At 46.2% G+C, this 143,172-nt stretch overlaps 7 protein-coding genes across 7 annotated transcripts; 3 read left to right on the forward strand and 4 right to left on the reverse strand.

Moving 5' to 3' along the window:
• Positions 1-13,775: 13,775 nt before the first annotated feature.
• On the reverse strand, positions 13,776-14,353 carry LOC101687998 (histone H2A type 3). Its single transcript, XM_013050073.2, has one exon. The coding sequence runs from the start codon at positions 14,294-14,296 to the stop codon at positions 13,904-13,906; it is 393 nt and encodes a 130-aa protein (XP_012905527.1). The 5' UTR covers positions 14,297-14,353; the 3' UTR covers positions 13,776-13,903.
• Positions 14,354-14,561: 208 nt separating this feature from the next.
• Positions 14,562-15,070, forward strand: LOC101688297 (histone H2B type 3-B). Its single transcript, XM_004780621.3, has one exon. It carries the CDS (start codon positions 14,610-14,612, stop codon positions 14,988-14,990), a length of 381 nt encoding a protein of 126 aa, XP_004780678.1. The 5' UTR covers positions 14,562-14,609; the 3' UTR covers positions 14,991-15,070.
• Positions 15,071-19,112: 4,042 nt separating this feature from the next.
• On the reverse strand, positions 19,113-19,610 carry LOC101690746 (histone H2B type 1-F/J/L-like; the record flags this gene model as incomplete). Its single annotated transcript, XM_013050060.2, has 1 exon — positions 19,113-19,610. A coding segment is annotated over one exon (483 nt), but the record flags the coding sequence as incomplete, so codon positions are not given.
• Positions 19,611-19,696: 86 nt separating this feature from the next.
• RNF187 (ring finger protein 187) lies at positions 19,697-54,121 on the forward strand. The gene is made up of 5 exons (XM_013050061.2): positions 19,697-19,738; positions 51,083-51,724; positions 53,007-53,099; positions 53,250-53,471; positions 53,802-54,121. The coding sequence occupies exons 1-5, from the start codon at positions 19,697-19,699 to the stop codon at positions 53,802-53,804; spliced, it is 1,002 nt and encodes a 333-aa protein (XP_012905515.2). The 3' UTR covers positions 53,805-54,121.
• A 1,204-nt stretch (positions 54,122-55,325) lies between these two features.
• Positions 55,326-59,361, forward strand: LOC106004497. The gene is made up of 4 exons (XM_045086938.1): positions 55,326-55,373; positions 57,758-57,891; positions 58,147-58,766; positions 59,158-59,361. Exons 1-4 carry the CDS (start codon positions 55,326-55,328, stop codon positions 59,235-59,237), a joined length of 882 nt encoding a protein of 293 aa, XP_044942873.1. The 3' UTR covers positions 59,238-59,361.
• Positions 59,362-83,956: 24,595 nt separating this feature from the next.
• On the reverse strand, positions 83,957-93,722 carry BTNL10 (butyrophilin like 10). The gene is made up of 7 exons (XM_004780622.3): positions 93,525-93,722; positions 92,589-92,684; positions 92,033-92,386; positions 91,268-91,546; positions 89,938-90,117; positions 89,199-89,225; positions 83,957-85,313 (listed from the first exon to the last, which is right to left on the reverse strand). The coding sequence occupies exons 2-7, from the start codon at positions 92,680-92,682 to the stop codon at positions 84,715-84,717; spliced, it is 1,533 nt and encodes a 510-aa protein (XP_004780679.2). The 5' UTR covers positions 92,683-92,684; positions 93,525-93,722; the 3' UTR covers positions 83,957-84,714.
• A 19,131-nt stretch (positions 93,723-112,853) lies between these two features.
• On the reverse strand, positions 112,854-113,618 carry LOC123393809 (vomeronasal type-1 receptor 90-like). The gene has a single exon (XM_045086939.1). It carries the CDS (start codon positions 113,616-113,618, stop codon positions 112,854-112,856), a length of 765 nt encoding a protein of 254 aa, XP_044942874.1.
• Positions 113,619-143,172: the final 29,554 nt, after the last annotated feature.

Here is a 143,172-nt window from a genome sequence, read left to right on the forward strand (position 1 = left end):
CCTGGGATCACAACCGGGGTCGAAACCAAGAGGACACTTCACCAACTGAGCCAGCCAGGCGTCCTGCCACTTTGACTTTTATATATTTATTTCTTTACTTATTTTGTCAGATTTTTTTCCTTTTATTTGACAGAGTGAGCACAAGCAGGGAGAGTGGTCAGTGGAGGGAGAAGCAGGCTCCCCGATACAGGGTTCGATCCCAGAACCCCGGGATCATGACCTGAGTGGAAGGCAGATTCTTAATGACTGAGCCACCCAGACACATCCAATTACATATATTACTCCTTTGGTCATTGTCACACAGTCCTTACATATTCTGGGTTTTTTACATAAAATATTATTCCATCTTGTTTCTTCATTTCCATTTGGGAGGCTTCTACTGGCCTGTCTTCAGGCTCCCTGATTCTCCCCTCATCCAAAGCCGGCTGGCTGAGCCCGTCAGAGGCAGCCTTCCTTTCTGTGTCAGCCCGTCTGTCCACTTCATTCACTCGAGTCCTCAGCATTTTACTGCAGTTGTTCTAAATCCCCAGTCTGAAAATTCCAGCACCTGCATCGCCCAGCATGTGGTCCTGATGGCTGTGTGTCTCTTCATGCAGGAATCCTTACTGTTGGCCATGTCTGGTAGTTTCTGGTTGATGGCCAGATGTGATGCTCACACTGAGTGATAAGAACTTGAGAGAGTCAGGGTTCATTGGGAGGACTTGTGGTGTTCTGGGTATGGGGTTGGGCTGAGCCTGGGGCAACGGTAGCTCTAGGCCCCAGAAGCTCCTTCTGTCTGGCTGATGCTCTAGAGCATCCAAAGTAAATTATATATATAATTACATGTATGTAATACATAGATCTTAAAATAAGAGGATTAATTAAAAGGATACATCTATGTATCTTATTCATTCTATTTGTAGGGAGCACCGAAACTAATACACAGCTTTTCAGAGAAAAGTGAAAATAAACAAAACAGAAATGTCTTAGACATGGGGGCTACAGCACTGAGAGCAGGCTAGATGAAGTGCTTGCTGCTTTCTCAGTAGGTTGGGGTGGGGCTGAGCTTGACCGCGGTGCCAGGGCCAGTTGGTGAAGTCAGGGTTAGGGTTAGAAGTCAGGGAAACTGGGTTGGATTGTACAGGTTACAGGCAGCCAAGAATTTTTGAGCGTTGTAGAGAGATGAATGCTTTTGTGGATGGCACCTCCTTGAGTGCAGGCGCCCATCGGGCAAGTGAATGACAACAGCCATTCTGCCTTTTCATCCCTCAAGGGGCAGACGAGCTAGCCAGGTGCGCTGTGTCCAGAGGCACCAAGCCTGTCACCCAGTACCAGCTCCAAGTGAGTTTTCGGAGCGTCAGAGCCAGGGTCCTGTCCAGCGGCTGTCTCCAGGGACCCCTCCAGCATTCATCCAGTTTCCAGCAGGAAACACAGCAACATAGAATGATGACTCAGAAAACAGGTTTTGCTAACAGATGGTGCTCCTCCCATGACAGGCTGCATAGGACCCCTCCCCAGGTACATAGGTTGGAGAACTGACGTCCAATACAACACTTTGATTTTGGACTTCTAGTTTCCAAAACTGTGGGGCATTACATTCCTTTCTTTGTTTTTAACATGTTTTATTTATTTACTTGAGAGAGAGAAAGCGTGCAGGAGCACAGAGGGAGAGGCCGACTCCCCACTGAGAGAGAGCGGGAGGTGGACTCCATCCCAGGACACTGAGATCATGACCTAAGCCAAAGTCGCCCTTTAAACCTTTTCTATCAATTTCCCAGCGAGCTTTATATTTTCATGAAAATAAGCCTACTTCTCCCAAAATCATCCTTGTTTATTTTATTTACTATCATGAGTGACGGTTTTCCCATTCGATTTTGTACTGACTCAATGGATGAAAAGGAAAGAGAATTTAGGACGTGACTGAATTTCCAGGGGAGCCTGTTCAGGTGTGCTGCTTCTCCAGGGCAGTGGCTCTCCAACGGTACCATGCATCTGCACACCGACGAGCCTGGCGGAATGCATGGCTGGGCCTCATCCCCTCGTGACTCACTGGGCCTGGGGTGACTGGACTTGGCCTTCCTGACAAGCTCCCAGGTGACTTGATGCTGACTAAGTACCGCACTGGAAACACTGCTCTAGGATTTACAGGTGTTAAAAACCACCAGATACGGTAGGAAAACTAGCAAATAAACCCACAAAACACCCCCAAAACCTCTTTCTCTACAATCTGTGATATTGCAGAATAAAGACTCTAGTAGATTTCCTTGCCCTTCAGAGCGTGATGCTATCTTCATTATAGTCGCGCTAGAGCTTCCTCCCTGTGAGGAGCCACGCATTACTCTCTATAAATGTGATTTCCCTGCTCCAGCAGCACCTGCGCCCCCTGGGCCACAACTGCCTTCTGACTACAGCTGCTTTCGGTGGGCCCCAGCCCTCAGGAGCGCTCTTGGGAGGGCTTCTGTGCTCTGATTGGCTGGGTGCCCCAGCTAATGTATCCAATCAGAGAGCTGAGATGCCTCCGCTGTTTTGAATAAGCTCTTTGGTCCAATCCCACTTGTCTGCTCCCAAACCCTCATTTGCATGCGGGCCATATAAATAGGACCGTCGCTGTTTCAGCTCTCTCACCCTGCGCCATCGCTTCTGTGGGGGAGCTTCTGCACCTGGGGGGACTTCACGGTGGCTGTATCAGAGGGTCAGAAATACCCTGATCTCCAGACTCACCACTTTCTGCAGTACATTCCGAGACCCCCTCTACTAACCCAACTCCTGCCGCTACGTGGGGGGGGGGGCGGGGGTAGGAGAAGAATAATGTAACAGGATGGGTCCAGGAGGGAGACAAACCTAACACAGGAGATTCTTTTTTTTTTTTTTTTTAAGATTTTATTTATTTGACAGAGAGAGAGATCACAAGTAGGCAGAGAGGCAGGCAGAGAGAGAGAAAGAGAGAGGAGGAAGCAGGCTCCCTGCTGAGCAGAGAGCCTGATGCGGGACTCGATCCCAGGACCCTGAGATCATGACCTGAGCCGAAGGCAGCGGCTTAACCCACTGAGCCACCCAGGCGCCCTACACAGGAGATTCTTAATCTCACAAAACAAACTGAGGGTTGGGGGTGGGGAGGGGGTTGGGAGAAGGGGGGGTGGGGTTATGGACATTGGGGAGGGTATGTGCTATGGTGAGTGCTGTGAAGTGTGTACACCTGGCGATTCACAGACCTGTACCCCTGGGGCTAATAATATATTATATGTTAATAAAAAACAACAGCACACTTCATACTGGTTTTCTATGGTTGCCCTAACAAACCACCTGAAAGGCGGCAGCTGGAAGCAAAGCCAGTTCCTTTCGCAGTTCTGCAGGCCAGAGGTCCTTGCTCAGCCGGGGCCCACTGAGGCTCAGGAGCTCAAATCAAGGGATCCTCAGGGTTGCTCTCCTGACCCAGGGCTCCGGATAACCTCCCATCCTCCCCGCCCGAAGCTCACGGAGGCTACAGGCAGCCCCTCTGACTGCTAGCTGGCCCAGCGTGGGCTGTCTTTTCCCCCAGCCATGGCCCTCATTTCTTCTCTGGCTAGCCCGGGGTGCCCTGCAGCCCGGGAGGGTTCCATCCTCCCTCAGACTTCCAGTGTGTTCTGTGCTGCGTCTTTCTTACCCCAGAGGACAGAGCTCCCTCCTGGAAAGCTGCCTGTAATCAGCTTGGGAAATCTAGGATAATGTCCTTCTCTGCAGATCTGCAGCCTTCATGACAGCTGCAGGTCTGGTAGGAGCAGAGGAAGGGGTTGGGTCTGGTTACCAGAGATGTCTCCACTCAGATTTTCCCTTAGGACATGTGGGGTTGTCCATTATTCAAACCAGTGAGGTTCTGTAGTAAACACGAGGCTCCTTCCTCCGTTTGTGGACCTGGGCATGTAAGCAAGGTTCACATGCTCACGTAGATAGCCACAGATGGCTCAACCAAACGGGATGTAACAAAGCTGGGATGTGTGTTGATTTTGTGTTAGAAAAGTGACCTGGTGGGGTGCCTGGGTGGCTCAGTGGGTTAAAGCCTCTGCCTTCGGCTCAGGTCATGATCCCAGGGTCCTGGGATTGAGCTCTGCATTGGGCTGTCTGCTCAGCGGGGAGCCTGCTTCCTCCTCTCTCTCTGCATGCTTCTCTGCCTATTTGTGATCTCCATCAAATAAATAACTAAAATCTTAAAAAAAAAAAAAAGTCACCTGGTAACACCGGGGTGTGTCGGACAGTCCTAACACAGAAGAGGTGTTATGTCTGAGGCTCTCCAGGGCGGGAATATTTGCTTGCCTGAATGATTGAATATACAATCATGGGGGATGCATGGGAAGTTAGAGTGAGCAGATGTTATGGTTGCATGGATACAAAATGTATTTGTTCACAGGGACGCCTGGGTCGTTCAGTCGGTGAAGTATCTGCCTTCGGCTCAGGCTCAGGTCATGATCCCAAGGTCCTGGGATTGAGCCCTGCATTGGGATCTCTGCTCAGAGGGGAGCCTGCTGCTTCTTCCTCTCCCTCTATCTACTGCTCTGCCTACTTGTGCTCTCTCTGTGTCAAATAGACAACAACAAAAATCCAAAATGTGTTCACAGAAGAATTCGTCTGCTCTCAGTAGAAAGAAATGAGAGGAATCATAAGTGTCAGCCTCCTGGGATCTATTCTACACACATAAATGGCCATGTCTTTGGTGAGGACCATATGACCAGGGTCATGCTAAACAAGACGACCTCAAAGTCTTTGTGGCTCAGACTCCAGAAGAACAAAAACATAGTTAACCCTGGAACAATGCAGGGGTTAGGGTGCTGATCCCATGAGCCCTTGAAAATCCATGTGTAACTTCGGATTCCCCTAAGACATTACTGTTAATAGCCCATTGTTGATGGGAAGTCTTTACTGATAACATCAATGGTCGGTGAACATATATTTTGTATGTTATATGTATTATATGCAGGATTTTTATAGCAAACTAGAGAAAAGAAAATGTCATTAAGAAAATCCTAAGGAAGAGGGGCACCTGGGTGGCTCAGTGATTAAGCCTCTGCCTCCGGCCTGGGTCATGATCTCAGGGTCCTGGGATTGAGCCAGGCATCGGGCTCTCTGCAGGGAGCCTGCTTCCCCCACCCCCAACCCTGCCTACTTGTGATCTCTGTCAAATAAATAAAATCTTTAAAAAATTATAAAAAGAGAAAATCATAAGGAAGAGAAAATACATTCACAGTATTGTAATATATTTATAAAAAAATCTGCACTGTTCAAACCCGTGTTGTTCAAGGGTCCACTGTAATTTGTTAAATAACTGGGTTTCCTTTAAAACCTGGGAAATTTCAAATGCATGCAAAAGTAGACAAAATAGTAAAATAGACTAGATTTCCGCAATTATCAAAGACCAATTTTTGCTCTTTTATATTTTTACCTTCCACTGCCTCAGGTTATTTGGAAAAATAAAATCTGAAATATTGTCTCAATTCATGCATACATATTTTCCTGAGTTCCTAGGGCACTGCAGTTGACTAAAACACGTTTGTTTAATATTTCAGGGTCATAATTAATGACGCTTCTCAACAAATGGCAGATCCTGTCTTCCAGGTGTTTTGTCAGTTACAAATCTTCTCAACAGTAGACTATACAGAACTTATAAGTACTAATAAAGGAAAATTTTCAGCTTCTGCTCTGGGTGGGCCCTGCTCCTGGGATACCAGGGAAGCTATACGTTAACATTTACTAAGGTGAGGGATGCCTGGGTGGCTTAGTGGGTTAAAGCCACTGCCTTCGGCTCAGGTCATGATCCCATGGTCCTGGGATCAAGCCCTGCATAAGACTCTCTGCTTGGCCAGGAGCCTGCTTCCCTTCCTCTCTCTCCGCCTGTCTCTCTGCCTACTTGTGATCTCTGTCAAATAAATAAATAAAATCTTAAAAAAAAAATTTGCCAAGGTGAAAATGATTTGGTAAAACCTTAGAGCACGGGCTCTATTTCTGTCGCCAGCCTGCCTGTGGATGTCAGACTCACCCACAATCACGGGAGCCCATTCCTTAAAACACATCTCTCTCTGTTATCCTATTGCTTCAGCTTCTTGGACAATGGAATTACCACTCTCATTTGTCTTTCATCCCTGGTTGTAATAGGCCAAGTCTTTCCTGGTGTGTTAGCTTCCTGGAGCTGCCCTAACAAATACCACAAATTGGGGGGCTTACAACAGGGTGTAAGCAACCCCCCACTCCCCCCACTCCATGCCTGAACTGGAGGCCAGAATTCCCAGATCAGAGATTCATGGGGCCATGCTTTCTCCAGAGGCTCTAGGGGCAAATCCCTCCTGCTTCTTCCAGCTCCTGGGGGCTCCAGATGTCCCTCGGCCTGTGGCTACTCCAATCTCTGGATCCATGTTCACCTTTCCCCCACCATGTGTCCACCTCCCTCTGCCTTTCTTCCATCAAGAGACATATAGTTGCATTGAGGGCCAGAAAGATCCAGGAGAAGCTCCTCCTGCCAAGATCCTTGATTTCCTCCCAGTTCCCACTCAAGGTAGAGGCTACACCCAAGGTCAGTGGAGCAGGGGAGCTGGCCCCTGGGGTGAAGTGTGTGGCTTGAGATGGGGAGACATTTGCTGAACTCCAAGCAGCACAGGGAGGGTTAGTGCAGGGCAAGCCCACCTCAGATCAGGAACAGAAACTAAGCAAAGACGCAGGAGAGAGACGCAGCTAGGAAGAGACAAGGGCACAGCACACTGGTGACCTCTCAAATTCGCATTGCTACATGGAGTAACTCTGATGGAAAAAATATACAGATATCCCAGCTGGCTCTGCCAAAGGGATAGGCCTGGTGAGAGTCACGTGGAGGAAAGGAATGCTCTCATCTTTGCTAGTGCCTCCCAAGAACCAGTTTTACCCAGTGTTGGTTGTGGGAAACTGTCGAGGACCCCCCAGTGATCCCAGGACTCTGGAAGATCAATCTGTCTTTGCAGGAGGGACACAGATGTCACCACGAGGAGAGAACAGTAGCCAAGAGAAACAGGCATAGGAGAACATCAGTGACTACTTCCCCCCACCCCGCGGCCACTGGGAGGGGCTTACCCCGCTCTTCACTGCGTCTGCAATATTAATTTTCATCAGGACCAAAACCCCTTGGACTGTGGTTTCTGCACACCCTGAGTGCAAAAACGTAAAACAAAATAGCTGAATTCATGTTTTGGGTAAACAAACAAACAAACAAACAACAACAACAGCAGCAAGAAACACCACCTAAATCCAATCTGTGTTGGTCATCATCACTAAGTCTCCCGGCCTCCGAAGATATTGCACATTCCACTAATTTACCTCAGTTGTGCCCCTGTCTATCTGGAGACAGAGTCAGATCCCACAGCGCAGGGCTCAGTCCCACAGGACCACCCCACCCCCGGATCCCACGCCAGTGGCAAGTCCATGTCCACGGTTAGCTAGAATGTTCAGCCTACACGAAGATTACAGCCATAAGACCGCAGAAGGATGTAAATGAGATAGTGTTGTATTCTAACCGATTTCGGTAAACAGGAAAGTGCTGACATACGTGGGTATTGGGTTCTCAAGCCCGTGTTTATCTGAACGCTCGGATGTGGACATGTGCGTATGCCTGTCGGCAGCAAAGAGGGAAACAAAGCGTGCACAGAGAAACGGTGCACTCCGAGCAGGGGGGAGGAGGGGAGAGACGCAGCTGGCCGGCTGGGAGCTCAGGGTGCTGGCCGTGGTCCATCCCTGCGCGCACTGGAGCAGAGGCTTGAGGAGCCGTCACCGGACAGACAGAACGATCCCTTTCAGGAACGGCGGGCGCACGGGGCGCTTACAGCAAAGGAATGCGCGTCCCTGAGAGAAATCCGTGATGTCCAGTGTACAGACGCCGGTCAGCATCCGCCAGGGGAGCAGCGGCCAGGCGGGGCGGTCAGCATCCCAAGGCCACCGGGGAATGAATCCGCCTGCGTCAGGCTGCAAAGGCTTCAGGGCTTCACCGCGAGAGTCCCGCACAGCCCGCGGGAGCCGGAGCCTCCGAGCCCTCAGTCAGCCTCGGCGCGCGCGCCACCAGCCGCCGGCGACCTTGCCCTGCGCCCCCGCGTCCCCGCATCCCGGCCTCTCTGCACCCCGCGTTCTCGTGCGCCTACTTATCCCTGAGCCCCCGCACCCCCGCATGCCTCAATCTCTGCACCCCCGCATCCTGGTATCCCTGCATCCTTTGCGCCCTCGTATTCCCGCCCCCCCCCCCTCCAGTATCCCGTCACTCCTGCTTCCCTGCCACCTGGCACCCCCAGCGCTGTCCCCAGAGCTCCGCCGCTCTCAGGGATTTGCCAAACCTCCACATCGCGCGCTGCCTTCCCGGACCTAGAACCCTAAGACCGAGCATCGCCGCGATGCGCCGCCTGGCGGAGGCACTAGGCCGGCCAGCCAGTGCGGCCCCCCTATCCCGAGCGACCCAGACCAGCCCGGGGACGCCCAGCGCATGCGCCGCATCGTCGGGGAGCGGCCCAGAGATGGCGACCCGGCTCAGCAAGCCCTCGTCCCTTTTTCCATTTCAGCAAAAACAGCCATGCACGCTGTCCGCGACTGTCTTGGTTGAGGCCGCGCCCTTCGCCAGCGCTCCCTCGCATCTCGGAGCCTGCGGGAGGATGGCCCTCTTTCTTGAGTCCCTCGTTTTCTTTTCTCGGTGACTTCATCCCAAGGAAACCCGGCCTGCGTGCAGCCCCCGGACCGTTTTGGGGCAGCGGTACCTTCAAGGGCTTTGGAACCAGGCAGCTAGGGCTCTTCCAGCCGGACAGCACCAGATGGCCGGGCATCCCACGCAGATGTGCACCCTGTGAATGGCACACCTATAGGGGCGCTCGTCACGCCGCGCCTCTCCACGTGCACAGGTGTCCTTGGGAATCAGGGCACCCAGGCTTTGTCCTGCCATGGCGGAGCTGTGAGAGTCCATGGTGAGGGGTAGTCGGGCTCACCTGCCTGGGGGTAGCTGGAGGCTAATGTGCTTTCCAGTTCACTGCAGATATTGGCACGGAAAGGCTTGCAGGCCCATCAGAGCACTCAAACAGGTGGATTATTAAATCCATTGAAAACTCCCAGCAGAACCACGAGCAAGAGATGGTGTCAGTGGGGAGGAAGGCTGCCCCTCCCAACCCCAGGCACACCTGTCCCGTGTCCCTGTGTCCCTCCCAACCCCAGGCACACCTGTCCCGTGTCCCTCCCAACCCCAGGTACACCTGACTGTGTCCCTTCCGACCCCAGGCACGCCTGTCCCATGTCCCATCGCTCCCCACTGCCTCAGCCTTCCCGTTGATGCTGGGGCCACCACCGGATGCTGGGCCCGTGCACACAGGTGTGGTGTATCTGCCACCCTGGATAGGCTCACCTGTGGAGAATCCCAGAGGTGGCTGACTAAGACCTAATGGAAACTGAGTGTCTCCAGGGTGATTGCTTCATGCCTACTGCATACTTACTTATCCTATTTAGTGCCTTCTGTATACTTTACACTCACGAATACTTAGTGCGCAGATGCCCCACATTGGACTACTTTGTGTCTTGGTTCTCTTGTATCTTTAAGCCCCACTCACTCTCCTCACCTTTATCTACACTCCCATCTTAGGACATTTATCCATTCCCCTCCTGCACCCCAGCTGCCCACTTTTATTTCCTTGTCTTTCCCAGTAGAATGGAACATTCTAACGTCATAGAACAGGTGCTCTCCCTGGGAGGCTGCAGCCAGGCTGAGGAAATGGGAGTGCAGAGAGCGGAATGCATGGCCGAAGGGAGGCCTGGCCTGCCCAGAAGCCAAGAGTGCTTCTTAACCATGGAGTGCATGTTTATATCTACTGCCTGATCCAGGATGACCTTCTCATCTCGAGATCTTTTCATGACACCTGCAGAGACCCTGTCCCCAAATAAGATCACACTAACAAGTTCTGGACATTAGAATGGGGTCATATGTATTTTGGTGGTGAGGGCACTACAGGTGGGCTCCCGGACTCTCCACGGACAGGACCTGCTTTCCGACATTCCCCATGTGCTGATGATTTCCACGTGGGCGAACCTGGCTGGGGGGACCATGAAGAGGTGCAGCCATGGGGGTGTGCCTCCGGTGGAGGGTGCAGGCTGGCCGCCAGGAGAGGGGAGCACTCCCTGTTAGCAGGGTGGGAGCCCGCATCTCCAGGAAGGCAGCTGCCAGGGATGGCATTTGGGCCACACCTCTGCCCTGGCTGGAATGAGAGCAGGAGGAGAGAGGACACCTCTTGTTGAGCCCCAGGACCTGTGGTGTACGACAGCATGGCTCTCATGGACGGTGGAGATTTCTTCAAACTGGGTACTCAGCAAGCCTCAAGACTTTTTGTGAACCTCAGCATGGGCCATGAGTCCCATTGTGCAGGCTGGGCCTCAGGGGACTCTGTCCTCAGGAGACAGTGTGAGAAAGTTGAACTATCCTTGGAGAGAGCCTAGATACAGGAAGACACAAGGCCCCCAGGGTTGCAACGGGGGCTCTTTGGAGCAGAGCTTTCCTAGGAGACTTCACATCAACCACTGACCTACCAGATAAACACCCCTCTGCCTCCCCCCAATCCCCAGACCCTCCACGGCTGAAACACTCGGGGCTGTTCCATCATGCTGCAGGAGAAAACTGGCAAGACAGGATCCAAGTAGGGCTGTCCGTGGCTGGGGTGAGCTGCGGACAGGGCAGTGGGTAAGGAAAGGTGTCTTCGAGGCCTGAGGGCAGTGCTGGCAGGAGAGGTGGTCATGGGCCCCATGGTCTCAGGGGAGGAGGGGCGCGCCAGGATGTGGTCTCCCCAGAGAGCTGCCTGGGATTCAGCCACCCACATGGAAGGGAGTGGGCAGAGCGGTGGATGCAATTCTAAAGGTTTTTCTGGGTGAGAACGGAGAGAAGAGCAAAGTCTTGGTGAAGCTTGGTGACCAGTGCATGGAAACAGACCCTCCTGGGAGCAAGAGGTCAGTTCTGGTGACCAGGCCTGGGACCTCCATGCACAGGAGAGCAGCATGGGGGTGGAGCAGCTGGGCTCCACCCAGACCTGACAGCTCTCTAGCTCTCTACCAGACCTCCTCAGGGCATGTCCCCTAACACTCTAGTTCATGGTCCAAGTGAATACGTAAATTGAGGGGGTCCTTTACGCTTGTTCACTTGAGAGTCTTTTTTAAATTTTAGAAAATTTTCATTTTTAAAAACAATTTTTCATTTTTTAAAGATTTTATTCATCCACTTGAGAGAGAGAGAGAGATCACATTTGGTGGGGAGAGGCAGAATCTGGGAGGAGAAGTAGCGGCCCCCCCAGCAGGGACCCCAATGTGGGACTGCTTCCCAGGACCCCGGGATCATGATCTGCGCCAAAGGCAGACATTTCACTGAATGAGCCCCCACCCCCGCCCCCCTTGAGAGATTGTTGACCACATTGGAAGTGGACAGAGCAGGGAGGAGCTACCCAATGTGGGGCAGGGGCTAGGACAGACCCATCCAGGCCCAGGAGAAGGGCAGTTTGTGTGATGGAACCTGGCCCAAGGGAGTACAGAATTCCAGAAGCTGGGAGTACTTTCCTGGCTGTGGTTGTGAATGTTACTGCATTCTTCCTGTGGGACTTTGTACCTCCCGGGCTCACCTTTCTCAATAAACTACTCACCCCACAGGGACGTGGAGAGCATGGCAGAGGTAATCCGAGGCCCGGGGATAGGGTACATGGGACTTGCCATAGTGAGCTGGGAACAGGCCTCTGATCTCCAGGCTCTGTAGAGGCTAGCGGTCTGCCCCATCTCCCCTCCTTCCCCAGCGACTGGCAAGCATGGATCTCCTCCCCACCTGTATGGCCCCATCCATTCTGGCTATTGTTTAGACATGGGATCACACCCCATGTGGCCCTTTTGTCTGGTTTCCCTGGTAGACATGTTTTCGAGGCTCATTCTCATGGTAGCGCAGGCCAGTGCCACAGTGTGGTTGAATGGCGTTCCACAGTTCACTCACACATTTGTCTGTGGGGACGTTTGGGCTGTTTCTGGCTTTGGGAACATACAAGTCACTAAGTCATTGTGGGTACCTGGGCTTGGGACTGCAGGGCCATGTGCTGCTTTCTTATGGAAGCGAGGGTCCGAGGGGCTTCCTGTTGCACAGGTGGGCAGCTCTGAGCATTTTATCACATATCTGAGCCAGGTAAGCCCTGACAGAGAGGATCGGTCAGACACTAGACCAGAGCTGTGCAGTTAAATTTTCCATGAGGACGGTGCTGTTCTGTTCCCCTGCTGTCCAATGTGAGGCTGCTGGCCACAGGCGGCCAGGACACCTGAGAAACTGCACCCTTGTGTTCAATTTTAAATCACTGACCCCCGAACAGCTCTGGTGGCTTCTCGGTCTCTACAGGGGACAGCTCAGCCTTGGAGATGACGGACGAAGGGCTGCCTCCAAGAACAGTGTCCGCCCCCCACCACTGCACAGCCTCCCACTTCGCGTCCCACTTCTGGAATAAAAAATCGGGAGCTCCCCAGAGAGACTCGGCAAACCTCAGCCCCCTGCTCCTGAATATTCATCCTTTCTTAAATGCCACGGAGGGATTTGACGACATACAATGACCTACATCAGTATCAATGCATAAACACAAATTTCTGCTAGAGCTGAAGACGGTCACTGGACACACAATGGCCAGCTCGATTTCCAGAAGGCTCTCTAGGGTCTTGGACATCCTTGCAGCTTGTGTCCCTGACATGGGGCCTGCTGAGACACGTGCTCTGCTAGGTTCCTCCGCTGCAGTGGAGTCCTATGTTCTGGTCCACGTGGATAGGTCAGCCTTGTACTCCCTGGGTGTTTATTTCTTTCACAGCAGGAGGCTGTTTTCCTAAGACCAGCAGATGTGTGCTGAGCTCCAGATGGTGTCTAGGGAGCCCTGGTTGAGTAGACCTAATTTTAGGAAGTGCAAATTACATAATACTCCTGAACTGTCTCACCAGCCTGTCTTTACTGCTGTAAAAAATTAATGAAAACAATAAAGACAAAGATAGTAGAAATAACAAGTGATCAAACTGTGCCAGATGCTGTCTTAAAAGAAATTATTACGGATCAACCAGTGAATCCCTCTGCCTCCACGACTTGGCCAGGACCCTTGGGATTGTCCAACTCCTTTATTACACCACATGGAGCTTGTGGACAGTCCCCTTCCGAAATAGCCACACCCATATTACATGATCTGATAATACTTTAGGCAGACTGAAGTCACAAACCTAGTTTTCCTGACGAAACTCAGTGGACAAATTGTCTTATTCTCTCATTTTAGCTATCAGCCTAAAGGACTCGGATTCATGTTTCACCAACTCAGACTGAACAATTTTAATTCTTTTAAACATTCTATTTACAGTAACATTTTCTTTAAAAAGTTAACACTCACCTTAAAATTGGTTTCTTAGAAAAGATTGCAAACGCCTCTAGAACAGGAACCCTTTCCGAGACCCTCGTGTTCAGATCAGATCGGAACTCGGATGGTTTCCAAAAACTTCGAAACATCGTCCCGCTCAAGCACCTTCCCATTTTTAAATGTAAATCCTAAGGTTTACGGGACCCCTTCTCTCCACGAAGGACGCTTCTCCAGTACCCAGTGAACCCACCGGGTTCTGCAGGCCCGGAGTGAGCAAACGGCCTCTTCCTGGCGGCTCAACGTGGCCCAGTAGCACAGGGACAGGCACCTTCCCGGCGAGCGGTAGCCTGGGGGGAGGGCAGCCACGTGTACGTGCGCACCCGCGGCGGCACACCAGCCCGGATCGTGCCTCGTGCCCGGTTCCCCGTGCGCCCGGGAGGTCGCAGCCCTAAGACAAGGAACGGAATTGTGCTCAGTGCGGCTCTTTTCTTGAGGCTGGGGGTGGCTCTGAAAAGAGCCTTTGGTGTCACGGGGCCCCTGGGGCGCACGGCCGTTATCGGCCCGCCTCCGCGGCCTCACTTGCCCTTGGCCTTGTGGTGGCTCTCGGTCTTCTTGGGCAGCAGCACGGCCTGGATGTTGGGCAGCACGCCGCCCTGCGCGATGGTGACGCGGCCCAGCAGCTTGTTGAGCTCCTCGTCGTTGCGGATGGCCAGCTGAAGGTGGCGCGGGATGATGCGCGTCTTCTTGTTGTCGCGCGCCGCGTTGCCCGCCAGCTCCAGGATCTCGGCCGTCAGGTACTCGAGCACGGCCGCCAGGTACACGGGCGCGCCCGCCCCGACCCGCTCCGAGTAGTTGCCCTTGCGGAGCAGACGGTGCACGCGGCCCACCGGGAACTGCAGGCCGGCCCGCGAAGAGCGTGACTTGGCCTTGGCACGCGCCTTGCCGCCCTGCTTGCCTCGGCCAGACATCTCCAAGTCGGGCGCGGGGAGAGTAAAAACCTGAAAAAAGACGCCAGTAGCAACGACGCCGCTAGGCCCGGTGAGCCCTTATATATGGTCCAGAGGTAGCCGAGCCGGCCTTTTCCGATTGGATAGCGACATCCACCAATCAGAAGAGGAGACCGCCATCCCCTAATTTGCATGCGCCTTTTTCCAGTGGTGACGTGACGTAGCACTTGAGCCTATCAGGGACGGGGAACTCTGGATCCTTCATTTGCATACGGGACGTATAAATAGAGTTGCTCCGGCTCTTTCTTCTTTTTGTTTGGAGAGATCTGCAGCCATGCCTGATCCGTCCAAATCGGCGCCCGCGCCCAAGAAGGGCTCCAAGAAGGCCGTCACCAAGGCGCAGAAGAAGGACGGCAAGAAGCGCAAGCGCAGCCGCAAGGAGAGCTACTCCATCTACGTGTACAAGGTGCTCAAGCAGGTGCACCCCGACACTGGCATCTCGTCCAAGGCCATGGGCATCATGAACTCGTTCGTCAACGACATCTTCGAGCGCATCGCCAGCGAGGCCTCCCGCCTGGCGCACTACAACAAGCGCTCCACCATCACGTCCCGCGAGGTGCAGACGGCCGTGCGCCTGCTGCTGCCCGGCGAGCTGGCCAAGCATGCCGTGTCCGAGGGCACCAAGGCTGTCACCAAGTACACCAGCTCCAAGTGAGGCGCACCGGCCGCCCCGGAACCCAAAGGCTCTTTTCAGAGCCACCCACACAATCGAAAAAGGGTTTCGAACACGGTCAAGGATTGTTATGTGAGCCAATTACGTTTTGTGCGTCCTAGCGGTTTCCTGGTGGTTGGGGATGTGTGCGTGCGCACGTTAGTGTGTGAGTATGAGCAAGAATGTGGAGCTATTCTGTGCAGAGTTCTGGGACGGGAATCCTGGCCGGGCGTTCAAGGATCCCATGTCCACCCTCCCCTTTTCTTGGGGCTATTCATGCGTCACCAGTCGAAGTCGGAGCCTTGAGCTTCTGCGTCCTCTGGTGGCTGCAGAGTGTATCCCGGCCTTTGCGCGCGTGGAGTGCGCCTGTGGGTGAGGGGCGCGGGGCACCTCCAGGAGGCCCTCGTGTCTACCGTCCCTCCCCAGTGTCCCTGATGAATGAACCCCGGAGGTGAGGACTCTGTGGTTGCCTGGCCCGGGCGGTAGCGCCTGGAGCTGCTTCCTTACCCAGACCAGATCTCGTCATCTCCCCCCCCCCCGCCCCCCCACCGGACCAGACCTCGTCATCCCTGCCTGGACCAGGCGTCGTCATCCTGGAGCGGTGAACGGTTCTGGGAGGGTGTTTGCGTGGCTGGATCTTGCAGCGGCAGAATATTTGGAACCGAAAGGGAAATGGAAGCGTCTCTGTGCGCGGGAGCCAGATGTAATAAGACGAAACCTGCGGGTAGCTGTAATCTATGCGGGGATGGGGGGGGCATCAGCTCAAGATGTCTGTAATCCTCCGTAATTCCACCTTTTATGAACAAATTAGCTCCTTTCCCTCTCAGTTACACTTTTATTTTCTGGGAAGCGTCAGTGACACAATTCCCCTTTGAATTTAGGGCATTTAATTTGGAAAGTGTCATCTTGGCTCAGAGAAAGCGCTTCAGCACAAAGAGTCTTCACTTGGGAAAAGACATCGCTTTTCCTTTTGCTTCGCTTGGCTTTTCTTATTTGCAAATAAGAGATGCCCAACAATCGCTTTCTTTGAGCAGTTTTGAGTCTTAGATGGTTAGAAAGGTAGTGTCTTCAGCTCAGGCAGGGAACACATAATACACAATGAAAGAGAACAATCGTGTTTTTCCAAATCATCTCTCCAAAGGAAGCCGGTTGGGTACCGCCTGGGGGGTGGGGGTAGGGGGTGTCTGAGGAGGGAACGTCACCCCGCCCCAGCGCTGAAGCCCACCCACCCACTCCTTCTGCGTGGGTCCAGGCTAAAGGGATTGGAAACCTCACGCGTTTTTCGGTTGGCATCTAAAATATTTTTTTCCTTAGTTCTAATAGTTAACAAGGACGCAAATCCCAACACAGGACGTTTTAAAAAGCAAAATGGTCACAACCAAAAATTGTAAAGAAATGTCTGAATATTTGTAAAGTTCTTGAGCTTTTATACGTTTTCAAAATCTTTTTTATTGAGGACACAGGATGGGTATCTTTTGAAATAGCAATTAGATACCATAATTCATAAAACATTCATGATCAAATTCTTGGTTAACGCTGAGATAGTCTAGATGATCTTTTTTTCTCCCTGAACTCATTCCCATTGCACTTCTCGGAATTTCATCCAAATGTAAGATTTATTTTTAAGTGTTTTATCCATGACCTTTCTTTATCCAAAAAATAATAAATAAATAAGAGATATGTAAATTGTAACTTAAAAATTTTTGTAGGTGACAAAAAGCGTTTAAAAAATCATCTGGACAGTATGCAATTGCTGAAAACATGTTTTGGTACATAGACATTAAATATAATTATTTAAGTAATACTCAATCAGCATATTAGTGACACCTATGTCATTCAGTGAGATTGATGGGTTTTCCCTACCTTTTGGGCTCCCTTTATGCATCCATGGGCACATACAGTATTGTCGTGGTTACAGTGACAGTGGTTACAGTGACAGTGATGTGCCTCCTCGCTTTCCCTTTCCCTTTTTTTTTTTAAGCTACATGCTCTGAAACAATATTTACAAACAAAACAAAACAAAAACACCCAAACAAACCCATACATACAGAAATTTTGTCATGGCTATTTTACTCAAATCTCTCCCTCCTAGTTATAATTCCAAAATTTGAAAACGGTCGTTTGTCATCAACATTAACACTTGTTAAGAGATATCTGATTCATAATGAGCACTACAGAATCCAGCCCTCCACTGTGAAGCAGGGGTGTCCTGGGGGGGGGGTGGGGTCTGTGCCCTCAGCCCTCTACTCAGGTGGACTAGGAGTCTATCTCGAGCACTTCTGGTAACAGGAAACTAGTCTCCCAGATCCACGATTCTCTGCCTGACTTATGAGCGTAAGACATAGGTTTAATAAAATGAAACTTGTCTCCAGCAGTGTGTGATTGGGCTAGCAGTAGGCAATAAAAATAAAATAGAAGCTGAAGAAACAATTCTCAAATACAAAGGTATGAAAGTGTCTTGTTCTGGATAATGCAAAATGCAGATTAATTTCTGTCTTTTCACTGCTCTAGTACACACACTTCATTATCATGAAAAAAACAAAGGAAAAAAAAAAAAGACTGCATCTGTGTGCTCAACAGTAGGGTGGAGGCTACAGAGAAAGCCAGCAGCAGCCCCAGACAGAGAATGGGCCTGGTTGGGCCCTCTCCTCCCAGCGCATCTATAAAGGAAGATGCAGGGTGTTGAGAATTTATAATCAAGAAATGGAGGGAAATTGAGTACAGAGCCCACATTTGTAATAGGGCTACAGAAGAGAAACAGAAATGTTATTTACATTAAGCTGGAGGTTGGAGGAAATGCTGACAATGCGGGGTACTGACAGTGCATACGCTTGGAGAGGGAGGGCCCAACACAGTGGTGGAATCCTCTGGGTTTGAGATCATGAAATAAATGCTCAGATCTGGAAGGCACTGGAGGAATTTCGCAAGTTTCCTGTCTGAGGCGCATTTAAGACCACTCCCCTACCCCCATCTCAGCTAAAAATTCCAAGTCATATTTGCTAATTAGTATGGAGTAAACCAGAGATGGAGTGGCAGGGGCTATCCCTTTAATAAAATCTACAAAAGCAATCAATCTACTGTATAAAAGGTTAAATGCTGATGGGAGCGTGGTAGTCACTGGAGATGGCCAGAGTTCCCTGGGGGAGAAGAAAGGGGGCAGCGCCCACCTGAGGGAATCAAGCGTCGAATCCAAATCCTGGGAGGCCTGCTGGCTTTCAGAGACAGAATGCTCTTGGAGGTGTTCTTTGTAGTTTGGGAGTCATTAGAACAGCGGGATGTTTTTTAGGGTGAGGGCAGCTTGACCTGTCAGGCCTAGTGCTTTGGTTATGAAGGAGGCAAATTATACCTCCTCTGCATATGGTTCACCTTGTTTTGTTTTGTTCTTAAATGCCTTCCTTTCGTTTTCTTAAAAAGGCTCTTTCCACTGGGTGTTACATGAAACTGGTAAGTTATTAAAATCTTCATCTGACACTGATGATATACTACATATAAGTTGGCTAACTGAATTAAAAAAAAACTAAAATAAAAATGCTCTTTCACGGTTTACTGGGCTTCTGTTAAAAGTATACACGTTTTTCGAAAAAAGAATGAGCAATGTCCTACTAGGAGGATTTTTAGCGGACTAAGAGGGCGGAGGGCACAATCTGCCATTTTTCCTTTTTTCCAGCAGAAACGCGTAGTCCGCATAAAAAACTACTTAAACCCAAGACTCTTGGTTTTGGCCAGAAGCTTCTGGGTCTAGTGAGGCAACAGGAACAGGCGCCACCGCCAAGGCTGCGCCACAACACCCAGGGCCTCACTCACGTTGCGCCCAGCGTACCTGATCTCACCCATTCAGGGACAGGGGGGTCGCTGGTGGGGAGGATGGTCCGAGGACTTCCTGGAGGTGATGCTCACCCTCACCCCACCGGGTCCCCGCCTAAAGCCAAGGCGCCCTCCCTCTTCAGTTGCTGGCTCGCTGGAGACAGACCCAAGAGGCTTTTGCAGGGTACGCGCCTTTGAAGGAGCTTGGCTTTGGCCGGGTCTTGTGCCCCAGTTCCCCCATGGAACAGCCCCTCACAGTCAGACCGGATGGCACGCTTTCTGCGCCCAGAGGCCGCTCTGAAAAGAGCCTTTGGGTTCTGAGGCGGCCGGCGCGCCTCACTTGGAGCTGGTGTACTTGGTGCCCTCGGACACGGCATGCTTGGCCAGCTCGCCGGGCAGCAGCAGGCGCACGGCCGTCTGCACCTCGCGGGACGTGATGGTGGAGCGCTTGTTGTAGTGCGCCAGGCGGGAGGCCTCGCTGGCGATGCGCTCGAAGATGTCGTTGACGAACGAGTTCATGGTGCCCATGGCCTTGGGCGAGATGCCCGTGTGGGGGTGCACCTGCTTGAGCACCTTGTACACGTAGATGGAGTAGCTCTCCTTGCGGCTGCGCTTGCGCTTCTTGCCGTCCTTCTTCTGCGCCTTGGTGACGGCCTTCTTGGAGCCCTTCTTGGGCGCGGGCGCCGAACAAGAGGGTTCTGGCCTGGCGTGGGGGGTAGGGGTGGCGGGCCCGGCGGATGGGGACGGCAGCGGGGTAGGGTACGGATGGGGATGGCGGCGGGACGGCCGGGGCGGCCACCGAGGCAGATGGGGGCAGCTTCAGGGCAGGGGCGAAAGCAGGACTACGGGCGACTGCGGCCAGGGCCGGGACAACGGAGGCCGAGGAGGGGCGGCCGGGCCCGGAGATGCGCTCAAGCCGGCGGGACGACGTGGAGGCCCCCACATGCGTAGGCTGGGCAGGCAGCGCTATTGACCGCCCCATATTCAAATGAAGGCTCCAAATCGCTGGAATCAGATTGGGCCGCTGGCAGCGCCCGCCGAGAAGGCTTACAAATAGAAGATGCCGGCTCTTCTTTTCTACTGGACGGCAATCCAGCCAATCCGAAGACGGGGCGCCGCGCGCGGGCTGTCAGGTTGAGCTTCTTTGTTCCTGGCCAGAGGGACTTCTTTGTTTAGTCGTAGGTTCTCGATGGGACCGAAAAGGAAGGGTATACGAATAGTAAAATAAAGAAGTAAAACCCGGTCTAACCCTGCGTCTCCATCACCTCCAGTCAAGGGGCAAGCGCACTTCTGAGGCCAAAGGCTGGGGAGGAGAAGCTGATCCTTACTGAGCCGAGGGGAACGGGAATAACTCAACTATTTACTTCCCACCGTTTCCTCCCCCACCCCCTCCGCGAGGCCAGTTTAAGGGCTCATGAGCAAATCCAAAGGTATTCTTAGGAAACACTTAAAATACAGTAAGGTACTTCTCTTGGAAGTGCAGCTGCAGGGCGACTTTCAGCTGGAGGGAGGAAATCAATCTGTGTCAAGGGAAATAGCCCTCCTTCCAGTTGCTTCTTTCAAGGCTGACTAGTCCCCTCTGCAGTGACAGGTACGCGGTAAATGCTTGATACATAGGATCTCTTCAAGTCTGCTAAAATATGCTATGCTTAGGGGCACCTGCCGGGCGCAGTGGGTTGAGCTGGATTCTTGGTTTTGGCTCAGGTGGGGATCTGGGGTCGTGATCTAGGGTCGTGATTTAGGGTCGTGATCTCTGGGTGGTGGGATCCAGGCCCTCAACTGGATGCTCAAGGGGTTGTCTGCTTGAAGATTCTTTCTCCCTGGCCCCCACTCGTGGGCACACGTCCACACGTCGGGGGTCCACTCTCTCTCTCTCAAAGAAATAAATCTTTAAAAAATCCCACGGTCAAATGCTAGTGTTCTCTAACTAGGCTTCTCACCAGAACACAGGCTTATGGAACTGTTAAAAGATAAGCTGAGGCCTATTAAAAATGTTAATAATTTGTTTGAGCAAAAATGGGAGAGAATCAGGCAGAATCCAATTGAACAGATATAAAGGAGTTCTAAGGAGCAGTACAAAATGAAAAACATGTATAGACAGAACTCAACGTGAACAAGAAGTCACATAAAGCAAAGAAAGCATTATTGCAAGGTCAATTTCCTTTTATAGGACAGCAGGGGCCTATCATCTCACTGGGGCTGATCATGGGATTCCTGACAGGCTCCATCCTGGGAGATCTGACACTTTCAAAACACTGAGTCTTGCTTAGGTGTTGTGGCCCTTAGCATAAGGCACTCCATTTTGGACCTATTGTCTTTTTTTTTTAATTTTTTATTGTTTATAAACATATATTTTTATACCCAGGGGGGGTACAGGTCTGTGAATCACCAGGTTTACACACTTCACAGCACTCACCAAAGCACATACCCTCGCCTACCTCGCATGGTGTTGTGTTTACCTCAATTGCAAAACTTTACAATAGGAATTAATTAGAGCACTATTGTCTTGTTTTTTATCAGAAGTTACCAGTTCTTGAGTTGTCTCCTCATTTAATTAATTCCTATTGTAAAGTTTTGCAGGTGAGGTAAACACAACACCAGGCAAGGTAGGAACAAGGCAAGATTTATTAAAGGCACTCTCCTGCGAAGGCGAAGTTTCAGGGCTCAGAAGAAGGGGAGACAGGAAAGTCACACTGGGAGGAGGTGGGCACTCTCTGGCGACATTTGAGGTTCGGTGACTCCAGAGTGGGGAGTCAGTGAGTCAGCGAAGTTGCGCTGGGAGGGAGTCGCCCAGGGTCTTCTATCTGGCTAAGGCAGGGCATGGGTTCACATCCATACACGGTAAGGTATTTGGTAATCGGAGGGTATTGGGGGGGGGTCCTGATACTTCTGTTTCATGCATAGGTATCGGGTTACCTATGGAGCCTTGACCTGGGCAGACATTCTTCTGGTGGGAGAGTCAATGGTTAAGGAAGGGGGTTGCTGGAAGTTGGTGATCCCTGCCGTCATTTCTAGTCATTTCTATTGTTCTGCCTGCATTCCAGGAGCCACTGATCCAACACCTATATGTTTTCACATCTGAGAGACCATCAAGGAGCCAAGCACCGATGCAATCACACGAGGGTTTATTTGACAAGCTTAAGCTTGGGCCCAAGTATACCCGACACAACGGAGTAGGGACTTGGACCCCAAACCAGATTACAGTCAGAGTTTTTAAAGGCAGAGTAGGGGTGGACTGGAGGTAGGTGAGGACAAAGTGGATTAAGTCTCTAAGGAATTTTGGAAGCAAGGTCTCCAGGACCTTGAGGGGCTAGCATTGTTGGGAGAAAGATTATTTATTACCAATAATAAAAATCTTCTTGTGAGACCCTTTAGATGTCTATCAGTGGGCCATATGCTTGGGAATGATTCTTGACACTATCTTGGAGGTTTAGAGATAAAGGAATTGTTAAAGTAGACTTATGGGATCCTGGTTGGACCTGTTGGGGTAGGGGGTTGGTCAGGCTAGGATTGTCCTTAGCAAAACCTCAAGGTGAGGACACTTAAGTCCCCAGGGGAGACCCACTCTGTCTTTTTCAGGGGCTTGTCAGTAAGTAAGGAATTTTAATGATTTTCTTCTGCCTCTGTTTCCCACATTAGCTAAAGTTGAGGTGGGATGGCCTTAATTTTCTCGGCCTCCACACTATAACCCTGAGTTAAGTTTCCCTATATGTTAAATGCCAAGAGAAAAACAAAAGCTGTTAGGAATTTCACGTTTCTCACTTACTTCCACCTTATTAGTCAGAAATGCAGAATCTTGGGCCCCACATCAAAGGTATTGACTCAGAATCTGTATTTCAAACAGCTCAGATCTGGGGGGTGGTGTCACTTTCCTGGCCACTTTAATCACCCAGGGCATTCTTCAAGTAGGCCAGGAAACCTAATGGTGCCCCCCAAGATGCAATGGCTCACAGCTTCAGGGCAGTTAGCAAGATTCCTTCAAGATACCAACACAAAAACCTTCCACATGCAAATATGTCCTCTGAGGTCCATGGGCCTCTTGACTTGTGGGTGCCTGAGCTGCTTTGGACATACTGAGCATTAACCATTTCATCTGTTTACCTTAAAAATATGTAGTTGATTTAGCAAGCATTTTTATAGAGCTCATGATGAGCTAGGTAACCATTTATTAAATACTTAATTCAATGTGGTGCCCATAACAAGCTTTCCAGGAGTGCACTGTCATCAACTCCATTTTATAGATGGGTAGCAGAAGGCTGAAGAAAATATGTCCCAAGTTAAAAAGCCCCTGAGGCGAGAGCTGACCCTGGAAATTAGGTTGACTGGGGCCAAGCACCAAGCTAAGTGCAACCTCGGATTTTAAATAGTTTGAATAGCGAACTTCATTTCAATTTGAAGAAGGAAGGAACGCCACTCATGATGGGGTGAGTAGAAGAAAAATCTTAAAACACAAATGCTTTGCTCTGTGTTTATGTCTCTGATCAAAAAAAGAGTCAGAGGTTGTATAATTTCTGCTGCTATAGAAAGATGACATTATAGATGAAATTGCACCGACTTCCACAGTCATTGATTCTGTTAAAAAGATAAAGTCTTTGAATACAAGGCACTTAAGAAAATAGAGAGAGCTTGTTTCTGGATCATTTATGCAAACCACTTTGGCAGATATCAGTACTGTGTCCTCTGGGAGAGTTGCTGGGTAATGCACATATGCGATGGGTCTCACCTCCCAGCACCACTGGAAGAGGCCAAAGGCCTGACCTTCCACAGGAGGTGTGCTCCCAGCAAGAAAGGTTTTCCTTGGGACTGTGCCTTTGGCTCACACTTCTCAGACATCTTCTCACAACTTACCATTCAGAAGCTGTCCTTCCGTCTCAGTGGACACTGAGGCAGTCAGCACATTTGTGATGTCTGGGAGGAGAGAGTTTGTGCGACCAACAACCTGGTTTGGGGAGGTCGTGATATGGGTAGGGCGCAAAGCCAGGGACACCATGTACAGGAACTCATGTAAAATGAGCATCCTGGCATCTCATCCCAAGACTACTGAGACTTGCTGGATGACCAAGCAGGGCACTGAAGCCAGTTCAGGGTGCTTCTTGGGGCGGCCCCGATGTGGGCCAAGCTTACAGGTCCGAGAAGCTTGTCCTGGGTGCCCCAGGCTCTATGCAGCGCTTGTGGGGGAGGTGATCCTAGCCATTTGCCCCCACAGTCCCCTCACCCACCCTGGGGCTGCCAGCCTTCTGAACATTGGTCCTCCACCAGGTCCTGCTGGGGTTTCTGGCGTCCCTGGGGTGTGGGGTAGGAGGGGAGCATTTCTGGGAGGGGCCTTGTGTAGGAGGCTGGGTTTCTGTGTAGCTGCTAAGATTTGCGAGTCCCTCTACCTACACGTAGAGGCTGGTGAGTGCCAGAAGGTCAGGACCAGACTCTCCTGGTTGCTACTGTGGGGGTCTCCCCCAGATTCACATGCTGAAATGTCATCGCCAGGGGTTTGGTGTCGGGATGTGGGGCCTTTAAGAGGAGAGTAGGGTTACAGGAAGTCATGGTGCTGGGGGCCCCTGTGGTGGGATTAGTGTCCCTGTAAGAAGAGGCAGGACAGCACTTGCTTCTCACTCTGTTCCATGGGAGGGCCTGGTGAGAAGGAGCCCTCTGCAAGACTTGAAGAGAGACATCACCAGGAACCCAATGTCTGGCACCCTGATCTTGGACTCCCGGCCCCTGGAACCTTGAGGAGTGAATGTCTGCTCTTCAAGTGGCCTGGTCAGTGGCATTTATCCCAGCAACCTGAGCTGACGGAGACGCTTGTCCTGGGGTCAAGGGCAACATGGTGTATTGACTGATGGAACACTGTAGGGCAAGCTGAGCTTTTCTAAGAAGGAATGGAGGGAGGGGGGAGGGAAGGAGGAAGAGGGAGGCGGAGGGAGGTGGGGAAGGCAGAGGCACAAGGGAAAAGACTCTCGCCAGCCCCCACATATCAGTCCAGTTTGGATTTCTCCCTAAGGCAGCCTGACTTTGTTCACACCGAGCATATATGGTGTACCTGCTTCATGAATGCACAGCCTAATGGGGATCTTTGCTTTCTCCTTAGGAGAGACCAGTGCCCCCAGGACCAGCATTCTTTGCCACTAACACTTGCGATTGCTTTTGCACGTTAATGTCCCTGAGGATTTACACACACATACTTCCGGCCTGCTGATTCATGGCTCTTTGCAGAGAAGCTGTGTTCCCCCATGAAGGCTGTGGGTTCCCGGAGCCCCTCCGTCCCTGTGGGTATCCAGGAGCTGTCCTGACCTGGGTGTCATGACATTCTCTATTTCCTGGCAGAGAGAAAGGCCAACAGGAGCACAGACAGAGAAAGAAAACCAGGTAACAGTGCATGGGAGTTGGGTCACCAGAGTCATTATAAAGGGGTTTGGGGGTGCCTGGGCAGCTTGGTCGGTTCAATGTCTGATTCTTGGCTTTGGCTCGGGCCATGATCTTGGGGTTGTGGGATCAAGCTCGTGTCCACTTCCGTGCTCAGGGCACAGTCTGTGTGTCCCTCTCCCTCCCTGTCTTTGTCTCTCCCCACCTCTCAGATAAATAAATAAAATCTTTAAAATAAAACATAAAGGGGTTGGGATGATAAAAAAATCAAAAATTTTCTTTCCATAATGGTTCTAGTTCATAGCACCTGGCGCTGGGAGCAATTCCAACCTGTGGCATGAATCGTTGAAGGAAAGAAGCCCCTTTTACCTTTGTGTGTTGTTATTATTATTAACGTTACTACTATTATTTTTTGAGGAGGAGACAGAGGGGGGAAGACAGCCGGAGGGACAGAGGGAGAGGGCGAGAACAAATCCCAAGCAGGCTCCAAACCAGCTCAGAGCCTGATGCAGGGCTCGATCTCACGGCCCTGAGACCATGACCTGAGCCAGAATCTGGAGTCTGGCCCGTCCTGGTGGCCTGAGCACCCTGTGTTCTTTTTTTTTTTTTTAATAGATTTTACTTATTTATTTGACAGACAGAGATCACAAGGAGGCAGAGAGGCAGGCAGAGAGAGAGCGGAGGAAGCAGGCTCCCTGCCGAGCAGAGAGCCCGATGCGGGACTCGATCCCAGGACTCTGGGACCATGACCTGAGCCGAAAGCAGAGGCCCAACCCACTGAGCCACCCAGGTGCCCTGCACCCCGTGTTCTTATGCACGCGACCCCGTCCTTTCCAGGAGAAGGATGACCTGTGGGGAGCTTTCCGCCAGCCCAGTCAAGAACGCTACTGTGCGTGGAACATTGCGATGGCAGATCCCTGCCTCTGGTGGTAAAGGGGACTCTGTCCATCCTGGAGGAGCTCAGGCTCTTCTTGCTGCTTCTGGAGGCTTCAGGGAGGGAGGGATCTGTCCCAGCCAGTGCCCTGCAGAGGCAGACGCCCCCAGCAGGCGGGTTAAGGGTTGTGGCTGAGGCCCATGGGTGGCTGCCAGGACAGAGCCTGGGCTGGAGCCTGGCACAGCAAAGGTAAACCATGCAACATGCATACAGGCTTGTGAGGGGGGAAGAAGCTTAGCTAGCCGGCTTTCTCCTGGAGGCAGTGTCTTCTGTGCATCTGCAGACTAAGGCTCTTCTCCTGCCTCTCCCGGGGCAGAAGGCTGGGGACCCTTCCCTCCAAGGTCCTGGCCTCCTCTGCATGGGGCACTGGGGCTCCTGGGTCGACATGTGCAGGACCCTGGATGTGACAGGGGCTGCCCTGCTTTCTGTGCAAGGAGACAGGGTTTTGAGCTCATGCAGGCCACGGTTTCTTCTGTGCACATTTCACGTTATTTCCGCAGGCAGAGGGGAGTGGGTCTGCCGTGGGATCCCAGCTTCAGGTGTGGGTGACAGACAGCAGACCATGGTGGGCAACTGAGGGGCATGGGATCCGGGAGCTGAATCTGAGAGGGAGCAGCAGGTGGCCCTACTCCAGGGAGGTACCCTTCCCATCCCAGTGCCCTCACAGGCACAGCCACCCCCTGGGCAGACCCATGGGTGGCCCCAGGCTGGGGTCAGGGAACACAGACACGCCTTCTCCTACCAGCCTTTGGCTTCCCTGGTTCTTCCATGGGCCTGAGCTCCCCTCCTCATGTGGATACCGTGTATTTCTACGACATCCTCTGTACCTATGAAAATGGAAAAATCTTGCAGTGTGTCGATGGTGTGTTGAGTGGCTTGCAGCATTAGTGGAGGTGCCAGGAGTGGGGAGATCCCCCCAGGTCCCCAAACCCGACATGTTCATGACAGTTTCAGCTCTGCCAGAAATGGAATCTTACACTAATTGGTCAGGAATTAGCTGCTCAGCCCTGGTGAAATTGGCCTGGCAGACCCCTGCCATCCTCTCCCTGAAGGAAAATGACCTTGCAATAACCAGCCGCTTTTCCCTGCATGACTCCGTTCTGCCTACGGAAGTCCTTCCTTTTGTCCAGCTCCTCAAATGCCATCTGGTCGGCAAGATCAGAGGCCACCTGATGTGAATCAGGTTGTGCTCAGACACACTTTAACATTGTTTACTGTGTCTAGGTTTCCCTGTTCCCAGGGCTGTTGTCAGGAGGGGAATCCCCGGAGCAGCCAGCAGCCAGGCAAGGTTGCCCCCAGAGCCCCTTCGATCCCACCAGTCTGGCCATGGCCCCACTCATGTTCTGGGCTGAGCTAGGGTACAGTGAGCTTCCAGACCTGGAAATGGCTGAGGTCAGACTGGGTCCAGCTTACAGACCTGCCTAGGCCTGGGGTGGGAATCTGTCCGATGGAAGCTGGGCTGTGTCCTCGGTGGGGCATCAGGCGAATCAGAGTTTGCAGAAAGGCTGAACTTGCAGGTGAGCCTTACTGAAGGCCATCCTTTTTCTTTTTTAAAGTTTTTATTTTAATTCCAGTTAGTTACCACACAGTGTCGCATGAGTTTCGAGTTTTGGGACACAATACAGGGATTCATCATTTCCATACTACAACCAGTGCTCATCCTGAGTGCCCTTCTCCATCCCTGTCTCCTGTTGCCCCCAACCACCCCCACCTCCCTGCCGGACACCAGCAGCTTGTTCTGTGTAGGTAAGTCTGTTTCTGGGTTTGTCTCTCTTATTTTCCCTTTGCAACTTTGCTTTGTTTAATTTCCACATTTGTGTAAAACCATATATTAATTGACTCTCTCTGCTTGACTTATTTCACTCAGCATAATCTCTTCCAGTCCCATCCATGCTGCTACAAAAGTTGGGTATTCATCCTTTCTGATGGAGGCATAATACTCCATAGTGTATATGGACCACATCTTCTTTATCCATTCGTCCATTGAAGGGCATCTTGGTTCTTTCCACAGTTTGGTGACCGTGGCCATTGCTGCTATGAGCATTGGGATGGCCCTTCTTTTCACTACATCTGTATCTTTGGGGTAAATACCCAGGAGTGCAATGGCAGGGTCATAGGGAAGCTCTCTTTTTCATTTCTTAAGGAATCTCCACACTGTTCTCCAAAGTTGCTGCACCAACTTGCATTCCCACCAACAGTGTAAGAGGGTTCCCCTTTCTCCACATCCTCTCCAACACACGTTGTTTCCTGTCTTGTTAATTTTGGCCATTCTAACTGCTGTAAGGTGGTGTCTCAGTGTGGTTTGGATTTGCATCCTCCTCATGCCGAGGGATGTGGAACATCTTTCCCTGGGTCTGTGGAGCACCTGGGTGTCTGGAGATAATCATGATGCACAGTGGCCACAGTGGAGATCTTGTCCATGATGAGGGGTCCCAGAGCCAAAGGGGTCTCAGCCAAGTCCTCACCAGAACGGCTAAACAGAAAGTTATGTTTCCTCCTTTACAGTTTCTGGTGACCAGGTTGAGACTCGCTGGGACACCTTGCTCACTCCAGAACCTGCTGACAGGCAAGGTATTAGGAGAAAAGGTAGAAGCCAGAACAGGCTGGGAAATCTTACCAGATCTCCACCTGCCATGCCTGCTCTCGAAAGGAAGGTAACACTTTACGTTGTCCCCTTTCTTTCCAGAGTCGGACTGGTGGGGAAAACATGCATGTAAAAATGAGATCTTGGAATGGCAACTTGTGGAGCTGCGCCCACGGAACCCGTGGGTTGTCAGTACTTTCTTTCCCAGGAACAGCTACTGTCTTAGGTTTGCTTTGTTTTGTGTCCTGGGAACTTGGTTTGGCAGCTGTCAGGTTGGGGGCCCCAAAATATGGCTGGGCAGAAATGTAGGCTGTGTTCCATGGACAGCCAGCATCCTGCCCACTGTCACCAGCTTTAGGGAGAATTGTTCAAACCTTCCTTCCTTCGGGAGTGGCTGTGCCTCTTGGGAGGGTAGCCTTTCTTGCGTGCTCTTTGGGGACCCCCCGCTTTGCATCCAAGACGTTGTTTCATATTGCCAAGAATAGCTACTGTTTGCCCCAGCTGCAACCTGACAAGATATTCCTCTTTTACAAATCCCTTTCCAAAAAGGGATTTTTTGAAATGTGGCTCTAGGGTCACAGAATGAGCCAACTGGAAGCTGATATTCAGGGTCTGGTCAGGACTTGGTTTTAGGCCTTCTCTCCTGAGTTAAAACACAACTACGTACCCAGAGAGAAAGAAAATGATGCTGAAGCCTCCTGTGGAAGGATCTGCTGAAATATTCCAGAGACACAAGGTGGCAAATCTAGAACATCAGAATCTTCTGTTTTCCACTGTGGTTGGGAATCTCCCCGATATCAAGAACCAAAGGAGGGTAATGGTCAGCACCTGATGTCACTCAGGATGTAACACCGTTCTTTGGAAGAATTAAAAGCCACTGCTCTTATCTGGCAAATCTTTGCAAAACCAGAAATTCAGTGTCTACCTCTCTTCACGGTTCCCCAGATGTCTGCTGTTCATCTCAGAATGCTTGTAGACACTGTACAAGATTAGGGCTTTGGAAACAGAACTGTCCTGCTGTAAGGAAAAATTTAAATAGTCAGTACCCTGGAGTTCTGATAATGGACAGGTGCACCCAAAACTCCTAGGGGGAAGCTTGCATTCTTTCTCTGCCCCTCGGAGACAACAATCTCACTGTGGTTTCGAAAGGGGAACACTCAGGACATGACCAAAACACAGTCCACAGATCCCTGAGATGATGTGTCGAGAGCAAATACAAATCCTAAAAGCTTCTCGCACATGTGTCAGTGCAAAGCTCTGGCAGTCTGCCATCTGAGCACGGGCACCAAGCATCCTCCAGAAACATAGTCTAGACCCACCTGTTCTTTCATAAATGAGGGAGCTTCCGTTATCCTACGCATCTCATGGTTAAAATTTTAAAGTGGAAACGGTAGATCTCTTGGCCTCTGCCTGTGTGCTTCCGTAGTTCTGTGTCCGCATGTGTAAATGTGTGATATTTTCTACCTCTGGGTGGTAGGGCCAAAGTCAGTCTATAAGCCACACTATTTAACTGGCTGAAAAGGCAAACAAGCATTTATAAAGATCAATGATACTCTCAGAAACCCATTTTTCAAGTTCATGCAATTTTGGGTCATCACTGGTTAAGTACAAGCTAGCTTACGTTGTGGGTTTAACTAAAAGGGGCCTATCTTCAGAGCTGACAGTATTAAACATAATACTTTCACTCTGCCTGGGTTTCCTAAACAAGCTCATTTACTTCTTTTACAGAATTTAGATGATGGGTACCTGCTGAATATCTTGTAAGATTTTCCTGGCTAATCCAACCACAATTCATGAGACCAAGTGAATTAAATAAATGCAAATAACATAAAGGTTTATAAGTGAAGTTTTCGACAATTATTATACTTTATGGTATGTCTACTTAAGAACAGCTTCCAGACTGGGATGCCTGGGTGATTCAGTCAGTTAAGAGTCTGCCTGCAGCTCAGGTCATGATCCCAGGGTACTGAGATCGAGCCCCACATTGGGCTCCCTGCTTAGTGGAGAGTCTGTTTCTGCCTCTGCTGCTCCCCCTGCTGTGTTCCCTCTCTCTCTGTCAAATAAATAAATAAAATCTTAAAAAAAAAAAAAAAAGAATACCTTCCAAACTCCTTTTGTCTGCCTGAAAACTTACAGTCATACTGAGATAAGTCCAGTGATGGGCACTCACGGACTATCCAGATCTTTTCTAAATATGAGAAACATATTGAGAGTCATGAATGAGAGTCATGAATTCCTGAACATAGATTAACCCACTTCTGGCCTCTCTTTATGGAAATAAAGAGTATTTGGGTCTCTAAGTAAATACGTTTGCTGTCGCATTGGAAAGCTGGTAGGAAGAAGAACATACTTGGAGAAACTATGAAACATATTTATAAATGTTCCAGGGCACAGCACCTTCATTTTCACTGGAAACCAAGAATTCTGAGGGCTAACAGTAATCCACCTGATAACAGGATGCCTGGCTGGCTCAGTTGGAAGACCGTGTGACACTCGACTTCAGGGTCATGAGTTCAAGCCCCACTGTGGTGTAGAGATTACTTAAATAGATAAAACCTTAAAAATATGTAATAAAGCCACTTAGAAATAAGAAGGGAGAAAGAAAATAATATGAAAAGTATGTATGTGGGTAAAGTAAAGCGACGGGTTGCCTCGAAATGAGAAAGCGGAAAAAAAATAGGGTGGTATTAACGGGTGATTGAAAAAACAAACAAACAAACAAACAAACAAAAACATTGTGGTCAGGACTGGAACGGACTTCCTAAAGCCGTTAGTGCATTTTTTAAAAAAGATTTTATTTATTTATTTGACAGAGAGAGATCACAAGTAGGCAGAGAAGCAGGCAGAGAGAGAGAGAGAGAGGAGGAAGCAGGCTCCCTGCTAAGGCAGAGAGCCTGATGCGGGGCTCAATCCCAGGACTCTAGGATCATGACCTGAGCTGAAGGCAGAGGCTTTAACCCACTGAGCCACCCAGGAGCCCCTGTTAGTGCATTTTGATATCCAAAGTACAAAATGAGAATTTTGTTTTCTCCGTCAGAAGGACCAAGTTCTCTTAGACGATTGGTCTGCTTTTAACAAGAAATTACAGCCATGATGTTTTTTAAAGATTAGGTAATCTGCATAGACAGCCAAGACATTGTGTCCTACCAGCATAACTTACCTTTACATGGTCTGGTCTTTGATTCCTTACGGACCTCTGGTTCTCTCCATATTTGGAGAGCTAGGTTCTGCCCACACATCTACAACCTTTCATCTTTGCCTCTAACATCCTCGATTGCCACTTTGGCTAAATAGATGAGGTATTATTTCATAATAATCCATGATCCTATGTTTTCAAATGTCCAACCCTTTTAGCATTTCCCCCAAATCAAATGTTGAATGGAGCCTTTTGACCTCAAACTAGCTTTGACATTTCCCAGTGGGATCCTGGGGTATCTCAAAGGATGTGTCTGTCCCCTTACACAAGGCAGATATCAGATGAATGGTGCTTCTTTGGTGTGCTATGTTACAGAGGATCCATGGTCCAAACATGATGGTAACCCTTAGACAGCCTCTGTGCATATATATATATATATATATATATATATATGTATATATATATATATATATATATATATGGCAGATACAGGTATTCCAAGAATTGTTTCCATTCAGAGAACCATCGATAACCTCATCGTCCAACTGTCACCCTATATTGTTACATGACATGGAAATAATTGCATGATAGTTTCCTTTCCTTGTCGAAGGAACACTCACCCCACCTTCTCCCATGGCATTGGAAACAGACACTATTTTACTCTAATGCTCTTGCAAAAGCAAGATTCACCAACAGGCTCTTACCCAGTCTTCTTGACCACAGACACCACTGCCAAACCAGCAGGTGTGGAAGCCAAGGAAGGCTCCACCTGACGTCTGGTCCTATGGAAATGCTGGGTACCACCACCGGCCATGTGTCTTAGGCCACTGCACAGGGGGGAGGTAATCCAACCTCTGACGTCTGTAGGGTTGGCCACCATGTTGGCAATCCTGAAGTTCTGCCCATCGCAAACTTCCTCCTTGATTTCCAGTGCCTCGGTTTCTCTGAACAGACTCAGCCCCATCTCTAATGGGCCAGGCTCACCTGGGGGTCCATCTAGCTGCCTCTAGGTAACAACCCCAAACCTGGGGAACCTTCCCTCCAGGATCTGGAGAAAGGGACACAAGGCAAGGATGACCAGAATCAAGCCACCTGTGTGCTCTACTGACCTCCAGGGCTATCACCTTTCCTCCCTAGAGCTGACCGGGGAGGGAGTCCTGAGCCACAGACCCAAAAGGCAATCAGGAGGAGGCATTCAGCATTCAACATTTGCTTCCTCTGGCAGATCCCTTCTCCCCTGGCTTGGAGCAGGCACAAAGGAGGTGATGACTGGGGTTGTCCCCTTAGCTCTTGAACATGTAGAATCTGCTACTGAACCAGGAGCTGCCCAACAAAGATCCCTTGACTCTCTGGCCAAACTTCTTCCTGATAATAGGAGAGCCCTTGATTCTCTTTCAGCTGAGCAAGGAGGGGTCTGCATTGTGGCCACCACTACCGCTCACTGGGACCCACACTCTGGGGAAGGTGAGACTCAGCTAGCAGATCTCTTGGTGCAAGAAAGTCTCTGAAGGGATCTTTCTTTGACTCCCTTGGTTCTGATTCCTTCAGGTCTTGGGGACCATGGCCCCAACATGCACGTCACGCACTGGGAATTCTTCTGTGTATCATCATTAGAATCATCTTCCAGGTGCACAGTACACCCTCAAACACTGTAAATGCAAAATATTTTACCACAAAGTAAAGGGTCCCTCTCAGGTCAGAATGTCAGAAAAGGAAGAAAAAGGGTGACCAGTTAAAAGAATGGGAGTCCGGAACAGTGGTCTGTGAACATCACCTAGGATCAGAGAAACAAACAGAATGGAAACACAAAGCACCGTCCTGAGCTCCAGAGTGGTTGAGACCTTTAAATCCTGATCCTGTCTCTCAGTCAGGCTTGGGGGCTGGGAAGGGGATTAAACCAAGACAGCAGGTCCCAGCCCCCGGCCACTGAACCCAGACCTAATGCCAGTGTCGGCTCTCTAAGAGTCGAAACTTAAACCAGTCAACAGGATCCCCCTGGCTCAGCTCTAGTGAGGAAATCTGCCTGGCAGGCCCCAGCTGTCCCCTCCCCAGAGGAACATGCCCTTGCAAACACCTGCTTTCTTGCCCAGAATATCTTCCTCGTTCCTCTCCTGTCTGCCTCTAAGTCCTTCATCCTCCACAGCTCCCTGGAAGGCCTGCTCTCTGTCATCCTGGAGGCTACCCGATTCCAATCAGTCTTGGTGCCAGTGATGAGGGAGCAGGAGGCTGGCTGACGACAGAGCATAAGCTGGCGCCTTGCACCCCCCCTTTCATCCGCTCCCCTCCATAGGTGTAGCATTCCTCTGGCACCCCTGACTGCCATAAAATGATAAATAGTTAACTTGCTGAGATCACAATCCTGCAAGACAGGAGTCTCCCTTGGTTTGCAAATGTCCTTGAGATTACAAACAAAGAAGTTACCTTATCAATAGCCCAATTTCCAAAGACACAGAACTCAGTTCCTCAAGCCAATGTCACCCTCCCCTCCATAAAAACCGAAGGAGGTGGAAGTAGAAGGAAAAGTAAATAAAGTTAAATTTCTTCAAAACCTAAATCTCATTAACAAGGATGCTTGATGGCAGGAATGTAACATTCCACCAGACTTCCAATTGTCTTTACTTGATAGCAACTAAGCCTTCAATATCCTGATAGTATTCTTTGCCCCAATAGCCCTTCTGAACACCCCTTTGTCCTCACCTACCCAACTCCTGTGTATATAACCAACCACCCCTCACAACCCGGGGCGGCAGCAGCTCTTCCTGCCCACGGGTCCTGTCCCCGTGCTTTAATAAACCACCATCTTGCACCAACGACGTCTTAAGAATTCTTTCTTTAGTCGTCAGCTCCGAACCTCCTCACCCCACCGAACCTGACTTAGGTTCTGGGACTTCATCACCAGTAAATTCTACATGTTTTCAGTAGGCCTCAGTTTATCTTTTGACAGAGGACATATGGAAAACAGAACACATATGTGATGAGGGAGCAGGAGGCTGGCTGAGGATGAAGCAAGAGCTGGCGCCTTGCACCCCCCCCTTCCATCCGCTCCCCTCCATAGGTGTAGCATTCCTCAGGCACCCCTGACTGCCATAAAATGATAAATAGTTAACTTGCTAAGATCACAATTCTACAAGACAGGAGTCTCCCTTGGTTTGCAAATGTCCTTGAGATTTACAAACAAAGAAGTTACCTTATCAATAGCCCAAATTCCAAAGACACAGAACTCAGTTTCTCAAGCCTAATATCACCCTCCCCTCCATAAAAACCGAAGGAGGTGGAGGGAGAAGGAAAAGTAAATAAAGTTAAATTTCTTCTAAACCTAAATCTCATTAACAAGGATGCTTGATGGCAGGAATGTAACATTCCACCAGGAGACTCCCAATTGTCTTTACTTGATAGCAACTAAGCCTTCAATATCCTGATAGTATTCTTTGCCCCAATAGCCCTTCTGAATACCCCTTTGTCCTCACCTACCCAACTCCTGCGTATATAACCAACCACCCCTCACAACCCGGGGCGGCCGCATCTCTGCCTGCCCACGGGTCCTGTCCCCGTGCTTTAATAAACTACCATTTTGCACCAAAGATGTCTCAAGAATTCTTTCTTGGTCATCGGCTCCGGACCTCAGCCCACCAAACCTCACCTAGGTTCTAGAACTTCATCATATGTATCAGAAAACACAAAACTTGAGATTTTTAAGAGGATAATTTTTCTATACTTCATATTTTATGTGTCTTAAGTTTTCAGGAGAGGTGGTCTGGATCTGGGAAGGGAGAACTGTGGAGAAATGAGCAGGAAGGGTTTGAGAAGGGAGATGGGGGATGGGAGAAGGGAGGGGTGGGGAGGAGACCTGTGGGAGCAGTGTGGGGAGGATAGCTGGGGGATGGGGAGGAGGGATTGGGGAGGGGAGGGGAGTGAGTGGGAGGGGTAGAAAGGAGGTGGGGTGGGAGGGGTTAGGAAGGGAGATGGGGTGGGAGGGGGGTCTTGGAGGGCAAGTAAGAGGAGTCTCAGAGGGAAGGTGGGAGAAGTCTGGAGGGTGTAGGGAGGGGGCTGAGCTGGGCTGACAGCCGCCTCACACACAGAACCATGCCTTGGGGACACCCTGGACCTACCATGGGCCTTAGTCCAAGGTTCCCTGTCTTCCCGGAGAGAGCAGCCTTATTTCCTAAGTCACCTGTGATGTAGGAAAGATGACATCAGTGTTCAAAGCCAATGGCTAAGAAAGACTTCTTGAGACACCTTTGGTGCAAAAAAGGTGGTTTTGTTAGAGTGTGGGGACAGGACTAGTCAGCAGAAAGAGCTGCCCTGAGGTCATGAGGAGTGGCCCACTGTATACCCCCAGGTTGGGAGGGGGTTACGGATAGCATGAGTCTCTAAGGAACCCTGGAAGCAAGGTTTCCAGGACCTTGAGGGGACTAGCTATTATTGGGAAAAGGTCATTTATTACCTACTGTCTAATAAGACCTGAGTCAAGAGACCCTTCAGTGGGCCATATGCTTGGGGAATGATGGCCAACAGTTATCTTGGGAGGGGGGTTAGAGATAAAGAAGTTTCTAAAGCAATGCTTATACATTACAGTAGACTTCTTTTGCTGGGGGCAGTGTCTGGGCTAGAACTGCCTTTTGTCCTTAGCAAAGTGCCTGTAGAGGCCAAGAAAAACAAGGCTGTACCCACCTCGAGTCTAGACCTGACATAAGTACAGCCATTTTGACAAAGCAAAAGCTGGCACCTTGCACCCCCTCTCCACCCGCTTCCCACCCTCGATAGTATGTGTGAACAAATAGTTAACTTGCAGAGATCATAATCCTGTAAGACAGGAGTCTCCCTTAGTTTACAAATGTAAACCAAGTGCTAAATCTCAGTGCTAAATCTCACTAACAAGGATGCTGGATGGGAGGAATATGACATTCCACCAGGAAACTCCCAACTGTCTTCATGTTAGTGCCGCATTAGAGGGAAAAACTGCCTTGGCTTGATAATAACCAGGACTCCAATATCCTGACAGTCTTCTTTACCCTGATAGCCCTTCTGAACACTCCCTTTGTCCTCGCCCACCACCGAGTCCACCCCTACTCTGCCTTTAAAAACTCTGACTGTAATCTGGTTCGGAGTCCAAGTCTCTACTCCGTTGTGTCAGGTATACTTGGGCCCAAGCTTAAGCTTGTCAAATAAACCCTCGTGTGATTACATTGGTGTTGGCTCCTTGGTGGTCTCTCAGACACGAAAACTCGGGCATAACAGTGCCAACACTGAAGCCATTGAGTCCTGAGACGAAGGTCACTCTGCCTGTATGAAGGACTTTTCAATGGGCTGTAGGTAGTAAGGAAACTCAGTAATTGTCCTTCTGCCTTTGTTTTCCTCAACCTGCATGCCAGGAAATCACTGGGATATCCAAAGACAGGGGTGAAAGCATTAAGGCACAAATGTGAATACAATACAAGAGATTGCAAGGTCAGAAACCAGACTGAAGAGGTGCAGCAAAGGCATGGCATCAAGGCAAGGTTTGGAAAGTTCCAGAAGGTGCCTTTCCCATTGCATAGGATTAAGTCTGCACCAATGAGGGTGGGCTGTTGGTATAAACAACACAGGCTACTGCTCTCCCTGCTCAGTGGAGGCTTCCTGGGGCTTTGCACCTGAGGGGGACCCTGAGGGGAAAGTTCTCCACCCCTCCACCCGCCCCCTCTGTAGCCAGCACCTCCTGTGGTTCTGAGCCCCCTAGCCACCTGCAGCATCCCACTTCTCCAGTTCCCCTTTGGGCTGCAGTTCTGAGGTCCTCCTCCCAGCTCTGAACATCTGGCATCATCTTTAGTTCTCAGCCCCTCCCCCACCTCTACGGTTCTGCGCCCCAGTGTCGCCGGGTACCCCTGCAGCCCTTATAACTTAGCAGGTGCGGCCCCAGCCCTGTGTCAGCTTGCATCTGGCCTTCCCAGTGCTCACAACCCCACGGGGTCAGCTGGCCGGCAGTGGCTCTGCATGGTCCCCACCAGGTGCGACCCGCGTATGGCTCCTGGGGCCGGGGCGTGCTCTTCTGAGAGCCACCAGTGGGGCCAATCACGGGACTTGTGTGGTTTTCCTGATGCGCCTGGCTCTTCTTTCGCCATCTTGGGAGAGATGGAGCTTTTCGGACACATCTGGGAGCAGCGGTGGGGTGGGGATGATGGGTTCGCGTCTGGAATTTTGCACGTGTCCGTCCCTTGTGGACCTGGACGGGTGACCCTCGAAGGCCCCTGCCTGGCTCCCTCTGCTGTTGTTTGCAATCTCAGGCAGAGTCCCACTGCCCTGGCGAGCCCTCTGCTGAGCGCCCCCTCATTCTAACACCTGGCAGACTGCTAATGGCCCCCAGGAATTTCCCCAACGGAGAGGAGGGCTCAGGCAGCGGCCTTCCAGGGGGCCGGGAGTGCAGCGGCAGTGGGTGTGATAACTCTCTGAGTCCTTGTTCCTGATCCCACACCTGCCTGTACCCCAGCTTCTGGCACACTGTCCCCCCACGGCTGGCCTTTCCCCCTCTGGAATTCCCACCAATTCTTCCCTATTCAGTGTACAGATGTTTGGTCGGTTGGTTGGCGATTCTGGAATACAGATTTATCCAGTTTTTCCTGGGCCTCCCTTCAGGGAAAGCTCCAGGTCTCTCCCAAGGAAACCAGCCCACACTCCGTTGAATTCAGCTTCCCTCCCTGGGATGAGCTTCAGTTCACCTTCTTTCCAGGGCTTGTTTTTTCTGCACAACCAATAACTGCTTTCACAAATAAGCGGTTGTAATGCCTTTCCCAATTTCCAGGGTTTATAGAAAGGTCTGGGTGTTGCTGCTCCCAGAAAAGTAGGAAAAACCCTCCTTTGGCCTCCATACAGCCTTGCATCTGGGTACTGGAACCTTCTGGGTTTCAGCCACACCTCCCTCCTGGGCAAAGCTGGGCTATCCACATGGCCACTGACGTCCACCCATAATTCGGAGCAGGCGGCCTGGTCGTGGCCTGTTGCCTCTTACTGTGGGCCTTTCTGATCTGACCGGCATCACAGACACAGCTGTTACACTCCGTTCCCCAGAGGAAGGGCACAGGGCACCTCAGATAGCCCTGTGGCCAAGCACCAAGTCTGTCAAGAGGCAGAGCCAGGGAAATGTGGTTATTAAGGCCTTTACTGTGGTTTCTGCAGGACAGGGGGAGATAGGGCAGAGCTAGCAGGCTCAAGCTTGGCCCCTTTGCATATCTTTGTGGGTGGTGGGGTGCAGGGGCTGTCCCAGCTGTCTATCACCTGCCTGGGACAAGGAGGGCAGAGAGTGTGGGATGAGGCTGTCAGGGGGCATGTGGGCTCTGGGTTAGTCAGTTTGCACAGGAAAAGTGTACTCCTGGGTGGATCTGTTTCCTGTCCATAGGGCTGTCTAGCCCTAAGATGGGGCAGTTCTTGCTGGGGCCAACAAGTGGCAGACATCTGGGCAACAGGTTACAGAAATGGCGAAGTACAGTAACTACTAGTACTTCCTTCCAGAACTCCCGTCTCCTCCTAGCTTCCTTAGGGGGCTGCTTCTTTGGGTTCCTGGGTCTTGAGTCTCCCTCTCCTCTTCTTCATGTCCGTCCAGATGTCTCCATGCCCTGGGAAGTCAAAGCCTGTGATGGACCATAGTGGTGGGGAAGGAACTAAATGGTCTGGGGCATGAAGCCCAGGGCCTGGCTCCTCAGGAACCTTGACAGAGGTCAGGATCGGAGCCCTGCGCCCAGACACACTGCTGACGCCCTGCTCCTCGGGTCTTTTTGTCTTGTGCTGAGCTGGCACCCTGCCTGGCCCTCAAGTGTGCTGGAGAGACGGCTGACATCCTCATAGCTCAGCACATGCTCCTTGGAGTGGGCAGGAATCCAAATGTCCCAAACTGAATCCGGGAAGGAAGTAAGTTGGTGTTCTCACCCACCATCAGGGCTGAAGAGTGTCATGGGCTGATTTTGCTTTCCCGAAAACTCACTTTGGGGCCCCACCACCAGGACCTTGGCGTGTGACTGTATTTGGTAACAGGATCTTGAAACATGTGATTCAGGTAAGACAAGGTCCCAAGGCAGGTCCTAATCTGGTAGGACCTGTGTCCTCATGAGAGGACAACCACATGAGGACATGGGGGAGGAGGCTTTAAGAGGAACCAGTCCTGCCCAGGCATGGACCTCAGACTTCCAGTCTCTAGGATGGCCGACACTCGAGTCTGTCTTCCTCCTACATGGGCTGTGGTATTGGCATTGGAGATGGGATTTTAAGAGCCTGAGGGAAATCCAAAGGGGAATCTTGAGTCTGAAGGATGAACAGGGTCCAAAGCAGCCCCTTTATTTTTAAAAATTTATTATTATTATTTTATTATTTATTTCTTTTCAGTGTAACAGAATTAATTGTTTATGCACCAAACCCAGTGCTCCATGCAATACCTGCCCTCCATAATACCCACCACCTGGCTCCCCCAACCTCCCCGCCCTGCCCCTTCAAAACCCTCAGATTGTTTTTCAGAGTCCATAGTCTCTCATGGTTCATCTCCCCTTTCAATTTCCCTCAACTCCCTTCTCCTCTCCATCTCCCCATGTCCTCCATGTTATTTGTTATGCTCCACAAATAAGTGAAATCATATGATAACTGACTCTCTCTGCTTGAGTTATTTCACTCAGCATAATCTCTTCCAGTCCTGTCCACGTTGCTACAAAAGTTGGGTATTCATCCTTTCTGATGGAGGCATAATACTCCATAGTGTATATGGACCACATCTTCCTTATCCAGTCGTCCGTTGAAGGGCATCTTGGTTCTTTCCACAGTTTGGCGACCGTGACCATTGCTGCTATAAACACTGGGGTACAGATGGCCCTTCTTTTCACTACTTCTGTATCTTTGGGGTAAATACCCAGGAGTGCAATTGCAGGGTCATAGGGAAGCAAAGCAGCCCCTGTAGAGGTTAGGTCTATATACTCCTCAACGCCCAGTTTAGAGCAGGGAGTGACGTGCCCCGAGGGGGCATGGAAGCGTGGCAGCCCTGCCCTCCCACCTTGTCCTGTGTGTTTCCCCACCTGGAAGTCCCTGAGTCACAACCTTTTTTAAGAAACCGGTCATCTAGGGAAGGGAAGGTTTCTCTGAGCTCTGTGAGCCACTCCAACAAGTGAATGGAACCTCGGGTCTGTAGCCGGTGGGTCAGAGCATGGGTGATCCCTGCACTTGCAGTGGGAAGTGGGGGTGGTCTTGTGGGACTGAGCCCTAAACCTATGGGGTCCACATAAAGTGCATCACAATTGAGTTGTACAGTCAGACCCCCAGCTGGTGTTGCAGACTCGCTGGGCATGTGGGAAACCACACACGCTTGTCAAAGTGTTTGAGTGTCACAGTCGTGTGAGACTAAGGAAGAGACCCCAGAGGAAGCCCTGTCCCAGGCCACCCTCCGTGCCTCATCTGTTTTGACATCAGACAGCTCTCTCTTTTCTGGTCTAATGGAGGTGCCGACTGGCCTCACAATGTCACAGAAATCTTCATTTCTCTGCTGACCCAGGTAGGTGAGCATGCGTAACCACCTACGCCCACTTCCTTTAGGGTTTTCTAGTCGTCCATTCAGGTCATACCCTTGACTTACCCTTCCGCTGTTCTTCCTGTCTTGTTAAGTAGCAAGTTTCTGGCATTTTCTCCATGTTACTCTTTTCTTGGTTTTAGACAGTTTGCATTGTGCCTTTAATCTGTCTTCAGCTTGTCAACGTGGTCCAAACTACCCTCCAATGGATGGGCTTCACACCTTTTTGTCATTGTGGCATAACTGACAGGCAACACTGTTAGTCTGAGGGGTACGGCATTGTGGCTCCGTATTTGTATATGGAGCAAAAGGAAGACCCCAGTAAATCTAACATCCTCTCTCCAGATGGCAGCAGATTTTGTTCCTTGTGACAATGAGAACTTTCAAAGTCTGTTCTCTCAGTGACTTCCAGATATGCAATATACTATCATGGAGAGGATGGGTGTTCTTAATTCTGCTGCAGTTTGTTTCACTGCTTCTGCCTTAAATACCGTGCTGCTCGAGTTTTGCTGATGCTCTTTGGGGCCTCTGGGTGACAGATGTGTGGCCCCATATTTCTGTCTGTGAACTTCGTGGTACTTGATCCCAGACTCTGAGACTGGTGACTGCCTCCTGTTGAGTGACTCCCACTCAAGTACAAGGCCTTTACAACACCGTGTCCTTCTGGATCGAAGGGCTGGCTCCATCCTTGGTGGGTAAGCACAGCTGGTGCAGAACTTTATAGAACTTTTCCTCCTGTGTTGGGTGAATAATCACAGACTTAAGAGTTTGCCTGGTAACATATTTCTCTACTTTTTTTCCTGCTTCATGATTTCTGCTTTTATGTCCGTGTTTTTTCTTCAGGTTCACTTCAATTTACTCTTCAACAGATTGAGTTCAATGGGGTCTTCAGCGTCCGCAAGAAATTCCCACAGCGTGGGCACCTGAAATAGCACACTTTTTGAGTCAGTGTTCTGGCGGCCCCAAGTCTGAGATCAAGGTGGCACTGTGGGTTCCCTGCAAGGTGCGGAGAGTTCTCCTGGTCACCGGCACTCCCGGACACTTCTTGGCTTGTAGATGCATCCCAGCGATCTCTGCCCCCATCATCATGTAGCCTTCTCTCTGGGCATGTGGTCTGAGTTCTCCTCTTATAAGGACACTGGGCATGCGCTTAGCGACACCTGCGTTCAGTATGACCTCTTCTTAACTGGACCGCGTCCACAATGATCTTCTCTCCAAACAAGTTCAGGCTGGTAGGTTCCAGGTTACCTTTTTGTTGGATGCCATCAACCCATAACAAAGGGGTAGTTCCACCCCCTACCCCCATGGGAGTTTAAAGACACATTTCCTTTCAAGGGGAGCGTATCTGGGTCCTGCACATTTTAGTGTGCTGTAACCACTGTGCAAATCACTGCTAGGTATTTCCAGGTGCTCGCATTATCTACCATGTTTTTTTATCTTAAGCTCTAGCGAAGAATTTAAGGTAAAACTGATTAGAAATGTCAAAGCAGTACATTATGCTCTAGCACGAGCAATGCTAGATCAATGTAATGGTTAGCACAAAGGCATCCCGTTCCATCGTGAAATACACAAACGGCTCAAAATTCACACGCAAGTGGGTAAATACATATCCCTGCAGATTTTGACACCTTTTGCTCAGACACTAGGTAATCAAGTGCAAACAAAGAGGCAGATGGAAGAGAGGGGCAACACAGCCAAGAGCCTGCAGCTTTTAGGATGGTGACCAGCAGGCCGAGAACTCGCTGCGTTTGAGCACATGGGGCATTTACCATGTTCAGTCATGTTAAGACAGCTCAGTAAATTCCAGACTGTCCTCTTCTGTGTCCCTTTGGTACCCAAAGTCTGGTGGCAAATTCTATATATTGGGACACTCAGTAATGTATGACTAGATGATACATCAGTTAAAAAGGAGATCTTACAAGAAATTAAAAATATTCAGATTCTAATAAAAACAAATATTACCTACGAGAATGTACATGGCTGACTTATCTGAACTTACAAGTGAATACAGCTTTAAACACACACATAAATGCAAACAGGCTGAGAAATGATTTTACCAGCGCATGGTTGTGAATACCTAGAAAATTCGGGAGCCTAACTCCCATGGAACGACTATGTGATTACAATGTATGTTTGCTACCCACCTTTTTCTTTTCTCAGTACTTGCAATTTGTTTAATCACCAATATTCTTCTATTTTCTCCCTCTCTGATCCCAAAGTGAGACAATTTTTCTTGAAGCGGGAAAACACAAAAGGGAAATAAGGCCGTCTTTATTTAAGGTGGTCTCCTGGTTTTGTGGAGGGAATCATCCTGATGGCTGTGATTTTGTGCATCTCTTATGAACCCAGGGAAACCTTTTACTTACTTACCAATTTAATATAAAAGAATAGAACTCAGGGACAGCTAGATGGAAGAAACATGCAGGAAAAGAGATTTTACCCACTTACTCGGGGCACCTGATATACCTTAGACCCTGTGATGACAAGCAGAGAAGGATATGGAGCTATAATCCCAAGAGAGCAAAGCCACAGGGAATGACAGCCCAGCCACACAGGCGGCAGCTCCCTGCACTGAGCTCTTCTGCAGAGAGGATATAACCCAGGCACTGACAGGCGGGTGACACCGACTTCAGGGATGCAGGCAAGTAAGATGAAGCCCCAGAAAAAAGGTGGGACAGAGTGAGCGGCTCCGTATCCATGGACAGTTAGGTCTCAGCCGTCCCTTCCGTGCTCACCCTGGGCTCCATCCCCGAGACAGTAAAGCTGTATGAGGGAGCTGTGATGTGCCTGGATCTCCTTGCTCCAGGGGTAGGCAGTGGAGAAGGGGCAACCCCAGGTGCCCTTGGCCCCAAGGGCAGCCCCCCCTCCAGTGTCCCATCTCTTTGCCCATTGGGCAGGGAGTAGATGGCTTCTCACCTTGGGGACACTCTTTTTTCCAGCATCTGGGTTTCCTGAAGTTGTGAGCAGCCCCCAGTAGGGATCATCCTCCCAGAGGACCTGGGCCATGGAGGCTAAAGCGGCCAGGCTGTAGGGCAGCCGGCGACTATGCTGGTCTCTGGCCCTTCCTTCGCTCCCTTCCCTCTAGCCCTTTTGTCCACTAAACCTGTGTTACGGACCATGGAAGAGGCTACCTTCAGAAGTTCAGGCAGGAGAGCTTCTGAAGCTGCCTTTCGATGTTGCCAGGGCTAACTGGGTGAGGAATCAGTTGGTCCTTTCAAGGTATTGAAAGTCGGCCAGCCTCCGATTCAGGGTCCAAGCTGGGATGGGCACTTAGAGCTTCCCTGAGCCTTTCCTGGGGTCCTTATTTACTGTGGCCATTTTGCTATAAATTATAACCCATATATTGAATTATATGGATTGAGCTCTACTCTGTTTCAAGCCTTCCAATAGTGAGATGGAATTGTGATCTTTTGCCCATCTAGAGGAAAGACAGACTGACAATCCTTTGGAGCTATAGGCGTCCCTGCCGAACCCCAAATCACCCTGGAGAGCCTGGGACCCAGATATATCCTATGAAACTCCCCACTGCTGTTTCCGCTGCAGAAAAGCATCCCTGACCCATGAACCTCTTCGGCCTGGTGAGCCTCCCCAAGAGGGACCCCCAACCACCCTCCCCCTTCACAGATGTGTGTTGTCTCGCAAGATGGGGAACTGTCTTCCCTGTTCTAAGATCATATGGAGTCTGGAAAATCAATGTTTCCTATTTCTTTCTCCTTCCCAATCTTTCCCACTAAGCCAATGATCCCATCAAAGATGGGACATCAAAGGGACAAAGGGGCCATCCCTCTCCCATGTCTCAGTGGTGAGAGGAGGAGTGGAGGGTATTTGAAAATTATGGGGTCTCCTTGCAGATGGCTTGGGAAGAAAGCATAGGAGGTACAGGAGAAGTGGGGCAGGGACCAGGAGGGCGGATAGATACAGGCAACAGATGCCTATCTCTGGAGAGCATAGAAAATTAAGGACGGGTGGAAGGTCTTTTTTTTTTTTTTAAGATTTTATTTATTTATTTGACAGAAAGAGATCACAGGTAGGCAGAGAGGCAGAGAGAGAGAGAGAGAGGAAGGGAAGCAGGCTTCCTCCTGAGCAGAAAACGCGATGTGGGGCTCAATCCTAGGAGCCTGGAATCTTGACCTGAGCGGAAGGCAGAGGCTTTAACCCACTGACACACCCGGGTGTCCCCAAGGACTCTTTTTAAATCATGTGCCTTCTCCGGTACTGCACCCCAAAGTCCAGGTCTATTATAAAGAAATAAATCAAGCAGAGAGAGTCAATTATCATATGGTTTCACTTATTTGTGGAGCATAACAAATAGCATGGAGGACATGGGGAGTTAGAGAGGAGAAGGGTGTTGGGGTAAATTGGAAGGGGAGATGAATCATGAGAGACTATGGACTCTGAAAAACAATCGGAGGGTTTTGAAGTGGCAGGGGGGTGGGAAGTCGGGGTACCAGGTGGTGGGTATTATAGAGGGCACGGATTGCATGGAGCACTGGATGTGGTGAAAAAATAATGAATACTGTTTTCCTGAAGAACAACAACAAAAAAGTAGGGGAACAGCGGAGGTAGAGGTAGGAGCAGAGAAACAGTGAAGGCCAGGACACACGGCACGGCCCCGCGACCCTGCCGACCCCGCGCGATCCCAGGAACTCTAAAAGCCAACCTCTCGCAAAAGCAGTCAGACGTTTCGTGCTAGTCACAGCGAAGGCTCACAGGGCACAAGGGTGGAGCGGGCTACTTAGGACAGAGGGCGAGCCCCTACACCCGCACTTCTGCCTCTGTGCTTCCACTTTCCCGCCCAGCTCCCGTCCTGCCTCTCCGCGGGTCCTACTCCCGGGGGTCTCGACCTGCCCGCAGCCAGGTCGGACCTTCCCATCAAGCACCGGGAACCCGCCATGCAAATGTATGATAATGAGGTCGCATTGGCGGTGACTGGGAGAGCGCATGCGCGGCCTGGGGGGCGGGCGGTCTCGCTTGTGGCGCCCTCCTGGCTGGTGGCCCTCTGCGTCCCGCTCCTGTCGTGGCAATGAAAGTTAACTATTCTGATTCATTTTCCGTGGGCCAAATGGGACCTTTGCACCGAGTCCGATTTTTTTTTCTGAAGGGACGTCTCCCGTAGACGTGGGGTCGAACTGACGCCCCCAAGATCAAGAGCCCTGCGTCCCCAGCCAGCAGTCCATAAACTCCCTACTGTCCTCTGCAGCAGAGCTGGCAGGGCCTGTGCCCTCCCTCTGCGCCGCCTGGTTGGCGAGAACAGAACTTAAAGGAGGACGACCCCAAAGGCCATATAACACGTCAAACACGCGCGGGGAAGGCGGGAGAACTCTTACCGGCGTGAACAGCGTGGGTGAGGAAGAACCTGTTTCCTCTACCCTTCTGAAGGTCGTTGGCTGGGACCCCAGAATGAGCCCAACAAAGTAAAGTAAACACCCTAAGGATCCGTACCCGTGGGGCACATCCCTTGAAGGAGACCCGGGTGATGACGAACTGGGGATTGGTTAATCCCCAATCCCAAGGGATTGTTAGGACCGGGGCGTGGGTTGGAACGATGCCTTTGCAGAGAAGTGACAGGAGAAAAGGAAGGACGGCGAGCTGGGGCCAAGCGGACATCTGATCTGGGGACACCATATAAGGCCCAATAGTGTAGGTCCGTCTGGGGGACCCACCCCCTGTGTTCCTCAGGCCCTGGAACTGCTTGCTCATTCCTCATGAGTGTCTGCCTCTAGGCCAAGGAGGAAGCTATGGGCAGGCCTCTTCCTGCTGCTTCTGTAGCTCAAAATCCTCTTCATGCCAAAGTGGCCCCCACTGGGGGCCTGTTCTATTTACACCCTTCAGAATCCTTTCCTTATGTCCTCTTGGTCTACTTTTGGGTCAAAATCAAACTCCTTTGTCACAGTCTTACGGACAATACTCAAGAGTTTTTCATCATTGCCAGTGGAATCCCGAAACATTTTTTATGAATCCATTTAGAATAGGATCTTGAGAGAAAGGGAAGTGGGTCAGAATGCAGCCAGCTGAGTCAGGAGTACCGCCCATTTGTGGGGAGGCATTCTCTTAGTTAGTGCTTTGGGATCAGTGTGGTGGGAATTCAAGACAGCCAGAGCCTGGACAGTCCTGCTGTCTTGTGGGTGTTCATGCAATGTAATTCTGAGCAGTAATCCATATCACCACCCACTCTGATTCTGCTTCAAATCTAGAAGGGACTTTTCCGTTTTCTGGGTGGTTTAGAGGGAGAGCCTATTCAGCTTCTCTGCCCTGTCCACCCAACGCGTGTCCTGAAATAGCAACTGGGAAATCTCTCACCTAGAGGGTGCAGAGGGCCGGGGTGGGGGTGGGGTTGGAGAAATGCCAGGGGATCCCTTTAAGCCTGTCTTGGGAAGTGAGGAAGCCATACAATGCAATTTGGATTCTGATGGTCCTAAAGGGTGATGGGCTACTGTGGGGTCTTTAACCCGCAGGGGCTAACACGATCCTTGGGTAGAATTCACTGAAATTGTACAAAGCACCTGGTATCACAGAGAATGGCTTGACGGTGGGGAAAGTCCACATTAGCATTTGGCACAGATCTAGGGACTATGAGACAATATTTGCTAGTCCTTATTCCCAGAAATCTCTCTCACACACATTTTCTTTCCCTTTTTAAAAATTTACTAGTTTTGGGTGCCTGGGTGGCTCAGTGGGTTAAGCCTCTGCCTTTGGCTCAGTTCATGATCTCAGGGTCCTGGGATCGAGTCCCGAATCGGGCTCTCTGCTCAGCAGGGAGCCTGCTTCCTCCCTCTTCTCTCTGCCTGTCTCTCTGCCTGCTTGTGATCTCTGTCTGTCAAATAAATAAAATCATTAAAAAAATTTTACTAGTTTCAGGGGTAGAATTTAGTCATGCATCAGTTGCATTTAACACCCAGTACTCATTCCATCACATGCCTGCCTTCATGCCTATCCCCTAGCTACCCCATCCCTCCAAGCCACTCCCCTTCAACAACCCTCAGGTTTCCTACAATTAAGAGTCTCTTTTGATGTGTCTCCCTCTATGCTTTCATCTTATTTTTTTCTATCCCTTCCCCTATGTTCATCTGTTTTGTTTCTTAAATTCCACATATAAGTGAAATCGTATGATTATTATCTTTCTCTGACTGACTTATTTGGCTTAGCATAATACCCTCTGGTTCCATCCATGTCGTTGTAAATGGCAAGACTTCATCCTTTCTGATTTCTGAGTAATATTCCATTATATATATGGGCCACATCTCTATCCATTCATCTGTTGATGGACATCTGGACTCTTCCCATAGTTTGGCTACTGTGGACATTGCTGCTATAAACTTTGGGGTTTAACTCATGCACACATTTTCAAATGGATGGCTACAACTTCCTCATTCTCTATGAGTGGAAATTTGGAGGTCCCCCCCAAAATAGTGATGTGACAAAATTTCTCCAAACCAAACCAAGACAAATCAGGAAAAGCTTTATTTCCATTTTGACTTATTTTAATAGAACATATTTTTAAAAAAGGATTTCCAAAGGTTTTGAGAAATCTGAAGGTCCTTACATTGCCTAATGGTCTCCCAGAAACAATACTTGCAAAATCCAGGTTTTGGGAGTCTGCTAAATTAACAGTGAAGAAAAGTCTTCTTTTATGTTTCTAGTTCTTAGTAACTAGTCAGAGTGTTTTCTTCCCCCTCACATCTGTGTTCTGAACAGAAGATTCTAAACAGCTGTGTTTTGACTTCAAAAAGGAAAGAAAACTCTGTTGTAATAGAAACGTAATAGAAGAAAAGAATCTATTGATGTAGATTGATGTAATAGTAGGCAACAAATGAGAATTAGGCAAGATGAGACATTTCCAACATCCAACCTCATCAGCTGGGGGTGCCCTATAGAGACAGACAGGCTGGTATCTCAACTGAGAGGCCTGGACCCAGAGTTCTCCTCTCAGGGGAGACTTCCAGCTGACCATCCCCATAAGGGCCCTATTAATAGGGCAGATGACTGGGTCTGAAGTCAAACATCTGTTCGCCTAGGAGGAGTGAGCTGCATTTCCATGTGTTCATGTTTCTGCTGGGGTTTTAGAACATAAATGAGGTTCGGTGGGGTGAGATCTGGAGCTGATGACCCAAGAAAGAATTCTTGAGATGTCTTTGGGGCAAAATGGTGGTTTACAAAAGCATGGGACAGGACCCATGGGCAGAAAGAGCTGCTGCCCAGGGGTCTTGAGGAATGGCTGACTATATGCTTGGGAGTTGGGGGAGGTAAGGAAAAGGGAGGCTTCATGAGGATTTTTGTATATTAAAGAAGACTCACAGGATACCAGAGGCCTTGTTATTGTCAGGTTAAGGCCGTTTTCCACTCTAGCAAGGCATGAACGGTAAGACCGTTGGGAGCTTCTGGAGGGACACTACATTTTGTCCATCCGCTTCAAGTATCTGTCCATGGGCTACACTATAAAGACATTTAATTGTGTCTACATTCTCTTCTGGAAGCTAGGTTATTGATTGAAATGCTTTGTTCTTGTAGATTGCTAAGACATGTGTAAGCTGAGGGAGACTTAGGTCTTGTAGGATTGTGAGCTCTGTAACTATTTGGTTTTCCTTTAGGGCAGCCAGGATGATGTATGTAAATAACCAGGCTTCTAAGGTTATTCACACAGTCTCACAAGCAACATTCCTTAGCGTGACTGTGTGTGCATGTCCCTGTGGCTGGCTCACTTCTCACTACCTGTGGTGGGACACATCCCAGAAACTTCTAGCTACACAGAACAATCTACCCAGCAACTGCTTTTTTCTGTGAACTGACAGATCCTAGGGGGATGGTGGGAAGGGTGGGTGTGTGCTGTTTCTCCATTATATTTTTCTGTACCAAATTTCAATTTTATCAAAAGCCCTCTTAGCTTTTCTCTCCCCTACGTTCTTAATTTACCGAGCAGATCGGGTATGCTGGGCTTGAAACCCTCTTCTGACCATTACTGCACAGAACCAACCTTAGTTTACTAATTACACTTCTCATTTGCTGCCTTCTTAGTTCTGTGTCAAAATCTTAAGAACATATTAAACTGGAAGCAATGAAACTCAGAAGATTTTGCATTCAAATGGAGTAACAAGTGAATCTTTTTAAAATTTAAAAATTATGTAGTGCTAAATCACAGTGAGTTTTTAATTTTAACTGTGTGCTTTGTTGTTTTCGAAATAAAAGCGAAACAGAGCTCCATTTTTTATTTATTTTTTCTTTCTCTCTAAAGAAATGCTAATAAAAGTCCCGGGCCGGTAGCTCCGGGTCTCACTGGACCTCTTCAGTCCCCGCCTCTAGACTCTTCCACCAAAACCTGCGCGAGGCGCTGGACGGGAGGCCCGTTGCCCCGGGGACAGGGCGGTGGGCCGAGCGGGCGGGTTCCCGCGAGGAGGCGTGTGCACGGCGGGTGTACGGGGAAAGAGCCCACGCGAGGACGCACGTGCACGGGGAAAGGAGCCTCGCGTGGCGGCGCGTGCACAGCGGTTGCACGGGAGGAGCCCCCCTCCCCGTCTCCAGCTCCGCCCCAACCCCGCGTGGGCGGGGGGGCTCCTCAGCTCAGGTCCTAGCAGCTTACAAAAGACTCTTTCAACGGAGCCTTCATACACTAGTAAGCCAGTTTCCCTTTCGTCCGCGAGTCACGGACGGGGTAAGTGGAGATCCTGGTAAGGTTTCAGGACGCGAAGCTGTGGGCCGGCCGCGATGGGGTGTGGAGTGCTCTGCCGCCAGGACCATACGAGAAGCGCTTCCCTGCCAGGACCCGGAATAGGCGGCGCGTACCCCTGCCAGGACCTGGGGCCGGGAGCGCCGCGGCCGGGAACTCCGAGCGCCGAGTACACCGCTGCCAGGACCCGGCGCGCGGCGCCCCGCCGTCCCCGCCCCGCGCGGCCCCGTCGCCATCCTAGTGCCGGCCCTCGGCTCTCCGGCCGCGGTCTCCGTCCCCGTCCCTGCAGTCCGCCGCGTCCCCGGCCTCGCCCGCCCTCCGGCCGCGCCCTCCCCGAGGGCCCCCGCCGCCGCAGCCCTGGCGCTCCCCGCGGGCCCCGCCGAGGCCTCCTGCGCCCTGTGCCAGCGCGCGCCCCGAGAGCCGGTGCGCGCCGACTGCGGCCACCGCTTCTGCCGGGCGTGCGTGGTGCGCTTCTGGGCCGAGGACGACGGGCCCTTCCCGTGCCCCGAGTGCGCGGACGACTGCTGGCAGCGCGCCGTGGAGCCAGGCCGCCCGCCGCTCAGCCGCCGGCTGCTGGCGCTCGAGGAGGCGGCCGCGGCGCCCGCGCGCGACGGCCCGGCGTCCGAGGCGGCACTGCAGCTGCTGTGCCGCGCTGACGGGGGTCCGCTGTGCGCCGCCTGCCGCATGGCCGCAGGCCCCGAGCCGCCCGAGTGGGAGCCGCGCTGGAGGAAGGCGCTGCGCGGCAAGGTGCGCGCGGCGGGCGACCTGTGCGCGGAGCGTCCGCGTCCTCATCCACATCCCCAGCGCGGGTCCCCGTCCCGGACGCGGCCCTGTGCCCCTTCCCCACCCTCCGCTGGTGTCCGGTCCCCCACCTCCAACTCGGGTCCCCGATCCCCGGGCGGTGCCCTGTCCCCGTTCCCGGCCCCAGGATGGTGCCCTCCCCCCCTCCCCTCTCCCGCCCCACTCCCCGCCAAGCTGGGGTCCTGTCTCCCTTCCCCAACTCGAGTCCCCGCCCCCAGACGGTGCTCTGTACCCCTTCCCCCGCTCTTAGGGGCTGTCCCATCCCCGGACGGTGCCCTGTCACCCCCTCCCTCCAGACGGTGACGGTTTCCCCCTTCCCTACTCTGAGCTGGTGTCCTGTCAGCCACCCACAGTCATCCTCATGTACCATCTTCGGATTGTTGTACCCCTCCCCCCATCGGAAGAAAGCGTCTCTCTGCCGGCCCTGCCCCCATACCTCGCCCCCCAGCACCTCCTTGCCCTGCCTCCGGGTGTGACGTCACTCTGCCGCAGGGTTCCCACCCCCCCACCCCTCTCCCTGTGCCCCTTGAGATTCTGTCTGGTGGACCAGGCAGTGAGCCTGGCTGTCAGCCGCTGGGGTCCAGGGCACACACCTCCCCTCACTCAGATCGCGTTCTCCCTTGCTCTCAGCGACCCCCCCTCCCGCCCCCAAGTCTGGAAACCTTTGCTGTGCTGTCGACACTGGGGAGAAACCGGCTGTTGGAGAGGGGGGTTGTAACTGGGGCCCTGGACAACCCCCATGGAGGTGGGTCACAACATTATTTCAGAGTAAAGACAGCCGGAATGTCCAAACGCACAGAGACAGTGTGTGTGGTCCCGCCCACCCCGGGGAGGACAGGTGGTGGGTCCTGGGGTCCCTGTGAGCACTGGGGGTGGCCCTGGCGGGTGGCGGGCAGGGGCTGCACTGGGGCTGCAGCCGGTGGACAGGTGGGCTGGAGCTGGGCTCTGCTGTTGGGGGACCCTAGGCCTGGGGTCCATGCCCCCTTGAGAGGCCACTCAGCATTGCTCCCTTGGTGACTGTAACACTGGGGACCCCAGAACGTAGTCCTCCTCCAGTTGCCTGGTTGCAGTCTTAGCAGGTGTTTCCCCACCCGAGTTTCTTCTGGAGAGAGCTTCGCAGAGCTGCTGAGTTTTCTTGTGCAGACCCTGACCGGTCTGCCCCTGGATACTGCTCGTGGGACCCTCGGGGCCTCTGACCACACCCCCAGTAACCAGCGTGTCTTTCCAGGAGAACAAGGGGTCTGTGGAGATCATGAGAAAGGACCTGAAGGACGCACGGGACCTGCACGGCCAGGCGGAGTCTGCTGCCGCCGTGTGGAAGGCAAGTGGCAGAAGGCCTGCCTGCGGTCAGCCCAAGGAGGGGCCCCTGACCCCGCCAGGCAGGGATGCAGCTTTTCCCCCGAGGTGGGCGGGGGCGGGAGGCCCCAGGTGTCTGGCGGGGACACAGGTGAGCTCCCTTCCTGGCCTGCAGGGACACGTGATGGACCGCAGAAAGAAGGCCCTGACTGACTACAGGAAGCTGCGGGCCTTCTTTGCTGAGGAGGAGGAGCGCTTTCTGCAGGAGGCCGAGAAAGAGGATGGGTCCATGGAGGACGAGGACGCTGACCCTGCAGACCGCTTCGGGTCGCTGCTGCAGGTGGTGTCCGAGCTGGAGAGGAGGCACCGCAGCCTGGGTCTCAGCATGCTGCTGCAGGTGGGCAGCCCGGGAGGGGGATGGCCTCACCCCAGCTGCCTGGCTCCTGCTAGGGGCTGCACTGTAGGTATAATGGACCTGGGAGACCCTGGCCTCCACACACCCTCTCACCTGAGGGCAGGTCTGGCAGCACCTGTCCCTCCCTCCTCTGGTCCCCCAGGTGCCATTCTGATTCTTTAAAGGCCAAGGGAGTGTAATGGCCATGATAAGGCTCTGGCTGTGGGGAGATGTGTGGGGCTGGGGGGCCTGGCAGGGGCTGGGTCCCCTCTCATGGCCTGGGTCCTGGCACAGCAGCTGCCTCTCTCTCCACCTCCACCCTTCCCCCTGCAGTGATGTCCTGCCTCCCCGTGCTGGCTCCAGGCCCTAGAAGCTGCGTCCACCCTGGCCTGGCCCCCAGCAGCTCCTCCATCTCCGCCTTCTGGACACACAGTGTGCTCCATCCATGAGGGTCTGCACCTAGGTGCCCACGTGGGACACGGACCACCAGTGCCCGCCTCGGGTTCAAGACCATGTCCTTCAGCAGTGTCCCTGTCCCCTTCTCTGGGAGTCCATGTCCCCCAGGCTGTAAACGTTTTACCATAGAGACCTGTAACAGGGGTGTGCTCAGCCCCAATGTGTCACGATTCTGCATAAAGCTCTTGTTGCTGCCACTGAGTCTGATTGGCCTGGTGTCTCCGGGGCCCATGGTTGTCCCTGGGCAGCCTGGATCTTCCAGACCTGGTACTCACCCCCTGGAAATGCCACCCACAAAGGGGCTGCTCCAGGGGTTGTGCAGACCGTGTGTGCATCGGGCATGCCCACTAAGGGTACATTTGCGGTGTCCATGGAGACAAAGGGATGCTCACAACATCTGGGTGGGGTGAGGCGGGTAGGTAGGTCAGACCGGTTGTGGGCAGTAGCCCCCCCCCACAGCCTGCACATCCAGCACCAGCTCTGTCTTCAGGGTCTTTGTGGGGTCTGTGTTCAGGGGTCCATGCCCTTGAAGCTCTGTGCCCCTGTCTGTTTCCCGGTGTCTTTGCTCAGCTGTGCTGCTTTCTGTCTGCACCATCTGCCCCTCCGGTGCTGTGGTTTTTCCCAGGGACCTGCCTTAGTGTTGGCCTCTGTCTACCCCTTCTGCATGTGCACCAATGGCTGCTGACCTGAGTGTTTTTCCTGGGGAAGCAGAGGAACCATGTGGGTGTGGGTCATTCTCAGGCTGGAACACAGTGTTTTCTCTTGCTCTGCTCCTGGCTCCCTTTGCTTCACATTTCCTCCACTAGACAAGCGTTCCAAGACCATGACTTGTGGTCCCGTTGTCAGTTTGTGCAAATGATGGCAAGGAAGGCCATGGGGACTTGGGTCCCACAGTGTGAACACATGGGGCCATTAAGGATGCTTGAGGCTGAGAGTTGGAGCACGCTGTGTGGTGCAAAATCAACAGGTGCATTTCCAGAGGTCTCCCAACCCTGGTTCTGTGGGTGTGGGGATGGTGTGCCTGGCACATGGCCTGCCTCCCGGAGCCCCTTCACCCCTCCCCCAAGACATCTTGCTTCAGCCGCTTTGCCTGGCGTCCCTCCTCCTGTCTGCTCCGCTGCCTGGCCAGTCTCCAGAGAGACCCTGTGTCCACCCTGCATAATAAAGGGGGCTACTGTAGATGGGACTTGTCCTGATGGGACCCATGCCTCCACTGAGTGGCATTGGGGACACTTGTCATCCTGGGCAGTGCTAGGGGTGTCCCTGTCCTAGAGGAGTATGGGGACTGGGAGGGGCAGGCACTGGAGGAAGCCACCTGTCTGTGTCCAGCAGGCCAGGAACATCCCAGTGTGGCCTGCTGTTGATTCCAGCCAGACGCGCTGCCCCCTTGTTAGCTCCTTCATGCGCCTGGGTGAACGCTCCCCGCTGGCTGCCCTGGACGACTCCGGCGTGAGCCCCCGGTCCCTGTGGAATAGTGTTGTTCCTCCAGATGTCTGCCAGCCTGAGCAAAAGAATGAGTTACAGACAGTGGATTGTCTTTACTAGCTCCTGCCCGGGGACGCAGCTGTGCAGGGGCCTGGTGAGCGCTCCGCAGTCCCTGCTCCTGGCTGGTCCCAGGACGCTGGTCCCAGGACCCAGCGGCACAAGGGGAGGGAAGCTGGGCTGGGCTCTGCGTGGACTGGGAGCAGTAGAGGTTTGCTGCACCAATGGGGGGGGGGCGCGCCTCCGGTTCCTTCATTCCGAGCACTGGGGCGTTTCCCTCCACTTCCCGTTACCCATCCAGGTGCAGTGGGGATGTCTAGCGTGTTTGCTCAGGATCCAGGGGAGCAGGGAGACACACTGTGTGGAGGACATGAGGTGGAGTGCAGCAGCATAGGGAAGGATCCCTGCATCTTGTGGTGCTCCAGGACATCCCCGGGGAAGGGCAGTGAGGTGAGGTCCCAGCACCCGGCCTGGAAGTGAGAACCCCAGAGGACAGGAGTCAGAATGTGGTGAGGGGTGGTGGGCTGGAGCCACCGTTTGGGAGCTGGGCCTGAGTGTCAGGACATAGGAGTGTCAGGCCAGCTGGGAGGTCAGGGGGACTCTGAGCCCAAGACCCAGCCCCTGTGGCTCAGGAATGTGCCAGAGCACTCCCAGAGCTCACTGAAGGCCATCGTGCTCACCCGGACGGCATATCAGGGAGAGGAGATGGGTTACCCTGAACCAAACGAAGAGCCAGGACAGAGTTCAGGACAGGTGCCAAACACGGACATGCCAGGGCATCAGGACAGTGTGTGACCACCCCTGTGGACCGTGGCCCACTGGGAGATTTCTGATTGGGACTTTGAGAGGGCATGCTGACACCACACTGACCCCAGGAGATCAAGCTGAGGACCAAAGAAAGCCCCCACCCCACGTGACTTGGGCAGACCACCTGGGGTGGCCCCTGGTTCCGGTAGGGCACCCCAGGGGTCCAGTTTAGAGGTCCCCTCCAAGCAGCGACTACACAGTGGGCCATGTGCTACCCTGTGACACCACCTCAGCCCTGGGGCAGGCATGGTTTTGAATGATCGAATTCTGTGTGCAAGGTTGAGAGGCTGGATGAGACCCTGTCCGGGTGACTGAGGCAGCTGAAAGTCAGGCAGGGCTGGTTGTCAGCATGGGGGCTGAGCAGTGTAGCTCGTTCTGCTGAGACACTCACGCAGGGTGTCCTGACCCAATGTGGATGCCTAAGACCAGCAGAGATGTCCAGGGAGAGGCCAGTCTGTCCATGGTGTCCCCACTGCTGCCCCGGCACTGCTGCTGGCTTCTCAACCACTAGCTGCCACATATTGTGAGATTTAGGGCAGGATGACCGAGGGCCTAGTGACCCCACTTGCAGATGCTACGTTCCACAGATGTCCTCTCCAGGCCCTCAGGGTTAGGCACAGGCAGACATTGGGTGCACTGTCCTTGTTGCGGGGGAGGTGGGAGCGTGCAGGGCAGACTCCATTGCCCCTCACTGGGCAGGTGGGAGTTCCACAGCCCTGGGGACACATGGGAGCTGGACACGGGATGACCTGCAGTGGCTTCGGGCACCGTGCTGAGTCATGAAGAAAAAACAAGTGGAGTACAAGACCAAGTGTGATTTACCTAAGTTTCAAATGCAAGCACACAGAACAATTCAAGGTTGCAAAGACACTCAGAACTCATCGGTGGCACGTGGTGCCTGTGCAGAGGGGAAGGCGGGATCTCAGAAGAGTAGAAAAGGAGCCAAGGTGGGGACCCTGGGTGGCTTCGCTGAAGACCCTGCCTTTGGCTCAGGTCGTGGTCCCGGGGTCCTGGGATTGAGGCCGCGTTGGGGTCCCTGCTTCTCCCTCCCTGGCTGCTGCTCCCCCTGCTTGTGCTCTCTTTTTTTCTTTATAAAGGAAAAGGAAGGAAGGTGACAGAGTAGGGATGGCATGTGGAGGGGAAAAGGCACGTCCCCAGCTCAGAAAGAAGGGGTCGTTCAGAATAGTTCAGGTCACTTAAGGCCAGTTTGGGATTTCTGTACCCAGTACTATCGCTGCAAGGAGCGCCCTATCCATGTGTGTGTGTACACCTATGCACGTACCGCCTTATCCGCTTGTGTACACCTGTGCACGTGTGTGTAGTGCGTGTGCGTGCACGCACAGGGAGCCTCTGGAAGGCGGTATGACCCTAGAGAAGGCTGGGGTCTTCCATACACGAGCACAGAACACTGATGCCCCCGTGCAAGGACGCCGGCTCAGGCCTGCAGCCTCCGCGGCACCACGTCGTGCAGCCACCACCTCGTTCCAATTACGGGGACCCCCTCTGAACTCCCCACTTTGACGCTGCCTCGGCGGCTGTGCTAGGCCGCCTTTCAGAACCGCCTTTCAGACCCGAGGCCGGGCCGCCGGTTCCGGAAGCCATGGGCCCGGGCCCCCTGCGGCTCTCGGGAACGGCAGGAATCTAGACACAGTTCCCGGGGCACTCGCAGCCCTGCCCGGTGCACGCCCACGCGTCCTCAGCGGAGGCCCCACACAAACCAAGGCTTCCCGGAACCGAGGGCGACCAATCCATGCGCGCCCACAAGGCTAGCCGGCCCGCGGCTCCTCCCCACCAGCGGCCCGCGAGGTCGCCGCACGCTACGCCTGTAACTGAGGAAGCCGGAGGCACCTGACTCCCAGAGACGCACACTTCTCCTGCGCACGCGCGCCGGGAGGGCCCGGAGGAGAGGTTCTCGGGCTGTATGCAAATGAAGCTACTTCCTAGGTCTCGTCTGGCTGGACAAGCTGCGGGCCCGTCGTCGCGGAGCGGCCAATGGGGCTCCCGGACGGCACGGTGCCCGCACCTCATTGGTGAGCGCTGCATGCCGCGGCAAGCTCCCACTATATAAGGCCTCCAGCCCGCCCGGGCTCGCGGTCGTGCGGTATTGGAGAGCGGGGAGGGAAGGTGCAAGCCGGGAAGATGGCGTGCGTCGTCCTGCAGCGCCTGCAGCCGGCCGTCAGCAGTGTGGGGGCGTCCTGCCCGACCGATGTCCAGGCCCTGCTGCGGGTGGGTCTCTCGGCTCTCGTCCGTCCTTGCCCTTCCTTGTCTTTGTCCACCTGAAGTACCCGAGCCAGGGGTGGCCAAGAAGGCCAAGGAAAACATCTCCCCCCTCGCTCACTCCCTTTGTTCCCACCTTGCGTTGGAGGCTTAACAGCCAGGAGCCTTCAGCTGGTGGCATCTTGGTCCTTCCAGGTGCCTGTGGCCGGGAATGGCTTGGCACAAGTGATTCCGGAGCGGGCACTTACTCCAGTCTCGGGCGCGCGGCCCAGTACCGCCGGTGGGGTCCGCCGTGTGCCTGGCTGGGAGAAGATGGGCGCGTGAGCGCCGGGAAAGGTAAGGCCGGAAAATGTGTGGGTTTCCAGGATGGTTCCTGGTGCACAGGGGCCACAACTGTTCTTAGCAGGACACAGAAACTGCGGGCGACCTACCTCTGGACTGCTGACCTCCAGCCCCAGTCTCACAGGTCTGAGCCCTTCCAGAATCTCCCAGTCACGTCGGCCTGGTACTGACCAGTTCTTGATTAGAACAAAGTCTGAGAAGTCCATAGGTGCCTGTTAGCGGAGTTCGCTGAGAAATCTCAGCAACAGGTCACCTGCCAGCCTGCAAAAAAACGGTTTAAAAACAAACAAAACCCAAATAGTTGTGGGGCCTTGCACCTGCCTCCTCCTGTGGTCTCCTGAGTCCCTTTCGCTCTGGCTTCTCTGGACCCTTCTGCACTCTGCAGGCAGATCCTGGACCCAAGACTTCCTGAAGCCTTTCTGCAGACCAGTGTGTGTCTCAGCCCCTGGCCAGACGGCTACTTGACTGTTTTCTTGCAGCAGTGGCTCCATTCTTGGTGTTTGTTCCCCAGCTGCCACTGGTCTGGCTTGTGCTGGATTTTGCCTTTGTGCCTCGTGGCGGTGTAATGAACTGTAGTTCGTTGCCGCCAGAACACTTGTGTGAGTGTTTATGCTTTGCCGAGGCACTCTGGGGTGACTCTTCCACGTGTGGTAGACGAGGCTGTCGTGGGGACACGTGAAAGCAGTGGTAGTGGCACCACACATAAACGGAATCTGTTTGCATGGTGGGTGCAGCGCCGAGAGTTCTGGGCAGGGCCGTGTGCTCCTCACCAGTGGTGATCCCACTGGGTCCTCCAGCTGCCTTCCACACTAGGGTCTTGGGACCAGGGACTCTCGTTTATCGGAAATGGACTCGAATCCGTGTGGGAAGCTCTTTGGGAAGGAATCTGGTCTGGATGTGAGACACCAGGAGTCCCTGGTACACACCCACATGCACAGAATTCCAGAGCATCACGGCTTCTGACGCTTCAGGCCCTCGTCAGTTTGGAGTCACAGAGGCAGTCAGACCTGTGATGCGTTCCAAGTCCCTCTACTTGGTGGGCAAGGCTCTAAGAGGTCAGGTGGGTTGGAAAGGCCCAGGGCAGGCAGACACAGGCCAGGAGAGTGCTGAGAGAGACAGCTCCTGCTAGTGCAACATGCAGAAATGTGCCACATGGGGGATGCAGATACCCAGTCATAGCATGTGGAAAAGCAGAACATGTGTGAGCTCAGAGCCTGAAGGCATATACCTGGACAGAAGGAGAATTTATGGCCAGCTGACCATCCGGTAAACCTCCCTGAGTTAAACTCTGGAGTAAGGGATTGCTATTGTGTGTGTGTGTGTGTGTGTGTGTGTGTGTGTGCGTGTGTGCACACGTGCTTTAGTTGGGATGAAATTCATATGACCAAAGTTAATCATGTCACTTTTGAAGAATTTATATGACACAAAGTTAATCATGTCACTTTTGAAGAATTTAAAGACAACCTATGGAATGGGAAAAATATTTGCAAACCATACTGATAAGGAGTTAAATATCCAAAACATACAAAAAACATACAACTCAGTAGTGAAAACAGAAACCAGTAAACAAACCCCCCTAATAACCCAATTAAAAAATGGACAGAGAACCCAAATCGATGTTTTTCAACAGAAGACATCCAAATGGCCAACAGACACTTGAAAAGTTCTCCACATCACTCGGCGTCAGGGAAATACAAACCCAACACGAGATACCACCTCGCACCAGTCAGAATGGCTAAAATTAACAAAGCAGGAAATGACAGGTATTGGCGAGGATGCAAGAAAGGGGAAACATCTTACTCTGTTGGTGGGAACGCAAGCTGGTGCAGCCACTCTGGAAAACACTATGGAAATTCCTCAAGACGTTGAAAACTGAGCTACCCTATGACCCAGGAATTACACTTCTGGGAATAGATCCAAAGGCAAGGAAAACAAACTGGAAAGGATATCGGCACCCCGCATTCATAGTAGTGTTACCGAGAATAGCCGAGACATGGAAGCAGCCAAGTATCCGTGGACAGATGAATGGATAAAGACAGTGTGTATCTTTACACATACACGGTGGAATAGTGTTTCACCATAAAACCCTTGGAAGTCCCACCATCCCCAGCAGGGGTGGACCTTGGGGGCATCGTGCTAAGTGAGAGAGAGAAGTCAGACAAAGATAAAGACTGTATGGATGGAACAACAGGAAAGCAAAGGCCCCAGCTCAGAGAGAAAGGGATGGACCTGTGGCTCCCAGGGGGTTGGCGGCAAGGAATAGGGGGGTTGGGGGGAGGGGAAGGCAGTCAAAAGGGACAGACTTAGAGTTAGGACACAAATCAGCACTAGGGATGGGACGTGCCATGTGATAAGTGTAGCTAACGCCAGTGTGGGAATATAGAGGCAAGTTAGTGGCTAATAGGGCTGCTCACCAGGAGGAACATTTTCCCTTTATTATGACTTTTTTGGCTGGATCTGTAGGAGAAGGTGTGTGTGGCTGTAGGTACTGAAATCAGGCCACCGTGCCGTGAGTCTTCAACCTGCACAGGGATGGATCTTTCAGCAAAACTGGAGGAAATATTAAAATAATGAGGTGTCACAAAAGAAGCAGAGTAAGCACTTGGGGGATGGGTGGACACCGGAACCCGCAGACCTTGCTGGCCAGGAGGTTCTGAAACAACCTTGCAGACCTTCCTTGTGACCTCCCTGGCCTTCCATGTCCTTGCATGTTGTTATAAAGAATTCTGGGCATGGAAGCAGCACCACGTGGCCTCATATTCTGGGCCCAGGAAGGAGGCTGCAGACTGGCCATGCAGGGGTCCTGGGGATGGCTGTCCCTCACAGCATCTTGGCTCAGCCCCCTGGAGCCTTTTCAGGAGGCCCACACATTTCAAACTCCAAGAAGCTGATGGTCTGGTTCCGGCTCTGCTCTGCTCTGTAGAATCCCTCTGAAGACTGCATGCTTGGTACCGTCTGTGAGCCTCCCCATGCGAAACCGTCTGTCAGGCCCCCATGGCTACTTGGAAGTCTGGGTCCTTGAAATCTACAGCCCAGTGTCCTGCAGAGGAAACCCCAGGTGGAATGCTGTCTCCTCCAGCAGCTGCTTCTGAGACCAAGACATGTGGAGAGGCTGGGCCTTGGGGGCAGTCCCCTTCCCGGAGACCTTCCTAGGAGCCCGAGCTGCCAGGGAAGGCAGAGTAGTACACAGAAAACCCAGGGGTCCCATTGGATCCCGGGGGGTCCCCGACCACGATTTCCATCCCGCTCAGCTGTGTTCTCCTTCAGGATGGGGTGGCTTTCTGGCCCATGGCTGAGCCGTCAGTGCCAATGGGCCCCAGCAGTACCCTGATGCCCACTTGCAAGGTTGGGTACAACAACAATGGCCAAGGACTTGGGGCTTAGTGTGCGGTCTGCTGGGGGTCGTGTTGTTCCCCTTCTGGTGTTGTCCTACTTGGTTGAGATCCTGGCTTGGACTTGGGCTCAACCTCTTCACTGAGGGTCTCAAGCTAACGTTTTCCCTGAGATTAAGGGGTCAGAGACATGAGACCTGCTGACTGGGTCACTGTGGGGTCCCTAGATTGCTCCTGGCCCGTGTGATGCCGGAATTCTGCCTGGAATTTGTGGGAAGGGAATTTGCTGTCTCCTGGCCTGAGGGAGGGAGGTCAGCCTCCGTGTGGGACACAGCTCCTTTTACCCCCTGTCTGGAGAAATCCTTCAAAGCCCTCGCTAGGGGCCAGACTCCAGTATCCCGCCTTTTGTGGGACAAGCCAGCCCATCTGCAGGGACAGCAGCTGGAGGCCCCTCATGTGTTTGCTTTCAAGTCTGTCAGCCCATTTGGCATAACCGTGAACAAAGCAGTGGTGTGGATGCCCACATGACATGCACGCATGTGGGAGAACTAGAATATTGAGTCCATGAGTCTGTCAGTTTAGGAATGTGTGTGATTTTGTCACGTGGGCTTGTCCACAGCAGACTGACATTTCTTCCTCATGGTTCTGGACGCTGGAAGTCCAACATGAAGGTGCGGGCAGACTCGGGGTCTGGGGAGAACCTGCTTCCTGGCATCTTCTCACCGGGTCTCACATGGCAGGAACGTGGAGGGAGCTCTCTGGGGCCCTTGCATGGGGCTTGGCCCTTGTGACCCAGTTGCCTCCTGCAGCCCTCACTGGCCAACACCATCCAAGGGGGGTTAGGATTCCACAGGGGGGTTTTGGGAGACAAAAATTGTGATATATATGCACATATGATATATATATATATATGTGATATATATGCATGTATGTATTTCTAAGTGGTCAGATGGATGCCACTAAGTGCTACTCATGGAACCCAAGGAGGTGGCCAGGAGCATGGCACAGGGGACAGGGCACGAGGGCATTGAAAATCTCCTGTGACAGAGATGGCCGAAGGGTGAGCCAGCCCCCGACACCCTGGTACCCAGAGCTGATTCAGAGCTCCAGACAGGGAGCCCCCAGGAATGATGGGTGAAGGGGCAGGAGACCCTGTGGGTCTGTGCCTCACCACCCCATGGCTGCCACAGTCAGCGCTCTGACACGGGCTAGGTGTCCCACAGGTCACCTCCATTCTGCATGATCCAGACTTGGCTTCAGCCCCCTCCCTGCTCCGGGGCACAGCTCCACTCTGGACACCTGTCTCGGGGAGCAGGTCTTCAGGGGACCACAACTCTTGTCTGACTGCAAATTGGAGGTGCCCAGATCCCTGTCTGGGCCTCCATCCTTTGCTGGAGTGGCTCCCCAGATTCCAGGAGGACACTTGTGAACAGTTATCAATTTCTTAGATAAGAAAATATGTGACAGGACACACAAGAACAGCCAGGTCGATAGGCCCATGGACTGCGTCTGGGAGCATGGTCTGCGGCCTCAGGGGGCACTCCCTCCCCACACGGGGAACTGCTCGAACCCCCCACTACTGGAGTTCCTATGGGGGCCCCAGGGGATGGGGGCAGGATGGCAAGTTCCCGGCTTCTGGTCCGGGCTCCATCTTCCGTGTGACCAGCACTCACCCAGGAGCCTGCCCAGAGTCACTGGCTTAAAACAAGGGTCGCTGCCATGACCAGGAAATTCCTGGGCATGTAGGAGCTCGGTGCCCCCACTGCCCCATGCAGCAGACCCATGTAGCTCCTTCATGGCTAGTGTGTGATTTTATTTTTCTATTACTTGTGGTCACTGTGCCAAGGGTTCCCCAGGCCTCATGGGGCTTGGAAATAGAGCCCTGGGCACAGCAGTCTCAGCCTGTCCCAGGCAGGTCTGTGCTGTCCCAGGTCCCGTGGGACCACACAGGCAGAGGGGGCCATTGCCCAAGGGCCCCGGAGACTGTAACACATTAATACTTAGTCTGGTGTGGGACATGCCTTTTGTCTAGAAGACTGTATTGGTCAGGGTTCTAAGAAACAGAGCCCATAGGATGTGTGTGTGTGTGTGTGTATCGTAAATATAAATATAGAAACATTATGTTTATATATACTTAAAAATAAATATATATACTATAAATGTATATAAAATATAAGAAATCTATATATAAATAGACAGATTTATTTTAAGGATTGGCAATGCAGTTGGGGACGGGCTGGCTGAAGTCTTCAGTGCAGACTCATTGGCTCGAGCCCCACGGAGGAGCTGATGTTATGACTTCAATCCAAAGGCCACCTGGAGGCAGAGTTCCGTCTTTCTCAGGAAACCCAAGTTTTTGTTCTCACGACCTTCAACCGATTGGGTGAGGCCCACCCACATTATGGAGGGTAATCTGCTTGACTCAGAATCTACTGATTTTGTTGTTAGTCTAAAAAAATATATATTAATGAATTTAGCAGCAATATCTAGACTGGTATTGGGCTAAATATCCAGACACCATGTCTTGGCCAAGCTGACACATAAGATTAACCATCACAAGGGGTCGGGAGGTTAAATGACCTCAGTTGTCAGAAGGTTGGAAAGAGGACAGAAGGGGCCTCAACCAAGGTCTCTGCCCAGGCTTCCATTGTTTCTCCATTAAAACAAAGCAAACAAGTAAATTAAAAAAAAATGCAGAAGGAAAGACCTAGAATTGGAGAGATGAGCCTCGACGGGCCTCGGTCAGGATGGACCAGGAGCCCAGAAATGAAGCAGAGGTCTCTGGCGTGTCCCTGCAGGGGCTGTTGCTGCTCCAAGGACAGAGGTGCCCAAGTCACTTCCAGGACCTCCTCCCACGTGCCCAGGCCCACCAGACCCTGCTGTGCTCACTGGGAGGGAGGGCCAGACCCAACCTGGCATGGCAAATGGGGGGCAAGTATTCCTGGCAGGAGCCCAGGTCTGCCATTTGTCTGGAGGAGCTTTGTCCTGGAGGGGGCACTGCCCTTCCTTCCCCTTCTCTGGTAGCCCCTATGGGGTCATTCTCCACTGTGTGTGTGTGTGTGTGTGTGTGTGTGTGTGTATGCAGAGCTTAGTGGAATGCAAGGTTTTCTGTCCCAGCCCCCAAACCCCATCCTGCCGTCCTGAGCTCCACCCTGCCCCACCCTGGTGGTCTCCTGGAGACCCATCTGCACCCAGCAACCCTCCCCCATGCCACTCCGCAGAGCAGCCACTGAGGACCTGGCTCCCAACAAGTGGCCACTCCCTACCCTGGCTTCATCCTTACCACTGTCCCAGGTGAGGGCCTCTGAGAGCCAGACTGGGGCCATCGCAGTCCTGGTGTGCCTGGCCATCTGCCCTCGAACTTCCCAGGGAGGGAGAGGGAGGATAGGAAGACTCAGAGGATGGGATACAGGTGCTCAGGCTTCTCTGGGGTCTGGGTCCCCCTCACACACCCACCTGCGCAGAGGAGCCCTCAGGCTTATGGTCAGTTAGGATGAGGGTGGGGCATTTGGTTCCTTCATGCATAGAGCCTGTCTGATTTGCCAGGAGCACGGACATGGTCAGGGGAGGCTGCAAGATTCAGGAAGGGTTATTTATAGCTGATGACTTGCCCAAGCAGTGGCAACAAGACAGCTTTTGTCAGAGCTCCTACTGGCCCACCTAAGCTCTTGCAAAGCTCTCTTATGCTCTACCCCCTCCTGGCTGACTTTGGGGTCCTCTCCTTTAGGTGTGTGCCCAGGTGCCAGCAGCAAGGCCTTCCCTGACCTCCACCCTGAAAATCACCTACTCCCGCGTCCACTCTGCATTTTTATAGCATTTAACACGACTAATAAATAACAAATTTAACTCAGTTATTGAAATTCCCACTTACAGACTAAGGGTAGGGCTTAAAATATTTTGTCCTGTTTTGTTTGCTGCTCTGTCCTTGAAGAGCAGCGTGCTGCCTTGAAGAGGCTTAATGCATGAATGAGTAAGACGTCAGAGCCTTAGGTGATATTGGTCACATCCACCTAGTTTACAGATGAAGACCCAGAAAGACCAAGGGGTTTTCCTGAAGTCACATTCTCAAGGTCAGCTCAGGACTTACGATTAATGGACCCTCTGCAGGAAAAGACCCAGCTTCATCCCTTTGGCCACACACAGGGTGTGGACACAGACCTTCAAGATGGGGTTATCTCTGCCCAGAGCCAACCCCAAGCCCAGCCCCCATCCACCACCCTTCCAGGTCTTGGAAAAGTGGGGACAATGCCAGCATCTTTTCTGAGTTGTACTTGAAGCTGCTTTGTGAGGACTCTGGGATGATGTTCACAGGGTGTGGCTTTGGGCCAGGTTCCCAGGCAGGGGGCATCATAACACTCAGAGGCTGGAACCATCTGGATTGGAAATCCTGCATCTCACATTCATAGGAGGGGCGGGCGAAGGAAAACTATGCCATTGCTCGGCTTTCTGGCTAAGGATAAAAAGACAAGCTACCCATAGATAATAGACTTGTATTGGGGTAGATGAGCTAACTTTCTGTCAGGGAGAACAAAATTATTCCTAAAGGATCAACTGGACAAACCATCTTTTGTGCCTTGGTCAGCCACTTTTTGGAAACCAGGCCGGTGCCTATCTGCTCAGCTGCTCCTGCCTGAATAAATTCTCCCAGGCTCATCCAGCTGAAAACCAGCAGAGGGCAGGTTGACCGCCTCAGAGGCCACCCAATGATACACACACACACACACACACACACACACACACTCAGCATGGTGCTCCCTTCTCTGGGACCCAAGGTTGATTTGTCTAAACAGTTTTGTTTTTAATACTAGCCATGTGCTCGTAGGAAATGCAATATGATTGAACATGACATGAACATTATTACCGTGGCTGTACAATTTACATTATGATGATGCCAACAGTGACATTAAAGCGGGACAAATGTACATAGTAGGTGTTTGAGGAATCAGGACGTGGTAGGAAGCTAGAAATACCTTATCAATGTAGATATTAGTTTCAGGGCTCTGTTCTAAATAACTGGAAACCAGAAGGCAGCTTTTCATTTCCTGCCTAGAGAAGGGAATTATGCAAATCAGGTCTCATAACTAACTGAACAGGAAAACCCTACACTGAGTGTCCAGGGAGGGGGTTTTTAATTCCTGACAAGACCCTGGGGGCTGCTGGATGGGATTGTGCACAGGGCAGTGAAATGGAGCGGAACTTCTCTAGCCAGGAAAGGTCTAAGTTCCCTCAGCCATCCTTGCCTGGGTTTTCCCTGAAGACCTTTGGGGTGGGAAGTACAGAGGCATAAATCATAATCTGCCTCCTGCTCATCTCCCAGGCAGTGGGGGCTGAGAGAGCGGGGTGTGTGAAGTCAGCCAGCAGCAGGCACTGGACAAGCAGAGTGACCCTCCACCACATGGCCTCCAATGAAGCATGCACCTGTGTCCAGAAGAGGCTGCAGGTACAGAAATATCCAGAAGGGTTTTGGTGTAGAATAAAAATAGCTACTTGTTGACAGAAGGGAAAGGGAAGGGTGTTCCAGCAAAAAAGACCAGCATGGGCATGTGTCCAAGTATTTGCTTCATAAATAGCAACACACTGGGGTCCCACCATCCAGGCACCAGGGGAACCCTATATCAGCTGAGACTCTCCCTCTGGTGATGCAAGCCCTCCCATCATCCCCATTCCTGGTTACCAAGGAATGTCTGCCAGACTCCCTGCTGCGGGTCATTGGAACTCACAGGTCCTCAAGCATGCGTGCGCTGGTTAGTACACACAGCCATGCCCCACCACCCCTTGACCCTGTGAGCCAGCTATCCTAGTCTAAGACAGACCCCTTGAAACTGCAGAGATGGCACAGATGTCCTGGCAGAGATAGCGGTGGCTCGGACTCCCTTGTCTCTCCGCACCTGGTTCAGGATGGATGCAGTCAGAACGCGCCCCAGACTTCCCCTCCAGCTTGCTGGCAGTTGGACAAACTGCAGCTTTGCTTTGATGGACCAGTCCCACGCCTGGCCCCGCTGGACCTTGCTACCTGTTTGTAGGACCTAATGGAACCTAATGTAGGACCTAATGGAACCTCAAGAAGGAAGCCTGTGTGCAGGGGACTCCGGGAGGCCCAGGCGTCGTTCCTTCCCACCCAGAATTCCTTTGAGTTCTGTACTCCAAAGTCTGTGACAGGTCCCGAGTCATTGTGACTTTTGTTTGCCAGCACACCCGCACGTCCGTTTGCCAACCAGGTGGGTTGACTTTCCGGACTTGCGGCCGGGAACGCAGTCACCGTGTTGCTCCCGAGCCCGTGCACTGGCTCGTCGGTGATTTGCGGCGGGGGAGGGTGATCTGCTGCGGGGAAAGTCCGAGAAAGACGCGGACCCTCTGGGGGGGGGGTGATCTGCTGCGGGAAAGTCCGAGAAAGACGCGGACCCTCTGGGGGGGGGCGGTGATCTGCTGTGGGACAGTCCGAGAAAGACGCGGACCCTCTGGGGGGGGGTGATCTGCTGCGGGAAAGTCCGAGAAAGACGCGGACCCTCTGGGGGGGCGGTGATCTGCTGCGGGACAGTCCGAGAAAGACGCGGGCCCTCTGTGGGGGGGGGGGTGATCTGCTGCGGGAAAGTCCGAGAAAGACGCGGACCCTCTGGGGGGGCGGTGATCTGCTGCGGGACAGTCCGAGAAAGACGCCGACCCTCTGGGGGGAGGGTGATCTGCTGCGGGAAAGTCCGAGAAAGACGCGGACCCTCTGGGGGGGCGGTGATCTGCTGTGGGACAGTCCGAGAAAGACGCGGACCCTCGGTGGGGGGGTGATCTGCTGCGGGAAAGTCCGAGAAAGACGCGGACCCTCTGGGGCGGGGGAGGGTGATCTGCTGCGGGACAGTCCGAGAAAGACGCGGACCCTCTGGGCGGGGGGAGGGTGATCTGCTGCGGGAAAGTCCGAGAAAGACGCGGACCCTCTGGGCGGGGGGAGGGTGATCTGCTGCGGGAAAGTCCGAGAAAGACGCGGACCCTCTGGGGCGGGGGAGGGTGATCTGCTGCGGGACAGTCCGAGAAAGACGCGGACCCTCTGGGCGGGGGGAGGGTGATCTGCTGCAGGACAGTCCGAGAAAGACGCGGGCCCTCTGGGGGGGGGGGTGATCTGCTGCGGGAAAGTCCGAGAAAGACGCGGACCCTCTGGGGGGGGTTGATCTGCTGTGGGACAGTCCGAGAAAGACGCGGACCCTCGGTGGGGGGGTGATCTGCTGTGGGACAGTCCGAGAAAGACGCGGACCCTCGGTGGGGGGGTGATCTGCTGCGGGACAGTCCGAGAAAGACGCGGACCCTCGGTGGGGGGGTGATCTGCTGCGGGACAGTCCGAGAAAGACGCCGACCCTCTGGGGCGGGGAGGGTGATCTGCTGCGGGACAGTCCGAGAAAGACGCCGACCCTCTGGGGCCCTCGGGAAATGAAACACAACATCGCAGGAGGCGGGAAGAAGGCCGACGATATCCAAGAGCGGGACACCTCCTGCGAGGCTCTCGACTCCAGGGAAACACCGGGGCGTGCAAGAGGGGGTAGGGGACGGGGTCGCGGGGGGACGGGCCCCGGAGGCACCGACGCGAGCGCTGGGTGTCGCAGGCAACGGACGCAGCACTCCGTGTCTTGGAAAGAGTCATACACTCTGTCACGTCATTCAGACGTAAATAAAAACACTAGAATCGCCCCCAAATACACAGCAGTCCAGTTTTGCTTCTCGTGGGTTTCGGGCACCGAGCAGCGCCCTGGCCTGGACCCCGCGGCCACCAGGGCCCACGACCCGCCGCAGCGCGGGCCTCTCGTTAGGCTTCGTGCATTCAGGCCCCAGCGTGGGCGCACAGGCCCGGGTGCAGACCCGTCTCCGCGTCCCCAGTCCGCTCGGCCCCTCGCCGTGTCCGCAGGGCGACCCCGGGGGCCGCTCCATACCCGCCGCTGGACGGGTCCGCCGACAGCCACCGGCCGCGGCACCGACGTGCTCGGGATGGGTATCTGTGCCGGCTTCGCACCAGGGAGCGCCTCCTGCCAACGTCCCCGGAGCCGCGGGCCTCGCAGCGCGGCCTTCTCCGGCGGCGCGCGGGCCGGGGACCCAGCCAGTCCCGCGGGGACGGATGCCCCCGGGGACCGCGGCCTCCGGCGGGGACCGCGGCCTCCGGCGGGGACCGCTCTGGGTTTCTAGCACCGCCTGGCCGCCGAGCCCCGCGAGGACCCCTGGCGGAATGCGGTGACCGCGGCGGGGGACGGTCCCTGACGGGGAGCGGCCGCGGTCGGTGGCCTCTCACCTTCTCGGAGCAGCCGACCCGGGGACAGTCCCTGAGGCGGCAGCACCACTGGGGACCTCTTCGCTTCTCTGGCCAGCCGTCCCCGGGGACGACCCTTGAGGAGGGGGGAAAGCGACCGGGGACAGCTCAGCTCCACGTCCCGCCGGTCTGAGCAACCGCGCCGCAACAGGCTCTGAGGCGGCGGTCTAGCGACCCGGACCTGGCGTGTCCCCTCCTCGCACCGCAGCCCCGCCCACAGAGAAAGACCCGCGCAGAGCTGCCGAATCCGCGCGCCTGCGCCCTCCTCCTCTTTTAGGCAGCCGTCGGACCAGATTGAAAACCCCGCCCCCAGGTCCGCGCCCGGCCGGCGGCCGCAGTAGAGTCCAGCACCCCTTGCGGAGGACTGCGGTCCTGCAGCCCGGCGTTGGCAGCTTGCTCGCGCGGCTGGTCCCCAGAGCTCCCTAGGGCAGCGAGAGGCTGCGAGACACGTCGGGTTGTGCTCCGACCTCAGAGCTGCATTTTAAATAAAAACATAAAATAGTGAGTTTTCTGTTTTGTTTTTTTCCGCCGTGGGGCATCTCTTCTTACCGAACCCACTGCTAGGGCTCAGCCGCGTTTGGGGGATGAGGTCACTTAGGGACACCTCCCGCCTTGCTCTGAGCGTCCCTGGGAGCCCGTGCGGCCCTTTGCGCGGGAGTCGGTCCAGGCTGCAGGGGAGGCGCGGCCCCACGCAGGTGGAGGGTGCAGGCTGCAGATGCAGGTCTGGCCACCCCCGACTCCCGCGCGCAGGAGCCGCCCCGGAAAACTCTTCCCGGGGGCGCCCCGTGGGGCAGCCCCTGAAGTGCCCGGGGGTCGTCTCCAGGCCGCTGCACGGACCCGACGCCGCGGTCCCCCAGTGGGATGCAGGCTTCGCTGTCCTGGTAGGTGTGAACCAGCCTGCGGGCTGGGGCGGGGTGCGGCGCACCAGGGCGCCTACCCCGCTTAAAAAACACACCAAGGGGGGCGCCTGGGTGGCTCAGTCGGTTAAGCCGCTGCCTTCGACTCAGGTCATGATCTCAGGGTCCTGGGATCAAGTCCCGCATCGGGCTCTCTGCTCAGCAGGGAACCTGCTTCCCTCTCTCTCTCTGTCTGCCTCTCTGTCTACTTGTAAAAAGAGAAAACACACACACACACACACACACACATACACACCAAGGGGACACGTGTTGCACGGAGCTCTGGGTCTGGTGCACAAACAATGAATTTCGGAACACTGAAAAATAAAATAAAAAGCACAAAAAACACTTGATTGTTAAAAATGCTAAGAAGTATCACCTGAACTTTCAGGGACGGGTAATCAGACATTATAGCTCACCCTAACAGATCTACTGATCGTGGAAAGGTTTGAAATATGGGCGAGAAGGACCAAAATGTGACACCGATACCTGAAGTGAGCAAATGCGGTTGGAAAAATGGCCCGAGAGACTTGTTCTACGCAGGGTTGCTGCAGACCTTGCTTGTACAGAACGCAGGGTCTGCAAAGCACAGCAAGAGGCGGAGCCAGTGCGCCTGCACTTGGTCAAAATGTGGAGGAGGAGTGGTGTCCAATGATTTAAAGGGTAATCTCATTTAAAAACACACTCATGGGTGTTACACACAACTAATGAATCGTGGAACACTACACCAAAAACTAATGACGGGCGATATGTTGGCTAATTGAACATAATAAAAAAATAAACACACACACTGAAGCACGCACAGCCATATTTGACCAAATGTCTGGCACCGTGGCCCAGACTAAGTGACAGCAGTCAGCTGCCACACACGTGTCCTAGAGCACAGCCGTTTTCCATGCAGGACCTCCTCTTTGCTCCCTCTTGGCTTGCCATCCCTCTGGCATCATTTCCCTTGGGGACCTCGGGCCCAGGCCGCATCATGGTGACATCCCTCCAACTTTCCCGTCCTTGGTTTAGCTCCATCCAATTAATTCACACAGCAGGGAAGGGGTTTTCTTAGAGAATGAAGACAATCCCTTTGGTGGAGAGCCCTCTCTGTACAGCTTGCTTCTGAGGCTGTGGGTTGAATCTCTGGCCACAACTGGGATGCACGTGCCTCCCTCTCATGTCCTCTTGTCCTGATTCACACACTGCATTTTGTGCCTGGGTGACACCTTTCTAATCATTTTTGCTGTGGTCTGAATGTCTGGGTCCTCCAAGTTCATAAGTTGAAATCCTAACCCCCAGGGAATGGTATTAGGTGGAGGGGTCTTTGAGAGCAGACCAGGACATGAAAGTGAAGGCCTCATGAATGGCGTTGGCATTCTTTTATTAGAGAACCCAGACAGATCCCTTTTCCCTTCCGTGTGTGGACACAACAGGCAGACGGCCATCTGCTCCATGCAAGAGGGCTTCACCAGAGCCTGACTGTGCAGGGAGCTGACCTTGCATTCCCAGCCTCCAGAACTGCAGGAAATAAGCTTCTGTTGTTTATGAGTAAGCAGTCTGTATTTTCATTATATCTCATTGTAGCAGCATGAATAGGCTAAGACAATCCCCCAAAGTGACTCAAAGTTTCTGACTCAGCCAGGCCCTCCTTTTTGCCCTGAATCAGACTTGCAGTTTCTTTCACTATGGTTAGTGACTCATGCATGTCCAGGAACCTCCTGAGTGCTTGGTACTGGATGCCTGCAGGAGGCTGCACCCTTTCTCCGCCTCCCATCAAACACCCAACACCTGTGATATGACAGCCTGGGTCTGGGCATCAGAGGTGCAAAGAAAAAGAGAGGTCAGGTGGTTCTGGTGCAGGGTTCTTGTCTCACAGAGTGGAAGAACGAATCTCACAGACACAAAAGGGTGGAGTGAAGTGAACGTTTATTAAGGGAAGGCAAGAACAGAAAGCAAAGGGATAAAAAGCTCTCTGGAGTAAGAGGGATCCTGAATGGCTTGCCATGGTTGGTGTTTTAGAGGAAGCTGACCGGGGACCTTAAATCTTTTTGAGGTCACCATTGGTAGCACCATGCTTACTTCTCTTTGGAAGTTTGGTAAATTTCAGTGGTCAGTCTGTGACTTTCATGAAAATAGCTTGTCTATATCACTTAGGACAAAAAAGGTGGACACACAGGGTGGTCTGGTCTCCTATGTTAAAGGCAAGGTTGAAGACTTTATTTTCCGTGCAGCCGCAGGGCTGAGACAGGATGTCATGGGAGTAGAGGTAGGGATAAGGGTCCAGGAACACTCTCTAGTAGACAGAGACCCCTTTCTTGACAGATCCGGGTGAACCAGGGTACAGGATTCTTTCTGGCTCAGAAAGGGGCATTGTGCAGGACACCCATCCCTCTGTGTGATGGACCCTCCAGCATTCAGCAGGTGCCTGTAGACTCCATGCTGAAAAAGCATGTTTAAATGCCCAAAGTACAATTTGTAATATTTTGAGAGGAATCAATTGTACTGAGATACACCCTCACTGGCAATATACTTTAAAACATTTTGTAATACGATAAGACCTTCCTTGAAGATATTGAAGATTTGGTTTCAGACCACCACAATAAAGCAAATATTGCAATAAAGAGAGTTAAATAAGTCTATGGTTTATGGTATAAATTATTCTGTTCCATGCACATGTAAAAATTATGTTTACAATATTGAGTGAATATTGTATATTGAATATTGTATATTGAATGCTACTGCATTATCTTTTTTTATATTATTTATTTATTTTCAGCATAACACTATTCATTATTTTTTCACCACACCCAGTGCTCCATGCAATCCGTGCCCTCTATAATACCCACCACCTGGTACCCCAACCTCCCACCCGCACGCCACTTCAAACCCCTCAGATTGTTTTGCAGAGTCCATAGTCTCTCATGATTCACCTCCCCTTCTAATTTACCCCAACTCCCTTCTCCTCTCTAACACCCCTTGTCCTTCATGATATTTGTTATGATCCACAAATAAGTGAAACCATATGATAAGTGACTCTCTCTGCTTGACTTATTTCACTCAGCATAATCTCTTCCAGTTCCGTCCATGCTGATACAGAAGTTGAGTATTCATCCTTTCTGATGGAGGCATAATGCTCCGTAGTGTATATGGATCACATCTTCCTTATGCATTCGTGTGTTGAAGGGCATCTTGGTTCTTTCCACAGTTTGGCAACCGTGGCCATTACTGCTATAAACATTGAGGTACAGATGGCCCTTCTTTTCACGACATCTGTATCTTTGGGGTAAATACCCAAGAGTGCAATGACAGGGTCAGAGGGAACTTCTATTTTTAATTTCTTGAGGAATCTCCACACTGTTCTCCAAAGAGGCTGCACTAACTTGCATTCCCACCAACAGTGGAAGAGGCTTCCCCTTTCTCCACATCCTCCCCAACACATGTTGTTTCCTGTCTTGCTAATTTTGGCCATTCTAACTGGTGTAAGGTGATATCTCAATGTGGTTTTAATTTGAATCTCCCTGATGGCTAGTGATGATGAACATTTTTTCATGTGTCTGATAGCCATTTGTATGTCTTTATTGGAGAAGTGTCTGTCCATATCTTCTGCCCATTTTTTGATATGATTGTCTGTTTTGTGTGTGTTGAGTTTGAGGAGTTCATTATAGATCCTGGATATCAACCTTTTGTCTGTACTTTCATTTGCAAATATCTTTTCCCATTCCGTGGGTTGCCTCTTTGTGTTTTTGATTGTTTCCTTTGCTGTGCAGAAGCTTTTGATTTTGATGAAGTCTCAAAAATTTATTTTCGCTTTTGTTTCCTTTGCCTTTGGAGACATATCTTGAAAGAAGTTGCTGTGGCTGATATGGAAGAGATTACTGTCTATGTTCTCCTCTAGGATTCTGATGGATTCCTGTCTCACGTTGAGGTATTTTATCCATTTTGAATTTATCTTTGTGTATGGTGTAAGAGAATGGTAGAGTTTCATTCTTCTATATATAGCTGCCCAGTTTTCCCAACACCATTTATTGAAGAGACTGTCTTTTTTCCACTGTAGATTTTTTCTTGTTTTGTCGAAGATTAATTGACCATAGAGTTGAGGGTCCATATCTGGACTCTCTACTCTGTTCCACTGGTCTATGTGTCTGTTTTTATGCCAGTACCATGCTGTCTTGGTGATCACAGCTTTGTAATAAAGCTTGAAATCAGGTAACGTGATGCCCCCAGCTTTATTTTTGTTTTTCAACATTTCCTTAGTGATTCGGGGTCTCTTCTGATTCCATACAAATTTTTGGATTACTTGCTCCAGCTCTTTGAAGAATACTGGTGTAATTTTGAGTGGAATAGAATTAAAAGTATAGATTTCTCTAGGCAGTATAGACATTTTAACAATGTTTATTCTTCCGATCCAAGAGCATGGAATGGTCTTCCATCTTTTTGTGTCTTCTTCAATTTCTTTCATGACTGTTCTGTAGTTCCTCGAGTACAGATCCTTTACCTCTTTGGCTAGGTTTATTCCCAGGTAGCTTATAGTTCTTGGTGCTATAGTAAATAGAATCGATTCTCTAATTTCCCTTTCTGTATTTTCATTGTTAGTGTATAAGAAAGCCACTGATTTCTGCACATTGACTTTGTATCCTGCCACGTTGCTGAATTGCTGTATGAGTTCTAGTAGTTTGGGGGTGGAGTCTTTTGGGTTTTACATATAAAGAATCATGTCATCTTTGAATAGAGAGAGTTTGACTTCTTCATTCCCAATTTGGATACCTTTTATTTCTCTTTGTTGTCTGATTGCTGTTGCTAGGACTTCTAATACTATGTTGAACAAGAGTGGTGAAAGTGGGCATCCTTGTCTTGTTCCTGATCTCAACGGGAAGGCTCCAAGCTTTTTCCCATTGTGGATGATATTTGCTGTGGGTCTTTCATAGATAGATTTGATGAGGTTCAGGACTGTTCCCTCTATCCCTATACTTTGAAGTATTTTAATCAGGAACGGATGCTGGATTTTGTCAAATGCTTTTTCTGCATCAATTGAGAGGACCATGTGATTCTTCTCTCTTCTCTTATTAATTTGTTCTATTACTTTGACTGATTTGCGAATGTTGAACCATCCTTGTAGCCCTGGGATGAATCCCACCTGGTCATGGTGGATGATATTTTTAATGTGCTGTTGGATCCTGTTTGCTAGGATCTTGTTGAGAATTTTAGCATCCATATTCATCAGTGATATTGATCTGAAATTCTCCTTTTTAGTAGGGTCTTTGTCTGGTTTGGGGATCAGGGTAATGCTGGCTTCATAGAAAGAGTCTGGAAGTTTTCCTTCTGCTTCAATTTTTTGAACCAGCTTCAGGAGAATAGGTGTTATTTCTTCTTTGAAAGTTTGATAGAATTCCCCAGGGAATCCATCAGGTCCTGTGCTCTTGTTTTTTCAGAAGTTTTTGATCACTGCTTCAGTCTCGTTACTAGATATTGCTCTGTTCAGGTTGTCGATTTCTTCCTGGTTCAATTTTGGGAGTTTATAGTTTTCCAGGAAGGCACGCATTTCATCTTGGTTACTTAGCTTTTTGGCATGTAACTGTTGATAATAACTTATGATGATTGTTTCTACTTCCTTGGTGTTAGTTGTTATCTCTCCCTTTTCCTTAATAATTTTATGTATTTGAGCTTTCTTTTCTTTTGGATTAGTGTCACCAATGGTTTATTGATCTTATTGATTCTTTCAAAAAACCTACTACATTATCTTTAAAAAGGATATGTACCTTAATTAAGAGCACTTCCCCCCCCCCCATAATGTGAGAGAGAGAGAGAGAGGGATGGATGGGTAGGGGCAGAGGGAGAGGGAGAGAGAGAATCTCAAGCAAGTTCCATGCTTTGTTCAGAGCCTGATGTGGGACTTGATCCCAAGACCCTGAGATCATGACCTGAGCCAAAATCGAGAGCAGAGTCTTAACTGACTGAGCCACCCAGGTGCCCCTAACAGATTTTTTAAGTGAACAATCAACTGTGTTAATTATATCATTAGCTGTGGCCATTGGACCCCAGTCCTTGGGAAGCTGGGGCTCATCTGGAGTAGCTAAAACTTTACGGCCCTCAAACAATGACTCCTCACCTTCCTCTCACCCTCCAGTAACCACTATTCTGTTGTGTGCGTCTGCATGTTCCACTGTCAGAGGCCTCATTTAAAAAGAATCATGCACTCTTTACCCTTCTGTGTCTGCCTTACGTCACTTAGCCTAATGTCCTCCACAAATGTTAGAATTTTACTTCTTTTTAAGGGCTGCATAGCAAAAAACTAAGGAGACAATTTTTAAAAAATGGGCAGAAGACATGACGTGGCATTTCTCCAAAGAAGACATCCATGTGGCCAATAGACACGTGAGTAGATGCTCAACGTCACTCGTCAGTGGGGAAATGCAAGTCAAAACCATGATGAGATACCACCTCACACCTGCCAAAATGACTAAAATTAACAACATGAGAAACAAGTATTGGTGAGCTGTGGAGAAAGGGGAACCCTCCTACACTGTCAGTGGGGATGCAACTTGGTGTGGCCACTGTGGAAAACAGTATGGATTGTCCTCAGAAGGTTGAGAATATGATTCAGCAATGCTATTTCTGAGTATATGTCCCAAGGAAATGAAATCACTATCTTTTTCCCCCTTTTTTTTTGGCCAACAGGATTTAACTTTTTTGGCTTAGAGAGTTAAAGCACAGGGATAATGATAGCTTCTAAAAATCAGCAGTGTAGTCATAAAAAACTATTTCTTTTTAAAATTGAACTTGTAATATAACCAGTAACTGCAGACCTTTTTATACAATATTCCTTTTTATCTCTTTTGGAATTAAATTCTTTTTTTTTAAAGTAGAACTTTCTTTTTATTATGTTATGTTAGTCACCATACAGTACATTATTAGATTTTGACACAGAGTTCAACAATTCATCAGTTGCATATCACACCCAGAGCTCATCACAACACAGGCCCTCCTTAAGACCCATCACCTGGCTACTCCATCCCCCACCCCTCCCTTCTAAAACCCTCAGTTTGTTTCCTGAGTCCAGAGTCTCTTATGGTTTGTCTCCCTCTCGGATTTCTTCCCATTCAGTTTTCCCTCCCTTCCCCTGTGGTCCTCTCATTCCACACATGAGTGAAACCATACGATAACTAACTCTGCTTGACTTATTTCACTCAGCATAATCTCATCTAGTCCCATACATGTTGATACAAAAGTTGGGTATTAATCTTTTCTGATGGCTGGGTAATACTCTGTTGTATATATGGACCACATCTTCTTTATCCATTCATCTATTGAAGGGCATCTTGGCTCCTTCCACTGTTTGGTGATTGTGGCCATTGCCACTATGGACACTGGGGTGCATATGGCCCTTCTTTTCACTATATATGTATTTTTGGGGTAGATACCCATTAGTGCAATTTCTGGGTCACTGGGTAGCTCTATTGTTAACTTGAGGAACCTCTTTACTGTCTTCCAGAGTGGCTGTACCCACTTGCATTCCCACCAACAGTGTAAGAGGGTTCCCTTTTCTTCACATCCTCTCCAACACTTGTTGTTTCCTGTCTGGTTGATGTTGGCTATTCTAATCTGTGTATGCTGGTATCTCAATGTGGTATTGATTTGTATTTCCCTGATGACAAGGGATCTGGAGCAGTTTTTCATGTGTCTGTTGGTCATTTGGATGTCTTCTTTGGAGAAATGTCTGTTCATGTCTTCTGCCCATTTCTTGACTGGATTATTTGTTTTCTGGGTGCTGGTTTGAGAATTTCTTTATAGATCTTGGATATCAGCCCTTTATCTGAAATGTCATTTTCAAATATCTTCTTCCATTCCGTGGGCTGCCTTTTAGTTTAGCTGACTGCTGTGCAGAAGCTTTTTATCTTGAAGAAGTCCCAATAGTTCATGTTTTTGCTTTGTTTCCCTTGCCTTTGGAGACAAGTCTAGCAAGAAGTTGCTGTGGCCAAGGTCAAAGAGGTTATTTCCTGTGTTCCCCTCTAGGATTTTCTTAAAAAGGTTTTCTTTATTTATTTGGAAGAGAGAGACAGCGAGAGTGGGAACACAAGAAGGAGGAGTGGGGAAGAGAGAAACAGGCTTCCTGCTGAGCAGGGATCCTGATGTGGGTCTTGATCACAGGACACCGGGATCATGGCCTGAGTTGAAGGCAGACGCTTAACAACTGAGCCACCCTCCGGGGTGGCAACCCTCCACTCTAGGATTTTGGTAGATTCCTGTCTCACATTGAAGTCTTTCATCCATTTTGAGTTTATCTTTGTGTATGGTTTAAGAGAATGGTCCCGTTGCATCCTTTGCTTCTGACTATCCAATTTCACTGACACTATTTATTGAAGAGACTGTCTTTTTTTTTATATAGAATTGGATATTCTTCCCTGCTTTTTTGAAGATTAGTTGAGCATAGAGTTGAGGGTCCATTTCTGGCATCTTTATTCTGTTCCATCTATGTGCTTTTTTTTTGTGCCAGGACCATGTTGTTTTGGTGATTACACCTTAATAATAGAGCTTGAAGTCTGGAATTGTGGTGCCATCCTCTTTGGTTTTCTTTTTCAACATTGCCTGGGAAACTTGGGGTCTTCCTGGTTCCATACATATTTTATGATTGTTTGTTCCAGCTCTGTGAAAATGTCAGTGGTATTTTTATAGGGATTTAATTGAACGTGTAGATTGCTTTGAGTAGCATAGACAATGTTTCTTCTTCCAATCATTGATCATGGGATATTTTTCCATCTCTTTGTGTCTTCCTCAATTTCTCTTGTAAGTGTTCTGTAGTTTATAGAGTACAGATCTTTTACATCATTGATCAGGTTTATTTTCCTAGGTATCTTATGGTTTTTGGTGCAATTGTAAATGGGTTTGTTTCCATAATTTCTCTTTCTTCAGTTACATTGTTAGTGTATAGAAAAGCAACTGATTTCTGTTCATTGATCTTGTATCCTGCCATATTGCTGATTTCCTGCATGAGTTCTAGCAATTTTTGGGTGGAGTCTTTTGGGTTTTCCACATAATGTATCATGTCATCTGTGAAGAGAGAGAGTTTGACTTCTTCATTGCCAATTCAAATGCCTTTTATTTCTTTTTTGTTTTCTGTTTAATGAGGCTAGGACTTTTAATACTATGTTGAACAATAGTGGCAAGAGAGGGCATCCCTGTCATGGTCCTGACCTTAAGGAAAAATCTCCCAGGGCACCTGGGTTTCTCAGTGGGTTAGGCTGCTGCTTTCATCTCGGGTCATGATCTCAGGGTCCTGGGATCGAGTCCTGCATCGGGCTCTCTGCTCAGTGGGGAGCCTGCTTCCTCCTCTTTCTGTCTGCCTCTCTGCCTACTTGTGATCTCTCTCTGTCAAATAAATAAATAAAATCTTTAAAAAAGGGGAAAAAAAGCTCCCAGTTTTTTCCTCATTGAGAAGGATGTTTGCTGTGGGCTTTTTGTAGATGGCCTTTATGATATTGAGGTATGTCCCCTCTATCCCTACATGGTGGAGAATTTTAATTGAGAAAGGATGCTGTATTTGGTCAAATGTTTTTTATGCATCAATTGAGAGGATCATATGGTTCTTGTCCTTCCTTTTATTAATGTGATCTACTACATTGATTGATTTGTGGGTGTTGAACCACTCTTGTATCCCAGGAATAAATCCCAGTTGGTCATGGTGAATAATCATTTTAAAGTACTGTTGGATCCTATTGGCTAAGATCTTGGTAAGTAACTAGGCATCCATGTTCATCAGGGATATTGATCTGTCATTCTCCTTTTTGGTGGGGTCTTTAGTTTTGGGATCAAGATAATGCTGGTCTCATACAATGAGTTTGGAAGTTTCCCTTCCATTTCTTCTTTCTTCTTCCATCTGGCCCTGGACTCTTGTTTTTTGGGAGGTTTTGGATTACTGTTTCAATTTCCTTGCTGGTTTTGGTCTGTCCAGGTTCCATTTCTTCTGGTTTCAGTCTTGGAAGTTTATAAGTTTCCAGGAAGGCATCCATTTCTTCCAGATTGACTAATTTCTTGGCATATCTTGCTCAATATATGTTCTTAAAATTATTTACATTTCCTTGGTGTTGGTCATGATCTCTCCTCTTTCATTCATGTTTTTATTAATTTGGATCCTTTCTCTTTTCTTTTTGATTAAGTCTGGTTACTGGTTTATCAATGTTATTAATTCTTTCAAAAAACCATCTCCTAGTTTCACTGATCTGTTCTATTGTTCTCCCAGTTTCTCTTTCATTGATTTCTGCTCTAATCTTTATTATTTCTCTTCTCCTCCTTGGTTTAGGGTTTATTTACTGTTCTTTCTCCAGATCCTTTAGGTGTAAGGTTACCTTGTGTATTTAAGACCTTTCTAATTTCTTGAAGTTTTGTATTGCCATGTTTTTCCTCTTAGGACTGCTTTTGCTGCATCTCAAAGGGTTTGAAGAGCTGTGTTTTCATTTTCATTGTTTCCATGAATTTTTTCAATTCATCTTTAATTTCCTCGTTGATCCATTCATTCTTTAGCAGGATGCACTTTAACCTCCAAGTATTTGAGTTCCTTCTAAATTTTCTTCTGTGATTGAGTTCAAGTTTCAAAGCATTATGATCTGAAAATATGCAGGCAATAATTCCAATCTGTTTTTGTACTGGTTGAGATCTGATTTGTGACCCAGTATGTGATCTCTTCTGAAGAATATTCCATATGTACTCCAGAAGTATCTGTATTCTGTTGCTTTAGGATGGGGTATTCTGCATATACCTGTGAAGTTCATCTGGTCCAGTGTGCCATTCAAAGCCCTTGTTTCCTTGTTGATCTGCTTAGATTATCTGTCTATTGCTGTGAATGGAGTGTTAAAGTCCTCTTTTATTATTGTATTATTATGAATGTGTTTCTTTATTTCTGTTATTAATTAGTTTATATAATTGGTTGGTCCCAAGTTAGGGGCATAAATATTTACAATTGTTAGATCTTCTATAGGATAGACTCTTTAAAAAAAATATTTTATTTATTTATTTTACAGAGAGAGAGATCACAAGTAGTCAGAGAGGCTGGCAGAGAGAGAGAGAGAGAGAGAGAGAGAGAAGCAGGCTCCCTGCTGAGCAGAGAGTCCAATGTGGGACTCGATACCAGGACCCTGAGATCATGACCTGAGCCAAAGGCAGCGGCTTAACCCGCTGAGCCACCCAGGCGTCCCTAGGATAGACTCTTTATGTATGATATAGTGTCCCTCTTCATCTCTTACTATAGTCTTTGGCTTAAAATCTAATTTTTCTCATATAAGGACTGCTACCTCAGCTTTCTTTGATGTTCATTAGCATGATAAATTGTTCACCCCCTCACTTAAACAAATATTTTATTTATTTATTTGATAGATGGAGATCACAAGTAGGCAGAGAGGCAGGCAGAGAGAGGAGGAAGCAGGCTCCCTGCTGAGCAGAGAGCCTGATGTGAGGCTCTATCCCAGGACCCTGGGATCATGACCTGAGCCAAAGGCAGAGGCTTTAACCCACTGAGCCACCCAGGCACTCCCACCCCCTCACTTTAAATCTGGAGGTGTTTTGGGTCTAAAATGAGTCTCAGACAGCATTTTGATGGTTCTTGCTTTTTTTTTTTTCTTTTTAAATTCCAATCTGAAACCCTGCATCTTTTCACAGGAGCATTATTTAGCCCATTTACATTCAGAGAAACTATTGAAAGATGAGTTTAGTGCCTTAGTATTATCTGTAAAATCCCTGTTTCTGTAGATTGTTTCTTTCTGGTCTGAGTTACTTTTGGGCTCTCTGCTTACAGGATCCCCTTTAATAATATTGCAGGGCTGGTTTAGTGATCACAAATTCTTTTAGTTTTTGTTTGTCCTAGAAGCTCTTTATCTCTCCTTCCATTCCGAATGACAGCCTTCTTGGATAAAGTATATTTGCTGCATTTTTTTTTTTCATTTATTGCCCTGAATATATCATACCATTTCTAGCCTGCAGTTTTCCCTGGTTTGGTCTGCTGCCAATTTAATGTTCCAGCCCTTGCAGGTTAAGGACTTCTTGTTTTGAGCTGCTTCTAGGACTTTTCTTAGGTCTCTCATTCCAGAGGTTTTGGACTGTCATATTTTCACTTTAATTTGCTTCCATGACTGACCAGGGAAATCCTGGAATCTTTGGATTGGTTTCCATGTAGCTCTGCACTGACTTGCCATGGTCAGGGGCAGGGGGAGATGGAGAGGGGTACCAAGGTAGACCAGATTTCCAGGCTGTTGCAAGGGGGATGGGGAGGGAGAAGGAGGAGTGACTAGGTAGGAGTGGGAAGGCAGGAGAGGGGAGAGGATAAAGGGAGTAGGAAGGGAAGGTAGGTGGAGGGGACATGAGTAAGGAGAGAATGGGGGAGAGAAGTAGGAGGGTAAGGAAGGGTTGGAGGAGGGGAAAGTGCATGGGGGAGGGTAGAGGGGAAGAGGCCAAGGTCGAGAGAGAAGGAGGGAGAGACAGAGAGGATGGGGAAAGAAGGAGGAGAGTAAGGAGGGATTGGAGGAGGGGAAGGAGCAATGGTGAGGGAAAGGGGAAGAAAGGGAAGGGCAGAAGGATGGGAAAGAGAGGGAAGGAGAGGATAATAAAGGCTGGCATTTACTGAGCAAATATTTTGTGTCTGGTACTGGGCTCAATGCTTTATAATTGACCCCAAGTACATTTCAGAAAATCACCCCACTGTGTATAACGATATAGTGTCCTGGTCAGCTTGGGCTCTGTAACAAATAACAGGCTGGGAGTTTAAACAACACACGTTTATTGTGTCCCAGTCTTGGGGATTGGAGATCCCAGATCCAGGTGTGGGTGGGGCTGGTTCCTCCTGATATGTCTCTCCCTGACATGTACATGCAGTCTCGCCACTGCGTCTTCATGCAGTTGTCTACCTGTGTGTGTCTGTGCCTTGATATCCTCTTCTTCTTCTTCTTCGTCTTCTTCTTCTTCTTCTTCTTCTTCTTTTTTTTTTAGATTTTTGTTTATTTATTTGACAGAGACACAAAGAAAGCAGGGACAAGAGCATAGGGAAAAGGGGCATTCCTGCTTAGCAAGGAGCTTGATGTGAGACTTCTTTGGGATCATGACCCGAGGTGAAGGCAGGTGCTTAACTGGCTGAGCCACCCAAGCACCTCTGACCCCCTCTTCTGATAAGGATTCCAGTCATGCAGGATCAGGGCCCACCCTAGTGACCAGTTTTTACCTTAGCCACTTCTGTAAAGACTCCATCTCCAAATACAGCTCCATCTGGAGATTGGGGGGGGGGTTGGGGCTTCAGAATGTAATTTGAGAGTGTATGATTCAGCTCATAATATATTGTCAGTATTCCACAGGGAAGGAAAATGAAGATAAGACAATATAACTCAGAAAGATGTACCTTTGTATAGGTCTAGCTGGCATGTAGAATGGACATGTCTCCCCCAAGTCTATGACAGGCTAGAGCAAAGAGATCATGGGTCTTGTTGAAGGAGGGTCCCCACCCTCTCCTGTCCTTGGCTCTGAGGAGGGCCCGTGGCCTCAGGGGGCTGGCATTCTGAGTAGATGGTAAGAGGGTTAGGGTCGTGTGTCCAGAGGCAGAAGAATGGCCTCAGGGGCTCTGAGAATGAGAGTCCAGAGAATGAGTAGATGAGGGATCCATTGCCAACGTTGTAGAACGAGATTCTGCCAGCGTCATAGTCCAGGAGAATACCCACCTGATGTAGGGGCCCTGAAGGGTGCAGGCGGACCCTTGGGAAAGCGAGGGCCCAGAATGTCTTCTTGTAGAGCTCCAGGGCCCAGAGTCCATGTTGGGGAGCCTTTGGGATCCTTCCCTTCCGATTCAAGCTCTCCAGACAGACGCCCACATTCCAAGCCTTCCTCTGTCCTACCTGGACCTCCCAATAATACCTCCCAGCAGAGAACTGTTCCCGTGCCAATACACAGGGGTCCTGGTCAAATCTGCTGGGGACATCTGGCAGCTCCTGGTCAAAGAACAGCCGCCTCACACTCTTCCCATCCTCAGACAGAGCGAGTTTTGGGCTTGTGGTGTCAGGGTCCAGGGATGGGCTCACTGTGGGAAGAGGAGAGGTTTAGGCTTGGAGGTTTGTGTCCCCAACCTGCCCTCCTGTAAGAAGGGCACCACAGGGCCTCTGAGTGAGGCAAAACCACAGCCTCCCTGAGAGTCCCTTGGCTCCCCCATCTTCTGTCCAGGACCCTGAGCAACGGGTTATCCCAGCACAGCTGATGCAGCTCCAGGTGGGAGCCAGGGGGTAGATTGCTATCGATGAGGGGACATGACTGGCACCCTGTGAGGTCTGCTTGTCCCCCTGTTCACAGTCCCTCAACACACGTGTGTGTGTGTGTGTGTGTGTGTGTGTGTGTGAGAAAGAGAGAGAAAGAGGTAGACAGGGAGAGAGAGAGAGAGAGAGAGAGAGACAGAAGCAAGGGGAGACAGAGAAAAGGCCGGAGAGACATAAGGGAGAGATAGAGATAGAGACAGTATCCCAGAAATATAGGGAAAAACAGAGACAGAGGTAGAGAAAGGAAGAGAGAGACATAGAAGAGACACAGAGAAACAGGGAGACAGAAAGAGATAGAGAGACAAGGAGAACAAAGAGAGACAGAATAACCCAGGTAGACACAGGGAGAGAGATACAGAGAGATACAGAGACAGAGAGACAGACACAAAGATAGATAGATACAGAGACATATGGAGAGAAATAGAGACAGAGAGACAAATAAAGAGACAGATACAGAGACTGAGAGATAAATAGATAAGGAGAGCTAAAGAGAGATAGAGATACAGGCAGAGAAATAGAGATAGAGAAAGACAGAGAGATGGGGAGGCAGAGAGATAGAGAGAAAGACACAAAGAGAAAGACAGAGAGACACAGAGAGAGACACAATGAGAATGATGGAGAGACAGAGACAGAGAAACAGAGATAGAGACATAAGAGGACATGGAGGACACAGGGGAACAGGAGAAGGTGCCACAGGTGCATTGATGCAAGTGCCATTGGACAGCTCTGGGGTCAAGAACAGAGGAGTCACATAAGGAAAAGCCCAAGAGGCATCTTAAGAGCCCCTCAGCTAAGATGAACACCTTCCCAAACAGAGTCCTTCTCTCCTGCCCTCCTATCCCTCTCAGAGCCCTCAGAACCCCAGCATGTGACCTAGGGGAGGGTCTGTCTACACTTGGGCTCCATATTAGAGGCAGAGAGGGTGTGTGGGGACCAGCTGGGCGTCAGGCTGCCCCAGCAGGCATCTTCTCAATAACAGAAACCTCTTAGCCAGTTTCCACCTTGACTCATTCTAAAGCCAGTTATGTTGTTTGCTTGAGTCTATACCTCGATGCCTCAGACACTCATGCTTTTTGACCTTCCATCCCTATCAGCTGGACAGGACCCATGCTTTCCTCGTATTTGAACCCCAGCTTCTTCTCTGGTCTCTACCTCTTTCTGGATAGAACCCTGTTCTCTTTCGCTTTCTAGCAAAGACTGACTGTTTCCCCCCAGGATTCTCATTGCTGCTTTCTGAATTCTCCACCTTCTGTCCCACCCAAATTCTTTCCCTGTAGAGTTTGGGCTGTGGGGATGGAGATCACCGATGTTACATCTCCATAATGGTCAAACATTGACTTCCTAGCTGAACAATAAGCCTGGCTCCTGGTATTCCAAATTTCCTCATCATTAAATAAAAATTAATCACATTAAATAAAAGTTCCAGACTAACAAAGAAGCCGAAAAATAGCATAAACAATATGTCTATGAAAACATCTTGGAAAACCCACAGTAAAAGTATCAAAGCCAGAAAGTTATCATTGATACAAAACTACTCAATAATGACCTCTGACACAACACCCCACCCCACCTGGCTGCCAGTGCAGATCTGTGTTCCATCCTATCCACTGCTGCAGACTATATTCCCTGAAAAATTTTTCTCTAGTTCATTTTCGTTCCCCCTGCTGGCTTCATGTGTCTTCATACCAGATCATTCCTTTTAGGCAACAGGCATGTTCTGCTGCCTTAAAGGACCTTAAAGTAAAACCAAAACAAACTGAAATAAAACACACTGCTTGATTCCCCACTTAGCAATTTATAGCTTAGCTGCACAGACTATAACTTTGAATTTTTTGTCCCAGTTGTCTCCACAGGGGACACCTCTCCTTGCACACCACACTAGACAATGTTTCTGGGTCATGTTCCCGATCTCACCTCACTGTATGGTATGCCCCAAGCTGCTTACTCACTACACTGTATCCATGGATTTCAGTGAAAAAGCTTCCCCTGGACTTCCCACAACTCTGCCCAGACATCTGCTCAAACAGACCTTCAAGTACCAGGTTCTCCAAGGCTAGACTTGAATCTGTCTTCTTTGCCCTGTACCTTTCTTATCCTTTTTTCCTTTTCAAAATCTTTCTTTTTCAAATAAAGAAATTTAAAGAATAATTTTGGACGTGCAGATAAATGGAGCACTTTCTGGTTCACTACCTTGGTTTTCAAGGCCAGATATATGCCAAGGACCTTAAATTCCTATCTCAAGTCCACATTTCTCCTGGGAGTTCCAAACTTGTGTAACTAAAGATTTATCTGACATCCCCATTTGGATGTCTGATAAAGTTTCAGTCTTAAGGGGTCCAAGATGATTTTCACTTCTTTGAAGTGAAAGTATTGTTTGACCCCAAGTCTGTATTGTTTGACCCCTAGCCTTCTGTTAGATGAAGCCACCATGGGCCCAGGGACATTGGCTCCAAAGGTCACCTTGGGTTCCCTGTTCTGTCTTGCCCTGCTGGACCCTGCTAGTTGTGGCTCCAGGGCACATCTCAGGGTTGTCCTCTCCTCCACCAATGCCTCTCCCCTGTCTAAGCTCCCTCACTCCTGTTGCACCCAGACCCCTACTTCAGCCTTCCAGACTCTGCAGGTCTGGGCATCCCCAAATCTTGCCCCATTGGATTTTCTTCCACATGTTCATCTTTCCCACACCACAGATGACATTCTCCCTGCCATGTTTGTGGGTCCACAGCTCATTCTCTCAGGGCTGTGTTCTCACTGTCTCCCAGCCCTTCATTTAGATGTTACCATCCCACCATCCCCAGGGCCATGGGCATCCTACATGAATGCTCTCCTGGCCAACTTCATTATTGTATTCTAGTCCATTCCTATAATATTACTCTGCTTTATTCCAGTTTTGGTTAAAGAAGCATCACTGGCTGATGGCTTGCATCCCAACATAAATTCTATGCCCCCTGAGGACAGGAGGAAGTCATTTCAATCACTGATAGATGGTTGGATGCTGGAACAGGAGGTAACTGGTTACTATTTTACATGAATGAATAACTGAATGACTGAAAGGATGATCAGTTTCTATCTGTCCCCTCCTAGACCCTCAACAAGTGGCTGTGCTAAGGCTTGTGTCCCCAGGTACTCTGACACCTCTCAGGTTCCTGGTTCATTGTCTGCATTTATGCCCCTCCCAGTCCTGGGGCGAGATTCTCTCCTCTCCATCCATACCTCCCACCTAGATGGTATCCTGGGGCAGAAAATCCCTGTTTTTGCTATCTCTGTGGTAACAGATTGGTGTCCCCCAATCCCCCCAAAAGTGGCCAAGCCTCAGGAGAGTTGTCTTTCTTGCTGCCTAGCCTCTGCGTGTCTGTCTCTTCCCCAGGTAGTAAACAGGAGCTAAGGTCTCTCAGGGTAGCAGAAAATTGATGTTTAGAGCCATGTGGCTGCCACTCACCAGCATTGGGCTCCACATATCTGCACTCTGGAATAAAAAGGAACACACACACACACACACACACACACACACACAGCAGTGCCTCTGCATGCATGCATATGTGCACAGATCAACACACATATGTACATGTAAATGTACATGTGTACACAGCACACACATACATGCACACATAGACACACATGTGGGGGCAGAGGTTTCCATCCCCCGACATGGCCCTCACCATAGATCACCTTGTCCTCTGTCCAATCTGCAATGAGAGAGAAAGATGTGAAACTGTGGGACTGTGCTGATTCAATGGGGCCAAAGCTCAGCTTCTGGGAACCTAAGTCAAAAGAGGACTTAATGGGTTCTAGCTGTGATCTAGAAAGCATGAAGAAATACAGATTCTTCAGTGCCCAATAAAACCATAATCTGGGTCATTTTCTTCCTAGGGGAGGCTTTGGTGGAGCAGATCCTGATAGCCCTGCTTTCCCATGTCTGTCATGGGGACATCTGTGTTCTGTTCCCAGGCTCATGCCTGATGACTATGGGTAAGGACACAGGGGGCAGGGAGGGGAGTGGATTCGTGAGTGCAACAATGCTTATTGATGATAGTCCCTGCACCCACAATGAGACCCTGGCAGGTGCCAGGTACCCTGCTGCATTTGTCACTTGAGCACTTCTCAGAATGCTCTCTTCATCCCCAACTGACAGACACTCCCAGGTTCAAGCTCAGATCTGTCTTTGTGTTGGAAATCCTCCAGCCTTCCAGAAGTCCTCCAGTGATGAGCAGCTGAACACCTCTCAGAGACAGAGAATTTCACTGAGCATTTGGTAAGTGGGGAGTCCCTGAGGTGTGTCCTGGGCTGGTCTCTCCCATTTATCCTGACCATGAGGGTGCACACAGGAGAGTTCATGCAGAGCTCCACACCTGTGCCCTGGGGGAAAGGGACATGTCCGTCCTACCAGGACCTGCTTACCTTGAGAGTGCTGCTCTTCTGCTCTATGCAGTCTCTCTTCTTCCAGTTGCCCCACATTCCTGTCTTTCTGACATTTCTGGTAGAGACAGGTGGCTCCAGCTGTAACAAGCCCTGCCAGAGTGAAGATCAGAGGCAGCACTATCTTCCATTCCTTTGACAGGGAACTTCTGGACAATTGAGCTGAAAGAGAGTACAGAGAGGCAAGAATATCAGGGAAAGAGAGCACCTGTGTTCTGAGGACACACACATGAAAGGGTTTGTAGGTCAGGGACATGATCCTTGGAACTAACCTGAAATGACTCAGAAAACATACGTGGGTGTTTATACAGACAAATCAGGACAGATGAACAGGAGAGAGATGATGGACAAATGGCAGAATGTTAAACACTGGGTGGTCTGTACAAAATTCTGCATGTCATTCTTGTAAATTTTCTGTAAGCTTGAGGTTGTTTAGAAATGAAAATTATATGCAGAGTGAAACTTAAAAACCTCCAAGCTGTCTGTCAGAAGATGAAGGCATAAATAGTCTGTGATCCATCCAGACAATGGAATACCATTTAGCACTAATGAGAAAGGAGCTATTGGTGCAGCCACTGTGAAGAGCAGGGTGAATGTTCTTCAGAAAATTAAAAGTAGAACTACCACACAATGCATCAATCCCAGCTTCTGGGTACTTATACAAAAAGTAAGATATAAAAATATTAGCTCCAAAAAATAACATGTCCCCTTATGGTCACTGCAATGTTATTTACAGTAGCCAAGATATGGAAACAGCTCAAGTGTCCATTGATGGATGAATGGTAAAGAAAAAACATATTTATACAATGGATAGTATTTTCTATAAGCAAGAAGGAAATCAGACCATTTTCAAAAACATGGATGGATGGATACCTTGTGGACATGTTGGTAAGTGAAGGTAATCAGGGAAAAATGCTGTATGATCTCATGTATATATGAAATTTAAAATGAAACAAAACAAGAAAAAAACCCCACAAACCCCCAGAAAACCAGAAAGCCCAGCTCATAGATGCAGAGAGCAGATTGGTGGTTTCCAGAGGATGGAGATGGGACTGGGTGTAATAGATGAAGAGGGGCAAAGGATATGAACTCCTAGTTATGAGATGAATGAGTTCTGGGGAGGTGATGAACAGCATGGAAACTATAGTTAATAGCACTGTATTGTTGTATACTTGGAAACTGTAAGACAGTAGATCATAAACGTTCTCCTCATAAGAAAAATGTCCCATTACTGTGCAAGGATTTCAATATTAAGTACTTATTGTCTGGGCTGCTCAGAGCTTTTGAGGCCTGAACAGAACAGAACACTCACGGAGCAAGTGGTAGTTGACCATCTTCTTCTGGAGGAGGGGACTGGAGATGCAGCAGGAGAAGTTCTGAACATCCCCATCCTGGATGGTCACATTGGACACCACCGTGAAGAGACCTGTTGTTGGCGAGGCTGAGAGGTGGGTCATGGAAGGTAGGGGCTGTCCTCTGAAATTTCTCCATTCTGCCTGGGGCTCTGGGAACCAGCCTTCTGAGGTACACTGTGCCCAGACAATTTCACCTTGGACAGCTTGCACTTGGATTCTGGGCATCCCGCCCAGACCTGTGGGAAGAGATGCCTCTTGCAGTCTACACAACCACCAGTGCTTTCATCAGAAAAGTACAGATATTGAGAATTCCAGCAGAGATTGGGATTTTTTCACAGACTACTTACTCTGTGTAATATTTATATGCAGTATGTTACCCTTGCTCCCAGAATGCACAGGACAAAACAAAAAAGGACCAAGAATGTCAAAAACCCTTCTATACAGCAAAATTAGTGTCTTTTCCTCCCTGTGTCTCTGTCCCTCCTTCTGCCTCTGTCCTTCCCTCTCTACCTCTGCTTCCCTCTTTCTGGATTGGCTTAGAAAAGGGAGAGAAAAGGGTGTCCTGAACTGGACTTCCCAGGAATCACTGCCCTTGGTGCAAACATATTAGTGCTTTTGTGGGATGTGCTCAGGCTTGAGCTACAGTGGGATGATCTGCATTGGGCATCAGGTTTGGGGGAGGGGACTTGGGGAGACAATAAACCCCAGTAGCTCACCCTTACCTGCCACCATCAGCCACAGCCTGGTCTCTGCAGACATGTTGCCATCTTTGAAATTGCAGTGGAATGTTCCATTATCAAAAACTGTCACGTTGTGGATCTTCACTGTGGCTTTTCCCTGGTCCAGCCCAGCACTCAGGAAAGTGGTCCTTCCCTGGTACTCTCTCATCTGTTCTTCCTTCATGTCTGTCCCATTCTTGTGCAGGTGCACGACTTGGGATGGCTGATTCCTGTACCACCGAAGCTCCATGTCCTCGGCACTGATATTGAGGGACAGACGACATGGTAGCTCCACATTTTCGCCCAGCACTGCCAGAACAGGTATTTTAGGTCCAATGATGGAGAAATCAGCTTTCCCTTATGAGATTAGATCAGAGAGCCCTAGTTAGGCTGGGTCTGAGGAGACAAGGGCCCTCCCACCCAGACTTAGGGTTCTCTGGGAAGGACTGCTTGGATCCCTGGCTGACAGCTGTTGTGGGTAGGTGCCAGCCAGCTCCCTCTGGCATTCTTTTCCATAAGGGGTCATCCTCCTAGCATGGGGTGAGGGGAGCTCTCCTACCGTTTGCAGGGGTGCTGCAGGACAGGAGCTGCAGGACGATTATGATGATGGAGCAGCTGGGTGGAAAGATGACTCGACCGTGTGTGTTTGCCATGCCTGTGGGAAAAGAGAGGCCTGAGCCCTACACATCAGAGGCTGAGGTAATTTCTGTCTCTGCCAGTCTCTCTATCTGTCTTTCTAGTTCTCTGTTTGTCTGTCTTGGTGGGAGGACAGGAAGCACCAGCAGGCTAATGGAAGTTAAAGAAACTTGGCTGGGGGAGGGAAAGGTCTCACTTTTAACTCTCTTGGCCCCTGTCACCCACACATAAGGTATTCATCCTACTGATGGAGAGACAGCGGCCTCCACCTGCCCTGTTTAGAATCTATTCTCAGATATAATTTCTCTTATCCTCATCTGTCCACAGAGTGACTCAGACACATCCTCCAGTGAATGGGCTCTGTCTCCCCACTGAATGGTGTACGAGTATTTCCCGATTTCTCTCTGTTCAAACATTAATATGAGGCATGCTGGGAAAGGAACCACACCTTTGAGTCAGTGAATCCATGGTCAGAACTATAAATGTCCACCCCTTCAAGCCCCTTGTCCCTATTGTTCCCAAAGAAACCTTTGCAGATGAAGTGGGGGAGATGAGCCTCAGGGTGCCTTGACTGATAGCCTGAGCCAAAGACATACCAAAACTTTTTTATGGTGAATTAAATTTCAAGTGCCCATAATCTGAGACTCATCTGCCGCTCTGGGGGATTTCATCCAGCAGAGCTTTGAAGATTTGGCATTTATGTAAAGCATGGGGAGGTGTGTTAGTTGATACTCTAATCCTGTTGGATGCTTGTCTTTCTTTGGTGAAAGTCCCTGGAGTCTCCCTGTCACTGACAAGTAGGCACAGTGTGTAGAAAGTAGAGATATACATGAAAGCTCTTAAAATATAAGACACTCACCTGGCCAAATTTGGCTCTAGGTTTCCTAGGAATCAATTTAATTCTCTGTAAGTCCCAAGTGAGGCATAGAAAAAGTCTTCTGGTGGTGTTTGGAGAGAGGAGCAGCTGAGTTTTCCAGTTTCTGGAGTTCTCCTATTGCTCTTTGTCAAAATAGCAACACACTTATTTAGCAGTTGCAACAGGAATAAAAATATAGGCCAAGTGCTTCCTACAGGGTGTGGTCAACAGAACTGAACACACTAACTGGGAGTAACAAGGCCCTGTCTCAGGAGATAAGGGGAGAGGAGACTACACAAGGCAGTCCATGGAAGGATGGTTGTCAGTCCAAAGCCAAGAGCCTCAAAGAGGAGACATGTCTCTCGAGTGGTAGGATCTGGGCCAAGGGCAGAAACTGGAGGATTCAGATAAAGTTGCTCCATTATCAAAAGACCTCCAGTCCTCAACAGGCTGGGCTGTTTTCTTTGGTAAATTTTCTCGATCAGGTTGAAGTTGGCCAGTTTCTGGCATTGCCACTGGACACTCCTGTGCGGGAACTGAGGCAACCTTCCCCTCATCTCTGTGGCCATGGAAGTCTGTTCTCATTGGGGGGCCCCCTTTGGCCAGGTTCGGAACACTCACCTTGTGTACCTTTAGTCTGAGTGAGACACTTGACTAAACCCTTCCCATTCTTCCCTCTTCTTGGCTCACAAATCTAGACATGTTTTGGGAGAGTTTTGGTGGGAACAGAGGTAGAAGGAAAGCTGCATGGCCTTCTTGGTGGTGGGGTGTTTAATTTCATTTGGCAGAAGGTTATGGAAGGAGATTTGTGCCTCCCTTCCCAAAGTCAGTGCCCACACAAGGGCTGATGCTGTTTCCCTCTTCTATATAAACATTCAGAATTATGCCTGCCACTTTTTCATCTCCCTGTGCATTGCTTTAAGCAGATAACGTCCTTGGCTAAAACCCAACTCCTATTTACTTCGAAGTCAGGATGGAGGACTGGGGATGTAACATCTGGAAGGGGACACAGGATTCACCAACCACAGTGGAAACAGGTGATGCCTGTTTCACAGAATGAATCTGGAAGGTGGGCTCACCTGGAGAAGGTTCTTTCCTGGGCATGAGCTCATGCATGGCCCACAGTCTTTTTTTTTTTTTTTTTTTAAGATTTTATTTATTTATTTGACAGAGAGAGATCACAAGTAGGCAGAGAGGCAAGCAGAGAGAGAGAGAGAGGAAGCAGGCTCCCCACTGAGCAGAGAGCCCGATGTGGGACTCGATCCCAGGACTCTGAGATCATGACCTGAGCCGAAGGCAGCGGCTTAACCCACTGAGCCACCCAGGCGCCCCATGGCCCGCAGTCTTTTATCAAAGTAGCGAGAACTACAGGGGACATTTTCCAAATTCGTGAATGGCAGGGTGGAGACTTGATTGGGGACAAACTCCCAAGGTGCAAAGGGAAGACAGTGTGGAAGGCCGGAGATAGGGGTTCACATACTAGGATCCCATTGCCATGAAATGTGCAGAGGAGGTAAATCCAGAAAGATAGATAGCAGATTTGTGGAGTTCAGGCAGTGAGGATGGGGGAAATGGAAGATAACTGTGTAGTGGTTGGGGTTTCATTTGGCAGGAGACAGAGGTGGTTGCTGCATAGGGTTGTGAATGTGTTGTGTCACTGAGTCATTCACTTTTATGTGGTTGACTTTATGTATGTGAATTTCACTCCAGTTGGAAAAGACAACAACAAGAACAACAACAAACAAACAAACAGAAAAAAAGGAAAGTGGAAGAAAAAGAGCAAGGGCTAAAAAATCAATATAGGAAAAATAAGAGTGGAAAACAGTGACTAAAAGAAAAGTAGAAATAAAACTGAAAATAAGTGAAAAAGGCAAGTTGGTGGAAGAGTAGAGGGACCTCATTTCATCTGGTCCCTTGAATTTAGCTGGCTAACTATGAAAACATTCTGAACACCCAAAAATTCAGCCTGAGATATAAGAAAATATAACTGGAATCCTCGAAGTTAAAAAGTCACTGCTTACATGTGTTGGAGGGGCTGTGGAGAAAGAGGAACCCTCTTATCCTGTTGGTGGGAATACAATTTGGTGCAGTCACTTCAGAGAACAGTGTGGAGATTCCTCAAGACATTAAAAATAGAGCTTCCCTATGACCCTGCAATTACACTCCTGGGTATTTACCCCAAAGATACAGATGTAGTAAAAAGAAGGGCCATCTGTACCCCAATGTTTATAGCAGCAATGGCCATGGTCGCCAAACTGTGGAAAGAACCAAGATGCCCTTCAATGGATGAATGGATAAGGAAGATGTGATCCATATACATCTTCCTTATGTATATGGATGGAGTATTATGCCTCCATCAGAAAGGATGAATACCCAACTTTTGTAGCAGCATGGATGGGACTGGAAGAGATTATGCTGAGTGAAATAAGTCAAGCAGAGAGAGTCAATTATCATATGGTTTCACTTATTTGTGGAGCATAACAAATAGCATGGAGGACATGGGGAGATAGAGAGCAGAAGGGATTTGGGGGAAATTGGAAGGGGAGGTGAACCATGAGAGACTATGGACTGTGAAAAACAATCTGAGGGTTTTGAAGAGGCAGGGAGTGGGAGGTTGGGGGGGGGCAGGTGGTGGGTATTAAGGAGGGCTCGTATTGCATGGAGCACTGAGTGTGGTGCAAAAACAATGAATTCTACTATGCTGAAAAGAAATTAAAAAAATGAATGAAGTAGTGTCCTTCTGTATCTCTGACTACAGTTTTTAGTTTAAAAAATCTAATTTAGGGGCGCCTGGATGGCTCAGTGGGTTAAAGCCTCTGCCTTCAGCTCAGGTCATGATCCCGGGGTCCTGGGATCAAGCCCCGCATTGGGATCTCTGCTCGGCGGGGAGCCTGCTTTCCTTCTTCTCTCTCTGCCTACCTCTCTGCCTACTTGTGCTATCTGTCTGTCAAATAAATAAATAAAATCTTTTTAAAAAAATCTAATTTATCTGATATGAAAATCATTACCCTAGCTTTATTTTGAAGCCCATTGGCATGAAAGATACTTCTCCAGCTCATCAATTTCAATTTGTATATATCCTTTGGTTCCAAATGGAACCAAATGGGCCTCTTGTAGACAACATATGGATGGGTCCTGTCGTTTTATACAATCTGCAACCCTGTGCTCTTTTATGAGAGCATTTAGGCTATTCATGTTTAGAGTGATTATTGAATAATCATTTTTATTGACATCATGTTGCCTGTGAAGTTCTTTCTTCTTTTATAGAACCACCTTGATATATCTTGTAGTGCCGGTTTGGTGATCACATACTCTTCTAAACCTGTTGGTCTTTGAAGCTCTTTTTTTAATCTCCTATCCATTTTGAACGTTAACCTTGATGGATAAAGTATTCTTGACTGTATGTTCTTCTCATTTAGTACCCTGAATATGTCTTGCCAGCCCTTTCCATCTTGCCAGGTTTCTGTGGACAGGTGTGATGTTCTGATGGACCTTCCTCTGTATGTAAGGAATCTCTTCCCCCAGCTGCCCTCAGAAGTTCTTGTCTAAAATTATGATTTGTCAGTCTCATAATTAAGTTCTTGAGGTCTTTCTAGATTCATTGATCTTGGGGGGGGTTCTTTTTACCTCTAGGAAACAAATCCTGGTTCCATTCCCCAAATTGGGAAAATTTCATCCAGAAATCTGTTCCCCTATATCATCTAGTCTTGTCTCTTTCTCCACCCCCCTCAGGTACTTTAGTAATTCTGATGTTGAAATGTTTCATGGCTTTACTTATTTCCCTAACTCTGTTTTCATGGCTTCTAAGTTATTTCTTCCATGCCTCCTCCTGATCCTTTTTCTCTATCAGTTTGTCCTCTAGATCACTTATTCTATCTTCTGCCTCAGTTACCCTAGTTGTTAGAATATTTAGATTATATTGGAGTTCATGATAGCATTTTCAACTCTTCCTGGGTGGCTTTTACTTCTTTCCCTTAGAGATTCGATGTTGTCACTAATGGTTTTCTCCATCCTAGACATTGTCTGGATAATTGTTACCCTGAATTCCCTTTCAGACATTCTGTTTATGTCCATATCCAATAGTTCTGATGGAGAGGGCACAGTCTCTGAATTTTTCCTGTTTGGTTTTCCTCCTCCTAGTCATTTTGTTGAGACATTTTGAGGGGATATATAGCTGAATATATCAACAGCAATCCAGACAAGGTGTACCCTGGAATGCTTCTGAGCAATTGAAAGTCACTACAAGTGCTGTACAATGGATAATGTCCAAACCTTCAATAAAAACCTTCCTCCCCCAGGGTAGTGGTGCTGGAGAGCACTGCGGGAATCTCTGGGTTTGGACACTCCAAATGGGGATGTGCAGCAGAGATAGAAATGCCCAGTTACAGTCTGGGAGGGCATGGAGTGTGGCTGGAGACCAGGGAGGAGGAAGGGACTGACTGCTTTTCTCTGAGGGTGCACTGAGGTGTGGGGCCCCAAGCTCTGGGATTCTCTTGCCCTTCCCAATTTTTTCTTGTGATTAAGCTCCAGTTTTAAAGCCTTGTGGTCTGAGAATATACATAGAGTAATCTCAATCTTTTGGTATCAACTGCGACCTGATTTGTGACCCAGTATATGGTCTATTCTGGAGAAAGTTCCATGTGTGCTTGAGAAGAATGAATATTCTGTTGTTTTAGAGTGAAATGTTTTGTATATATCTATGAAGCCCATCTGGTCCAATGTGTCATTCAATGCTCTTTTTCTTTGTTCATCTTCTATTTAGATGATCTGTCCAATGCTGGGAGTGGAGTGTTGAAATCTCCTATTATTAATGAGTTATTGTTGATCTGATCCTTTAGTTTGGCTAACAGCTGGCTTCTGTAGTCCGAAGAAACAAGTAGTGTACAGACAATAGGATGGAAATAAACATGTATCTTTCAGTAATAGCTTTCAATGTGAGTGACCTAAATGCTCCCATGAAATGTCAAAGGGTTGCAGTTTAGATACAAAGACGGGACTCATCCATATACTGTCAACAAGAGACTCATTTTGATGCTAAAGATACTTCCAGACTGAACATGAGGGAATGAAGAACCATCTTTCATGCCAATAGACTGAAAAAGAAAGCTGGGGTAGCAATTCTCATATCAGACAAATTAGATTTTAAGCTAAAGTCTGTAGTTAAAGATACAGAAGGACACTACATCATTCTTTAAGGGTATATCCAACAAAAGGATCTAACAACTGTAAATCTCTATGCCCCCAACATGGGAGCAACCAACTACATAAGCCAACTGTTAATCAAAGTAAGGAGACATATTGATAATAATAATATTATAATATAATAATAATCCCTGCATAGAATCAGACTACAATGCTTTGAAACAAACTCAACCAGAAGAAAAAGTGGGAAGGAATTCAAACACTTTGAAGCTAAAGACCATCCTGCTCAAAAACGTTTGGGTCAACAGGAAATCAAAGAAGGACTTAAACAAAGAAGTTAAACAAGCTTAAACAAACAAGTTCTTAAGAAGAGCTTAAATTCATGGACACCAATGAGAATTAAGACACATCAGTCCAAAATCTATGGGATACAGCAAAGGTGGTCTTAAGGGGAACTACATAGGCATCCAAGCCTCACCCAAAATAACTAGGAAAATCCAGAATTCACAAACTATCTTTACACCTTAAGGAACTGGAGAATCAACAACAAATTAAGCTAACCGCACACACAAGAAGGGAAATTATTAAGATTAGAGCTGAAGTCAAAGAATTAGAAACCAGAGGAACAATAGAACACATCAACAAATCTAGAAGCTGGTTCTTTGAAAGAATTAACAAGGTCGATAAACCACTGGCCAGACTTAACCAAAAGCAAGCAAAAAGGACAAAGATTAATAAAATTATGAATGAAAAGGGAGAGATCATGACCAACACCAAGAAAATAGAAATAATTATCAGAAATTATTATCAATAAGTATGTGTCAATAAATTTAGCAACCTGGAAGAAATGGATATATTCCTGGAAATATGTAAACAGCCAAGCTGAAACAGGAAAAAATTGACAAACTGAATAACAACCTGAATAGACCAATACCCAGTAGCAAGATTGAATCAGTGATCAAAAACCTCCCCCAAAAACAAGAGCCCAGGGATTCCCTGGGAATTCTACCAAATATTCAAAGAAGAAGTAAGACTTATTCTCTTAAAGCTGTATCAAGAAATAGAAGCAGAGGAAAACTTCCAGAATCATTCTATGAGGCCAGGATTACCTTTATGTCCAAAGCAGGAAAAGACCTCATCAAAAAAGAGAATTTCAGACCAATATCCCTGATGAATATGGATGAATATGGATGTCAATATTCCATATGAATAAGTATATGATGAATATGGATTCCAAATTTCTCAGCTCTTGCTAATAGGATCCTAGCTAATAGCATCCAACAGTACCTGAATAAGGTTATCTCCCACTACCAGGTGGGACATATCCCTGAGATGCAAGGGTGGTTCAACATTTACAAGTCAGTCAATGTGATAGAACACATTAATAAGAGAGAGAGAACAATATGGTCCTCTAAATTCTTGCAGAAAAGACATTTGACAAAGTACAGCATCTTTCCTGATGACAACTCTTCAGAGGGTAGGGATAGATGGAACATACCCCAGCTTCATAAATCCGTCTATGAAAAACACACAACAAATATCATTCTCCACTTGATCTTAGCTAACAGGCCAAGAAGTGATGAGAATATCATTCTCAATGGGGAAAAGTTGAGAGCCTTCCCTTAAGATCAGGACCAGGACAAGGATGTCTACTTTCTTCACTATTGCTCAACATAGTACTAGAAGTCCTAGCAACAGCAATCAGACAAGAAAAAAAAAAGGTATTTAAATTGGCAAAGAAGAAGTCAAGCTCTTTCCCTCTTAACAGATGGCATGATACTTTATGTGGGAAACCCAAAATACTCCACTCACAAACTATTAGAACTCACATAGCAATTCAGTAATGTGGCAGGATACAAAATCAGTGCACAGAAATCAGTTACATTACTATACACTAACATTGAAACTGTAGAAAAAGGAATTAGAGACTTGATTCCATTTACAATAGTACCAAAAACCATAAGATACCTTGGAATAAACCTAACCAAAGAGGTAAAAGATCTATACTCTAGAAACTACAGAACACTTATAAAAGAAATCAAAGAATATACAAAAAGATGGAAAAACATTCCATGCTCATGATTTGGAAGAATAAACATTGTTAAAATATCTATGCAGCCCAGAGCAATCTACACTTTCAATGCCATCCCAATCAAAATATCATTGACATTGTGCAATAGCTGGAACAAACAATCCTAAAATTTGTATGGAACCAGAAAAGGCCCTTGATCACCAAGGAAATGCTGAAATAATAATAATAAAAAAAAGCTGGGACGATCATGTTGACTGATTTCCACTACATTACAAAGCTGTGATCAGCAGGACAACATGGTTCTGGCACAAAAATGGACACATAGATCAATGGAATAGAGTAGAGAGCCCAGATATGGACCCTCAACTCTATGGTCAAATAATCTTTGACAAAGCAGGAAAAAATATCCAGTGGAAAAAAGACTGTCTCTTCAATTAATGGTGCTGGGAAAATTGGACAGCTATACACAGAAGGATGAAATGACCATTCCCATACACCGTGCACAAGATAAACTCAAAATGCATAAAAGATCTCAATGTGAGATAGGAATTCATTAAAATCCTAGAGGAGATTCATTGTTTATGCATCACACCCAGTGCTCCATGCAATACGTACCCTCCTTAATATCCACCACCACTAAAAAAAAAAAAAAGTTTTAATAAAAAAAATCCTAGAGGAAAATATAGGCAGTAATCTTTTTGACATTGGCCACAGCACCTTCTTTCAAGGTATGTCTCCAAAGGCAAAGGAAACAAAAGAAAAATGAACTTTTGGGACCTCATCAAGATCAAAATCTTCTGCACAGCAAAGGAAACAGTCAACAAAACAAAGAGGCAACCCACGGAATGGGAGAAGTTATTCACAAATGACACTATAGACAAAGGGCTGATACCAAGATCTATAAAGAACTTCTCAAACTCAACACCCCCAAAACAAATAATCACGTCAGAAAATGGGCAGAAGATACTTCTCCAAAGACATAGAAATGGCTATCAGACACACGAAAAAGTGTTCATCATCATTACCCATCAGGGAAATTCAAATCAAAACCTCATTGAGATACCACTTTCCACCAGTTAGAATGGCCAAAATTAATAAGACAAAAACAACAAATGTTAGAGAGGCTGTGGAGAAGGGAGAACCCTCTTACTATTGGTGTGAATGGAAGTTGGTACAGCCACTTTGGAAAACATTGCATAGACTCCTCAAAATATTAAAAGTAGAGTTACCCTATGTGCTGGCAATGGAAGTACTGGGCATTTACACCAAAGATACAGAAGTAGTGAAAAGAAGGACCATATGCACCCAATGTTCATAGCAGCAATGGTCACAGTAGCCAAACTGTGGAAAGAGCAGAAATGCCCTTCAAAAGATGAATGGATAAAGAGGATGTGGTCCATATGTACAATGGAACATTACTCAGCCATCAGAAATGATGAATACCCAGCTTTTGCATCAACATGAGTGGGACTGGGGGAGATTATGCTGAGTGAAATAAGTCAAGCAGGGAAAGTCAATTATTATATGGTTTCACTTATTTGTGGAACATAAAGTAGAGCATGGAGAACATTAGGAGAAGGAAGGGAAAAATGAAGGTGGGGTGCATCATAGGGGAAGACAAACCATGAGAGACTGTGGACTCTGGGAACAGTAGGGTTTTAGAGGAGAGGGTGGGGGTCGTGGTTTTGCCTGGTTTGGGTATTAAAGAGGGCACGGATTACATGGAGCCCTTGGTGTTACACACAGGCAATGAATCAAGGAACACTATATCAAAATCTAATGATGTACTGTATGGTGACCAACCTAAGATAATTAAAAAAATATGAAAGAGAGTTTTATTCAAAGTCTACAAAATTAGGTTAGGTTTTATGAAAATGCAAGCTAAATTGAAGCTCAAATGGAAATTACATTTCCATTAACTATACACATTTGAGATGTTAAAAAAACAAAAAATTAAAGAAACCCACTTAAAATGGGTGATCACTTGGATGAATGCAAAGAAGTCCTTAAAATTTTTTTCTTTTTTACAAGGAAAAGGACAATTATTAGCAAAAAAGTGTGCTTTCAACATGATTTAAGGGGATACTGCAGCCATGAATTAGAACAAGAAACAGAAAGATGGACTCCATACCAAAATTTACATGGAAATGACAACACTGTCATCACCATAGCAGGGTGACAAAGAAAAATTGAAATCTGGAGAAAATAACATCTGAGACTCAAAGAATGACATCAAGTTTGGCTCAACCTAGAACTACCTGGGACAATAATATCTGGGTCTGCTTTTCCCAGTAATGTTTGTCTGGAAACAAAAAATGAAGATGGATGTGGACTATAATAAATTCCTTGGTTGTCATGAAACTCCTGATCTGTGGAACTGCATCTGGTCAGGGGTTGGTGAGAGTGGACATGCTGGTTGTAAAATGCATACATGTTACTAGAATCTTATAAAAAAATTTGGGAAAAAAATAAATGGGAGCAAGACCTGAAAATGCACTTTGCCAAAGAAAACATACAGATGACCACCAGATACATGAAAAGATCCTCAACAACATTAATCATCAGAGAAAGGCAAATGAAAACCAGAAGGAGATATCACCTCACACTGGTCAGAATGGCTAAAATTAAGAAGACAAGAAACAATGAGTGCTGGTAAGGATGTGGAGAAAAAAGAAACCTTATGCACTGTTGGTTGGAATGTAAACTCGTATAATCACCATGAAGGACCATATGGATGTTCCTTAAAAAATTAAAATAGAAGTACCATACAATCCAGTAATCACACTACTGGGTATTTATCCAAATTTGAAAAGATAATTTGAAAAGATAAACTCATCCCTACATTCATTGCAGCATTATTTACAATAGCCAAGATATAGCAGAAACCCAAATATCCACCCATAGATGAATGGATAAAGATGTAACATATTTGTATCTCTATATGTATGTCATCTATGTCTTTATCTATCATCTTTCTTTCTCTTTTTATTTATTTATGTATTATGTATTTATGTATGTATGTATTTATTATGTTCACTTAGCCACTGTATAGTGTTCTTGATACAGTTTCAGTGATTCACTAGTTAAGTATAACACCCAGGGTTCATCACAGTATGGGCCCTCCTCAACACCCATCACCATGTTATCCCCTCCCCCCACCCCCTTTCCCTATGAAACCCACAGATTTTTTTCATAGTCCATAGTGTGTCATAGGTTCACCTTCTTCTCTGATTTCTCTCCCTTTTCTCTTTCTTTCTTTCTTTCTTTCTTCTCTTTCTATTATCTATCTATCATCTATATAATGGAATGTTACTCAGCCATTAAAAATAATTAGATCTTGTTATTTACTACCATGGGTATACCTAGAGGGTATTACATTAAGTGACTGAAGTCAAAGAAAGACAAATATGAGTTCACTTATATGTGGAATCTAACAACAAAAAAAAAACTCAAATGGACAAACAAAGAAAAAAACCAGTGTTTTTCAGAAGGGAAGTGAGTGGGAAGAATGGAAAAATAAGTAGATTGGAGTGGGAAGTACAGGCTTGAGATATAAAATGATTAAGCTACAGGAATATAAGTTACATCATAAGGAATATAATCAATGATATTGTATTAATGTTGTAAGATGATAGATGGTAGGTATGCTTGTGTTAAATGTAGTTTAATTTAGCTGAATCACAGTATCATACATGTGGAAATAATGTAACATTGTGTGTCAACTATGTTATCTATCTGCTCTTTTAATTAATTAATTAAGGGAGCTTGAATAGAAATACTTGTGTCAAATGGTTTAATAAAAATATTTAAAAGAGGGGTGCCTGGGTGACTCAGTGGGTTAAACCTCTGCCTTCTGCTCAGGTCATGATCTCAGGATCCTGGGATCAAGCCCCATATCAGGGTCTCTGAGCCTGCATCCTCCTCTCTCTCTGCCTGCCTACTTGTGATCTCTCTCAATGTGTGTCAAATAAATAAATAAAACTTTAAAAAATATTTAAAAGAATAAATATAACCTACTTACAATTTAAAAAGTACATATGGTAATATTCTCTGTGGAAAAAAGACAGTTCTAGTTCTTATTTTCCAGTCTGGAGCATTGATTCATTTTTGGATGCTAGGTCAACACTGTATTTATGAGACAATCTCAGTAATGCAATATAATAGTTTTTATATTTGGTGCTGAATTAAGTTGGCAATTTGTTTTTGAGGCTGTGTACATATATTCATGAAAAATAATGATGTGTCATTTTCTTTTCTTATTATCTTTCTCTGAATTTGAAATAAGGATAATTTTACCCTCACAATGGTTGGAAAAATATTCCTCCTTACACTATTTTTTGAAAATGTTTGTGAAAACTTTGCATTAATTCTTCATTACATGTTTGGCAGAAATTCCCAATTAAACCATTTGGCTCTCAGTTTATATTCATGGGGAGATATCAATAAATACATTTCTTTATTATAAGTCTCTCTCTCTCCCTATATATATATATATATATATATATATATATATATATATATATCTGTATTTTTATATATTTCTTTCTATAGAGGTCTAATCCTATATTTTATTTATTCTTGAGTTTTGTCTCAATAATTTATACACTAACATTAAGTTATTTATTTCCAATGTATGGTATTTTGAGTTTTGAAAATTTTCAAGCTGTCATTTGAAATGGAACAATTGGGGCAAATAATGCATGAAAATAAGACTTTTGAAGAGTAGATGAAAGACCCACTAATTCTTCTGTTGTAGAATAGAGATTATGATTATACTGTTATAAATAATACTTACTATACACAATAGAATATTATCCAGCCATCAGAAAGGATGAATATGCAACTTTTGATCAACATGGATGGGATTGGAGGAGATTATGCTGAGAGAAATGTCAAACAGTGAGAGTCAATTGCCATATGGTTTCACTTATTTGTGGAACATAAGGAATAACACGGAGGTACATTAGGAGAAGGAAGGGAAAAATGAAAGGGGAGAAATTGGAGGGGGAGATGAACCATGAGAGACTGTGGACTATGGGAAATAAACTGAGGGTTTTAGAAGGAAGAAGCGTGGGGAGATGGGTGAGCCCAGTTATGGGTATTAAGGAGGGCATGTATTGCATGGAGCACTGGGTATTATATACAAACACTGAATCATGGAACACTACATCAAAAACTAATGATGTACTGTATGGTGACTAACATAACATAATAAAATAAAATGGTAATATGGTTGAAAAAATAAATAAAATAAAAAAATAATACTCATATCTATTGTGTGGACAAATGAAATACTGAACACAAAGTGAATTTGTAAAAAGATGCCGTTTGAATTTGGGTTTTATCAAAACAGCTGACTCCAGCTGTCTCCTTTTAAATCCATGTTTAGATAGGATCTAAAACTAATTTTTCAGTAAAAGAAAATGTAAAATAACCTAATAAGTCACAAATGGAATGAACAAAAGAAAATTTGATGAATCAATGGATAATACTAATTTAGCAAATACAATGTATGAGACACTATTCACAGCCATTTATGCATATAGACTTAATACTTGAGTTTAAAATGTATAACAAGTTTGAAGTGGCAGTGGGGTGGGAGGTTGGGGTACCAGGTGGTGGGTATTATAGAGGACACGGATTGCATGGAGCACTGGGTGTGGTGAAAAAATAATGAATACTGTTTTTCTGAAAATAAATAAATTCATTTAAAAAATATATAACAAAAGATTCATGGAAAATATAAAGTTAACTTGCATTATCATATAAGATATTGTAAAGATGTAAATATCTTATAAATCTTTATGATATAAATAAATATCTTATAAATCTTTATGATATAAATATGATGCAAATAACTTGCATCATTGTATGGTCATTTAAAAAAAATCAGAGATAATACATTGTTCGGGTATACAAAAAATAAATGAAAATAAAGAATGTCAGATAGCTTTATTAAAAAGAGTGTTTATGCTGAGTGAAATAAGTCAAGCAGAGAGAGGCAGTTATCATATTGTTTCACTTATTTGTGGAGCATAACAAATAGCATGGAGGACAAGGGGAATTAGAGAGGAGAAGGGGGTTGGGGTAAATTGGAAGGGGAGGTGAACCATGAGAGACTATGGACTCTGAAAAACAATTTGAGGGTTTTGAAGGGGCTGGGTGGGGGGAGGTTGGGGGAACCAGGTGGTGGGTATTATGGAGGGCACGGATTGCATGGAGCACTGGGTGCAAAACAATTGTGGTGCAAAAACAATGAATACTGTTATGCTGGAAAAAAAAGAGTGTTTATTGAGAAAAGATACAAGAGAGCATTTTATACCAGTAAAGAGAGGATGCATAATATTTTCAAATTCAAAATATTTTTTTTTTTCAGAGGGCAAAGTTTTTAGGTCTATCTCTTATAACTAACTTCATGAAAGTAGAAACCAAAAGACTACCTAGTCTTGACACTGTAAAATAGAAGTAGGAACGGTCAATTGTCATGTAACCAGTAATTACTATCTAAAAACACACACATTTCATTTAAGGTCATCTTAGGTAAATTGTGGATTAAATAAAAACCTACACTGAGATTATTTTTAAGGACTCAGAGAAGTGCTGGGAGGAAGCATGACAATTAAAGCTAAAAGACATAAATTCAGGTAAATAATTTTCCTGATAAATACTTTTTTTAAAAAAGGTTTTTGTATTTTATTTATTTATTTTAAAAATTATTTTATTTTTTTCAACATTCCAAAATTCATTGTTTATGCACCACGCCCAGTGCTCCATGCAATACATGCCCTCCACTGATAAATACTTTTTATTATAGAACCCCGCACTACAAATTCTGAACTTTATACAAGTACTATACAGTGGAATATATTATTTCAGAAATTTGTGTACACATATAAAATTTCAAGTATGAAATAATTAGTTATATTCTTCAAATTATTACTACCATAAAGCTTATTGATGAAGACTGTTCCAAATAAACAGATTTGAGATTTCTTATGAGATATTGTCTATATGAAAAATAATTTATATGAAATATTGTATTCATACACATAATGGATATTTGTATTTTTAAGGAAAGTACTATTTATTGCAAATTTTTTTCCCTTTTTAAAAAAAAAATTTATTTTCAGCATAAGAGAATTCCTTGTTTTTGCACCACACACAGTGCTCCATGCAATCCGTGCCCTGTCTAATACCCACGGATGACTAAAAGATCCATGAGAAGTTACTATAGTTCTTAAAATGATGAATAGAATTAAAAGAAAAATATAAGGACTTTCCAGGAGGAGAAGCACATCAAGGGAAATTATCAGAGGACTCAAAATAAGCCAGGGCTCCCTTCAGATAATGGGCCACTGTAAGGACTTTAAATCCATGTTGATTGTCCACCTTGTTCCCAGAGAATTAAATAAAAAAGTAAATCAAATGACTTCAAACATCCCAATGTGAAATCTCCAAGAATGAGTTCCAAATGAAAAATTATAAAGCACACGAGGAAATGCACTACCAGGACGATGTGTCAGAAGAAATTAGATGCCACATAATCTTCATGTATTGGAATAATATTTAACATATTAGGTTAATGCAGTGGGAAAAATAGAAAATCAAAATGAGGCAGAAGTGGCAATTTAGAATGTAAGCTTGATAAGAGCAAAATGGAAAATAAAAAACTGAAAATAAACTTAATACTTAACATATATGTTATACTTTAAATTAGACTGAGGTATGAGCACTCGTGTTACATGTAAGTGGTCAATCACTAAATTCTGCTCCTGAAACCAATATTATACTATGTATTAACTAGAAACTAAATAAACAACTGAAACAAAAAAAATAAAAAAAACCTGTTATACTTCACCTTTTGAGTTTTTAAGGTATTATAATTTATAATTAAAGAAAAAACTACATTACACTGAGCTGATGAGAGGACTAGTGAACTGGAACATCAAGCACAATGAACATGGCAAAATACAACAGAAGGTCAAAGGGATGTGATATATAAATGTAGTTACACATACGCAAGTAGTAGAATGAGAGGAAAAAAGACATCTAAATATTTCATTAGAATAAATAAAAAGAATGAAAGAAAGTAAAAGAGTAAACTATAATTTATAAATTTCTAAATTGGAAAACCAGACATAAATTATTTTTTCTTTTCATTTCTTTCTTTCCTTTTCTTTCTTTCTTTCTTTCTTTCTTTCTTTCTTTCTTTCTTTCTTTCTTCTTTTTTCTTTCCTTCTTTCATTCTTTTTAAGAGCAAGAGGAGGGAAAGGGACAATCTTAAGTAGGCTTCACACCCAGCATGGAACCTGACACAGGGCATGACATTGAGTTTGATCTCAGAACCCTGAGATCATGACCTGAGCTGAAATTAAGAGTCAGATGCCTAACTGACTAAGCGACCCAGGTGACTACAGAAATAAATTGTTAAATTCATAAATTCCAATACAATATGTCAAGAAGAGATAATTTTAAAAAAATTAAAATCGATAAAAGCCAAAGTTCATAACATCTAGAGTGGAAAAAACAATTAATTGCAGTAGGAGAGATCAAGCAGGATTTATTCCTGGGTTGAAAGTGTGCTTCAATATTTGTAAATCAATCAACGTGAAATACACATTAATAAAAGAAAGGATAAGAGTCATATGATCATTTCAATAGATGTAGAAAAAACATTTGACAAAGGACAACATCCATTCATTATAAAAACCCTCAATGAAGTAGGTTTAGAGGAAACATCTCTTACATAATAAAGGACATATATGAAAAATCCACAGCTAATCTCATCCTCAATGGGGAAATGTTTCCCTTGAGGGAAACATGACAGGATGTCTATTCTGACCACTGTTGTTCAACAAAGTGCTGGAAGTCCTAGACACAGCAATCAGACAACAGAAAGAAATAAAAGGTATTCAAATCAGCAAGGAAGAAGTCAAACTTTCACTTTTTCCAAATGACGTGATACTCTATACAGAGAACCTGAAAGATTCCACTAAAAAAAAAATGTGACACATGAATTCAGTAAAGTTGCAGCATGCAAAATCAATGTACAGAAATCTGTTTCATTTCTGTACACCAATAATTAAGCAGCAGAAAGAGAAATTAAAAAATCAATCACTGCATAAAAAACAATAAGAATAAGAATAAACCTATCACTGCATGAAAAACAATAAGAATAGGAATAAACCTAACCAGAGGAGAAAGTCCTGAACTCTGAGAGCTATGAAACACAGATGAAAGAAATTGAAGATGAAAAAATGAAATGGAAATACATTCTATGGTCATGAGTTGGAAAAACAAATATCATTAAAATGTCTATACTATCCAAAGCAATCTATACATTTAATGAAATTCCTATCAAGATACCAACAAGGGCATCTGGGTGATTCAGCCAGTTACGCATCTGACTCTTGATTTCAGCTCAGATTGTGATCTCAAGATCATGAGATTGAGTCCCACATTGGGCTTTTCACGAGCATGGAGCCTGCTTGAGAGTCTCTCTCTCCTTCACCTCTGCCCTACTTTCTGCTCATGCTCTCTCTCTTTCTGTCTAAAAAACAAAAACAAAAACAAAAACAAAAACCAAAACCAAAGCCCACCAACAACATTTTTCACAGAGCTAGAACAAACAATTCTAAAATTTGTATGGAATGGTAAAAGACCCAGAGTAACCAAAGATACCTTGAAAAAGGGAACAACCCAGGTGCATCACAATTCTGGACTTCATGTTATATTACAAAGTTGTAGTGACCAGAACATATGGTACTGGGGCACTTGGTGGCTCAGAGGTTGAGAGCCTGACTCTTGGTTTTAGCTCAGGTCCTGATTTTAAGGGTAATGAGATTGAACCCCAAGTCAGACTCTATGCTTAGTGGGGAGTCTGCTTGGAGATTTTTTCCCACAACCTCTCCCCTAATTTGTGCATGCTCTTTCTCTAAAATAAATAAATCTTTTAAAAGAACACATTATGCTGAGTGAAATAAGTCAAGCAGAGAAAGTCAATTATCATATAGTATCACTTACTTTTGGAGCATAATGAATAACATGGAGGACACTAGGAAAAGGAAAGGAAAAGTGAATTGGGGGAAATTGGATGGGGAGATGAACCATGAGAGACTGTGGACTCTGAGAATCAAACTGAGAGTTTTGGAGAGGAGGGGGGTAGTGGTTTAGGTGAACTTATTGGTGGGTATTAAGGAAGGCACATATTGCATGGAGCACTGAGTGTGTTGCATAAACAATGAATCTTGGAACACTGAAAAAATAATAAAATAAAATAAAATAAATAGAACAGTATGGTACTGACATAAAAATAGACAAGCAGATCAATGGAACAGAATGGAAAACCCAGAGATGGACCCACAACTATATGGTCATTTAATCTTCGACAAAACAGGAAAGAATATCCAATGGAAAAAGGTCTCTGCAACAAATGCTGTTGGGAAAGTTGGAAGGCAACATGCTGAAGAATGAAACTTGACCACTTTCTTATACCATATGAAAAGATAAATACAAAATGGATGAAAAGCCTAAATGTGAAGCAGGAAACCATGAAAATCCCAGAGGACAACACAGAGAGTAACTTCTTTGACATAGGCCATAGCAAATTCTTATTAGATATATCTCCTGAAGCAAGGGAAGCAAAAGTAAAAATTAACTATTGGGACTTCATCAAGACAAAACCTTCTGCACAACAGTGAAAACAATCAACAAAGCTAAAAGGAAACCTTCAAAATGGGAGAAGATATTTGCAATTGGCATACCTGATGAAGGTTTAGTATTCAAAATATATAAAGAACTTATACAAATCAACACCCCAAAACAAACAGTCCAGTTAAAGATGGGCAGAAGACAGGAATAGACATTTTTCCACAGAAGAGATAACGATGGCCAACAGAGAAATGAAAAGATGCTTAACATCACTCATCATCTTGGAAATACAAATCTCAAATGCAAGGAGATATCACATCACAGCCATCAGAATGGGTAAAATCAACAACAAATAATAGGTACTGGTGAGGATGTGGAGAAAGGGAACACTCTCACAGCATTGGTGAGAATGCATATTGGTACAGCCACTCTGGAAAACAGTGGGGTTTCCTCAAAAGTTAAAAATAAAACTACCCGACAACCCAGCAATTGCACTCCTAGGCATTTAATCAAAGGATTTAGAAATACAGATTCAAGGAGTACATGCACCCAGATTTTTATAGCAACATTATCAACCATAGCCAAACTATGGAGAGAGCCCAAATGCCCATCAACAAGAATAAAGAAGATAAAGAAGCTGTGGTACAAATATACAATGGAATATTACTCAGCTATAAAAAGGAAAGAAATTTTGACATTTGCCATGGTGTGGATGGAATTAGAGGGTATTATGTTAAGCAAAATAAGTCAGAGAAAGACAAATACCTTATGATTTCACTCATATGTTTAGTTTAAGAAACAAAACAGATGACCAGAGAGGAAAAAAGAGAGAGGCAAACCAAGAAATAGACACTTAAGTCTAGAGAACAGACTAATGGTTAGTGGAGCAGAGGTGGCTGGGGAGATGGATGGAATAGATGATGGGGATTTAGGAATGCACTTGTCATGATGACCACTAGGTATTTTATGGAAGTGCTGAATCTTTATATTGTACAGCTGAAACTGTACCTTATATTACATTGTGTGTTAACAAATTGGAATTCAAGTGAAAAATTGAGGAAAAGCAGTAAGAGAGTATGAAGAATACCTACAAATGTGAGCAAAATCTGCTCACCCAGCTTAGTGCCTGAAAAAAGAGACATGGATAGAAAGGGTACTCAGAGAAATTATTCAATGTAAAATTGGATACTCCACTAAAATTACTTGATAAATAATCATAATCATAGATTTTCAAAGTAAAAACACTGAGAACTTTTATTACAATAGAAGCTTCTTAACAGTATACTTCAAGGAGAAAGACAATTTTTTTGCACCAAAATCAAAGAGAATCAAAACGAAAAGAGTAAGATCTATGATACTGAAATAAAACACCATAGTGGATTCTAAGCTAAAGGAGTCACATTGTTATTGGCAGCATGCTTCTGGTATTTAGATACAATTAAAAATGTTTTCCCACATATTTTTTAAGGGATGGAAGAATAATTCATTTTGTTCAGATTTTTTCATTATTAACTATTAAAAAATTGATGGCATTTCCATTGCATATATTGCAGAATATTTCTGATCTTTTTATGAGAACTGATTAACACCAAAGGACTGACAGTGGCATAGACATTGACCAAAAGCTTCTGGACTCCCAGGATGACAAAGTTGTTGATCCATGACAGGGCTGAGAAAGACAAGATGGCAAGGTTCATCCAGTACATGACCACAAAGAGACTCACCAGCAGCAGGAGGGTCTGGATGGCCCTTCTCTCTGGGGAGAGTCTTGAGGAAAGGCTGGTGCTGTGAAGGTACTGGCATAGCCTCTGATGCCTGCACAAGAGAATCACCATGTATGCACTTGAGAGCAGCATGACTCCTACGAAGAAGACATCACTGGAAAATATCAGAGTGAGAAACATTCCTCTGATGATGGAGTTCATGGGGGAAAGTGAACAGTGTTCAGTGAGAACCAGTAGTTGGGTCTGGTTCACGCTGGAAGAAGCCACAGCATAGATGATCAGGTAAGTATTGGAGCACAAGCTGAGGGACCATGAGGAGACCAAAATGTGGATACTGTAACTTGTGAGTTTCTGTTTGAACCTGGCCAACCAGGAGGTGCTGGGACTGATGGTGACAGCCTGGAGCACATTCAGTAGGCAAGTTGTACTGATAGAGAGACCCCTCATGACCCTGTTGAGGTAGAAAAATGCCTTGCACCTGAAGTCATTCTGAAAGTCCAGTGACTCAAACAGGTGTGGAGACAACAACAGCAGTACAGTGAGGAGCATCACTATGTGGTTGAGGGCCAAGTGGCAAGTGATCAGGTCAGTGAGCTTAAGCCTGTGTTCCAAAAATATTGTGAAGATGTGGGACAAAATGAGAAAGGAGTTGGCTGAGATTCCAGTGATGGTTTGAAAAAGAAAGGCCGTTTTTAATGATAACATAAGTGATGGTCTTCATGGAATGGAGAAGACAAATTTTGCATATCTGGGAAAAAATGAAACAATAAATGTGACATCATCAGCATTGATATTCTTCCTTCAGTAGTCAGAATCATCACCCATCATCATTTTTATTTTATTGTATACATTTTGATTAACACTATGTCGCATACTTTTTGCAAGTGCTGTCTCAGCATTATTTGGTAAAACAGGTATGTTATGTGTACATGCAACACCAACACGTCCACAGTCCTGTCTGAATAAGATGCCTTTATCAATGCTCCTGTTGCACCTGGGCTCACTTCTTCAGAAAGCATTTATTACTATTCTACATTTACTCACTTATACGTAGCATTCATAACAGTGATGGACATAACATCACTTAAAGGTATTTATGCAAGAAGCAGAATCTGAACTACAGAGAACACACTGATGGTAACCAGAGGGGAGGTAGGTGGTGGGTTGGGTTTAACAGGTGATGGGGATTAAGGAGTGCACTTTTGATGAACATTGGATGTTGTACAGAAGTACTGAATCATTATGTTATACACCTGAAATAATATTACATTGTATGTTAACTAATTTTAATCTAATAAAAATGTATGCAGCAGAACTGAATATATTAATATTATATATGCACATATATAAAAGTCACGTGGTCTTTTGTATAAGTTGAATATTCTCTTTTGATATAATAGAGTTTAAAAAATATACATCCTCATCTTTTAAAACATACCGACTTTTAGATTTGTATTATTTTATGAACAAATCATTTGTGTAAGAATCTTTGCACACTGCCTGCTGTAGTTTTGAGTATACTATTTCTGTAACAAATTGTCCTGCTTATTATTTTATTAATATATCAATAAAAAGTGTCACTTTTCTCATTAATCTCATCATATTATATGAACAGCACTATAAGGCCTATGATCAAACATCAACAACATTAAGTGACTATGAGAATTGCAGGTGAAGAGACAAGAAAGTGATAAGTGGTTCAGGGACAATAGGTGGCAACAAGAGAAATACATCTGGCAATCTCAGAAAAGGAAAATACTTGTTCCATTGATACTAGTTCCATGAAAAACACTTTCTGAAATACAAACTCCTAACAAAAAACATATGATAAGCATGTCATTATTGAGTAAGTTAAATGCATCTGGTATTCTTTGGCAATTGATCTTAGGGTTGAGTGAAGGCAGAAGCCAATGCTTGATATCTATACTTTTAAGACATGTAATTCTCAGTTTTCATGGGAAACAGTGTGAGAAGGAAAATAATCACTGCAGAAGTAAGAGAAAAAATATAGGAGAAGCTTGATCAAAAATCACATAGAAAAAATTTTAGAAAAAACCCTAAAAATCCTTTGGTGCTGTGTGTTTTTGACCATCCCTACTAAGAGGATGCCAGCAAAGTATAACAGCATTTTATTCTAAAGTCATGTGGAGTATTTTAAGATTGTGACCCTCTTCATCACAGTAATAACAAGAGTCACATCAACTGTGTAAAATATTAACATGGATGGATATTATAAATTTGAACAGTGGAATTTGGAGAAACAGCCTCTCTTCTTTTAAATGCTTATCATAATCAAAGTTCCTCTTTTCTGACATAATCCATAATCCTGTGTGAAAATCGAATTTTATTTTAGATAAATTCATTTTTCAAATTTAAAAAGTTTCTAATGGTTTTCCACTTTTCAACTTCAAAAGTAATGATGCTCTCATGGATCATGAATGGAAAATCATCCTCGTCACCATTTTATTTTCTTTTCTATGTTCAAGCTATTCTGATTCCATTCTATCTTCTGTTTTAAAGAGTACACACACCATGTAGAAGAAGTTATCCCAAATGTATTCATATAATGTTGTTATGAATTTCAATGATAAAATTGCAATTTACTTGTCACATTTGTGACTACATGACTTAATAAACAGGTAACACTGAAAAAAAAACAAACCCAGGTAACTGTTTTTTTGTTTATATTAATTTTTGTATTTTCAGCATAACAGTATTCATTATTTTTTCACCACACCCAGTGATCCATGCAATCCATGTCCTCTATAATACCCACCACCTGGTACCCCAACCTCCCACCCTCCCGCCACTTCAAACCCCTCAGATTGTTTTTCAGAGTCCATAGTCTCTCATGATTCACATCCCCTTCCAATTTCCTCCAACTCCCTTCTCCTCTCTAACTCCCCATGTCTTCCATGCTATTTGTTATGCTCCACAAATAAGTGAAACCATATGATAATTTTGAACTTTCAGAAGAAAGGGTGAGGACACAATATTTAGAGAATCTTTTTTATTACAAGGTGATGTGATGTCTTTCAAATTTGGCAAATTATTACTCTGTTCTCACTAAACTATCTTGCCCAAACTAATATACATGAAATTTTATTTTTTAGTTTAAATAAAAAAAAGATGAAATAACTAAGCCAAATTTATTTTTAGAAAGGCTTTGTTTGAACTTGATATCATGCAGGATATTATAAGCATTCTTATAATACGTATGAATAATTATGATATTACATGCTATTCATTAATTTTATAAAGATTTGATTAATGACAGAAACAGATTTTTCAGACAGATTTTTGTAACCAGAAACATTGCTATATTAGCAAATACTATAAATAAGTAAAACAAAATGATCTTTATGTTTATATGCTGGTATCTAAAAATATAAAAATTTTGAAAATATTTCATAATTTGGCACATTAATCTTAACAGTCCTAGAACATAAAATACTATTAGTGTGTCACTTAAAACATCAGAGAAGTATAATTATGTCATTTTGAACTTAAGATTTCATATATTTTAAAAGATAAAATTTCTCCCTAAACACATATACCAAAATAAATTGAGAAAAATTGCTAACAGAAAAGTCAAACACAATTCCAGTTTGTGTATCACAAAGTTATAAGACCTCCATCAAAAATCTATGTTTCACTTATTTGTGGTGCATAACAAATAGCATGGAGGACATAGGGAGTTAGAGAGGAGAAGGGAGTTGGGGGAAATTGGAAGCGGAGGTGAACCATGAGAGACTATGGACTCTGAAAAACAATCTGAGGGTTTTGAAGGAGCGGGGGTGGGGTGGGAGGTCGGGGTACCAGGTGGTGGGTATTATGGAGGGCACAGATTGCATAGAGCACTGGGTGTGGTGCAAAAATAATGAATACTGTTATGCTGAAAATAAAAAAATAAATTAAAAAAATCTATAAATGCATGGCCACGTAAGATTAATGAAATTGATCCTTTTATCTGGACACATGTACTGTATATACTGATGGTTCATTTGAAAATTCTAACACTTCATTAAGTAAATTCTGTCTCATCCTACCACTCACCAGATTCTAGAGCTGTCTTGGTTAATGAAACTAAAAAATAGACACTCACCAAAATGAGTCTTTGGAATGAGTTCCTGTGCTTAAAGCACCCAAGATATTGTTATAAAGAAGGGATGCCATGAGTCATCTCCCTCCAGGTCCATAATTGTCATGTCACCTGCAGAAGCTGGAATAGCCCTGGCCTTGGGATTGCTAAACATGAAACCACCAATGGGAAAACTTAACTTACCTGACTCCTGGAAAACAAAAGACAAGGAGCAGCTGGGTTCCAAACTTTTCCATGTGTGACCTCATTTTCCTAAGTTGCCTTGTCCTGGAAGGATGTATTGTCTCTGTTCTTGTTAACAAAAAAGATGCTGGAATATCACCCTAAGTTGAAGAAGTAGAACACCATGTCATATTCCCCAGTGTACCCCACGTGATACATATGATTCTCAGTCTTCACATGTCTTTCACACTAGTCTTTATTTTCAGGTTCATAACAAGACTAGAAGCTCCTTTGTGGGAATTAGGAAAACACCCTTTCAGTCTGAACTATGTAGGGGAATAGCTTGTCCTCCAGAGGACACAGAGGGGCATCTATCATTGAGAGGAGAATGCAGGGTGTCTTTCACTACTCCATGAACTTTTTCAGTTGCATTCACTGGGGGTGGAAAGGACACCTCTTTCCCAAAAAGCACTGACTTTTTATTACGAAATGACTTTCCTAATATATTTTACTTTGAAGTGTCAGTCTTCTGTGCTGGGCGTGTTCTGCCTCCAATGTCTCTCAGTTCCCTCTGTTGCTTGTAGTCAAAGGGATGTTTTTATGTCACACACACACACTTTCTTGGGGCATCTGCTTCTTAGAAACTGTCTTTATTTTTTCTGTGACAGCCAGTACCTCCATCTTTGTTGTACATATCCTAGTCTTAGCCATAACCTTAACTACGACTGCCATATTTGTGGTTCTCTTTATTAATCCAACAACATTTGTTATTAAAATGGTCATTTTTTACTCCATTAAAACTTACAAATGTTAACAAGAGCATCAACTGTCAGCCTGTTTGGGTTCCGTCTTGCAGACTTCTAATGTGTCATATATGAATCTCTAACAAACCAGTTTTCCATTTGTACTCAGAAAGGAACACCTATTCCACAGACTTTTACAGTATTTTTTTTTGTCTTTTTTTTTTAGCACATTTTTAAAAAATTTATTTTCAGTGTAACAGTATTCATTGTTTTTGCACCACACCCAGTTCTCCATGCAATCCGTGCCCTCTTAATACCCACCACCTGGACTTTTACAATATTTTTAAAAAGATTTTATTTATTTATGTGACAGAGAGAGAAATCACAAGTAGGCAGAGAGGAAGACAGAGACAGAAGGAAGCAGGCTCCCCACTGAGTAGAGAGCCCGATGCGGGGCTTGATCCCAGGACCCTGAGACCATGACCCAAGCCAAAGGCAGAAGCTTAACACACTGAGCCACCGAGGCGCCTCTACAGTTTAATATTAAATTTATTCCTGTCATCTGTATTCCAGTTTAATCTCTTATCATCTACAACACTAGGATATTGTGGCTCATAGGTGGATATTTTGGATCTGGAATTGTTTGTTATCTTGGAAGCTTTTCACTTTCTTCTTCAACTTTTTTTTTTTTGTTTGTTTATCACTTTCAGAAAAGCTTAATAGAGTGCCCTTTGCCAGCAAACTACCTGAAAAACAAGTACAAAATAAACACTTTCTTGCTAAAACACTGTTCTGTGTTGCTGGTCACCTTATATCCTAAAGGAACTTGTTCAGTTTGTAAGTAAATGACATAAGACAGAAATTTGAAAGCACATAAAAAAAAGGAGTATCAGTAAAGATAAATTTGTAATTATAAGAGACAAGATAATGCACATTTATTCATCTTTCCTATCTGAACAAATTTAAAAAGCAATTGTATAAAATACATACATAATTGTATTGTTGAATATATACATATAAATGTAATATATATCCCAATAAGGGAACAAAAAAAAAATAAATGGGAACACAGCTGTTTGGGCTCCAGATATGATTTGAGGATAAAAGACCTCAACGTGAGACAGGAATCCATCAGAATCCTAGAGGAGAGCATAGGCAGTAATCTCTTTGATATCAGTCACAGCAACTTCTTTTAAGATATGTCTCCAAAGCCAAAGGAAACAAAAGAGAAAATAAACTTTTGGGACTTCATCAAAATCAAAAGCTTCTGCACAGCAAAGGAAACAGTCAAGAAAACAAAGAGGCAACCCAAGGAATGGGAGAAGATATTTGCAAATGACAGTACAGACAAAAGGTTGATATCCAGGATCTATAATGAACTCCTCAAACTCAACACACACAAAACAGACAGTCATATCAAAAAATGGGCGGTAGATATGAACAGACACTTCTCCAATGAAGACATACAAAGGGCTATCAGACACATGAAAAAATGTTCATCATCACTAGCCCTTAGGGAGATTCAAATTAAAATCACATTGAGATACCACCTTACACCAGTTAGAATGTCCAAAATTAACAAGAATGGAAACATGTGTTGGAGGGGATGTGGAGAAAGGATGGGGAGAAAGGAGGGGATGTGGAGAAAGAAAATAAATAAAAAAAATTAAAAAAAGATATGATTCGAGATAATAATTGAAATACTAGGAATAGGGACAAGATGGCGGGGAAGTAGGAGGAGGCGCCTTTTCAGCTGGTACCCCAGAGTGAGCTGATTACCTACCAAAGAACTCCGATCACCCATGAAATCAGCCTGAGATGAGAATTATACACGTCTGGATCTCTACAAGGGCACAAGACGTCAGGGCGCAGGTAAAGCGGGGTGGGAACGGCGGACTGATATCGGAAGATAAACAAAAGGGGGAGGGAGCCACTAGAGGCGACCAGTTAGAAAATAATACCCCAATATGAGCAAGAGTGCCCTGCATCTGGGGACCAGCATTAACTTGGAGACTGGTTGAAAGCACTCCAAAAGAGCAAAGGATCGCGGGGGGAAATTGTGGGAATCGGGGTGGCTAGGGACAGGGGCTTAAGTCCCTGGTCTCAGGACAGCCTCCCCGGTGCTGAGGCAGAGAGAGTGTGGCATAGAAACCAGCTTTTGGTCCCTAAGCTGCCAGCTCGCCGGAGAATGCATGGGTTCTAGCTCCTGTGAGGGGATGGGAGCCACGCTAGTCAGCAGAATGCGTGAGCCCTACCACAAAGCTTGAGATATCCGTGCACATCCCTCATGCTCCCCTGAGTTATAAAGGCCCAGCCGGCGCTCTTTGACCCGCGCCATTGTTTCAAAGCCTAAGCCGCGCACCCCAAACTCTCCCCTGACAGAGGTGCGCAAAAGCCCAGCCTGGTGCTTACGGACCAGCGCCCCTTTCTCAGTGCCCGAGACACACGACTGACCCATAGTCGCCTCTGAAAGAGGTGCGCATAAACTGGGCACTCCCAGCCCAGGCCAGCAGCAAAATCTCAGTGTGCAATCACTGCTTCGAACCTCTCTGGTGGTTGGGAGCTCCCAGACAGCTGCCACTGCCTTGGCTTTGGGTACAAGCAAAAGATACTGTGCCCCCAGGGTCTGCAACTTGGAACCTGCTCTGCCAGTGGCCAAGGGGGAACTTATTTAGGCTCTGCACCCAGACTGAGGCTTCTCTCTGAGAGGGAGATCAGGGTGCGGTTTGTTTTCCTCTAAAACTACAAAAACTATCAAAGGCAGTCAAGGTGAGAGAAAAAAAAAAGTGAACAAGCATAAAAACCGCCAGAGAAAAAAAGCCTGAAAAAAACCCCAGTTTCCTCAGAGCCCACCTCCTTGAGGGGGGTGGGAGGACTTAACTCAGGAAACATCATTGACTGACAACCCACTTGGCAGGCCCCTCCCCTAGAAAACAAACCAAGAAAGAAAAAATAAAAAAAAGAGGAAAAAAAAAAAAAAGGACTACAAGAGAATAACCACTACTTCATAGGAAAACTTGTATTCACTTGTTCCCACTATTCTGGTTCATTTTCTTTCTTTCTTTCTTTCTTTCTTTTTTTTTTTTTTTTTTACACATAGGTAATTTTTTTTTTTTAATTTTTTATTTTTGATAAACATATATTTTTATCCCCAGGGGTACAGGTCTGTGAATCACCAGGTTTACACACTTCACAGCACTCACCAAATCACATACCCTCCCCAATGTCCATAATCCCACCCCCTTCTCCCAAACCCCCTGCCCCCGGCAACCCTCAGTTTGTTTTGTGAGATTAAGAGTCACTTATGGTTTGTCTCCCTCCCAATCCCATCTTGTTTCATTTATTCTTCTTCTACCCACTTAAGCCTCCATGTTGTATCACCACTTCCTCATATCAGGGAGATCATATGATAGTTGTCTTTCTCTGCTTGACTTATTTCACTAAGCATGATACGCTCTAGTTCCATCCACGTTGTTGCAAATGGCAAGATTTCATTTCTTTTGATGGCTGCATAGTATTCCATTGTGTATATATACCACATCTTCTTGATCCATTCATCTGTTGATGGACATCTAGGTTCTTTCCATAGTTTGGCTATTGTGGACATTGCTGCTATAAACATTCGGGTGCATGTGCCCCTTTGGATCACTACATTTGTATCTTTAGGGTAAATACCCAATAGTGCAATTGCTGGGTCATAGGGCAGTTCTATTTTCAACATTTTGAGGAACCTCCATGCTGTTTTCCAGAGTGGCTGCACCAGCTTGCATTCCCACCAACAGTGTAGGAGGGTTCCCCTTTCTCCGCATCCTCGCCAGCATCTGTCATTTCCTGACTTGTTGATTTTAGCCATTCTGACTGGTGTGAGGTGATATCTCATTGTGGTTTTGATTTGTATTTCCCTGATGCCGAGTGATATGGAGCACTTTTTCATGTGTCTGTTCACCATCTGGATGTCTTCTTTGCAGAAGTGTCTGTTCATGTCCTCTGCCCATTTCTTGATTGGATTATTTATTCTTTGGGTGTTGAGTTTGCTAAGTTCTTTATAGATTCTGGACACTAGTCCTTTATCTGATATGTCGTTTGCAAATATCTTCTCCCATTCTGTCAGTTGTCTTTTGATTTTGTTAATTGTTTCCTTTGCTGTGCAAAAGCTTTTGATCTTGATGAAATCCCAGTAGTTCATTTTTTCCCTTGCTTCCCTTGCCTTTTGCGTTGTTCCTAGGAAGATGTTGCTGCGGCAGAGGTCGAAGAGGTTGCTGCCCGTGTTCTCCTCAAGGATTTTGATGGATTCCTTTCGTACATTGAGGTCCTTCATCCACTTTGAGTCTATTTTTGTGTGTGGTGTAAGGGAATGGTCCAATTTCATTTTTCTGCATGTGGCTGTCCAATTTTCCCAGCACCATTTATTGAAAAGGCTGTCTTTTTTCCATTGGACTTTCTTTCCTGCTTTGTCGAAGATTAGTTGACCATAGATTTGAGGGTCTATTTCTGGGCTCTCTATTCTGTTCCATTGATCTATGTGTCTGTTTTTGTGCCAGTACCATGCTGTCTTGATGATGACAGCTTTGTAATAGAGCTTGAAGTCCGGAATTGTGATGCCACCAACGTTGGCTTTCTTTTTCAATATCCCTTTGGCTATTCGAGGTCTTTTCTGGTTCCATATAAATTTTAGAATTATTTGTTCCATTTCTTTGAAAAAGATGGATGGTACTTTGATAGGAATTGCATTAAATGTGTAGATTGCTTTAGGTAGCATAGACATTTTCACAATATTTATTCTTCCAATCCAGGAGCATGGAACATTTTTCCATTTCTTTGTGTCTTCCTCAATTTCTTTCATGAGTACTTTATAGTTTTCTGAGTATAGATTCTGTGTCTCTTTGGTTAGGTTTATTCCTAGGTATCTTATGGTTTTGGATGCAATTGTAAATGGGATTGACTCCTTAATATCTCTTTCTTCTGTCTTGCTGTTGGTGTAGAGAAATGCAACTGATTTCTGTGCATTGATTTTATATCCTGACACTTTACTGAATTCCTGTATAAGTTCTAGCAGTTTTGGAGTGGAGTCTTTTGGGTTTTCCACATATAGTATCATATCATCTGCGAAGAGTGATAATTTGACTTCTTCTTTGCCGATTTGGATGCCTTTAATTTCCTTTTGTTGTCTGATTGCTGAGGCTAGGACCTCTAGTACTATGTTGAATAGCAGTGGTGATAATGGACATCCCTGCCGTGTTCCTGACCTTAGCGGAAAAGCTTTCAGTTTTTCTCCATTGAGAATGATATTTGCGGTGGGTTTTTCATAGATGGCTTTGATGATATTGAGGTATGTGCCCTCTATCCCTACACTTTGAAGAGTTTTTGATCAGGAAGGGATGTTGTACTTTGTCAAATGCTTTTTCAGCATCTATTGAGAGTATCATATGGTTCTTGTTCTTTCTTTTATTGATGTGTTGTATCACATTGACTGATTTGCGGATGTTGAACCAACCTTGCAGCCCTGGAATAAATCCCACTTGGTCGTGGTGAATAATCCTTTTAATGTACTGTTGAATCCTATTGGCTAGTATTTTGTTGAGTATTTTCGCATCTGTGTTCATCAAGGATATCGGTCTATAGCTCTCTTTTTTGGTGGGATCCTTGTCTGGTTTTTTGGGATCAAGGTGATGCTGGCCTCATAAAATGAGTTTGGAAGTTTTCCTTCCATTTCTATTTTTTGGAACAGTTTCAGGAGAATAGGAATTAGTTCTTCTTTAAATGTTTGGTAGAATTCCCCCGGGAAGCCGTCTGGCCCTGGGCTTTTGTTTGTTTGGAGATTTTTAATGACTGTTTCAATCTCCTTACTGGTTATGGGTCTGTTCAGGCTTTCTATTTCTTCCTGGCTCAGTTGTGGTAGTTTATATGTTTCTAGGAATGCATCCATTTCTTCCAGATTGTCAAATTTATTGCCATAGAGTTGCTCATAGTATGTTCTTATAATAGTTTGTATTTCTTTGGTGTTAGTTGTGATCTCTCCTCTTTCATTCATAATTTTATTTATTTGGGTCCTTTCTCTTTTCTTTTTGATAAGTCGGGCCAGGGGTTTATCAATTTTATTAATTCTTTCAAAGAACCAGCTCCTAGTTTCGTTGATTTGTTCTATTGTTTTTTTGGTTTCTATTTCATTGATTTCTGCTCTGATCTTTATGATTTCCCTTCTCCTGCTGGGCTTAGGGTTTCTTTCTTGTTCTTTCTCCAGCTCCTTTAGGTGTAGGGTTAGGTTGTGTACCTGAGACCTTTCTTGTTTCTTGAGAAAGGCTTGTACCGCTATATATTTTCCTCTCAGGACTGCCTTTGTTGTGTCCCACAGATTTTGAACCGTTGTATTTTCATTATCATTTGTTTCCATGATTTTTTTCAATTCTTCTTTAATTTCCCGGTTGACCCATTCATTCTTTAGAAGGATACTGTTTAGTCTCCATGTATTTGGGTTCTTTCCAAACTTCCTTTTGTGGTTGAGTTCTAGCTTTAGAGCATTGTGGTCTGAAAATATGCAGGGAATGATCCCAATCTTTTGATACCGGTTGAGTCCTGATTTAGAACCGAGGATGTGATCTATTCTGGAGAATGTTCCATGTGCACTAGAGAAGAATGTGTATTCTGTTGCTTTGTGATGAAATATTCTGAATATATCTGTGATGTCCATCTGGTCCAGTGTGTCGTTTAAGGCCTTTATTTCCTTGCTGATCTTTTGCTTGGATGACCTGTCCATTTCAGTGAGGGGAGTGTTAAAGTCCCCTACTATTATTGTATTATTGTTGATGTGTTTCTTTGATTTTGTTATTAATTGGTTTATATAGTTGGCTGCTCCCACATTGGGGGCATAGATATTTAAAATTGTTAAATCTTCTTGTTGGACAGACCCTTTGAGTATGATATAGTGTCCTTCCTCATCTCTTATTATAGTCTTTGGCTTAAAATATAATTGATCTGATATAAGGATTGCCACTCCTGCTTTCTTCTGATGTCCATTAGCATGGTAAATTCTTTTCCACCCCCTCACTTTAAATCTGGAGGTGTCTTCGGGCTTAAAATGTGTTTCTTGGAGGCAACATATAGATGGGTTTTGTTTTTTTATCCATTCTGATACCCTGTGTCTTTTGACAGGGGCATTTAGCCCATTAACATTCAGGGTAACTATTGAGAGATATCAATTTAGTGCCATTATATTGCCTGTAAGGTGACTGTTACTGTATATGGTCTCTGTTCCTTACTGATCTACCACCTGTAGGCTCTCTCTTTGCTTAGAGGACCCCTTTCAATATTTCCTGTAGAGCTGGTTTGGTATTTGCAAATTCTTTCAGTTGTTGTTTGTCCTGGAAGCTTTTAATCTCTCCTTCTATTTTCAATGATAGCCTAGCTGGATATAGTATTCTTGGCTGCATGTTTTTCTCGTTTAGTGCTCTGAAAATATCATGCCAGCTCTTTCTGGCCTGCCAGGTCTCTGTGGATAAGTCAGCTGCCAATCTAATATTTTTACCATTGTATGTTACAGACTTCTTTTCCCGGGCTGCTTTCAGGATTTTCTCTTTGTCATTGAGACTTGTAAATTTTACTATTAGGTGACGGGGTGTGGGCCTATTCTTATTGATTTTGAGGGGCATTCTCTGAACCTCCTGTATTTTGATGCTCGTTCCCTTTGCCATATTGGGGAAATTCTCCCCAATAATTCTCTCCAGTATACCTTCTGCTCCCCTCTCACTTTCTTCTTCTTCTGGAATCCCAATTATTCTAATGTTGTTTCGTCTTATGGTGTCACTTATCTCTAGAATTCTCCCCTCGTGGTCCAGTAGCTGTTTGTCCCTCTTTTGCTCAGCTTCTTTATTCTCTGTCATTTGGTCTTCTATATCACTAATTCTTTCTTCTGCCTCATTTATCCTAGCAGTTAGAGCCTCCATTTTTGACTGCACCTCATTAATAGCTTTTTTGATTTCACCTTGGTTAGATTTTAGTTCTTTTATTTCTCCAGAAAGGGCTTTTATATCTCTCGAGAGGGTTTCTCTAATATCTTCCATGCCTTTTTCGAGCCCGGCTAGAACCTTGAGAATTGTCATTCTGAACTCTAGATCTGACATATTACCGATATCTGTATTGATTAGGTCCCTAGCCTTCGGTACTGTCTCTTGTTCTTTTTTTTGTGTTGAATTTTTACGTCTTGTCATTTTGTCCAGATAAGACTAAATGAAGGGGCAAGTAAAATACTAAAAGGGTGGCAACAACCCCAGGAAAATATGCTTTAACCAAATTAGAAGAGATCCAAAATCGTGAGTGGGGAGAAAGGGGATAAAAAGAGGTTCAAAAAGGAAGAAAGAAAAAAAAAAAAAAACAAAAGGAAAAGAAAAAAAAAGAAAAGAAAAAAAAAGAAAAGAAAAGAATTTTTAAAAAAAGAATACACCTAAGAAAAATGTAAAAAAGAAAAAATATATATATTAGATAAACTAGTATAAAATCGTTAAAAAAGAAAAAGGTAACAGTTAAAAAAAATTTTACCCGAAGGCGAGAAAAAAAAAATGAAAAAGAAAAAATTAAATTAACTGCAAGACTAAAAAAAATCACAGGAAAAAAGCCATGAGTTCCGTGCTTGGCTTTCTCCTCCTCTGGAATTCTGCTGCTCTCCTTGGTATTGAAACCGCACTCCTTGGTAGGTGAACTTGGTCTCGCCTGGACTTCTTGTTGATCTTCTGGGGGAGGGGCCTGTTGTAGTGATTCTCAAGTGTCTTTGCCCCAGGCGGAATTACTCCGCCCTTACCCGGGCCGGGGTGAGTAATCCGCTCCGGTTTGCTTTCAGGAGCTTTTGTTCCCTGAGCGCTTTCCGTAGAGTTCCAGAGGACGGGAATACAAATGGCGGCCTCCTGGTCTCCGGCCCGGAGGAGCCGAGAGCCCAGGGCCGCACTCCTCAGTGCGCGCTCAGAGAACCGCGCCCAGTTACTCCCGTCTGCCTGACCTCCGGCCGCGCTCCGAGCTCACCGAGCCTGCGACCAGTTCAAGGTCACCCCGAGCTGTGAGCTTACTGTCGGCTCTGTCTCTGTAGCCGGCTTTCCCGTTCCAATACCCGCAAGCTCTGCGACACTCAGACACCCCCGATCCTTCTGTGACCCTGCGGGACCTGAGGCCACGCTGACCCCGCGTGGGCTTCGCCCCGGTTTAGCCTCTGGAGCGATGTCCCTCAGCGGAACAGACTTTTAAAAGTCCTGATTTTGCGCGCGGTTGCTCCGCCGCTTGCTGGGAGCCGGCCCCTCCCCCCGGGGTCTATCTTCCCGTCGCTTTGGATTCACTTCTCCGCCGGTCCTACCTTTCAGAAAGTGGTTGTTTTTCTGTTTCCAGAATTGCTGTTTTTCTTCTCTTCGATCTGCCGATGGATTTTCAGGTGTTTGCAATCTTTAGATAAGCTATCTAGCTGATCTCCGGCTAGCTGAAGCAGTCTCAGCTTGCTACTTCTCTGCCATCTTCAGGTGTCACATAGGTAATTTTTTTTAACCTATTTACCATCACAGTGAGTTGTACGGTACATCAAATTCCATAATACCTTTCTAACCTGAACTTTTTGATACATACACCTATGTTTTTCTTTTGCATTTTTATATTTTGAATTCCTTTTTTAAAATTTTAGTTTAGTTTAGTCTAGTTTATTCCTTTTTATTTTTGTCCTCTAATATTCATATAGAGTTAAACTTCAAAGTAATCCCGTTTCCCCAATCAATACTAACCCTATAGGTAAACCAATTTTTAATCCCCTTTATCTTAGGAAATTTGAGTCCTTTAACAAAGATATCAAGATACATCCAGGAAGAATCAAAACAACCTTCCTCGCACACACTGAGAATTTATAAGAACCCTTCCATCTTCTTCCACCAGTGTTTCTGTGTTTTTTGTGTTTGTCCTGATAGCATATAATTTTTACACTTAGGGTTCTTTTGATGAGGTTCTTTCTTTATTTGCATATATATATATATATATATATATATATATAATTTTCTCTTGTCATATACTTGTATCAGTCTTTTTATCTCTTTTTGTGTCTACTTCATAAATCCTACCTTGGGGCCCATCTGGGCTGAACCTTCTTTTTCATCTTCCCTTTCTTTCCTGTCTCTCTCTCTCTCTCTCTTTTTCTTCTTTTCTTTTTTTTTTCTTTTTCTTTTTTTTTCTTTTGTCTCTCATTTGGGTGGGGAATCCTGATTGCTCAGAAGTGATCCAGGGTGCACCTTGACTGCACCACAGTTGATACATCCGGCTACATCTGTTCAGTCATCTCCCACCAAAATGACTAGGAGGAGGAATGCACAACAGAAGAAAAATACAGAGGATGGACCTTCTGCAACAGAGCTAATGTTAATGGCTATCAACATAGACAATATGTCGGAAAGAGAATTCAGGCTAACAATTATCCAGGCAATAGCTAGGTTGGAGAAAGCCATGGATGACAAAACAGAATTGATTAGGGCTGAACTGAAAGCGACCAGACAGGATGTTCACAATGTTAGGGTGGAGCTTAAAGCTACCAGGGAAGAGGTTCACAATGCTCTCAATGAGTTCCAGTCTAATCTAAACTCTCTCAAAGCTAAGGTATCTGAGAAAGAAGAGAGAATTAGTGATCTTGAAGACAAACAGATAGAGAGAAAGAATCAGGAGGAAGCCTGGAACAAACAGCTTAGAAACCACGAAAACAATCAGATAAATAAATGATGCCATGAAGCATTCCAACGTCAGAATTATTGGAATCCCTGAAGGGGAGGAGAAAGAAAGAAGTCTAGATGATATAGTGGAACAAGTCCTTCATGAATATTTTCCCAATCTCGTGAATGGAACCAGCGTTTATGTACTAGAGGCTGAACGGTCTCCACCCAAGATTATACATTCCAAAAAAACATCACGACACCTGATAGTCAAATTGATGAATTATAATTGTAGGTATAATCTCTTGAAAGCGGCCAGGGCAAAGAGGCTCCTTACTTACAGAGGGAAACCCATCAGAATGACGTCAGACCTGCCCACAGAGACCTGGCAAGCCAGAAAAGGCTGGCAAGATATATTCAGGGCACTAAATTAGAAGAACATGCAGCCAAGAATACTTTATTCAGCAAGACTAACATTCAAAATGGATGGAGAGATAAAGAGTTTTCAGACCAGCAAGGCTTAAAAGACTATGCAACCACCAAGCCAACACTGCAGGAAATATTAAGGGGGGTTCTATAAAAGAGGAAAAATCCCAAGAATAGCATTGAAAAGAAATGTAGAAACAGTCTACAGAAAGAAAGACTTCAAAGGTAACTCGATGTTGATAAAAACGTATCTATCAATAATCAACCTCAATGTGAATGGCCTAAATGCACCCATAAAACAGCACAGGGTTCCAGATTGGAAAAAACGACGGGACCCATCCATATGTTGTCTACAAGAGACCCATTTTGAACCTAAAGATACACGCAGACTGAAAGTGAAGGGATGGAGAGACATCTTTCATGCCAATGGGCCTCAAAAGAAGGCTGGGGTAGCGATTCTCATATCAGATAAATTAGACTTCAAACTAAAGACTGTAGTCAGAGATACAGAAGGACACGACATAATCCTTAAAGGGGCTATCCACCAAGATGATCTAACAATTGTAAATATCTATGCAGCCAATTACGTAAGAAAACTGTTAATCAAGATAAAGAGTCATGTTGATATGAATACCCTAATTGTAGGAGATCTTAACACGCCTCTCTCAGAATTAGACAGATCATTGAACCAGAAAATCAATAAAGAAACAAGAGCATTGAATGACACATTGGAACAGATGGACCTCATAGATATATACAGAACATTCCACCCTAAAACAACAGAATACTCATTCTTCTCAGGTGCACACGGAACCTTCTCCAGAATAGACCACATACTGGGTCACAAATCAGGACTCAGCCAATGCCAAAAGACTGAGATTATTCCCTGCATATTCTCAGATCACAATGCTTTGAAACTGGAGCTCAATCACAAGGAAAAGTTCAGAAGGAACTCAAACACCTGGAAGCTAAAGGCCACCTTGCTTAAGAATGCCTGGAACAACCAGGAGATCAAAGAAGAACTGAAACAATTCATGGAAACAAAGGAGAATGAAGACATTTCTGTCCAAAACCTAAGGGATACAGCAAAGGCGGTCCTAAGGGGAAAATACATAGCCATCCACCCTCCCTCAAAAAAATTGAAAAATCCAGAATACACCAGCTGTCTCTACACCTTTAAGAACTCGAGAATCAACAACAAATCAAACCAACTCCACACATAAGAAGGGAAATCATCAAGATTAGAGCTGAGAGCAATGAGGTGGAAACCAGAGAACAGTAGATTATAGCAATGATACTAGTAGCTGGTTTTTTGAAAGAATCAATGAGATCGATAAACCATTGGGCCCACTTATCCAAAAGAAAAGAGAGAAAGCCCAAATTCATAAAATTATGAATGTAAAGGGGGAGATCACAACGAACACCAAGGAAGTAGAAACAATCATCAGAAGTTATTATCAACAGTTATATGCCAATAAGTTTAGCAACCTAGATGAATGGATGCATTCCTGCAAAACTATAAACTCCCAAAATTGAACCAGGAAAAAAAAAACCAAAAAAAAACCTGAATAGACCAATAACGAGATTGTAGCAGTGATCAAAAACCTCCCAAAAAACAAGAGCCCAGGACCTGACGGATTCCCTGGGGTATTCTACCTAACTTTAAAATAAGAAGTAACACCTACTCTCTGGATGCTGTTTCAATAAATTGAAGCAGAAGGAAAACTTCCAGACTCTTTCTATGAAGCCAGAATTACCCTGATCCTGAAGCCAGGCAAAGTCCCTACCAAAAAGGAGAATTTCAGACCAATATCACTGATGAATATGGATGCTAAGATCTCAACAAGATCCTATCCAACAGGATCCAACAGCACATGAAAAAGATTATCCACCACGATCAGGTGGGATTCATCGCTGGGCTACAAGGATGGTTTAACATTCACAAATCAATCAATGTGATACAACAAACTAATAGGAGAAGAGAGAGAACCACATGGTCCTCTCAATTGATGCAGAAAAAGGCATTTGACAAAATCCAGCATCCGTTCCTGATTAAAACGCTTCAAAGTATAGGGATAAAGGGAACATTCTGGAACCTCATCAAATCTATCTATGAAAGACCCACAGCAAATATCATCCTCAATGGGAAAAAGCTTGCAGCCTTCCCGTTGAGATCAGAAACAAGACAAGGATGCCCACTCTCACCACTCTTGTTCAACATAGTATTAGAAGTCCTAGCAACAGCAATCAGACAACAAAGAGAAATAAAAGGTATCCAAATTGGCAATGAAGAAGTCAAACTCTCTGTTTGCAGATGACATGATTCTTTATATGGAAAACCTAAAAGACTCCACCCCCAAACTACTAGAACTCATACAGCAATTCAGCAATGTGGCAGGAGACAAAGTCAATGTACAGAAATCAGTGGCTTTCTTATACACTAACAATGAAAATACAGAAAGGGAAATTAGAGAATCGATTCCATTTACTATAGCACCAAGAAACATAAGATACCTGGGAATAATCCTAGCAAAAGAAGTAAGGGATCTGTACTTGAGGAACTTCAGAACACTCATGAAAGAAATTGAAGAAGACACAAAAAGATGGAAGACCATTCCATGCTCTTGGATCGGAAGAATAAACATTGTTAAAATGTCTATAATGCCTAGAGCAATCTATACTTTTAATGCCATTCTGATCAAAATTCCACCAGTATTATTCAAAGAGTTGGAGCAAATAATCCAAAAATCTGTGTGGAATCAGAAGAGACCCCGAATCGCTAAGGAAATGTTGAAAAACAAAAATAAATCTGGGGGCATCACGTTACCTGATTTCAAGCTTTATTACAAAGCTGTGATCACCAAGACAACATGGTACTGGCATAAAAACAGACACATAGTCCATTGGAACAGAGTAGAGAGCCCAGATATGGACCCTCAACTCTATGGTCAATTAATCTTTGACAAAACAGGAAAAAATCTACAGTGGAAAAAAGACAGTCTCTTCAATAAATGGTGCTGGGAAAACTGGACAGATATAAGTAGAAGAATGAAACTCGACCATTCTCTCACACCATACACAAAGATAAACTCAAATGGATAAAAGACCTCAACGTGAGACAGGAATCCATCAGAATCGTAGAGGAGAACATAGGCAGAAATCTCTTCGATATCAGCCACAACTAATTCTTTCAAGATATGTCTCTAAAGGCAAAGGAAACAAAAGCAAAGATGAACTTTTGAGACTTCATCAAAATCAAAAGCTTCCTCACAGCAAAGAAAACAGCCCAAAAACCAAAGAGGGAACCCACGGAATGGGAGAAGATATTTGCAAATGACAGTACAGACAAAAGGTTGATATCCAGGATCTATAATGAACTCCTGAAACTCAACACACATTAAACAGACAATCATATAAAAAAATGGGCAGAAGATATGAATAGACACTTCTCCAATCAAGACATACAAATGGCTATCAGACACATGAAAAACTGTTCATCATCACTAGCCCTCAGGGAGATTCAAATTAAAACCACATTGAGATACCACCTTACACCAGTTAAAATGGCCAAAATTAACAAAACAGGAAACAACATGTGTTGGAGAGGATGTGGAGAAAGGGCAACCCTCTTCCACTGTTGGTGGGAATGCAAGCTGGTGCAGCCTCTTCGGAGAACAGTGTGGAGATTCCTCAAGAAATTAAAAGTAGAACTTCCCTATGACTCTGCAATTGCACTCCTGGGTATTTACCCCAAAGATACAGATGTTGTGAAAAGAAGGGCCATCCGTACCCTAATGTTTATAGCAGCAATGGCCACGTTCGCCAAACTGTGGAAAGAACCAAGATGCCCTTCAACGGACGAATGGATAAGGAAGATGTGGTTCATATACACTATGGAGTCTTATGCCTCCATCAGAAAAGATGAATACCCAACTTTTGTAGCAAAAACGGGACTGGAAGAGATTATGCTGAGTGAAATAAGTCAAGCAGAGAGAGTCAATTATCATATGGTTTCACTTATTTGTGGAGCATAACAAAAAACATGGAGGACATGGGGAGTTAGAGAGAAGGGGGTTGGGGGAAATTGGAAGGGGAGGTGAATCATGAGAGACTATGGACTCTGAAAATCAATCTTAGAGGTTTGAAGTGACGGGGGTTGGGGTACCAGGTGGTGGGTATTATAGAAGGCACAGATTGCATGGAGCACTGGATGTGGTGAAAAAATAATGAATACTGTTTTTTCTGAAAATAAATAAATTATTTAAAAAAAAGAAGTAGCTCTGTATAAATTTAAAGAAAGTTGGAAAGAGAGTAAAGGGTGGAATCAGAGGTTCTAATATTAAGGAATTTTGGGAGAAGGAATTTTAATGATCAGCATTTAAAAGGAGAAAGAAAAATGGCCTTTTGAGAATATTATAAGTGGAAATTAGTGGAAGGAATCTTCTCCAGAAGCCATACCATCAGTAAGCCCAGCATGTTTCATCTCAAAAGGATTGTAGTGTGGGGAAGAGAAAAAGTGGCAGGAGGAGTAGGAGACCTAAATTTCGTCTGGTCCCAGGAATTCAGCTAGAAAGTTATGGCAGTAATTCTATGAACAGGAAAGCGAACACTTTCTGGAAGGTAGAACATATGGAGAAGTAAATCTGAGACCACCAGGGTGGGAGTTTCCATAAGCTAACTACTGGCAATTGATAGAGAAAGGAAGCACAAAAACAGAACTTTTAGAAGTCTGCTCTGCTTAGGAACATTCTCCAGTGGCTAAGTCGGGGGAGAGGGGGTGGAACCCACACTGGGACAGTGTGGTATGAGAACCCACAGGATCACAGAAAGACTGGAGGTGCCTGAATGCAACAGAGTTCTCAGGTATCAGAGCAGAAAAGCCCGGTGCAAAGATGCCAAGGAGTAGGCTGTTACTTCAGGGTTGCCATAAAATGTGATCTGAGGTACAATCAGGCCACTACTCTTCGAGCAGGGACCCCACAAGGGGCAGATCTGGGGAAACCCCCCTTCTTCCACTGGGAGGTGTGGTGTGGTAGCATGTTGCAGGACTCTGCTGGGTTTGGAGTCTCCAAACAGGGCCATGTGCCAGGGATAGAAATGCTCAGTCACAGGCTGGGTGTGCTCAGAGTGTGGCCAGAGACTAGGGAGACAGGAGGGATTGACTGCTTTTCACTGAGGGTGCATGGAGAGGGGTTTTCCAAGTTCTTGGCTCCTTGAGGGATGGAGATTGGGAGGCTGCCATTTTCATTCTTGTTCTCCAGAATTGTATGGAAAGCTTTTAGGGAACAAAAATTACTGAGAGCTAATCCAAGCAGATTACTTAGCCTGGCCGCTGGCAGTGTTGGTGCAATTCCACCTCAGGCAAAGACATTTGAGAATCACTGCAACAGACTCTATACCAGGAGATCTGCAAGAACACCCAGCCAAGACCAAGTATTTGATCAATGAGAACTGTAGAACACCAGTGGTAGGGAAATACAGCACATAGAATTCATGGTTTTTTTTCTTCATGATTCTTTAGACTTTCAAAATTAAATTTTTAAATTTTTGTTATTTTTTTCTTTTTCTATTTTTTTGGACTATTTCCTCTTTCCAATTTTAACCTATTTTAACTGTTTCATCTTATCAATACCTTTTTAAAAATCTTTTAAAATTTTCATTGTTATAGTCATACTCTATCCCTTCATTGTATTTAACCTTATTTTGTTACCAAATAAGTTTTTCTTTTTTACAAAATTTTAAGGTCACTGAACTGTACATTCAAAAGTATTAAAATGGTAAATTCCATGTTATATATATTTTAGCACAATTTTTTTGAGAAATAAAATGAATAAAAAATAACAAGTAAAATTTTAAAAATAAATAAAAAATAAAATTTGGGGATACAGTTTCTTCTAACAGACCAAAATATAACTTAAATCTAGCATATGGCTTTGTTCTAGTCTCCAGCCATATCACATTCTCTTTTTTTTCCTTTTTAACCAGCTTCTTATCTTAATTCTTTTTAAAATTAAAAAAAATATTTAATACTTTTAAAATTAAATTTTTAAAATGTTAAAAATTTTCATCTTTACATAGTCCATCCCTTCCTCATGTTTACCCTTGTTTTTGTGTATATATAAGTTTTTCTTCAAAATTTTGGGAGGCAGTTTCTTTGAACAGACCAAAATACACACAAAATCAAGTGATCAGGTGTGTGGCTCTGTTCTATTCACCAGTATATATATACATTTTTTCCCCCTTACTTCTCGCCCTGGTTCCTTATTTGGTTAGCGTACATTTTTCTGGGGTCATTGTTACCCATTTAGCATTCAGCATTTTGTTATCTCATTCATGTGTTCTTTTCTGGAAAAAATGACAAGGCAGAACGGTCACCACAAAAAAAGAACAAGAAGCAGTACCAACCGTAGGGACCTAATCAATAGGGACATTAGTAAGATGTCAGAGTTAGAGTTCAGAATGACAATTATAAAGATGCTACCTGGGCTTGAAAAAAAGCATAGAATATAATCCATTTCTGGAAAAATAAAATCCCTTTCTGGAGAAATAAAAGAACTAAAATCTAACCCAGTTTAAATGAAAAAAAAAAGAAAAAGAAAAAATATTGTACTATTAATGAGGTACAATAAAATGGAAGCTCTTACTGTTAGGATAAATGGGGCAGGAGAGAGAATTAGTGATATAGATGACCAAATGATGGAAAATAAAGGAGCTGAGAAAAGGAGAGATAAACGACAATTACTGGATCACTAGGGGAGAGTTCCAGTAATAAGTAATACCATAACATGAAACAATTTCCCAATTATTAGAATGACTGGGATGCTAGAAGAAGAAAGGGAGAGAGGCACAGAAGGTATATAGGAGCAAATTATAGCAGAGAACTTCCCTAATTTGGGAAAGAAACAAGTATCAAATCCAGGAGGCACAGAGGACACCCCTCAAAATTGATAAAAATAGATCAAAACTGCATCATCAAAGAGTAAAACTTATACATCCCAGAGACAAAAAGAAAATCTTGAAAGTAGCTCAGGACAAGAGGTCTGTACCTACAAAAGTAGAAATATTAGATTGGCAGCAGACTTATCCACAGAGACCTGGCAGGCCAGAAAGAATAGGCATGATATATTCAGAATACTAAATGAGAAAATTATGTAACCAAGAATAATATATCCAGCTAGACTGTCATTGAAAATAGGAAGAGAAATGAAAAACTTTCAAGACAAACAAAAACTGAAAGAATTTGCAAGCACCAAACCAGCTCTACTGGAAATATTGAAAGGGGTCCTTTAAGCAGAGAGAGAGCCTAAAAGTAACAGACCAGAAAGAAACAGAGACAATACACAGTAACAGTCACCTTATAGGCAATACAATGGCATTAACTTCATACCTCTCAATGGTTACCCTGTAGGTAAATGGGCTAAATGGTCCAATCGAAATATACTCTGGATAAAAAAATGAGACCCTTCAATATGCTTTCTGCAAGAAACTCATTTTATTTATTTATTTATTTATTTATTTGCTTTTCTTGGTACCATTAATCTTTATTTAGGGGTGATGATGGTAATGCTCCCTTAATCCAGATGAAAAATCAGGCAGGTCTTTGATTTCCCAGGAAGGTAACAGATTTGAGTCCCACAAGATGTGATTAAGTTAAGGATCTTGAATTAGGGAGATTTTCACCTGGATTAATTTGGTTGATATGATATAAATTCAGGAGTCTCATCTGAAGGAGGGAGAAGGTAAGAGAGGAGGAGCCAATGTGATGATGGATGGACAGAATGGAATGGTGTGATTTGAGGATAATGGGATCCAAGAAGTACAGCTGGATATTAAACTGAAAAAGGCAAGGAAAAGGATCTTTTCCTCAGGGACTCCAGAAGAAGCAGAACTATTGTCAATACGTTAAAATTGATTTTGAACTTCTGACTTTCAGAATAACAAAAGATGAAATGTGCTGTTTCATGCAACTAAGTTTGTAGTGATTTTTAAAGAAAAAGCTTAAAATTTTATTAAAAATATCTTCATTTAATTTTGGTCATACATTTTCAGCATAACAGCATTCATTATTTTTGCACCACACCAAGTGCCCCATGCAATCTGTGCCCTCTCTAATACCCACCACCTGGTTCCCCCAACCTTCCATCCCCCAGCCACTTCAAATCCCTCAGATTGTTTTTCAGAGTGCATAGTCTCTCATGGTTCACCTCCCCTTTCAGTTTCCCCCAACTCCCTTCTCCTCTCTAACTCCCCATGTCCTCCATGCTATTTGTTATGCTTCACAAATAAGTGAAACCATATGATAATTGACTTTCTCTGCTTGACTTATTTCACTCAGCATAATCTCTTCCAGTCCCGTCCATGTTGCTACCAAAGTTGGGTATTCATCCTTTCTGATGGAGGCATAATACTCCATAGTGTATATGGACCACATCTTCCTTATCCATTCATCCGTTGAAGGGCATCTTGGTTCTTTTCACAGTCTGGCGACCATGGCCATTGCTGCTATAAACATTGGGGTACAGATGGCCCTTCTTTTTATGACATCTGTATCTTTGGGGTAAATACCCAGTAGTGCAATTGCAGGGTCATAGGGAAGTTCTATTTTTAATTTCTTGAGGAATCTCCACACTGTTCTCCAAAGAGGCTGCACCAGCTTGCATTCCCACCAACAGTGGAAGAGCGTTCCCCTTTCTCCACATCCCCTCCAACACACGTTGTTTCCTGTCTTGCTAATTTTGGCCATTCTAACTGGTGTAAGGTGGTATCTCAATGTGGTTTTAATTTGAATCTCCCTGACGGCTAGTGATGATGAACACTTTTTCATGTTTTTGATAGAAGAAACTCATTTTAGACCCACAGACACATCCAGATTTAAAATAAGGGGTTGGAAAACAATTTACCACATTAATGGACATTAAAAGAAACCTGGGGTGGCAGTCCTTATATCTGACAAATTAGATTTTAAGTCAAAGACTATAATAAGAGATGAGGAAGGACACTATATCATACTCATAGGGTCTGTCCGACCAGAATATCTAACAATTTAAAATATATAAGCCCCTAACATGGGGGCGACCAACTATATAAACCAATTAATAACAAAATAAAAAATACCAACAATAATACAATAATAGTAGGGGACTTTAATACCCACCCACACTGATATAGACAGATCATATAAGCAAAACATCAATAAGGAAGTAAAGTATTTAAGTGATTCACTGGACCAGATGGGCATCACAGATATATTTAGAACATTCCATCCCAAAGCAACAGAATATACATTCTTCCCTAGTGCATATGAAACATTCTCCAAAATAGATCACTTCTTCAGTCACAAATCAGGGCTCATCTGGTACCAAGGATCATTCCCTGCTTATTTTCAGACCACAATGCTGTGAAACTAGAACTCAACCACAAGAGGAAAGTTGGAAAGAACTCAAATACACGGAGGCTAAAGAACATCTTTCTAAAAAATGAAAGGGCGAACCAAGAAATTAAAGAAGAATTAAAAAAAATCATGGAAACAAATAAAAATAAAAACACAACTGTTCAAAATCTTTGGGATGCATCAAAGGTGGTCCTGAGAGGAAAATATATAGCAATAGAAGCCTTTCTCAAGAAACCAGAAAAATCTCACATACGCAGCTGAGCCCTACACCTAAAGAAGCTGGAAAAAGAACAACAAATAAAGCCTAAACACAGCAGAAGAATAGAAATCATAAAAATCAGAGCAGAAATCAATGAAATAGAAAAAAAAAAAACTACAATAGAACAAATCAACAAAACTAGAAGCTTGTTCTTTGAAAGAATTAATAACAATTATAACCCCCTGGCTAGACTTATCAAAAACAAAAGAGAAAGGACTCAAATAAATAAAATTATGAAGAAGAAGCAGAGATCACAACCAACACCAAAGAATTACAATTATAACAACATATTATGAAGAACTACACATCAGCAAATTTGACAACTTGAAAGAAAAGGATGCTTTCCTAGAGATGTATAAACTACCAAAACTGAACCGGGAAGAAATAGAAAACCCGAACAAACCCATAGCCAGTAAGGAGATTGAAGCAGTACTCAAAAATCTCCTGAATGGCTTCTCAGGGGAATGCTACTAAACATTTAAAGAAGAATTAATACCTGATCTCCTGAAACTGTTCCAAAAAATAGAAATGGAAGGAAAACTTCCAAACTCATTTTATGAGGCCAGCATCACCTTGATCCCAAAACCAGACATAGACCCCATCAAAAAGGAGAATTACAGACCAATATCCCTGCTGAACACAGAAGGGAAAATTCTCACCAAAATACTAGCCAGTAGGATCCAATTGTACATTAAGAGGATTATTCACCACAACCAAATGGGATTTATTTCTGGGCTGCAAGGTTGGCTCAACATTAACAAATCAATCAATGTAAGAAAAGAAAGAACAAGAACCATATAATACTCTCATTAGATGCTGAAAAAGCATTTGATGAAGTACAGCATCCTTTCTTTTTTTTTTTGCTTTTTTAATTTAATTTTTAAAATTTATTTACAGCATAACAGTGTTCATTGTTTACAGCATCCTTTCTTGATCAAAACTCTTCAGTGTAGGGATAGAAGCTTCATACCTCAATGTCATAAAAGTCATCTATGAAAAACTTACAGCAAATATCATTCTCAATGGGAAAAAACTGAGAGCTTTCCCCCTAAGGTCAGAAACATGGCAGGCATGTCCACTGCTATGAAACATAGTAATAGAAACCCTAGCTTCACCAATCAGATAACAAAAAGAAATAAAAGGCATCTGAATTGGCAAAGACGACGTCAAACTGTCACTCTTTGCAGATTATATTACAGTTTATATGGAAAACCCAAGAGGCTCCACTCCAAAACTGCTAGAACTCATACAGGAATTCAGTAAAGTGCCAGGTTATAAAATCAATGCACAGAAATCAGTTGCATTTCTATACACCAAAAACAAGACAGAAGAAAGAGAAATTAAGGAGTCAGTTCCATTTACAATTGCATCCAAAATCACAAGGTACCTAGGAATAAATCTAACCAAAGAGGTAAGGAATCTGTACTCAGAAAACTGTAGAATACTAATTAAAGAAATTGAGGAAGACACAAAGAAACAGAAAAACATTCCATGTGCATGGATTGGATGAAAAAATATTGTGAAAATGTCTATGCTACCTATGAGAAATCTACACATTTAATGCAATCCCTATCATAATACCATCAACTTTTTCCCAAGAAACAGAAAAAAAAGTCCTAAAATTTATATGGAACCAGAAATACCCAGAATAGCCAAGAGAATGTTGAAAAGGAAAACCAAAGTTGGCGGCATCACAATTCCAGAATTCAAGCTCCTTTACACAGTTGTAATCATCAAGACTGTATGGTACTTTCACAAAAACAGACACATAGATCAATGGAACAGAATAGAGAGTCCATAAATGGACCCTCATCTCTATGGTCAACTAATCTTTGACAAAACAGGAAGGAATGTGCAATGTAAAAAAGACAGTCTCTTCAATAAACAGTGTTTGAAAAATGGGACAGCCACATGCAGAAGAATGAAACTGGACCATTTCCTTACACCACATACACAAACAGAATCAAAATGGTTGAAAGACCTCAAAGTGAGACAGAAGTCCATCCAAATCCTGAGAAGAACACAGGAAGCAACCTCTTTGACCTCAACAGCAGCAAACTTCTTCCTATAAACATCACCAAAGGCAAGGGAATCAAGGCAAAAATGAACTATTGGGGCTTCATTAAGATCAAAAGCTTTTGCACAGCAATGGAAACAGTCAACAAAACCAAAGACAACCAACAGAATGCAAGAAGATATTTGCACGTGACATATCAGGTAAAGGGGTATATCTAAAATCCATAAAGAAGTTATCAAACTCAACATCCAAAGAACAAATAATCTAATCAAGAAATGGGCAGAAGACATGAACAGACATTTCTACAAAGAAGACATACAAATGGCCAACAGACACATTAAAAAGGGCTCAAAATAACTCGACATCAAGGAAATACAAATTAAAACCACAATTACATACCACCTCACATCAGTCAGAATGGCTAAAATTAACCAGTCAGGAAATGACAGGTGTTTGTGAGGATGTGAGAACAGGGAATCCTTCTACACTGTTGGTGGGAATACAAGCTGGGGCAGCCACTCTGGAAAACAGCATGGAGGTTCCTCAAAAAGTTGAAAGTAGAGCTACCCTTCAACCCAACAACTGCACTACTGGGTATTTACCCTAAAGATACAAATGTAGTGATCCAAAGGGGCACGTGCACCCAAACGTTTATAGAAGCAATGTTCACAATATCATAAAAATGGAAGGAACCTAGATATCCATTAACAGATGAATGGGTATAGAAAATGTGATTATATATATATATACACAGAAAAAAACCACAAAAAACCTAAATCTTGCCATTTGCAATGACATGGATGGAACAAGAGGGTATTTTGTTAATTGAAGTAAGACAATCAGAGAAAGACAATTATCATATGATCTCACTGAGAGGGAAAAATGAAACAAGTTGAAAGCAGAGATGGAGATAAATCATAAGAGATTATTAATCTCAGGAGACAAAGTGAGGGCTGCTGTAGGGAAGAAAGGGTTTGGAAAGATGGGGTGGCTGGGTGACGGACATTGAGGAGGGTATGTGCTATGGTGAGTGCTGTGAATTGGGTAAGACTGATGAATCACAATCCTGTACACCTTAAACAAATATACATTATATTTTAAAAAAATAAATGATTGTCATACCTTAGTCTCTCATACGTGTCTATGACCAAAGCCATCAGATGTTGAGGAAGTCTTTATATGAAAAACAGACAGACAGACACACAAACTGAGTTAAAATGGTTGGCATAAGTGAATGGTCCGTTTACAAAAATCTGATGTCTCCAGAGTGGTATGACAAGTTGTTAAATACAAAGTATAAATGCCATGTGTTGTTTAAAATAAAATGCTATGGAGGAGGGGCAAGATGGTGGAGAAGTAGGAGGATCTGTTTCAACTGGTCCCCTGAAGTGAGCTAATTATCTACCAGAACACTCTGAACACCCATGAAACCAGTCTGAGATGAAAGATTATATAATTCTGGATTTCTATGGGGGCAGGAGATCATCAGTGGAGGAGTAAAGTGGAGTAGGAATGCTGGGACTGATATAGGAGGATAAACAAGGGGGAGGGAGCCACCAGAAAAGACCCATTAGAAAGTAATACCCCAATATGAAAGTACCATGTGCTTGGGGACAGCAGCAACTTGGAGTCTGGTTAAAAGCACTAAAAAAGAGCCAAAGATCTTAATGAGCAACTGGAGGAATCAGATGATCATGGGCATGGTGCTAAGCCCATGGACCCAGGACAGTCACAGCCAGTGACCAGCTGTGCCAAAGAGAGGATGGTGGGTGGTCCATTCTGTGGTCCCTGAGCCCCTGGCTCTCCACTGCTTGTACCACCACTTGGGCTGGGCAAAATCCTGCCTATGCCTGAGAAAACCTGGTGTGGGCACAGGCCAGCAGTCTCTAGGATCACAGACTTCTGCAACTGGCCGCAGGGTGTCAGTGCACTCTGGCTGCACCCGAGAGAGCCTGGCATGAACACTGGTTGGGATCCCTTTGCCCACAGGCGTCTATGGCCTGTGTCCCTGTGGAGTCTGGGCACACTCCTGCCCATGACTGAGAGAACCTATCTTGAACTAAGGTTGAACTAAGGTTGTGATCCCTCTGCCAACAGATCAAACAGGACTGACCAAAAAGCAATGTGGCAGACCCCTTCTATGGAAAACAAGCCGAAAGAATGAGAGGACAACCACCATAAAACTGTACCCATAAAACTGTAAACCCCAGCATCAGGGGAAAGCAATATAATAAACTCCTGGTATTGCCACAAAACTTGTATATTTTATAGATACAACATTTCTTTCTTTCTGTTTTGTTTTTAACAACTTTTCTTTCTTGCTTGCTTGCTTTTAAAAATTTGTT

The sequence above is a fragment of the Mustela putorius genome, unplaced genomic scaffold, assembly GCF_011764305.1.
Source record: "Mustela putorius furo isolate JIRA1106 unplaced genomic scaffold, ASM1176430v1.1 tig00001009_pilon_pilon_pilon, whole genome shotgun sequence".
NCBI lineage: Eukaryota > Metazoa > Chordata > Mammalia > Carnivora > Mustelidae > Mustela > Mustela putorius.

Coding starts and splice junctions, on each gene's coding strand:
- LOC101687998 (XM_013050073.2), bottom strand. CDS start 14,296: ATGTCTGGCCGAGGCAAGCAGGGCGGCAAGGCGCGTGCCAAGGCCAAG.
- LOC101688297 (XM_004780621.3), top strand. CDS start 14,610: ATGCCTGATCCGTCCAAATCGGCGCCCGCGCCCAAGAAGGGCTCCAAG.
- RNF187 (XM_013050061.2), top strand. CDS start 19,697: ATGCGCTCAAGCCGGCGGGACGACGTGGAGGCCCCCACATGC. Junction 19,739..51,082: donor ACGTGGAGGCCCCCACATGC/GTAGGCTGGGCA, acceptor GACCCGGAATAG/GCGGCGCGTACCCCTGCCAG. Junction 51,725..53,006: donor GGAAGGCGCTGCGCGGCAAG/GTGCGCGCGGCG, acceptor GTGTCTTTCCAG/GAGAACAAGGGGTCTGTGGA.
- LOC106004497 (XM_045086938.1), top strand. CDS start 55,326: ATGCGCCTGGGTGAACGCTCCCCGCTGGCTGCCCTGGACGACTCCGGC. Junction 55,374..57,757: donor CTGCCCTGGACGACTCCGGC/GTGAGCCCCCGG, acceptor CGGCTGTGCTAG/GCCGCCTTTCAGAACCGCCT. Junction 58,767..59,157: donor GCGCGTGAGCGCCGGGAAAG/GTAAGGCCGGAA, acceptor TGCACTCTGCAG/GCAGATCCTGGACCCAAGAC.
- BTNL10 (XM_004780622.3), bottom strand. CDS start 92,682: ATGGCAAACACACACGGTCGAGTCATCTTTCCACCCAGCTGCTCCATC. Junction 92,387..92,588: donor CTGCAGCACCCCTGCAAACG/GTAGGAGAGCTC, acceptor TAATCTCATAAG/GGAAAGCTGATTTCTCCATC. Junction 90,118..91,267: donor GGTCAACTACCACTTGCTCC/GTGAGTGTTCTG, acceptor ACTCTCTTTCAG/CTCAATTGTCCAGAAGTTCC.
- LOC123393809 (XM_045086939.1), bottom strand. CDS start 113,618: ATGCTCCTCACTGTACTGCTGTTGTTGTCTCCACACCTGTTTGAGTCA.